At 47.1% G+C, this 144,179-nt stretch overlaps 3 protein-coding genes across 4 annotated transcripts; 2 read left to right on the top strand and 1 right to left on the bottom strand.

The window, feature by feature from the left end:
• Positions 1-2,105: 2,105 nt before the first annotated feature.
• Positions 2,106-15,173, top strand: LOC140205395 (lysoplasmalogenase TMEM86A-like). The gene is made up of 3 exons (XM_072272987.1): positions 2,106-2,434; positions 4,450-4,714; positions 14,648-15,173. The coding sequence occupies exons 1-3, from the start codon at positions 2,384-2,386 to the stop codon at positions 15,073-15,075; spliced, it is 744 nt and encodes a 247-aa protein (XP_072129088.1). The 5' UTR covers positions 2,106-2,383; the 3' UTR covers positions 15,076-15,173.
• A 15,979-nt stretch (positions 15,174-31,152) lies between these two features.
• On the top strand, positions 31,153-51,242 carry LOC140205394 (calcitonin gene-related peptide 1-like). Of its 2 annotated transcripts, none has more exons than XR_011887829.1 (5): positions 31,153-31,230; positions 35,788-35,876; positions 43,321-43,458; positions 44,613-45,206; positions 49,718-51,242. XR_011887829.1 is itself a non-coding variant. In XM_072272985.1 (5 exons), exons 2-4 carry the CDS (start codon positions 35,794-35,796, stop codon positions 44,779-44,781), a joined length of 390 nt encoding a protein of 129 aa, XP_072129086.1. In that variant the 5' UTR covers positions 31,153-31,230; positions 35,788-35,793; the 3' UTR covers positions 44,782-44,802; positions 49,718-51,242. The 2 variants fall into 2 exon arrangements, 1 of the variants encoding a protein (XP_072129086.1); XM_072272985.1 differs by having other exon boundaries at positions 44,613-44,802.
• A 28,665-nt stretch (positions 51,243-79,907) lies between these two features.
• Positions 79,908-143,453, bottom strand: LOC140204787 (ras-related protein R-Ras2-like). Its single transcript, XM_072271587.1, has 6 exons — positions 143,248-143,453; positions 103,983-104,070; positions 88,234-88,336; positions 86,204-86,312; positions 85,994-86,112; positions 79,908-84,027 (listed from the first exon to the last, which is right to left on the bottom strand). Exons 1-6 carry the CDS (start codon positions 143,344-143,346, stop codon positions 83,940-83,942), a joined length of 606 nt encoding a protein of 201 aa, XP_072127688.1. The 5' UTR covers positions 143,347-143,453; the 3' UTR covers positions 79,908-83,939.
• Positions 143,454-144,179: the final 726 nt, after the last annotated feature.

Below are 144,179 nucleotides of genomic sequence, written 5' to 3'. Positions count from 1 at the left end.
CCTCTTCTCTTCTGCAGTCTCAGAGTCAATCATACAACCACCATGGTGGAGGCCCCAGAACCTGATGTTGTTTCACAACCACAAGCCAAGCAGAGAGATTCCCCACCTCCTTGTCAGGAAAGACATTATCCCACAAGAATAAGAAATCCTCCACAGCGATTAAATCTTTAGGCCTGAATGGGACAATTTACAATGCTGTGGACGTCTGTGTAGTAGCTGTTCTGTAGAGCATATTATACTTTATCCTTTATAGTTGCCAAACAATTGATACTAGAATGTACAATCATCATAGCGATATTTGATTCTGTGCTTCCCACTCCCTGGATTACAAATAGTAAATATTAAACATCAGTAAATATTAAAAATTTAAATTATAAATCATTTAGATTATGAAGACATGCATGCATTAAGAAATGATACAATATTTTCTCCGGTGTGATATCACAAAACACAGGACAGACTAAGACTGAAAAAACTAACAAGACCACATAATTATAACATATAGTTACAACAGTGCAACAATATCATAACTTGTTGAAGAACAGTAAAAGTTCAAAGTCTCTCAAATGTCCCACATCTCACGCAGACGGGAGAAGGAAGGAAAACTCTCCCTGCCATACCCGACCACGGTCCGACTCTGAGTCGTCCAAAAACTTCGAGCTCTGATCAGCTCTCTGACACCAAGTACTGAGCGCCATCTCTATCCGAACGATTCGATCTCCTTCTCGGTCACCAACGGCAGGCAAAGCCGAGGATTTTGAGGCCTACCCTCCGAAAGATTCCCGACCGCGCAGTAACGACAGCAGCGAATGAGCGTTTCAGAAATTTTTCCAGATGTTCCTCTGTGCTTTCACGTCCATTCTCCATCCGATCAGAATTGTCCATGACCCCTATTTAACAGATGCGATATCATTTTTCACCAGAGGGCTGTGCACGCGCGGCACGCTGCTTCTCTCTCCTCCCATCTTCATAAATCATAAATAGAAAATAGAAAATAGAAAAATGGAAAGTAAGGTAGTGCAAAAAAACCGAGAGGCAGGTCCAGATATTTGGAGGGTACGGCCCAGATCCGGGTCAGGATCCGTTCAGCAGTCTTATCACAGCTGGAAAGAAACTGTTCCCAAATCTGGCCATACGAGTCTTCAAGCTCCTGAGCCTTCTCCTGGAGGGAAGAGGGACGAAAAGTGTGTTGGCTGAGTGGGTCGTGTCCTTGATTATCCTGGCAGCACTGCTCCGACAGCGTACGGTGTAAAGTGAGTCCAAGGACGGAAGATTGGTTTGTGTGATGTGCTGGGCCGTGTTCACGATCTTCTGTAGCTTCTTTCGGTCTTGGACAGGACAACTTCCATACCAGGTTGTGATGCACCCTAGAAGAATGCTTTCTATGGTGCATCTATAAAAATTAGTGAGGGATTTAGGGGACAGGCCAAATTTCTTTAGTTTTCTCAGGAAGTAAAGGCACTAGTGGGTCTTCTTGGCCTTATTGTGTATGTAGTTGAGATTCATTCTATATTGAGTTGGGGTTTATGACTAAGCAAAGAGCAGTGTTGTGTATTTAATATTTGAGTAATATTGTAAATATTCTTGTTCATTTAAATAATTCATTACGGATTATAAATACATGAATTGTATACGTCATCGCGCTACCATGCCTCGCTTAAAGTGAAACATGAGATCAGACTCACATTTCGGTCTCCCGTGTCTTCCTTTGAATTAGTTTAATGTTTTGAAGTTATAAATCATAACACAATTGATACTGAGGTCCGTGGGCAAGTATTCTCAGCAAGAAATGACAGCTACAGAGGCGCACACTGGAGTGTTCGGTATCAAGCCATCAAATTTCTCTGCCATCTTTCGAACTGTTAAATGATACCATTTCAAAAGGATTTCAGAGGAGGGTGGCCCCTCTGGTGGAAGAACAAAGGAAGGAGAATTTTCAGAGGGAGTTTGTAGGCAATAACAGAATGGGTGGGAACCTGGTGGATTTTGACCCTGTCGTGTTGGTTGGCTGCTGGCTACAGGTTCATACCACTATCGGTCGCAATCTGCAGGTCAAAAGTTGGTCGTTGTTTCAGGTGCCTCATTTATCAATGAGTGCAAATTAGTCAGGGAGAAAGTCCATCAGCGTTTCCAGATATCAGCAGGATCTCCGGAAGACTGACAGGCAGCAAAGGACAGAGAGAGCGAGAGACTCAAAGAGACAGAGAAAAGACAGAAATAGAGAGAGCAAGAAAGAGAGAAACGGAGACCAGAGAGAGGGAAATAGAGGGAAAGAGAGAGGCAGGCAGAGCACGAGAGAGGGGGGAAGAGAGAGAGAAAGAGAGAGACAGAGACAGATAGATAGACAGCGAGAAGAAAAGAAAGAGAAAATAAGAGATCACAAATGGATATTATGGGTCATGATTCCCGGAGAGGAAGGAAGAGGTTTGCGAAGGTAAGATCAAGGATTTCATCTCTTCAGCATCTAAAAAAAATTGGTCATTATCCCATTGCTGTTTATGGAGTCTTGCGGTGCTGAAACGAGTTCCAGGATTACAACAGAGACTTGACTCAAGAAAAGAACCTTCTGTCTGGGCTCCACCAGAGTGCTTTGGCTTGTCCTGGAAGGGGACACTAAGGGTGCTACAGAAATGCAGGCCATCCTTGAGTAAAGAAGGGGCTGGGCGACTGCTTTAGCCCATGTGCACTTGGCACCGCAGAGCCTGATCCCAGCCACGCCTCGCGCATATCTGATTCGGCCCACTGTGTCCAGTGGCCTGGAACATGTGTACATGTGTACATGCATGTGAGAGCATGCTTGTTCAGTACTTGCCTGAATCTTACAAGGTTTCGACCTGAAACATCAACAATTTCTTCCTTCTACAGACACTGCTTGGCCTGCTGATTTCCTGAAGTTTGCTTATTGTCCAGATTCCAGCATCTGCAGTCAACTGCCCTGCGTCTGTGTGTGTGTGTGTGTGTGTGTGTGCGCGTGTGTGTGTGTGTGTGTGTGTCTGTGTGTCTGTGTGTGTGTGCATGTGTGTGTGTGTGCGTGTGTGTGTGTGTCTGTGTGTGTGTGTGTCTGTCTGTCTGTCTGTCTGTGTGTGTGTGTGTATGTGTCTGTGTGTGTGTGTGTGTGTGTGTCTTTGTGTGCCTGTGTGTGCCTGTGTGTGTCTGTGTGTGTCTGTGTGTGTTTTTCTGTGTGTATGTGTGTGTGTGTGTGTGTATGTGTGTGTGTGTGTGGATGTGTGTATATGTGTCTGTGTGTGTGTGTCTGTGTATGTGTGTGTGTGTGTGTGTGTGTGTCTGTGTGTGTGTGGGTGTATGTGTGTCTGTGTGTGTGTGTATGAGTGTGTATGTATGTGTATGTGTATGTGTGTGCGCGCGCGTGTGTGTGTATGTGTGTGCGTGTCTGTCTGTGTGTGTGTATGTGTGTATATGTCTCTGCATGTGTGTGTCTGTGTGTGTGTATATGAGTGTGTGTGTATGTGTGTGTGTGTGTGTCTGTCTGTCTGTTTGTCTGTCTGTGTGTGTGCGTGTGTGTGTGTCTTTGTGTGCCTGTGTGCGTCTGTGTGTGTTTTTGTGTGTGTCTGTGTGTGTGAGTGTGTGTGCATGTGTATGTGTATGTGTGTGTGTGTGCACGCGTGTGTGTATGTGTGTGTGTATGTGTGTGTGCGTGTCTGTTTGTGTGTGTGTATGTGTGTATATGTGTCTGCGTGTGTGTGTATATGAGTGTGTGTATGTGTGTGTGTGTGTGTGTCTGTCTGTCTATCTGTGTGTGTGTGTGTCTGTGTGTGTGTCAGTGTGTGTGTGTGTGTGTCTGTCTGTGTGTGTGTGTCTGTCTGTGTGTGAGTGTCTGTGTATATGTGTGTGTGTCTGTGTGTGTGTCTGTGTGTCTGTGTGTGTGTATGTGTGTGTGTGTCTGTGTGTGTCTGTGTGTGTGTGTGTGTATGTGTGTATATGTGTCTGTGTGTGTGTGTGTGTGTCAGTGTGTGTGTCAGTGTGTGTGTGTGTGTATGTGTGTATATGTGTCTGCGTGTGTGTGTGTGTGTGTGTGTCTGTCTGTCTGTCTGTCTGTGTGTGTGTGTATGTGTATGTGTGTGTGTCAGTGTGTGTGTGTTTACACGGTGAAGGCAGAGTCAGTATTAGTCGGGTGCCTCCCCTGTGCCAGTGGATGAGAGACTGGAGAGCAGTTGGTGGACGCCGTGTATCCGGGCATGGTTGCTGTGCACCACGCACACACACAGGGGCTGGTGGATAGGGAGGGAACAAGGGACGGAGGCAGCAGCACTTTCAACCAGACGCTGGACTGCGACATCATGCGTGGCTCATTCAGGGCGGGGAGGAGGGTGTTGCTGGAGCAGGGTGGGAAGGTTGCACTGTTTGACTTTGGGGCTGGGTAATAGCGGAGGGATGGGGATTCCCTTCAACTAACCAACTGCCATTTCTTCCCCCGCCCACATTTCACAGGTAAAGAGCGTTACTCCAAAGTTGATTCCATTTGCGGTCAGCTCGTGCCTCTACTTTGTGCTGTGGCTGCCCATCTCCAATCCCTCCTGGTTCAGCGCACTGATCAAGTGTCTGCCAACCCTCTGCTTGGCCTTCTTCATCTTGGCGCATAGCTGGGGAGTGGGGACGACCCACCCTCACTCCAAGAAATTCGTCCTCGGGCTCCTCTTCTCAGCTCTTGGAGATGTATTCCTCACCTGGGGTGACCACGGGTTCTTCAATCACGGTAAGACCATAAGACAGGCGAACAGAATTAGGCCATTCAGCCCATCGAGTCTGCTGCGCCATTTAATTGTGGCTGATTTGGTTTTCTTCTCAACCCCACTCTCCTGCCTTTGACACCCTTAATAATCAAGAACCTAGTGACTTCCGCTTTAAATATACCTAATGACTTGGCCTCCGCACCCGTCTGGCAATGAATTCCGCTGATTCACAACCCCTCTGGCGAAAGAAATCCCTCCTCATCTCTGTTCTAAAGGGACCCCCTTTCGAGGCTGTTCCAGCGGCTCCAGGTCTTGCTGCGAGCCATGACAGCCTTCCTCACTGTCCACTACATCCCCAGTCTTGGAGTCACCTGCAAATTTGCTGATCCATTAACCACATTGTCATCCAGATCGTTGATATCGATGTCAAACCACAAAGGACCCGGCACCGATTCCTATGGCACACCACCAGCCACTGGCCTCCAGTCAGAGAGGGAACCATCTACTGCCACTCTCTGGCTCCTCCCACAAAGCCAATGTCTAATCCAATTTACCACCTCGTGGTTGAAAGTGTGGATGGGAGGATTAGTAAATTTACAGAGGATACCAAGGGTTGTGGATAGCGGATAAGACCCACAAAGAACACAGCACAATATAGATCAGTTGCAGACATAGGCAGAGAAATGGCAGCTGAAGTTTAACCCAGATGAGCTGCACCTCGGCAGGGCAAATGCAAGGAGACAGAAGGGGCAAGTTTTGGTGAGCAGAGCGACCTCGGGATCCAAGTTCACAGCTCCTTGAAAGTGGCTACACAGGTCGATAAGGCTGATGGAATGCTCGCTTTTATTAGTCGAGGCATTGAGTTCAAAGGTCAGGAAGTTATGTTGCAACTTTATAAAACTCTGGTTAGGCCACATCTGGAGTATTGCATAGAGTTCTGTTCACCCCACTGTAGGTAGGATGTTGAGGCTTTGGAGAGGTTGCGGAAGAGGTTTACAAGGATGCTACCTGATCTAGAGGGTGTGTGCTGTCACGAGAGGCTGGATAAACGAGGATTGTTTTCTCTGGCGTGTCGGAGGCTGAGGGGAGATCTGATAGAGGTTTATAAGATTATGAGAGGCATAGATAGAGCGGACAGGGAGTATCTGTTCCCCAGGGTAGAAGTGTCTAATACCAGAGGGCATATACTGAAGGTGAGAGAGGGTAAGTTCAAGGGGGATGTGAGGGGTAAGTTTTTTTACTCAGAGAGTTGCGGATGCTTGGAATGCCCTGCCTGGTATAGTGGTAGAGGCAAATACATTAGAGGCTTTAAAAGACGTTTAGATAGGCACATGGATGTAAGGAAGATGGAGGGATATGGACATTGTGTAGGTAAGAGGGATTAGTTTGGGGGTTTTCAGCTGGGTCAGCACAATACTGTGGGCTGAATGGCCCACTCCTGAGCTGTAATCTTCTATGTTCTATGTTCTACTACCTCATGTTGAATGCCAAACAAATGAACCTTCTTGACCAACCTCCCAAGCGGGATCTTGACAAATGCCTTACCAAAGTCCGTGGTAGACAACACCCACTGCCTTGCCTTCATCGACTTTCTTGGCAACCTCCTCGAAAAATTCTGTAAGATTGGTTAGACATGACCTCTCACACGTGAAGCCATGCTGACTATCCCTAATCAGTCCATGTCTATCCAAATACTTGTATATCCGGCCCCTTAGAATACCTTCCAATAACTAACCCACAACTGATGTCAGGTTCAATGGCCTTTAACTTCATGGTCTATATTTAGAGCCTTTTTTTAAACAGTGGAACAACATAGGCTATCATTCAATTCTCTGGTACCTCTCTTGTCACTAAAGGTGTTTTAAATATCTCTGCTAGAGCCCTGACACTTTCTGCACTTACATCCCATGGGGTCTGAGGGAACACTTGTCAGGCCCTGGGGATTTATCCACCTTGATTTGCCCCAGGAGAGCAAGAACCTCCTTTTCCGTAATCTGTACAGGGTCCATGAAGTTTACACTATTTAGCCTCACTTCCATAGACTCTGTGCCCATCTCCTGAGTAAATACAGGTGCAAAAAATTCATTCCACATCTCCCTCATCTCTTTTGGTTCCACACATGGATTACCATTCTGATCTTCCAAAGGACCAATTTTGTCCCTTGCAATCCTTTTGCTCTTAAGTATCTGTAGAATCCCTTAGAATTCTCCTTCACCTTGTCTACTAGAGCAAGCTTATGCCTTCTTTTAGCACTCCTGATTTCTTTCTTAAGCGTTCTCTTGCATTTCTTATACTCCATAAGCACCTCATTTGTTCCTACCTGCCTATACCTGCTATATGCTATTTTTTTTCTTAACCAGGGCCTCAATGTCTCTTGAAAACCAAGGTTCCCTAAACCTGTTATCTCTATCTTTTATTCTGGCAGGCATGTACATGCTTTGTGCTCTCAAACTTTCACTTTTGAAGGTCTCCCACTTATGAAGTATACCTTTGCCAGAAAACAATCTGTGTCAATCCACACTTGCCAGATCATTTCTGATACTGTCAAAATTGGCCTTTCTCCAATTTAGAATCTCCGGCCACAGACCAGACCTATCTCTTTCCATATTTACTTTGAAACTAATGGCGTACTGATCACTAGGTGCAAAGTGTTCCCCTACACAAACTTCTGTCACCTGCCCTGTCTCATTCCCTAATAGCAGATCAAGAATCACACATTATCTCATTGGGACTTCCATGTACTGATTAAGGAAACTTTCCTGAGCTCATTTGACAAACTTTATCCCATCTAGTCCTTTTACAGTATGGGAATCCCAGTCTATATGTGGAAAGTTAAAATCACCTACTATGACAACCTTATGTTTCTCTCAACAGTCTGTCATCTCTTTATAAATTTGTTCCTCTTAATCCCTCAGACTGTTGTGTGGTCTGTAATATAGCACCATTAACATGGTCATACCTTTCTTATTTCTCAGTTCCACCCATAACGCCTCGCTAGCTGAGTTCTGCAGACTGTACTGACTGAGCACTACCGTGACATTTTCCCTGACTAGTAACCCCCTATCTTCCTTTAATCCTTCTCACTCCGTCGTGTCTAAAACAACGGAACCCTGGAATATTGAGCTGCCAATCCTGCCCCTCCTGCAACCAAATCTCACTAATGGCTACAGTGTCATAATTCCAGGTGTTGATCCACGCCCTGAGCTCATCCACCTTTCCTACGATATTACCTGCATTGAAATATAGGCAGCTCAGAACACTGGTCTCACCATGCTCAACCTTTTGATTTCTGACTTTGTCAGAGGTCTTACCAACATCTGCCTCCACAATCTCTCCACTATCTGTTCTGGCACTCTGGCTCCCGTCCCCCTGCAATTCTAGTTTACTAGTTTAAACCCCATCGTGGAGCATTAGCAAACCTTCCCGCTAGGATATTAGTCTCTTTCGAGTTCAGGAGCCAACCGTCCCTTCTGTACGGGTCCCACCTTCCCTGGAAGAGAGCCCAATGATCCAAAATTGTTATGTCCTCCTTCCTACACCAACTCCTCAGCCACATATTAAACTGTATAATCTTCCTAGTTCTGGCCTCACCAGCACGTGGCACAGGTAGCAATCCTGAGATCACAACCCTGGAGGTCTTGCCCTTTAACTTGGCACCTAACTCCCTGAACTCCCCATGCAGAACCTCGTCACTCGTCCTACCCATGTTATTGGTACCTGCATGGACCATGACCTCTGGCTGTTCGCCCTCTCACTGAAGAATGCTGAGGACTCCATCAGAGATGTCCCGGACCCTGGCACCCGGAGGCAACATATCATCTTGGAATCACGTCTTCGCCCACAGAACCTCCCTGCTGTTCCCCTAGCTAACAAATCCCAGTCACCACAGAGTGCCTCTTCTCCACCCCCACCCTCCCTCCGAGTCAGGGGCAGACTCAGTGCCCCAGACCCGACCACTGTGACCCTCCTCTGTTAGGTCCCCCCCCCACCAACAGTATCCAGAGTGATAAACCTATTGTTGAGGGGGATGGCCACAGGGGTTCTCTGCACTGGCTCCTTAACATCCTTCCCTTTGCTGACTGTCGCTCAGTTTCCCGTTTCCTGCACCTTGGGTGTAACTACCTCTCTGTATCTACCACCCCCTCAGCCTCCTCAGTGATCCAAAGTTCATCCAGTTCCAGCTCCAATTCCTTAACACAGATTGTTGGATGCACTTCTCTCAGTTATAGTCATCAGGGACACTGAAGATATCTCTCTCTCTCTCTCTCTCTCTCTCTCTCTCTCTCTCTCTCTCTCTCTCTCTCTCTCTCTCTCTCTCTCAGGAGGAGGTTACAGTGTCGGGGTGTAGTTCAGGAGGAGGTTACAGTGTCAGGGTGTAGTTCAGGAGGAGGTTACGGTGTCGGGGTGTAGCTCGGGGGGAGGTTACAGTGTCAGGGTGTAGTTCAGGAGGTTACAGTGTCCAGGTGCAGCTCGGGGGGAGGTTACGGTGTCGGGGTGTAGTTCAGGAGGAGATTACGGTGTTGGGGTGTAGCTTGGGGGGAGGTTACAGGGTCCGGGTGTAGATCAGGAGGAGGTTACGGTGTCGGGGTGTAGATCAGGAGGCGGTTACGGTGTCCGGGTGTAGTTCAGGAGGAGGTTACGGTGTCGGGGTGTAGATCAGGAGGCGGTTACGGTGTCCGGGTGTAGTTCAGGAGGAGGTTACGGTGTCGGGGTGTAGATCAGGAGGAGGTTACGGTGTTGGGGTGTAGTTCAGGAGGAGATTACAGTGTCGGGGTGTAGCTTGGGAGGAGGTTACTGTGTCGGGTTGTAGATCAGGAGGAGGTTACAGTGTCAGGGTGTAGTTCAGGAGGAGGTTACAGTGTTGGGGTGTAGCTCGGGGGGAGGTTACTGTGTCGGGGTGTAGTTCAGGAGGAGGTTACAGTGTCAGGGTGTAGTTCAGAAGGAGGTTACAATGTTGGGATGTAGATCAGGAGGATGTTACGGTGTTGGGGTGTAGTTCAGGAGGAGATTACGGTGTCGGGGTGTAGCTTGGGGGGAGGTTACAGTGTCGGGGTGTAGCTTGGGGGGAGGTTACTGTGTCGGGTTGTAGATCAGGAGGAGGTTACAGTGTCAGGGTGTAGTTCAGGAGGAGGTTACGGTGTTGGGGTGTAGCTCAGGGGGAGGTTACTGTGTCAGGGTGTAGTTCAGAAGGAGGTTACAATGTTGGGATGTAGATCAGGAGGAGGTTACGGTGTTGGGGTGTAGTTCAGGAGGAGATTACGGTGTCGGGGTGTAGCTTGGGGGGAGGTTACGGTGTCGGGGTGTAGCTTGGGGGGAGGTTACTGTGTCGGGGTGTAGTTCAGGAGGAGGTTACAGTGTCAGGGTGTAGTTCAGAAGGAGGTTACGGTGTCAGGGTGTAGCTCAGGGGGGAGGTTACAGTGTCCGGGTGTAGTTCAGGAGGAGGTTACGGTGTCGGGGTATAGATCAGGAGGAGGTTACAGTGCTGGGGTGTAGTTCAGGAGGAGGTTACGGTGTCGGGGTGTAGCTTGGGGGGAGGTTACTGTGTTGGGGTGTAGTTCAGAAGGAGGTTACAGTGTCAGGGTGTAGTTCAGGAGGAGGTTACGGTGTCGGGGTGTAGCTTGGGGGGAGGTTACTGTGTCGGGGTGTAGTTCAGGAGGAGGTTACTGTGTCGGGGTGTAGTTCAGGAGGAGGTTACGGTGTCAGGGTGTAGTTCAGGAGGAGGTTACGGTGTCAGGGTGTAGTTCAGGAGGAGGTTACGGTGTCAGGGTGTAGTTCAGAAGGAGGTTACGGTGTCAGGGTGTAGTTCAGGAGGAGGTTACGGTGTCAGGGTGTAGTTCAGGAGGAGGTTACGGTGTCAGGGTGTAGTTCTTGTGGAGGTTACCATGTTGAATTGTTGTTTTGGAGGATGGGTTAAACCTGTGGAAGGATTTGAAGCCAGGGTTTTGCATGTCTGGTGTGTGATTGTGTTTGCCGGTGAAGATCTTTGCTCAGAGGTCGTGGTGATGTGGCTGCCCGTCTCTGCACTTTCCACCGTTATCTCTCTGAGCTCAGTGTTTGCCCCGTGTTCCCGGCATCAGACTTTGGAAAGTGACTCACCGTTCCAGATCCTTCAGACTGCACGTGCCAGCTCTGAGCTCTCTCCCCGGCTTCGTACCCAGCTTGACCAAGTTTTACACAAACACTTTAACCGTTTCATCACTACAGGTGTGCATTCCTAACTCCACAGTAACTATGCACCGCGCTGAAATATTTCCACTCCAAAACAATGGAGAACTCGGAGGGGGAAGGAACCCATCTTCTTTCCCCTTCACCCCCTGATTTCTGAATGAACCCGTGAAGATTACCTCACTACTTTGCAGTTAGTGCACTATGTATTTCATTTTTATATATATATTTATTATAAATTATAGAATAGCACCTGACTTATGAAGGAAGATTGAGTAAGTTAGGACTTCGTTCCTTGGAATGTAGAAAATGAGAGGAGATTTGATAAAGGTATACAAAATTATGAGGGGTATAGACAGGGTTAATATAAACAGGCTTTTTCCACTGAGGTTGGGAGGGGTTACAACCAGAGGCCATGGGTGAAGGGTGAAAGGTGAAAAGTTTAAGGGGAACATGAGGGGAAACTTCACTCAGAGGGCGGTGAGAGTGTGGAACGAGCTGCCAGCACAAGTGGTGCATGCGAGCTCAATTTCAACATTTAAGAGAAGTTTGGATAGGTACCTGGATGGTAGGGGTATGGAGGGCTATGGTCCAGGTGCAGGCAGTTGAAATAGTCCAGCACAGACTAGATGGGCTGAAGGGCCTGTTTCTGTGCTGTGTTTTTCTATGACTCTACAACCTTATGACCCATTCTGTGCTGTCGGGGCGTCAGGGGTTCAGAGTTCAATCTTGGAGCCCTCCGTAAGGAGTCTCTGTACGCGGAATGCGTAAGTTTCTTCCGGGTGCTCCAGTTTCCTCCCACAGTCCGAAGATATATCGGTTAGGTTAATTGGTCATTGTAAATTGACCCTTGATTAGGTTAGGGTTAGATCAGAGTCATCAGGGGTTGCTGGGCAGCATAGTTCAGAGGGACTAAATGGCCTATTCCGTGCTGTATAACTAAACAACATGAAAATTATTTGGTTATTCAGCTGCTATAAATTGTCCCTACTGTCTGGTGAGTGGTGGAATCTTGGGGGGAGTTAATGGGAATGTGGGGAGAGGCAAATGGGATTAGTGTAAATGGCAGGTTGGTGGCCAGTAAATACTCGATGGGCAGAAAGGTCTGTTTCCTTGCTGTACCTCATGACTCATCAAATATAAAACATGCCCAATGGCGCCACACTGTGGCCACTAGTGGTGCAGCAGGTCAAGGATAGACTGAGGATGTGAAATCCCCGCGACCAAGTTGCCTTGTGAAATTTACCGATCCCTGTGCTCTTCAGGTGAATATCCTGAGCTATTTATGAGGCTGCAAAATGCGCAGTGGAAATAAAGGATTCTTTTTCATCAGCTTCACCTGCCCACCTAAAATGGAGAGTAACTTGTCAACGGGTAGAGGTAGGAAAGTTTTGTTTTATTGGTAAGTGAGACTAGAGCTAGGGGACGTAGCCTCAAGACCCAGCGGAGTGGACTTAGGACAGAGTTAACGGTCATAGATCTGAGGAATTCTCGGCTCCAGGAAACAGTAGAGGCTACTTCATTATGACTCTATGTACATGGATGGTAGGGGTAATTGAGGGGTATGGTCCCAGTGCAGGTCAATGGGAGTCGGTAGTTTAAATGGTTCAGCACAGACTAGATGGGCTGAAGGGTCTGCTTCTGTGCTGTACTTTCTGACTATTAAATATCTTTAAAACACAGTCAGAGCGATTCTATAGCGGGGGAATTGAGGATTGGAATTCAATGGTGGAACAGGCTCGATGGGCTGAATGGCCAGCTCCTGCTCCTAGTTATTATATCCTTATTACCTGTTGCTTTTCTCCAGAACATCCTCCCAATCTTAAACACGAGAGATTCTGCAGACACTGGAAATCTTGAGCAACACACACAAGGTTCTGGAGGAGCTCAGAGGTTCAGGAGGCATCCAGGGAGGAGAATAAGCAGTCGACGTTTTGAGCCAAGACCCTGCGTCAGGACTCTTCACATTTGTACTCCTCCCCGTAGATGCTGCCTGACTCTGCTGACGGGTTCCTCCCAATCTCCCAGCCTTTCCTTTCGCCGGTAACCCAACCGGGAAATCTCAAATTCCCCCAATTCTTCGTAACATTCGGACATGCTGTGGAGGCCGGAATTCTGGGAATGGAGGGAACTCTGAGGGTCGAAGGAGTCTGCAGGGATAGGGAGGGATGTAAGGCCCACAGGAATTCGCAGAGATGAGGAGGGATGTGAAGGTAGGGGTAGGTTTACAGAGGCGGGTTGCAAAATAAGAGCTGGGGGTGGTTACTGTAATCGGGATGTAGTAGCCTCCATCATGGGAACTAGTCTCCCAGCATCCAGGTCCGTTCATATGTGCCGATTCATATGACGTGGGCAATCATCGTCTTTCCATGACCATGACTGCACTTGGCAAACTTTTCTGCAGAAGTGGTTTGTCGCTGGGGGCCACTGTGAGTAACAGAGGGAGAGAGAGAGAGAGAGAGAGTGGGGGGAGAAAGAAATAAAGGGAGGAGAGAGGGAGAGGAAGGCGGGAGAGACAGACAGAGGGGGGAGAGATGATAGAGAGAATGAGGGGAAGAGAAAGAGAAAAGCTGATGAGGATTATGGAGATAAAGTCAGAGGTAAGGCTCAAGAGGTCGCAGACATCAGGAGGGCTATAGGACCCAGAGGGGCGGACAGAGTGTAGGGACCAGAGGATGTTTCAGACATAGTTTAGGGGCTGAAGGAGGTTACGAGGTAAGGAGAGTTGTAGGGTCTGGAAGAGGTTATACGGGTAGGGTTGGTGTGGGCATTGGAAGGGTTATGGGGATAGAGGGAGTGTGGAAACATGGGGGTTACAAGGAAAGAGAGGAGGGTGTGAGAATGTGCAGGTTACAAGGGTAGGGAGGGTATGGGAACATGGGGGTTTACAGGGATATGGAAGGGTGTGGATATGTGGGGGTTTACAGGGATAGAGGGTATGTAGGAATGTGGGGATTTACAGGGATAGGGAAGGGTGTGGGAACATGGGGGTTTACAGGGATAGAGAGGGTGTGGATATGTGGGAGTTTACAGGGATAGAGAATATGTAGGAATGTGGGGATTTACAGGGATAGGGAAGGGTGTGGGAACATGGGGGTTTACAGGGATAGAGAGGGTGTGGATGTGTGGGGGTTTACAGGGATAGAGAGTATGTAGGAATGTGGGAGTTTACAGGGATAGAGAGGCTGTGGGAACATGGGGGTTTACAGGGATAGAGAGGGTGTGGAAACGGTGGAGGTTACTTAGATAGGGAGGGTTGTGGGAACTGGAAGGCATACAAGGATAAGGCAGTGCCTTGTAAAGAAGGCAGCACTTCCGTCGAAAAATTTGCCAAGAATAATCATGGCCAAAGACCACAATAACCCATATCATGCAACACAGCACATGGTGATGAAAATGACAGGGAGACAGGGTTTAGAGGAGAGGGAGGGGATTAAGAGGTGGGGGTGTTATATAGGTGTAGAGATTGATGGGTATTACAGAAATAGGGAGGGGAATAGAGGCCCGGAGGGATAGGATGGTTGTGGGAACTGGAGGGGTATAGAGGCTGAGGATGGAGTTACAGGGATAGGGGTTGGAGAGCGCCACAGGGACAGAGAGTAGTATAGAGCCAGGGGAGGGATTATAGGGATCGAGAAAGCTGAGGAAATTGGAGGGGGTAACGGTGAGGTTGTTGGGGTGCTATGGGTGACAAAGGTGACCCAGGAGAGGGAGTGGAACATGGAGGACAGGTTGGGAGGGAGTGACTCTCCAGGCTGTGACGGTGTCTCTCTCACCATCTTGCTTTGCAGGCGTGCTGGCGTTCGGCATCGGACACGTCTTCTACATCGCGGCACTGGGCTTGCAGCCGCTGCGCCCTGGCATAGCCCTGCTGCTCCTGCTGCTGGGCGCCGGCCTGTATGGCGCTATCTACCCGTGCCTGGACACCGGCACCCTCTACGCCCTGGGCGGTTACAGCGTGGCGCTGGTGCTGATGAGCTGGCGCGCCCTCGCCCGGGCCCGCTGCTCGGGGTACCAGCGAAGCTGGGGCGCCCTGAGCGTGGCGGTCGGCGCCGTCATCTTCATCGTCTCTGACTTCGTGCTGGCTGTGGACCGGTTCTGTGTCCCCCTGCCCCATTCCCGCTTCACCATCATGTCCACGTACTATCTGGCACAGATGCTCATCTCCCTCTCAGTACTTGACCACCCCGACCATGACAGCCTGTGGAAGAGACATTAGAGATGTTACTATGACTAGACTACTGGCTGCCGATCAGAATGAGTAATATTAATTAAACCTTCATACAAAGACCTCTCTCTCTCTTTCTTTGAGGGGCTTTGTACTATAGTACAACACCAAAACAACTTTATAAAACCCTGGATGGACCACACTTGGAGTATCGCGTTCATTTCCGACCGCCTCATTATAGGAAGGATGTGGAAGCTTTAGAGAGGGTGCAGAGGAGATTTCCTCCAAGAGGGCCACAACCTTGTCATAGGGTTTGGAGGCTTGTGTGCCTCAATGACCTGGAGAGCTATGTTGGCTGGAGTCAGGGGCTCGTGGTAGGGTCACCCATAACAAATAGGTCAAAGGGTAGAGGACAGACAAAGAGTGGTCCAGATTTGGAGGATCAGCTCAGGGCCAACAACCCTGACCGGTCAAGCAAGGCTGTTTCAGAAACAGCAATGAAGAGTCCTTCTACACCTGAGTGGCTGTGGATAGAGATGGAGGACCTTCATTGTTGCCCTAAGCTCCGGCAGCATAGCGAGCGGTGAGTAAGCAAGGAAGAGGTTTACCAGGAGGCTGGCCTGGACTAGAGAGCATGTCTTATGCGGATCGGCTGAGTGAGCTAGGCGTCTTCTCTTTGGAGCAAAGGAGGTGACCTGATAGAGGAGTACAAGATGTTAAAAGGGCAGAAAAAGGGGGCAAAATCTTAAGGTAATCAGAGGAAAATATAAGGAGTTGTGAAAGGTGAAGCACCTTCAATAACTCCAAAAGACTGAAGTAGGGTAAATACTGAAAGGCTTTTATTCACTGTACAATACGACCTCCATGCTGAGTGTCTGCCCCCTGACTGAGGGGGAGGAGCAGGGCGAAATCACCTTTATTCAGGGGTCTGTGGGAGGAGCCACAGGAGCGTGTCCAGACAGGTAACTAAGTTACAACATATATATATGGTTTACCACAAGAGGTAAGTTTTTTTTTTACACAGAGCGCAGCGGGTGCAAGGAACTACCCGGGATAATAGTGGAGTCAGATACGTTAGGGGTATTTAAGAAACTGCACGTCGATGACGGAAAAATGGAGGGCTATGTGAGAAGGAAGTGTTAGAACCCAACCTTTTTTATGCCATGGACCAATGCCATTGAGCAAGGGAGCTGTGAACCCCAGGTTGGGAACTCCTGTGTTCGGTAGATCCTAAAGTAGCTTACAAGATCTGTGTACTTTACTCATCGCCTCCTAAACACTTCTCAATAAGATGGTGAATTTATAAGAACCCAACATGATCTTTATTAACTGAAAAATGGCCTACGTAAGTCAAAGTATTGAGTGCAGCTGTTGGGATGTTCGCTTGTGTGAGACCTTGGTGAGGCCAAGTTTGGAGTAAGGTCTGAGGTTCTGGTCACCAACCTACAGCAAAGATTGAGAAAAATTACAAGGATGTTGCCAGGACCTGAGGACTGAGTTATAGGGAAAGGTTGAACAGGTTAGGACTTCATTCTCTAGAGCGTAGGAGAATGAGGGAGATTAATAGACGTGTACAAAATGCTTCTCATAATCTTCTATATCTCCATCAACTCACTCCTCACCCTCCTTCCCTCCAGGAGAACCAAGCTCAGGCTGTATGATCTCTTCCTATAATTAAATTCCTTCAGAGTCAGCTTCACTTCTTTATCGCATGCACATCGAAGCAGTCGTTTGAGTTAACAACCAACACAACCTGAGCGGGTGCCGGGGGCAGCCCGCGAGGGTCGCCACACGTTCTGGCGCAGACGTTGCCTGCCCACCGTGTGCACAGAACAACACACAAGCGACAGTGGCGGCGGGACAACAGTAACAAAAGAAACATCAAAGATGCTGGTGAACGCAGCAGGCCAGGCAGCATCTCTAGGAAGAGGTACAGTGGACGTTTCAGGCCAAGACCCTTCTTCGCACTCTCTCTACGATACTCCTTAACCGGGGCTAGGTCTTAGAATGTATGTCCCAACCTATGAAGGCAAACATGCCATATGCTATCTTCACCGCCCTATCAACCTGTGCCTACCCTGAAAATATTTAAATCTTCTCTTTGCCGGGGGTTCAATGAGACCATCTGTCACTGCACCCCATCTGTGATCTCTGCTGTCCTCCAATTCCTCGACCGCGCGCTCACGCAATCTCCCCACCACAGCCACGTGTATCTATCACCTGCCAGCTCGTACTCCTTCCCCTCCTCTCCCCGTCTTCCTGTCCTGACTTCCTCCTCCTCCTTCCTTTCCAGTCCTGACGAAGCACCTCGCCCTGAAACGTCGACTCTTTATTCCTTCTCCACAGATGCTGCCTGACCTGCTGAGCTCCTCCAGCATCTTGTGTGCGTTTACCAGGATGGCGCTTGGATTAGTGAGCATGTCTTATGAGGGAAAGTTGAGCGAGCTAGGGATTTTCTCTTTGCAGTGAAGGAGGATGAAAGGAGTCTTGATAGAGATGTACAAGATGATAAGAGGCAATGGCTACTATGGAAATGGCTAATACTAGGGGCATAACTTTAAGGTGATTGGAGGAAAATATAGGGGGGACGTCGTAAGTATTTTTTACACACAGAGTGGTGGGTGCTTCAGTCCATCTTTTTTAGGCATCCGTTAGTCTTGCGAGACCATGGATCTGCGCCTGGAAAGTCTTCACTCTCCAGGGTGCAGGCCTGGGCAAGGTTGTATGGAAGACCAGCAGTTGCCCCTGCTGCAAGTCTCCCCTCTCCACGACACCGATGTTGTCCAAGGGAAGGGCATTAGGACCCATACAGCTTGGCACCAGTGTCGTCGCAGAGAAATGTGTGGTTAAGTGCCTTGCTCAAGGACACAACACGCTGCCTCGGCCAAGGCTCGAACTAGCAACCTTCAGATCACTAGTTGAATGCCTTAACCACTTGGCCACGTGCCCACACGGTCCATCTACTCCATGCTGAACTAATAATCTGCCTACTCCCATTAACATCCACCCAGACTATAGCCCTCCAAATCCCTTCCATTCATGTACCTATCAAACTTCTCTTAAACGCTGAAACCGAACTCACATCCACCATTTCCACTGGCAGTTCATTCCTCACTCTCACCACTCTCTGAGCGAAGAAATTGCCCCTCATGTTTCCCCTTAAACATTTCACCTTTCACACTTAACCCATGACCTCCAGTTCTAGTCTCACCCAAGCTCCGTGGGAAGAGCCTGCCTGCATTTGCCCAATCTATACCCCTCATAGTTATGTATACTTCTATCAAATCTCTCAATATTGAACGTTCCGAGGAATGAAGTCCAAACCTATTCAATCTTTCTTTATAGCTCAGATCCTCAAGTCCTGGCAACATCCTTGTAAATTTTCTCTGCTTTCTTTCAATCTTATTGACATTTTTCCTCTGGATAGGTGACCAAAACTGTACGTAATACTCCAGAATAGACCTTACCAATGTCTTATACAACCTCAACATAACATCTCAACTCCTGTACGCAGTACTTTGATTTGTGAAGGCCAATGTGCCAAAAGCTCTTTTTATGACCCTATCTAACTTTGATGCCACTTTCAAGGAATTATGGATCTGTATTCACAGGTCCCTTTGTTCTACCACACTCCTCAGTGCTCTACCACTTACCATGTAAATCCTATCCCCGTTGGTCCTCCCAAGGAGCAACACCTCACAACTGTCTGCAGTAGATTCCATCTGCCATTTTCCCATCTAGTCCAGATTCCTCTGTAAGCTCTGATAGTCTTCCCCGTTGTCCACTGCACCCCCAATCTTGGTGCCATCTGCAAATTTGCTGATCTAGTTAACCACATTATCATCCAGATTATTGATTATAGATGACCAACAACAACAGACCCAGCACCAATCCCTGTGGCACTCCACTAGTCAGAGAGGCAATCAGCTACTACCACTCTCTGGCCTCTCCCACGAAGCCAATGTCTAATCCAATTTACCACCTCATCTTGAATGCCGAGCGACTGAACCTTCTTGGCCAGCCTCCCATACGGGACATTCCCCTCCTCCATTCCTCAGTTGGTAACATTCATTTTTCTCAAAGCTCACTCACTTTTCATTCTGGCTTCTTCCCCTTTGCTTCTCAGTCCTGAAGAAGGGTCTTGGCCCCAGACGTCGACTGTTTACTCATTTCCGCAGATGCTGCCTGACCTGCTGAGATCTTCCTGCATTTTGTACGTGCTGCTTTGGCGTTCCAGCATCTGCAGAATCTCTTGTGTTTCTCACTTTTCCCCTTTTTAAATGTAATTGACCATCCACCAGGAGGCAGTGTCTGAGTGGCACCGGCTCCATTAACCCTTTCAGGACTGCAGGCTACCTCAATAAAGCATGAGTTCCCAATCTTTTTTAGTCATAGTCATACCTTATTGATCCCGGGGGAGATTGGTTTTCGTTACAGTTGCACCCCAAGGACCATGGACTGTAATATATGCCATGGACCTCCTCTCTAGGATATTCCCTCTCCTCATTGCTACCACTAGGGAGGGTGTACAGGATCCTGTAGCTCAACAATCAGAAACAGCGTCTTCCTCCCTGCCATCAGATCTCTGAATGGTCCATGACCCATAGACACTACCTCATTGCTCCTTTCTTTGCCCTAAGTATTCTTACAATAATTTTGTGTAATGGCTGCTGCAAAACTCCAGATTCACGTCACATGCACCTGATTCTAATTCTGTCCAACAAGAGGGGGAAGAAGACAGAATGACCAGGGTAGGAACAGTTCTGTTGGCGGGGAGGGGGGAGGCAGCCATACAGAACCACTCCAGCAGGGGGCAGTACTGAAACTGCCTGCTGAATTTAGATGAATTTGTAAATATCTGAGGGGAGATGGTGTCACAGGCAAGTTGAAACCTTTGCATTTATTTTTAACCTATAGAGTGGTTCAGCACAGGCCTTTCGGCCTACTGACTCTGTACTAGCCATTAACCGCTGATTTACACTACTCCTACAATAATCCCACTTTGTTCTCTTCAAATTCCAGAAGGGGATGAGAGTTCCTTTTTATTTGTCACTTGTACACTGCAATTTACAGTGAAGAGCGTCGATTTGCATCAATGACCAACAGGGCCTGAGGATTTACAACATACATTAATGATTTAGATGAAGGGATTAAAAGTAACATTAGCAAATTTGCAGATGACACAAAGCTGGGTGGCAGTGTGAAATGTGAGGAGGATATTATGAGAATGCAGGGTGACTTGGACAGGTTGGGTGAGTGGGCAGGTGCATGGCAGATGCAGTTTAATGTGGATAAATGTGAGGTTATCCACTTTGGTGGGAAGAACAGGAAGGCAGATTACTATCTGAATGGTGTCAAGTTAGGAAAAGGGGAAGTACAACGAGATCTAGGTGTCCTTGTTCATCAGTCACTGAAAGTAAGCATGCAGATACAGCAGGCAGTGAAGAAAGCTAATGGCATGCTGGCCTTCGTAACAAGGGGAATTGAGTATAGGAGCAAAGAGGTCCTTCTGCAGTTGCACAGGGCCCTGGTGAGACCACCCTGGAATATTGTGTACAGTTTTGGTCTCCAAATTTGAGGGAGGACATTCTAGCTATTGAGGGAGTGCAGCGTAGGTTCACGAGGTTAATTCCCGGGATGGCGGGACTGTCATATGTTAAAAGATTGGAGCGACTGGGCTTGTATACACTGGAATTTAGAAGGATGAGAGGGGATCTGATTGAAACATATAAGATTATTAAGGGATTGGACACGCTAGAGGCAGGAAACATGTTCCCGATGTTGGGGGAGTCCAGAACCAGAGGCTACAGTTTAAGGATGAGGGGTAGACCATTTAGAACGGAGTTGAGGAAAAACTTTTTCACACAGAGGGCTGTGGTTCTGTGGAATGCTCTGCCTCAGAAGGCAGTGGAGGCCAATTCTCTGGATTTTTTCGAAAAAGAGTTAGATAGAGCTCTTAAAGATAGCAGAGTGAAGGGATATGGGGAGAAGGCAGGAACAGGGTACTGATTGTGGATGATCAGCCATGGTCACAGTGAATGGTGGTGCTGGCTCAAAGGGCTGAATGGCCTACTCCTGCACCTATTGTCTATTGACTGTGCTGGGGGGGAGGGGAGGCAGCCCGCAAGTGTCGCCACACTTCTGGCACCAATGTAGCATGCCTGCAACTCACTGACCTTCACCACACTTCCTTTGGAATGTGGGAGGAAACCAGAGTACCCAGAGGAAACCCACCCAGCCACGGGGAGAAAGTACAAACTCCTTACAGGTAGGGGTGCGATCCAAATCCCGATTACTGGTGCTGTAAAGTGATTGTGTAAACCACTACACTACATCCATTCGGCCCATCGAATCAGCTTCGCCATTCAATCTTGGCAGATTTCTTTCAACTCCATTCTCCCCCTAAACCTTAACTCTCTTATCAATCAATAATCTATCAGTCACAGCCTTAAATATACCAAATCACTCAGCCTCCTCAGCCGTCTGTAGCAGTGAATTTCACAGATTCATCACAATCTGGCTAAAGAAATTCCTCCTTATCTCTGTTCTAAAGGGAGATCCATCTCTTCTGAAGTTGTGCCCACAAACACCTACCACTCTCAGTGTAAAATACTTCCCTTTAAGTTTTCGCACTTTCAAAGTTTCAAAGTACATTTATTATCAAAGTGTGCATGCAGTATACAACCCTGAGATTCTTCTTCTCCAGACAGCCACGAAACAAAGAAAATCATGGAACCCGTTCAAAAAAATATCAACCCCCCCACGTGCAAAAAAAAACAAATCACGCAAACTGCAACGAAAAGCAAGGAGCAAAAAACACAGAATATAAAATACAAAATCAAAAAAGTCCAGGTGTATTTAGTTCAACTCAATTCATTATCTGGATCAAAATCACTATCCACTAACAGCATTGAGGGAGAGAGGGAGACCGACACACCCAGGCACCCACCTTCGGCAGCAACGAGCAAGAGGCTGGTAGACGGCTCTGAGCTTTCGCTCGCCGTCTGCACCCGCCTGGATTATTTTAAGCTTCCTCGGCAGTTTAGTCGGTGAGAAGTGGAATCGACCATGGCCCCGTGCTTCATCTCCAGGCTTCGTGGCCTCAAGGCCAAAGATTTCGCTTGAAACCTGACGGAACCCTCTTGGAGAGAGCAGAGCGCCTGATCACTCAACTGGCCCAAAAACGCACCGCCAAAATGTAGATCACAGGCTCCAACAGTAGTCGAATCCCACACTTGAAAGAAAAAGAAGACGTGAAGGAAGTGAAAGAAGTAGTTTTATGAACCATCTGGAGGATGTCGCCCCTGGTCGCGTTGTTTGCTGGCGCCATCTTCTACCTTAAACCTTTGCTTTCTGGTGTTTTACATTTCCACCCCTTGTGGAAGAGATTCTGACAATCTATTCCTTTCCTAACGTGCACGGGGCTTGTTCAGATATGAAACAAAAACAGCTTCCATTTACCTAAAACAAGAGATTCTGTAAATGCTGGAACTCCAGGGTAACATACACACACAGAGCGCTGGAGAAACTCGGCAGATCAGGCAGCATCTACGTACAAGGAGCATTGTCATACAAAAGCAGCATCCATCATCAAGGTCCCCCACCATCCAGGCCCTGCTCTCGTCTCACTGCTGCCATTGGGCAGGGGGTACAGGATCCTCAGGATCCACCCCACCAGGTTCAAGAACAGTTATTACCCCTCAACCATCAGGCACCTAAACCAACGTAGATAACTTCACTCATCTCAAACCTGAACGGATTCCCCAATCTGTAGGCTTGCTGTTGGCACGTGGCCAAGTGGTTAAGGCATTGGACTAGCGACCTGAAGGTCGTGAGTTCGAGCCCCAGCCGAGGGAACGTGTTGTGCCTTGAGCAAGGCACTTAATCACACATTGCTCTGTGACGACACTGGTGCCAAGCTGTATGGGTCCTAATGCCCTTCCCTTGGACAACATTGATGTCGTGGAGGGGGGAGACTTGCAGCATGGGCAACTGCTGGTCTTCCATACATCCTTGCCCAGGCCTGTGCCCTGGAGAGTGAAGACTTTCCAGGCGCAGATCCATGGTCTCGCAAGACTAACGGATGCCTTTATTAGGCTCGATTTCAAGGACCCTACAACTCATGTTCTGGATATTATTTAGTTATTTTGTACTTACACCATTTGCCTTTGTTTGCTGGCTGGTTGTCAGTCTTTGCTTGTGTGCAGAAGTTAACTGATCCTATTATATTTCTTTATATCTACTATGAAAACCTGCAAGAAAATGAATTTCAGGGTAGTATATGGTGCCATATATGTGGTGCTGTCCATCGTGTCTGACAATGACAGGAAACCTGTGCGGGAGAGTATTTAAACTGGAAAAGCTGTTCCATCCTCTTGACCTCAGAAGTCCGGGTCCAGTTGTACGAACAAGTGTCAGAAACTGGGATCTTCCTTGGTTGCAATGGATGACCACGATGTCTTCTGTGCCTTTGCTCTCTGTGGAGGGTTGCAGAACCGCAATGGATCTCACTGTAGATCTCATCTGCCCAGTTCAGCAGAGATGACTTTGCATTCTAGGACAGGCTTGTCCCTATCTCACCGGGGTACGAGGCCGCCAGCTGCCCTCACCTGGTTTAGCCCACCTGTTCAGGCAGTGTGCATAGGTGAACTTTAATTATAAGTTTTATTTTAAACTTTGAACTTAGAATAAACAGAGGACGTCGTGGGCCAGTGCTACGCAGCAACTTTACACAGTGAAGCAGCACAAGGTACTTCCCAGTTGAACAATTGAAGGAAGTTTTCGAGTCTCAATATAGATTGTGGGTTTCCTCTGCGCCCTCTCTGGGACCTTCACATCCTTCCTAAAGTGACCTGAACTGGTCAAAATACTCCGGTAGCTGCTGAAGACCTTGCACTGTACAAGTTGAATATAAACCTCCCACCCACATTCTGGTCAGGGCACTCCTTCCTCATAATGTAGGTGGGAGGGTCAGTAAGTTCGCAGGTGATACCAAAATTGGTGGAGCTGTGGATAGTGTAGAAAACTGGCAAAGGACACAGCAAGATATCAATCAGTCGCAGATGTGGGCAGAGAAATGGCAGATGGAGTTTAAGCCAAATAAATGTGAGGTGTTGCACCCCGGTAGGGCGAATGCAAGGAGACAGTACACTGTTAAGAGCAAGATCCTAAACAGTGTTGCTGAACAGAGAGATCTTGGGATCCAAATTCATAGCCCCTGGAATTGGCTACACGGGTCGATGAGGCTTATGAAATGCTCATTTTTATTAGTCAAGGCATTGAGTTCAAAACTCAGAAGGTTACGTTGCAACTTTATAAAACTCTGGTTAGGCCATACCTGGAGTATTGCTTACAGTTCTGGTCACCCCACTGTAGGAAGGATGTTGAGGCTTTGGAGAGGCTGCAGAAGAGGATTACCAGGATGCTGCCTGGTTTAGAGGACATGTGCTATCACGAGAGGCTGGATAAACTTGGATTGTTTTCTCTGGAGTATCAGAGGCTGAGGGGAGATCTGATAGAGGTTTACAAGGTTATGAGAGGCATCGATAGAGTGGACAGAGAGTTCCCCAGAGTTGAAATGTCTAATACCAGAGGGCGTGCATTGAAAGTGAGGGGAGTATGTTTAAGGGGGATGCGAGGGGTAAGTTTTTTGATCAGAGAGTCGCGTTTGCCTAGAATGCACTGTCGGGTATGGTGGTAGAGGCAAATACATTGGAGGCTTTTAAGAGACGTTTGGATAGAAACATGGATGTGAGGAATGTGGAGGGATATGGACATCGGGTAGCTAGGAGGGATTGGTGTTTGGGTGTTTTTGATTTACTGTTTAGCTGGTCGGGCACAATATTGCTGTACTCTTCTACGCTCGATGTTCTAACCCCAGCACCAGGTCGGGAAAGTGCTGCATTGTTACCGCCACCTTCTTTTACAAAACTGGGACTTAAAAGATGCCAGAGTCTGCAACTTGAATAAGAACCGGGATTAGGACCAGGACCAGACTTGTTATTTCGGCTGTGTATGATGTGAAGTCTGTAGCTTTGTGGCAACAGTACAGTGCAAAGGCATAAAATTATTCTAAACCGCAAGAGAAATAAATAGTGAAAAACTGATTCAAAGATTCAAGTACGTTTATTATCACAGTATGCATGCAGTATACAACCCTGAGATTTGTCTTGTCACCGACAGCCACGAAACAAAGAAACACCATGGAACCCGTTCAAAGAAAAACATCAAACCCCTCCCCACATACAAAAGAAAAACAAATCTCGCAAACGACAGTAAAAAAAACAAGCGAAAAACACAGAATATAGAATACAAAATCGAAAGAGTCCAGGCATAATCCGTACAGCTCAGTGCTCATTATCTGCAGGCTGCCCCGATCCAAAATCACCCAAATTAACAATAAAAAAAGGAGTGATCAGAAACCAGAAACACATCATAACGTGACTTACAGAGTTCAATCCACAAACTGCATCGATTAAACCTTGCCCTAGATGCAGAACTCAGGCACTGTCCTTCAACAGCATCGAGAGAGAGGCAGAGAGAGAGACCATTCTAACAACTCAGGGACCTTCCTTTGGGAACAGAGAGCGAGAATTCTTCCAGAATCCCTGAAGCAGAGAGCTGCCGTAGCATAGACATCCGTGCCAGTCCAGTAAAACAATGCTGTCGTGTCCATTGCTTCTGCTCGGTATATTAATCACTGTCAGCTACCGACATAATGTAGCAGCTGGTCGGTGCGCAGCAAGATTCCATAAAAGTAAATGTAAAGTGTGAGTATCTAAATATGGTGCATTCTGGTTAATTGGAAATACTTAGAAAGGTATAAAAAAGATAAACTGAGTAACAAATTGTGTATTTAAATGAAATATAGACCAAATTAGAACACTAGCAATAGTACCACAGTACTATAAAACTGTGTATTAGTTCCCAATAGTTTTCAACTGAGGAATTCATCCAGTGTACGCAATGAACAAAATCAATGCAGAAATGGAGTGTAGATAATGGACTGCCTTCATACAATGCTCTCGATGTTTGCATGGCCCAAATCTTCACTTTCATTGTAACATTCGAGATGATTGTCGATACCTTCAAGTTCTTCGTACTTCCCAACTTGATGAAGTAGAGAAATAGCTTCACTCCCAGCCATTTCTGGCACCTCCAGTCCTGAATGCTTGAAACAGCGGTGAACAAAACTGTTCTGCCTTACTGCTTATTTCTCACTATCAGTGACAAAATATCACTGCATTTTGAATACGAACACACACAACGGACTATATTTACAAATTGTTCGCTCTAAGCACGATGTACCATCTAACAGCTAAACAAGTTCACATGACTGACGCTGGTTAGAAACTGCTCGGCAACAGTCTCCTGTCCCGATTAAGCGGCATTGTGTCCCAAATAAACAAAGGGAATCCCAGCTATTCTCTTGATTACTTTTTGTTCTGTCCCAAATAAATGGCTGCCCTGATTAACCAATGGCCCAATTAACCAGAACTGACTATAATCTGTTTTCTAGAGGTGAGCAATATCAGAAGGTGGAAATGTGATTTGCAGCAAGGTTAGTAATAAAGAACGAAAAGGTATAGCTAGGTTGGCAGGTAGTCTACAAAGTGCTAGCCGATACCATCAGGAAGGAGGTAAAGGAGCTTGAAGACCCACACACAACGTTTTAGGAACAGCTTCTTCCCCCCTGCCGTCAGATTTCTGCATGTTCCATGAACCCATAAGCATTACCTCACTATTCCTCTTTTTCACTTCTTTTTGGTAACCTCAGTAATTTTATGTCTTGCTCTGCACTACTGCCACAAAGCAACAAATTTCAAAGCATACACACATAAAATGTTGGAACTGGGTTTAGAAAGGTCGGCCGTTTGCTCCCCAAGCTGCCTGGCTTGCTGAGTTTTTAATTTTTATTTTATAGAGAACAGGCCCGTCCAGCCCCTCGAACCGGGATGCCCCAGCAGGCCCCCAGATTAATCGGAGACAGTTTACAATGACCAATTAACTTATCAGCCGGTGCGTCTTTGGACTGTGGGAGGAAACCGTAGAGCCCGGGGGCGGGGGGCAGGAAACCCACGCGGTCACAGGGGGAGGGAGGGAAGGAATGTCAACTCAGACCATGAGAGGCCTGCGTCGGGCATTTTCATGCCTTACAAGGCGCAGATTGGAAAGTCTGTGTGGGGTGCCACTCCTCGCACAGACTAGAGCAATGTGTGGTTAAGTGCCTTGCTCAAGGGCACAAACACGCTGCCACAGCTGAGGCTCAAATCAGCGACCTTCAGATCACTAGACGAACGCCTTAACCACTTGGCCACGTGTCCCCCTTGGTCACTGGGAGAACGTACAAACTCCTTACAGACAGCAGCGGGAATTGAACCCGGGTTGCCTGTACTGTAAAGCGTTGTGCTAACCACTACACTACCGTGCCTCCAGCATCTGCAGAACCTCTTGTGAATCTGGTTCAATATGGATAGGTGCAGGGTGACTGGCGTGAAGAGGCTAGGCTGAAGGGCCTGTTTCTCCGATCTCTGATCCTGTAATTCTAATTCTTTTTCCACCATTCTTCCACACAGTGACTTCAAGATCCCAGCTGCTATCCGGACAAGACAGTATTTTGTAACATCTCAAAGCCACAATGCGAATCAGAATGAAGTTTAGCTGCACCAGCATAGGTCATGAAATTTGTTGTTTTGCAACAGTGGTATGGTAGCGTAGTGGTTAGCACAATGCTTTAGATAAACCATGAAAGTAGTAACCTGGAACTAAATTAATATCGTTCCTGTAACAGCATCTGTCCAAATTGCTAATCTTCTATCCTGGAATTTGGACTAAGGAACGCAGGGGGCATTGTCGTCCCTGTGCTTGACAAGACTGAAGCAAGAGTTAAATCCAATTACAAAGAAACCCTAATTGGCTGGAAAGCGTGCCTCTTCACGTGCGTAATCGCCACCTTCTTTCGGTTGCCCGCCTGTGAGAGCAGCCAGACTCCGTGGCAGCGACACCTCTCACCTAAAATGCATGTCCTCTAGTACTTGACATTTCCTATCCCATCATCCACTGCCTTGCCTTCGTCAACTTTCCTGGTAACTTCCTCAGAAAACTCTATAAGATTGGTTAGAGATTGCCTACCAAACATGAAGCCTTGCTGACCAACCTTAATCAGTCCATGCCTATGCAAAAACTTATTTATCCAGTCCCTCTGGTCCGTAATTTCTTGGTTTATTTTTAGAGCCTTTATTGAACAGTGGAGCAGCATTGGTTATCCTCCAGTCCTCTGGTACCTCACCTGTCTCTAGGGTGATTTAAATATCTCTGTCGGGGCCACACTGATGTCTGCACTTACCTTCCGTAGGGTCCGAGGGAACACCTTGTCAGGCCCTGGGGACTTATCCATCATAATTTGCCATAGGACAGCATACACCTCCTCCTCTGTAATTTGTATGGGGTCTACTTGTCTCAATTCTATAGACTCTGTGTCCACCTCCTGAGATAATACAGATGCAAAAAACATTATTTAAGATCTCCCCCATCCGCTTTGACTCCACACATGGATTGCCATTCTGATCTTCCAGAGGACCAGTTTTGTCCTTTGCAATCCTTATGCTCTTGACGTACAGTATCTGTAGAATCCCTTAGGGTTCTCCTTCACCCTGTCTGCTAGGGCAACCTCCTGTCTTTTTTTAGCCTTCCTGATTTCTTTCTTAAGTGTTCTCTTGCATTTCTTATACTCCATAAGCACCTCATTTGTTCCTACCTGCCTGTACCTGTTATACACCTTTTTTTCCCTTAACCAGGGCCTCAAAGTCTCTTGAAAACTAAGGTTCCCGTCGCCCGTTATCTTTACCTTTTATTTTGACGGGCACATACAAGCTTTGTACTCTCAAAGTTCACTTTTGAAGGACCCGATTTACCAAGTACACTTTTGCCAAAAAACAGCCTGTCCCAATCCACACTTGCCAGATCATTTTTGATACCATCAAAATTGGCCTTTCTCCAATTTAGAATGTCAGCCTGCAGACCAGACCTATTTTTTTTTCCATATTTACTTTGAAACTAATGGCATTGTGATCACTGGATGCAAAGTGTTCCCCTACACAAACTTCTGTCACCTGCCCTGTCTCATTCCCTAATAGCAGATCAAGTACCACACACTCTCTCATTCGGACTTCTACGCACTGATGAGGGAAACTTTCCTGAGCACCTTTGATAAACTCTATCCCATCTAGTCCTTTTACAGTATAGGAGTCCCAGTCAATATATGTAAAGTTAAAATCACCTACTATAATAACCTTATGTTTCTTGCAATAGTCTGCAATCTCTCTGAAAATTGTTCCTCTAAATCCCTCAGACTGTTGGGTGGTCCATAATTTAGCCCCATTAATGTGATCATACCATTCTTATTTCTCAGTTCCACCCGTAACACCTCAGTAGACAAGTTCTCCAGTCTGTCCTTACTGAGCACTCTCAAGCCATTTTCCCTGATAGGGTGGTTGAGAAGGCATATGGTGTGTTGGCCTTCATTAGTCGGAGGTTCAAGAGCCACAGGGTAAAGTTGAAGCTTTATAAAACTCTAATTAGTCCACACTTGGAGTATTGCATTCAGTTCTGGTCGCTTCATTATAGGAAGGATGTGGAAGTTTTGGAGAGGGTGCAGAGGAGGTTTACCAGGATGCTGCCTGGATTAAAGAGCATGTCTTATGAGGGTCAGTGGGCACGTGGCCAAGTGGTTAAGGCGTTGGACTAGCAACCTGAAGGTCGTGAGTTCGAGCCCCAGCCGAGGCAGCGTATTGTGTCCTTGAGCAAGGCACTTAATCACACATTGCTGTGACGACACTGGTGCCAAGCTGTATGGGTCCTAATGCCCTTCCCTTGGACAACATTGGTAGCGTGGAGAGGGGAGACTTGCAGCATGGGCAACTGCTGGTCTTCCATACAACCTTGCCCAGGCCTGCGCCCTGGAGAGTGAAGACTTTCCAGGCGCAGATCCATGGTCTCGCAAGACTAATGGATGCCTTATGAGGGTCAGTTGAGCGAGCTAGGGCTTTTTTCTTTGGCGAGAGGGAGGATAGGAAATGACTTGATAGAGTTGTACCAGATGATAAGAGGCATAGATCATGTGGACAACCAGAGACCTCTTTTTCCCCCCGGGAGGAAGTGGCTAACACAAGGGCGCATAACATTAAGGTGTTTGGAAGAAAGTGTGGGTGGGATGCCAGAGGTAGGGTTTTACAGAGAGAGTGGTGGGCACGAGGAATTCATTGCCAGGGGTGGTGGTAGAGGCAGTTACATTAGGAACATTTAAGAGCCTTATTGATAGGCAGTTGGCTGATAGAAAAATGAAGGGCTATGTAGAAGGGAAGGGTTAGGTTAATTTTGGAGTAGGTTAAAGTGCTAGCATAGCATAGTGGGCCAAAGGGTCTGGACTGTGCCTACTGTTTTAAGTTCTATGTTGTAATCTGTGCATCAGTCTATGAATGTTAAGATACCATGTACTTTACTAATCGCTCTCTACCACTTTCAAAGATCTGTGCAAATGTTCCCTGAAGCCCCCTCTGCTGTTGAACTCTATTTTGAGCTGCGATGTTTGGTCAGCCTTGTCTCTTACTGTCCTTGGCAGAGAACATCGCTTCGCACACCATCTGGCATTGTCTGCGTCTTCTACCAGACTAGAGGCATCCTCGCCTCGCAGTGTACCACGCTCCTGTTATGTCTCGACCAGCGTCAACCGAAGAACAGATTTTCGCACTGGCATTTGTGGGATCTTGCTGTGCACCGACCAGCTGCCACCCCTGCACGCCCTCCCTCCAAACCCCCTGTGCAACCTTTTTGAAAACAGTGGGCTTCACTGGCCATGAGACAGAGATGAGCGGTGCTCGGGAAACGTATGGGGCTTGTCTCAGTTGAAAACTTCGCTGTGTGTGGGAGGAAGCGGAGGAGAGGCAGTCTGGCTCCAGCACAAACAGCCCACCTTAGCAGGGTGTGGAGAATCAAATGCCAGATCATCCCCGTCGCTGGAGAGCAGGGAACAAAGAAACAGCCCGGCAGTCCTGCAAGGCGATTGGCTGCATCCTACCTTACAGACACCTGCAGCCTCCCTTCCCCTGTCCCAGGTCTATAAAAGAGCCTGGGCTACAGCTCAGGGAACAGAGACTCCCAGCTCACTGAGAAATACAAGCCTTCGAGCCCCTAGAGGGACACAGACAGGTAAGGAGTGCACTTCCTAACTCATACTTCCCATCCTGTCAATGGTGAGTGAGTGAGACAGAAATGGTGAGATAGAATGTGTGAGAGAGAAAGAGGAATAGAGAGAGAGAGAGAGAGAGACTGAGAGAGAAAAGGGACACAGAGACACAGAAAGAGAGGCAGGCAGAATGTGAGAGAAAGAGACATACAGAGAAACAGAGAGACTGGGAGAGAAAAGAGACACAGAAAGAGAGCGACAGAGAGAAACAGAGGGAGAGAGAGAGACAGAGAAAGAGAGAAAGACAGAATTTGTGTGAGAAAGAGAAAGAGAGATAAAGAGATAGAGTGAGAGAGAGAGACACAAAGACAGAGAGACGGAGATAGAGAGAGAGAGAGAGAGAGGGAGCGACATGGAGGCACACGGGGAGAAAGGCAAGAGAGAGAGAAAGAGAAAAGGTCCCTGACAAAGGGTCTCAGCCCAAAACTTTTGACTGTTTATTCATTTCCATGGATGCTGCCGGACCTGCTGAGTTCCCCTGGCATGTTATGTGCGCTACTGAAGATTTCCAGCATCTGCAGAATCTCTTGCCTTTCCCTTACGCCCTGCCCCTCAGCTGCCGTAGACACAATGACTGCATTGTCTTCAGACTGTTCGCCTGCTGCTCCCCCTCCCCACCCCCACCCTCATGGCGTTGCGCAGGCCCTTCGCTCCAACTCACCAATGCCGACCACGTTGTCTACCTCTACGTTAGTCCCATTTGTCTGCGTTCAGCCCATGATCTCCTAAACCAGGGGTTCCCAACCTGATGTCCATGGACCCCTTGCTTTAATGGCATTGGTCCATGGCTTCAAAAGTGGTTGGGAACCCCTGCTCTAAACCTCCCTGATCCACGAACCCATCTTAGCTTACTGTCTGCTACGCCGCTGGCGTTCAGGGCAGCAATAAAGGTCATCTGAGTCTGGCAGTGTTCAGAGCTTCCTTCATTGTGTCAGAAGCTTCCTCTCGGTTTTCACTACAGTCAGTCATGCAGATCCCGGGTCAGGAATACCGTCGCACTCAGATGTAGAAGGATTCCTCATTGCTGTTTCCGTAACAGTTTGTTTGACCAGTCAGGGCTGTTAGCCCTGAGCTGAGCCCCCGAACCTGGGGGACCCAGTGGACCACTCTTACTCTAGCCTTTACCCTCTGACCTATCTGACATGGGTGACCCTACCAAGAGCCAAAGCACGAAAGCCCATGACTCCAGCCAGCATAGCTCTCCAGGTCATTGAGGCACACAAGTCTCCAAACCCAACAACAAGGTTGTGGTCCTCTTGGAGGCACATATCCATCTGAATCTCATTTAAACATCGTAATTCAAAGCTTCAAAGGTTCATTTTATTGTCAAAGTATGCATGTACAATACAACTCTGATATTTGTCTTCTCCAGATAGCCACGAAATACTGAAAGACCTTGGAAGTTGTTGGAAAAAAAAACAACCCCTTCCCAACATGAAAAAGAAAAGAAACAATACTCACAAACCCCAAACCCCCACCCACTCCCCCACAGGAAAAATCAGCATCAAACCTTACCTGACCCTACTACTTCCCCAGCAACTTGTTCCATCTATATTACCACCATCTCTGAAAACGTTGCCCCTCTATATCCCTTTTGAAATCTTCCCCCTTTCACCTTAAACCTATTCCCTCTTGCTTTAGACTTCGCTAACCTGGGAAAAAGACTGTGACCACCTGCCTAATCTACATCCCCTGAGGTTTTACAGACCTCTGTGAGGTATAGACATCACCCTTCGCTCCAGGGGAAAAAAAATCACAGCATATCAAGACTCCTCTTATAACTCAAGCCATCCACTCCCAGTAACACCCTCGTGAATCTTTCCAGCTCCACTCCTGGCTGAATTCCTTATCCGCACAGGGACCCCAGGGTGTTAGGAAGGATGTTGAGGCTTTGGTGAGGGTGCAGAAGAGGTTTACCAGGACGCTGCCTGGTTTAGAGGGCACAGATGGATACCTTATTGATCCCAAAGGAAATTACAGTGTCGCAGTAGCATTACAAATATTAGAGAGTGAAGTAAGAAAGAATAAAAAATGTTACCTCAAACAGCCTAACAGGAGGGGGGGTCATCACTTCCCCGGCTATTTGTCGACTCATTATAGAGCCTAATGTCTGAGGGTAAGAATGATCTCATATATCGCTCTTTGGAACAGCACAGTTGTCTCAGTCTATTGCTAAAAATGTCTCCTCTGTTCAGCCAAGGTGGCATGCAGAGGGTGAGAAACATTGTCCAGAATTGCCGGGATTTTCCGTAGGGTCCCTTGTCCTATCACAGCCTCCAGTGGGTCCAGTTTGACTCCTATAACAGAGCCAGCCTTTCTAATCATGTGCTATCACGAGAGGCTGGATAAACGAGGGTTGTTTTCTCTGGAGTGTCGGAGGCTGACGGGAGATCTGATAGAGGTTTACAAGATTATGAGCGACATAGGTAGAGTAGACAGAGAGTATCTGTTTCCCAGAGTTGAAATGTCTAATACCAGAGGGCATGCATTGAAGGTTAGAGGGGTTAGGTTCAAAGGGGATGTGAGGGGGACATCTTTTACTCAGAGAGTGGTGGATGCCTGGAATGTGCTGCCTGGTGTGGTGGTAGAGGCAAATACGTCGGAAGTTTTCAAGAGATATTTAGATAGGTATATGTATGTGAAGAAGATGGAGGGATATGGACATTGTGTAGGTAGAGGGATTAGAGTTTGGGTGTTTTGGATTTGCTTTTTAGTTGGGTCAGCACAACATTGTGGGCCAAAGGGCCTGTTTCTGTGCTGTACTCTTCTATGCTCTATGTTATTGGCTGGCTGGCCTGAGATTTCCTAGGAACATGGGTCTTCTCCCTTACTACCATCAGGGAAGAGGCAAAAGAACCTAAAGACCCACACTCAGCATTTCAGGAACAGCTTTAGGATCAATAGCTCAAGAGGAAGATCAAGCGGCTTTCTCCCAGGCTGAAAATGTCTGAGACAAGGGGGCATTCCCCTCGCTGTCTGTAAGGAGTTTGTACATTCTCCCCAAGACTGCGTGGGTTTCCTCCTGGTGCTCTGGTTTCCTCCCACAATTCAAAGACTGTGGTAGGTTAATTGGTCATTGTAAATTGTCCCTGATTAGGCTAGGGTTAGGCTGGAGGGTGCTGCTAGAAGAGCTGGAGGGGCCCATTCCACACGGTATCTCAGTAAAAAAAAATATAATTTAAGGTGATTGGAGGGAAATAATAATGCGGGGAATGTCAGAGGTAGGTTTTGTTATGCAGAGAGTGGTGGGCACATGGAATGCACTGCCAGGGATGGTGGTGGAGCAGATACAACATATGGACACTTAAGAAAACAAGAGATCCTGCAGATGCTGGAAATCCAGACACAAAATGCTGGAGGAACTCAGCAGGTCAGGCAGCGTCTACGGAGAGGAATAAACAGTCCTCGTTTTGGGACAAGACCCTTCAGCAGGACTTGAAGGAAAGGGAGGAGAAGCCACAAAAAGAAGGTAGGCATTTAAGAGCCTCTTAGACTGGCACAGAGATGAAAGAAAAACGGAGAGAAGGCTTAGATTGATCTTGGAGTAGGTTAAAGGGCTGGCATAACATTGTGGGCTGAACAGCCTGTACTGTTTATGTTCTAACAGATTCTACCTCTCTGCCATCAGATTTCTGAAAGGTCTATGACCACCTCCTTGCTATTCCTCTTTTGCACGAATTCTTTCTGTCTTGCACCGTACTGCTGCCACAGAACAACAAATTTAATGGTGTACAATATGTCAGTGATAATAAACCTGATTGTAATTCTAATATTGACCAGGAGTCTCGAATTTCCATTTTATTGGTTTGTTTGATTTGGGAGTCTTTGCCAAGGGGCAGGTCTCTCTGTTAGCTCCTGGGTAAAAGGCACGAGGTAGTGATGTGCTCTCTTTTACGTCCTCCAATTTGTTTCCGGCCTCCTCTACACGTGTGGGACCCGAAGTTTATTGGGTGACCACTTTGTCGAGCACCTCCGCTCCAGCCACCAAAAGTGGTATTTCCCAGTGGCCAAACGTTTTAATTCCTATCCCTGTTCCCGTTGTAACATGTCAGTTCCTGGCCTCCTCCTCTGCCTCGATGAAGCCACTCTGAGGGTGCAGGAGAAACCCCTCATATCCCATCTGGGTAGCCTCCAACCCAATGGCATGAACATTGATTTCTCCTTCCAGTAATTGTTTCCTTCTTCTTCTATTCCCCACTCCTCACCTCTTCTCCTCACCTGTCTATCACCTCCCCTGGGTCCCCTCCTCCCTCCCTTTTTCTCCTGTCCTAGCAGATTCCTCCTTCTCCAACCCTTTACCTTTTCCATCCACCTAGCTTCACCTATCACCTCCTAGCCAGCCTCCTTCTTCACCCCCCACCCCCGCACCTTTTCATTCCAGCATCTTCCCCCTTCCTTCTCAGTCCTGAAGGAGGGTCTCGGCCTGAAACAGTGACCGTTCATTCATTTCCATGGCTGCTGCCCAACCTGCTGGGTTCCTCCAGCATTTTGTGTGTGACGCTCTCTCTCACTATTTTCAGCGAACGATGCTGACGATGCGACTCCCCCTCTCGCTGATCCTGGCGTGCGCGATGGTGGCGGCAATGGATTCAGACCATTACTCCCTCAGGTGAGTTATCCTCCGTCTCTGTGTTTCTCTCCCCACCCTCACTCCCACAACCCCCTCAATTCCTGACCCTGATCGGTAGCTAGTGGCCAGTACAGGCTAGATGGGCTGAAGGGCTCATCTCCTTGTGTAAAGAATGATTGGCTATAACTGCAGGGCTGAGTGATCTCCAGGTAGCTGAAGTCTGAGGTGACTGTGAAAAAGAGGCAAAGGTCGTCGTTCTTCATTGTGGGAACAGAACCTTTGTGAGACACACACAAAGTATTGGAGGAACTCAGCTGGTCAGGCGGCATCTATGGAGGGAAAAAAACAGTCATTATTTTGGGCTGAGACCTTTCTCGGCACTGGAAAGGAGAGGGGGAAGAAGGTGGGGAGTGGGGAAGGGAGTTCAAGCAGGCAGGAGATAGGTGAGAGACCAGATGAGGGGAAAGGTAGGGCTGGTGGTGATGAAGTAAGAAACTGGAAGGGGATAGGTGGAAGAAGTAAAGGACTAAAGAAGAAGGAATCTGATAGGAGAAGACAGTGGACTTTGGGAGAAGGGGAAGGAGGAGAGGAAGCAGAGGAAGGTGACGGGCAGGTGAGGAGGAGGGAAGGGGTGACAGCGTCACTCGAATGGGGAAATTATGGAACGTTGGAGATATCGATGTTCATGCCATCAGGTTGGAGGCTACCCAGACGGAATACAAGATGTTGCTCCTCCACCCTGAGTTTGGCCTCATCGTGGCAGTAGAGGAAGCCTTCGACAAGACAGGTCAGAATGGGAGTGGGAAGTCAAAATGAAGCAGGTAGCCACCAGGACCTGTGGTGGACAGGGCAAAGGTTCTCTCCTCATTCTGCTTCAGGCCTCTCGGGTGTAGGGTCAGAGGTTAGGAGGTGTCACGCTAAAGGATAGCAAATCACTTGGGTCCGCCGAGCTTCCGTTGAGCTCAGCCGTGCTGACATTTAATTACCTGACAGTTGGCAGGGGTTATTGGACCACTACGTGCCTCTCAACCGAGTCTAGCCAATATTACCAGAGGCACAGCAATCACAGACCGGGGTTCGATTCCCACCGCTGCCTGTAAGGAATCTCTACGCACTCCCCATGACAGTGTGGATTTCCTCAGGGAGATCTGATCTCCTCCCACAGCCCAATGACGTACAGTTAGGGTTAGTGAGTTGTGGGTAAGCTTTGTTGGCACTGGAAACATGGCGCCATTTACGGGCCGCTCCCAGCACCATCCTAGCTTTTTGATTTGATGCAAATGACGCATTTCTCTATACCTTTCAATGTGTTGATGTACATGTGACAAATACAGCCGATCTTTTAGCGTCCTGCCAAAAGGATTCGGCCCAAAATGTCGACTGTGCTTTTTCTCCCTAGATGCTGCCTGGCCTGCTGAGTTCCTCCAGCTTTCTGTGTGTGTTGCCCCATTCTTTTAGTTTATCTTTTGCTCTGTGTGGGGGGATAAACTCAGCATTTTAGGTTGAGTCTTCCCATCAGGACTCAGCCCAGAACGTCAACTGCTTATTCCCCTCCTTAGATGCTGCCCGACCAGCCGAGTTCCTCCACCATTTTATGCGTGTTTCTCGATATTTCCAGCATCTTTTGTGTTTACGGAGGTGAAAACCCAAAGATTCTTCCCTCCTCCCCCACCAATTCCTCTTCCTGCTCCACCTAAGCTGTGCAGAACAGAAATCTGAATCGTTTTGCTTGCCTAATAACGCCCTGGCTGATGTATATTGAGACATTGTTGGAGGGGAAGGTTGAATTTTGTTATGCTGGACGGTATTTAAGACACAGTTCACAATTTCGGGAAGTCCCAAAGAACTTCAGAGCAAATGAGGTAACTATGAAACTGGAGTGCTATTTTAACGTAGGAAGTGTGGTAACTGGGTCGCTCACACACTATGTTCCCACAACTGATGTGATAATGACCAGATGATCGGGCTACTGATGCCAAAAAAAAAAGGCAGGAGTGGATCTGTGGGTCAAGCAGAATTTGGGGTGGATGATTTTTTTAAATTTGAAAATATACTTTATTCAAAAATATAATTATATACAATAAACCATTCAATAACTTCCCATCCTTTACATACGTTCCCCTTATAGTCAGTACATATTTGTACTTATGGCCAGCCACGTGGCACTGTAGTTGTTTACCTTACCACATAGTTGTTGAGGGGTATACTCCCCACCACCCGATCCCTCCCACTCCCACGGGTGGAGAAACCTATACTGTGGTCCTTCCCCACCGGGCCCTTGCGGTGGCTGCACCGAGTTTCAGTGCGTCCCTCAGCACGTACTCCTGCAGCCGAGAATGTGCCAGTCAGCAGCATTCTCCCACGGACATCTCCATGTGCTGGCAGATCATCAAGTTTCGGGCCGACCAAAGAGCGTCTTTCACCGAGCTGATGATCTGCCAGCAGCACCGGATGTTGGTCTCCGTGTGCGTCCCTGGGAACAGCCCGTGGATCAGAGAGTCCTCTGTTACGCAGCTGCTGCTGATGTTTCAGATTGAGACCCTGCGTCAGGACACGACCCAAAACATCAACCTCCCCGCATGCTACCTGACCCACTGAGTACCTCCACTGACTTGTTTGCTTTTCCTCCAGAGTACATACATTTTCTTAGAAGCTTGCAAAGTTTCTGCATGTCACTTGAAACTTTGGCCAGCTTCTATAGGTGCACAGTGGAGTGTCTTCCAACTGGCTGCACCACAGCCTGGTATGGAAACGCCAATGCCCAGGGATGGACATGTCTGCAGGTGTAATGAGCTCTTTTGGCCTGTGTGGGGCGCCGGAGAGGCACGGGCGCCAAGGCTTTTGGAACTCCTGAATTGGTTAATTATTGTTTAATGAGAATCGTTTATTCGCCTAAAATTCCTTGAGTTTTTCTCGAGCGACCCGCATTTTGTTATGTGGTCTCCTTGTGCTTTATGTTTAAGCTTGTTAAGTTCATATTTATAGGCTTAGGAATTCCATGTTATTTGTATTATTTAAGCGGAAGTCCAATTTGCGCTGATCGCGGGGTCCTAGTTTTAAGAATGTTGCTTCTCGCGGTGTTGCTCGGCCGAGCTGCCGGTGTTATTTTGGAATTTTTTCAAATAAATTCTTGCAGCCGTCTCTTCATCGGAGTCTGTCCTTCCCCCGCGCTTGGGTCCAGATATTGCCAGCAGACGTCGTGATAAGAGAGCGTGGACACAGCCCAGCCCATCACAGGCAAGGTCCCCTCCCCCCACCACCACGGAGCACATTTACAAGGAGCGCTGCCACGAGAAAGCAGCCGCCATGATCACAGATCGTCACCGTCCGGGCCGTGCTCTCTTCTCGCTGCTGCCATCGGGAAGGAGGTACAGGAGCCTTAGGTCCCACGCCACCAGGTTAAGGGTCAGTTATTACCCCTCAACCATCAGGCTCCTGAACCAGAGTGAATAACCTCACTCACCTCAACACTGAACTGATCCCACAACCTATAGACTCACTTTCAAGGACCTGACAACTCATGTTCTCAGTATTATTTCCTTATTTATTTGCATAATTTGTCTTATTTTGCACATTGATTATTTGTCAGTCTTCTTTCGTGTATAGTTTTTCATAAATTCTATTGTATTTCTTTATTTTCCTGTAAATGCCCACAAGAAAATGAATCTCAGGGCAGTATAGAGTGACATGCTCGGTGACCATTTAAGGTATCTCCTACACAAAATACTCCGCAGATGCTGGGGTCAAAGCAACACTCACAACACGCTGGAGGAACTCAGCAGGTTGGGCAGCATCCGTGGAAACGATCAGTCAACGTTTCGGGCCGGAACCCTTTGTCAGGACTGTGGAGGGAGGGGGCAGAGGCCCTATAAAGAAGGTGGGGGGAGGGTGGGAAGGAGAAGGCTGGTAGGTTCCAGGTGAAAAACCAGTAAGGGGAAAGATAAAGGGGTGGGGGAGGGGAAGCAGGGATGGGATGGGCAGGAAATAGTAGTCATAGTATTCATAGTCATATTTTATTGATCCCAGGGGAAATTGGTTACAGGGGAAAGCACAATGGGTAGTAGAAGGAGGTGGAACGATGAGGGAGGTGATAGGCAGCTGGGGGAGGGGGCAGAGTGAAATAGGGATAGGGGAAGGGAGGGGGAGGGAATTACTGGAAGTTGGAGAATTCTATGTTCATACCAAAATACCATATCACTGATCTAACACTTGTCTGCTTCTCTGTCTCTGCTCTGCCACCTCTCTTTTTCTGTCTATTTCTCACTCTCTTGCAACAACGACAATTCATTTCCTCCCACAGACACTACTTGACCTGTTGGGTTCCTCCAGTAGATAGCTTGCTACTCAGACTCCAGCATCTGCCCTCTCTGGTATCTCCATCCCCGTTTCTTTCTCTCCTTGCAAGTCGGTCTCTGATCAATAATTAAGATTCAAGATTCAAGTTCAAAGTTCAAAGTAAATTTATTATCAAAGTGCATATATGTCACCCTGCGATTCATTTTCTTGAGGGCATTCTCAATAAATCTATAGAAATATAACTGTGAGAGAATCAATGGAAACTGCACCAACTAGGGCATTCAACCAGTGGGCAAAAGACAACAAACTGTGCAAATAGATAAAGAAAGAAATAATAATAATAATAAACTAAGCAATAAATATTGAGAACATGAGATAAAGATGGTACTGCAGTATTAAAGCCAGGACCAACAGGCTATGGGACAGCTTCTTTCTACAAGCTTTCTACAATGTAACTATGAAAATGGACATGGGAAAGCCAGTGGATGTAGTGTACCTGGACTTTCAGAAAACTTTCGATAAGGTCCCACATAGGAGATTAGTGGGCAAAATTAGGGTACATGGTATTGGAGGTAGGGTACTGACATGGATAGAAAATTGGTTGGCAGACAGGAAACAAAGAGTAGGGATTAATGGGTCCTTTTCAGAATGGCAGGCAGTGACTAGTGGGGTACCGCAAGGCTCGGTGCTGGGACCGCAACTATTTATAATATACATTAATGATTTAGATGAAGGGATTAAAAGTAACATTAGCAAATTTGCCGATGACACAAAGCTGGGTGGCAGTGTGAAATGTGAGGAGGATGTTATGAGAATGCAGGGTGACTTGGACAGGTTGGGTGAGTGGGCAGGTGCATGGCAGATGCAGTTTAATGTGGATAAATGTGAGGTTATCCACTTTGGTGGGAAGAACAGGAAGGCAGATTACTATCTGAATGGTGTCAAGTTAGGAAAAGGGTAAGTACTACGAGATCTAGGTGTCCTTGTTCATCAGTAACTGAAAGTAAACATGTAGGTACAGCAGGCAGTGAAGAAAGCTATTGGCATGTTGGACTTCATAACAAGGGGAGCTGAGTATAGGAGCAAAGAAGTCCTTCTGCAGTTGTAAAGGGCCCTGGTGAGACCACACCTGGAGTCTCCAAATTTGAGGAAGGACATTCTTGCTATTGAGGGAGTGCAGCGTAGGTTCACGAAGTTAATTCCCGGGATGGCGGGAATATCATATATTGAAAGATTGGAGCGACTGGGGTTGTATACACTGGAATTTAGAAGGATGAGAGGGGATCTGATTGAAACATATAAGATTATTAAGGGATTGGACACGCTAGAGGCAGGAAACATGTTCCTGATGTTGGGGGAGTCCAGAACCAGAGGCCACAGTTTAAGAATAAGGTGTAGACAATTTAGAACGGAGTTGAGGAAAAACTTTTTCACACAGAGGGTTGTGGTTCTGTGGAATGCTCTGCCTCAGAAGGCAGTGGAGGCCAATTCTCTGGATTCTTTCAAGAAAAAGTTCGATAGAGCTCTTAAAGATAGCAGAGTCGAGGGATATGGGGAGAAGGCAGGAACTGGATACTGATAGGGGATGATCAGCCATGATCACAGTGAATGGTGGTGCTGGCTCAAAGGGCTGAATGGCCTACTCCTGCACCTATTGTCTATTGTCTATTGTCATTAGACTTTTAAATTCACATGTCTGTAGGGAGTCATAACACAAAGGTTTTAACTTCCTCATGTTCTGGGATGGATGTAAGATTTAAATAAATTCTAATTTTTTTAAGTGAAGAATCCTAGAAAGTGAATCCATAGGTTGTGGGAACGTTTCAATGATGGGGAAATGAAGTTATTCCCTTTGGTCAGATGTACATGGAAACATACAGTGAAATGTATTGTTCGTATTAACAACCAACACACCTGAGGGCGTGCGGAGGCAGCCCACAAGTGTTGCCACACATTCCGGCACCACCATACCCACAATGCTCAGCAGAACGACACGGAACGCGAAAAGGAACAAATAACAGTCGCGAAGGCAAGTCCCGTTCCTGCCGCCCGCCCACTCGTCCACAGATATATACAGTCCTTTACCTCCAGGCTCCAGCCCCCCAGGCTCCAACTGTGGAAGTGTCCATAATACCACAGGACATTCGAGCAGAATCTGGCCACTTGGCCCATCAATTCTGTTCCACCAAGGCTGATATAGTCCCCTTCTCAAACCCATTCTCCTGCCTTCTCCCCGTAAGCTTTGACGCTGTGAGGTAATCAAGGACTAACAGCCATCACTTTAAATGACTTGTATGTTTGAAACAAGATGTTGTTGAGGCTGGTAGAACATCCACATTTGAGAGACATTTGGATCAGTACATATTTCCTGACTATTCTGTCCACTGACAGTCTGTGTATCCATCCACCTCCCTGCTCTTCGTATCTCTCTGTCCATCTTTCTCACTCTTTCTCTCTGTCTGTTCATCTCTCTCTCCCTCTGTCCATCTCTCTCTCTCCATCTCTCTCCCTTTTTCTCTCTGGCTGTTCATCTCTCTCTCTCTGTCCATTGCTCTCTCTGTTCATCTCTCTGTTCATCTCTCTCTTTGTCTATATCTCTGTCTATCTCTCTCTCCTTTTCTTTCTGTCTGTTCATCTCTCTCTCCCTGTCCATTTCTCCCTCTGTGCATCTCTTTATCTGTTCATCTCTCCCTCTCCCTCTCTGTCTCTCTAGCTTCATCAATCCTCTCCCTGTGACTCTGTCGCAATGTCTACCCCCTTGTCGAGACTTCTGCCCACCATGTCTCTGTCAGTGCAGTGTTCCCTCAGAACGGAGGGATGGCATCAGAAAGGACCGGGGAGGGGTACCGCTGTAGCACAGCGGTTACCGTGACGACGGTGCAGCTCCCAGCGTCTCTGTACATCCCCCCCGTGAGATGCGTGGGTTTTCCCCCGGAAGCTCTGGATTCCTCCGAAGTTGTGCCGGGCAGATTAATTGGTCATTGTGAATTGTCCCGTGGTTAGGTTAGGGTTAATTGGGGTTGTGCGGTTAAATCAGGGTCATTGGGTTCGCTGGGCAGTGTGAAAGACCAATTCCACTCTGTATCTCAATTAATAAAATAAAAACATACCGACAGCCCCTGACGTGGTTGAATGCTTTGATTTTTACACCAGAGCAAGTGACAATCAACCCTTCAATGTGTTTCAGATCCCCGGGCAGCCCAAACCTGGGGAAGGTTCTCATTCGCCGTGTGGACGGACGTTATTTACCAGGACTGACGCAGAGGCAGCTGCCCCAGCCTGTGGCAGGCTACGTGCAGGATCATCATAACCAGAGACTGAGACGGTATCTCCCATCTATCAACATCTCCCTCTCCTTCTGTTTGTCTGCACTCCTGCCTTTCACCCCTCTCTTCCTTTGCTTATCCGGCTCCTTCAGTCACGTCGCCATTTTTCCATTTGCCTTGCTCTCTCCCTGACTGCTCACCTGTGTCCCCTCTCTCCCTGACTGCTCACCTGTGTCCCCTCTCTCCCTGGCTGCTCACCTGTGCCCCCTCTCCCCCTGAGTGCTCACCTGTGTCCCCCCTCCCCCTGAGTGCTCACCTGTGTCCCCCTCCCCCTGAGTGCTCACCTGTGTCCCCCCTCCCCCTGAGTGCTCACCTGTGTCCCCCCTCCCCCTGAGTGCTCACCTGTGTCCCCCCTCCCCCTGAGTGCTCACCTGTGCCCCCTCTCCCCGAGTGCTCACCTGTGTCCCCTCTCCCCCTGACTGCTCACCTGTGTCCCCTCTCCCCCTGACTGCTCACCTGTGTCCCCTCTCCCCCTGGCTGCTCACCTGTGTCCCCTCTCTCCCTGGCTGCTCACCTGTGTCCCCTCTCTCCTTGACTCTTGTTTTAGTGACTGTTTTCTCTTTCTGCCTGCCTGGTTCTTCCTGACTTTCATCTCTGTGTTCTTTCTCCCTCTCTGTGTCTCTCTGCCCTAACGTTTCTCTGTCTGCAACGCTGACAATATTTCTCTGCCTATGTGTGTCTCTTTGCCATAGTGTTCGACCGCCGGTTCAACTATCTGCCTGCCTGTCACATCCCTGATCCTTCTCTCTCACTTTCACTCTCTCTCTCCCCTTTCTCTCTCTCCTCCTCTTTCTCTCCCTTTCTCACTCCCTTTTTCTCTCCCCTTCCTCTCCTCTCTCTCCTTCTCCCCTGCTCTTTTTCTTCCTCTCCTCTGCCATGTTTTTCTTCTCCTTCTCTACCCCGCCTCCCTCTTTCGCTCTCGTTCTCTCTGTCGCTTCTGAGAACCCGTGCCACCATTTTTGGTTATAATTTTTTTCTCACTTTGTGCTTTTGTGTGTGTGTCTCTCTCTCTCTCTCTCTCCCCCCTTTACAGTCCATCTATCAGGCTGCATCCCCTCTCCCTGTCCCGCCACTGCCCTGATCGTCTCACCCCGCGCCCCCCCATTTCAGACCTTTTTAACCCCCGCGCTCCTCTCCCCAATATCTGCTGCAGGCTCCTCCCGCTCCACAAGCAGAAGCGTTCCTGTAACACGGCAACGTGCGTGACCATCCGCCTGGCCAACTTCCTCAGCCGCTCCGGGGCAATGGGCAGCAGGAGCTTCATTCCCACCGACGTCGGGGCGAAAGCGTTTGGGAGGAAGCGTCGCGGCGTTCCAATGTAGGAACTCCGCTGTCCTGCACAGGTAGAGCCGGCCGACGTCAGGATCACACTTTGCAGGTTACTGACTTACCTGCCGCCCGTTACGCCACTGGCGTTTCGGGCAGCGGTGAATGTCCTCCATTTCTGGCGGTGTTCAGAGCTTCCTTCATCGTGTCCGTAGCTCGGTATTCACTACTGTCAGTCATGCATGTCCGGGATGGAGACTCAGGAATACCATCACACTCAGATATAGAAGGATTCTTCGTGGTCGTGAAACAGTTTTGCTTTACCAGTCAGGGTTGTTAGCCCTGAGCTGAACCCCCGAATCTGGACCTCTACCCTTTGACCTGTTTGGGATGGATGACCCTACCAAAGCATAGAGCCCTGACTCCAACCAACATGGCTCTCCAGGTCATTGAGGCGCACAAGCCTCCAAGCCATGACAAGGTGAGGCCCTCCTGGAGGTTTGCAGTTTACACACCTGGGTTAACATCTGCATTACAAGATTGTCTCATATACAGGTCTTAAGATCTGGATGATGAGATCTGGATTGTCTTTCAAGTCTCATTGTTGAGGTTGTAACATCTGCTTAGTAGAATGTGAGAGCTTGAAACATCTGGATCCCAATAGCTATATTGTAAACAATAGGAATTCTGCAGATGCTAGAAATTCAAGCAACACACATAAAAGTTGCTGGTGAACGCAGCAGGCCAGGCAGCATCTCTAGGAAGAGGTGCAGTCGACGTTTCAGGCCGAGACCCTTTGTCAGGACTATATTGTAACTTCATTCATAGTCACCATCATCATCGTTATGTGCCCTGTCATATGATGTCATCGTTATCGTATGACGTGGGCGATCGTGGTCTTTTCATGACCATGATTGTCCTTGGCAAATTTTTTAACAGAAGTGGTTTGCCATTGTCTTCTCCTGGGCAGTATCTTTACAAGATGGGTGACCCCAGCCATTATCAATACTCTTCAGAGATTGTCTGCCTGGAGTCATAACCAGGACTTGTGATGTGCACCAACGACCATCCACCACCTGCTCCCATGACTTCACGTGACCCTGATCATAGAGCTAAGCAGGGGTGACCTGCATCTCAACTCCGCCACCCCAAGATGTTGGGATACCAGGATGGTCTTGAATTTGAGGATAGAAGGAGAGTTGAGACAAACTTGGGTTGTTTTCTTTAGAGCAGCAGATGCTGATAGAAGTTTCTAATATTATGAGAGGCAGCGGGGGTAGGCAGTCAGAATCTTTACCCCAGGGTGAAAGGGGGAAAGTTTGAAGGAGATGTGCTGGGTGAAGATTCATTACACAGAGAGTGGTGAGTGCCTGGAAGGCACTACAAGGCTGGTGCCCGAGACAGACGTGATGGTGGTGTTTAGATAGACACGTGGATGCTCAGGGATTGGAAGGATATGGACCACGTGCAGGCAGAGGAGATATAGTTCTACTTCAGCAGAGATTTCATGGGCTGATAGGCCTGTTCCTAGTGTTCCACTGTTGTGTGTTCTGTGTTCTATCCCTTAGGAAAGTTGCAGGAAAAGATAAGATTGGGAGAATTTCTGGGGAATCACAGGGAGGGTTACAGGGGATAATTGACAAAGGAACAAATAGAAGAAATGGAACCAAAGGAAGTAAATTTCATAAAATAACAATCAGGTCTGTGATCCAAGGATTAATATTCAAGATTATTTAATGTCATTTCCTGTACACAAGGGTAAAGGAGAACGAAATAATTGTTACTCCAGATCTGAGGCAGCACATCTGGATTGTAAGCTTTAAGATGTACCAACTTAATGTAAGCATCTGCATTGTAGTATCTTTGTCATAACATCAAGCAGGTAGGGTTATCAGTTATTGTCATCGTCACTTCTGGACTGCAAGTTATACTTTGCAACATCTGGGTTCCAATATCTGTATTGTGAATTTGAAATTGAAACATTCAGGTGGCTTCAGGGTTGTAACATCTGTATCATAACTTCCTGGAGTTGTTATAGAGTCATAGAACACTACAGCACAGAAAATGGCCCAACTAGTTTGTGCCAAAGTGTTATTCTACCTCGTCCCATCAACCCGCAAATAGACCACAGCCCTCCCATACCTCTCCCATCCATATACCTATCCAAATCTCAGTTGAAATCAAACCCGCATCCACTACCTCCACTGGCAGCTCATTCTAAACCCTCCTCGGGTTCCCCTTTCACCTTTCACCCTTAACCTATGACCTTTAGTTCTGGGCTCACCCTACCTCAGTGGGGAAAAAAGCTTGCTTGCATTTGCTCTGAGTGAAGAAGCTCGCCCTCAAGTTCCCCCTTAAATATTCTTGATGAACGGCCTCAGCCCGTAACCTCAACTGTTTATTCCCCTCCATAGGTGCTGCCTGACCTGTGATAGCGATACGCTAACCGCTTCATTACCGCGCCACCCCCATATTAGACCTGTGAAGGATGATAAGATGCATAGATCACATGGTCAGCCAAGGACTTTTCCCCAGGGTGGAAATGGCTAATATGGGGGGGGGGGACATAATTTTAAGGTGATTGGAGGAAAGTATAGAGGGGATGTCAGAGTTAGGTTTTTTACACAGAGGGTGGTGAGTGCGTGGAATACGTGGCCGGGGTGGTGGTAGAGGCAGATACTTTAGGGACATTTAAGAGAGTCTAGATGGGTGCGTGGATGGAATAAAAACGGAGGCCTAGCTGCGAGGGAACCCGAAGGACCAGAGACTCATCTTAAGGTTTGGAGGATTGCGTGCCTCAATGGCTATGCTGGCTGAAGTCTGAGCTTTGTGCTTTGGCTCTTGGTAGGGTCACCCATGCCAAACAGGTCAAAGGGTAGAGGCCAGACTGAGAGCGGTCCACTCAGGACCTCTGAGGTCAGCTCAGGACTAACAACCCTGACTGGTCAAACAAAATTGTGACAGAAAAAGCAATGAAGAATCCTTAAAGGACATTCATTGCTGCCCTAAATTACTGTGGCGTAATGGCCAGTAAGTATAAGGGGTTAAATTGATCTTGAGTTAGGTTAATGTTATGGGCCAAAGGGCCTGTACTGTGCTGCATTGTTCCATCTTGTCCTCTGTGCATCAATCTCTGAATATCATACGCTCTACCTCTGTGTTCGACAACACCGCCATCAGAGATCCAGCAGCCCATTACCATAGCAACAACACACATATTCAGGCAGTGAATAGGCCGAGACCTTCCTTCAGGACTGAGAAGAAAGGGGGGGGAAGATGTGGGGGGAGAGGAAAGAGGCTAGCTGAAAGGTGAAAGGTGAAGCCAGGTGGGTGGGAAAGGTCAGGGGCTGGAGAGAAAAAGAATCTGATAGGAGAGGAGAGTGGACCACAGGAGAAAGGCAAGGCCGAGGGGCTACGGGGGGAAATAATAAGCAGGTGAGAAGAGGTAATAGAGGTGGGGGGGGGGGGTAATTTGTTTACCAGAAGGAGAAATTGATACTCATGCCATTGGGTTGTAGGCTACCCAGACGGAATATAAGTTGTTGCTCCTCCACCCTGAGGGTGGCCTCCTCCTGGTGCAAGAGGAGGCCATGGACTGAAGTCAGAACAGGAATGGGATTGGAATTAAGATGTTTGGCCCCGGAAAGTCCCACTTGTGAGGGATGGAACGGAGGTGCTTGACAAAGCAGTCCCAATAAAAACGGGTTTTTTTTCTTGGCTATGGGATATGGGGTTGGGGAGGCGGTCACATTCAGTGTGTGTTTACTGAACACAGACCACAGGCACCCTACACGCCAGAGTAAATATGGAGAGGGCACTTCCTCTTTGTGATAATCTGCAACTAAGCGTTTACTGTCTAAAAATAAGAAGGAGGGGGCAATTAAAGTGAGGTGGAAGTTATTTTAGCCTCCCAGGGCGTTGTGAGTTTTCAAGTCAACTTCCGCAAGGGGCGGTGGAAATAGTGAATATATTTAAAGCGGATATTTTGGATGAGCAAGGGCAAATGGTCACAAGGGCAAAAATGGAGAACTGAACATAGAGTCAGATTTGCCGAGGTCCAATTAACCAGAGTCAGAATCAGAATCAGGTTTATTATAACTGACATATGTCATGAAATTTGCTGTTTTATGGCAGCAGGTGCAATATGTAAAAAATACTATAATATTAAAAAGTTATTAGAATACTATAATATAAAAAAAGACTTGAAGGATTTATAGTACATTTATTATCAAAGTCTGTACACATTCCTGAGATTTGTCTTCCCACAGACAGCCACGAAACAAACACCATGGAACCCGTTCAAAGAAAAACATCTACCAACCCCCCACCCCACCCTGACCACGTTGAAAAAAAAGCGAACTGCACAAATGGCAAGACCACAGAGTCAGAGAAACACAGAATCGAAAGAGTCCAGACATATTCTGTTCAGCTCAGTTCAGTTCATTCTAGACCTCTGTCGTTCGTTATTTGCAGGCCACCCTGATCAAAATTGCCCAAAAAAGTGGCAACGCAGGAAAAAAAGGGAGTGACCGGAAACCAGAAACAAATCGTAACGTGAACTACAGAGTCCGATCCACAAACTGCATCGATTAAACCTTGCCCAAGACTCAGGACTCCAGCGCAATTCGCTGACGGCATTGAGGGAGAAAGAGAGAGACCATTCGAACGCAGGGACCTTCATCAAAAATACATTAGATACATTAAAAATGCAATACATAAAATACTATAAATTACAATAATAAATAGATATATATTTAAATTCAGTTTTAAAATTAAATTAAGTAGAACAAAAAGAGAGAGGAAAAATAGTGAGATTGTGTTCATGGTTTCATTGAAATCTGATGGCAAAGGGGTAGAAGATGTTTCTAAAACATTGAGTGTGTGTCTTCAGGCTCCTGTACCTCCTCCCTGAAGGGCCGAGTGGCCTACTCCAGCTCCTACCGCGGATGCACATATCCCTGATGATTTATGCCTCATCTCTCTTCTTCACAGATAAGACCCACTGTTGAAACTTCCCAGGTGTGTGATGTCTGAATTCCACTCGCTTCTGGAGGAACTACAGCACTCCTGTAACGTCGCCAGAGATTCAAAATCCCGGGAGAGATAAGGCATCGGAAGCAACCACGTCCCCCTACAACACAATTTCTCAGACCATTACTGTAAAGGCTCCATTCCACCACATCCTCTCTTACTCCCTGGTGTCAATATCAAATTCCCAGTCGTAATCAAGGCTTGAATTATTATAACCATTTGATTTTTCACGCGAGAGATCAATTATTTTAAAAAAAGATCTCAAGGGACTTTCAGTCTCCAAAACCAATTGAGTCAAAACATTACCCCTGAAATCCAGGGAAAGTTGAATAGGTTAGGACTTTATTCACTGAAGCACTGGAGAGTAAGGGGTGATCTTATAGAAGTATACAAAATTACAAGGGGTATAGATTGAGTGAACGCAAGCAAGCTTTTTTCCCCTCAGTGTAGGTAGAACTAGAACTAGAGGTCATAGGTTAAGGGTGAAAGGTATTTAATGGGAACCTGAGGGGGAACTTCTTCACTCAGAATAAATGCAAGCAGGCTTTTTCCGCTGAGGTTGGGTGAGACTAGAACTAAAGGTCATGGGTTAAGGGTGAAAGGTGAAATGTTTAAAGGGAAGCTGAGGGGGAACTTCTTCACTCAGAGGGTGATGGAAATGCGGAACAAGCTGCCAGCAGAAGTGGTACAGGCGGGTTCAATCCAAGAGAAGCTTGGATAGGTACATGAGGGCTATGTCCAGGTGCAGGGAGATGGAAGTAGGCAGAAGACATGATTGGCATGCACTAGATGGGTCAAAGGATGACTCTATGCCTTTAGCAAAATCTTTCACTTTTGTCCACGTATTCGCAAACATCTCTTATTTTGGTCTCCATCTGCGCCGAATCTTTCCTCATCCATCCACCGCCACTCTGTTAAGCCGTTGACCAGTGACTCCCCACAGGCAAGTGCGATTGGTCATAAGAAAGAGAAGCAGGACCAGGCCATTCGGCCCCTCACTCCTGCTGCACCAATTCAACAAGATTGTGGCTGATCACTTTCAGCACCGCGGTCTTCCTCTAGTTCCATCTCCATCGTTTTCTGTAAACGTAAAAAAAAACTTAAATGCACTCGGTGATCAAGTCTCCGCAGTCCGTGTCTGTGGAGAATCACAAAGATTCAGCAGTCTCTATCATACACTCCTACAGGGCAGAAACAGGCCCCTCAGACATGCCGACCAGCGTCCCCAATTGTACCGGACACTAAAGATTCTGCAGGTGCCGGAAATCTTGAGCAGCATGTGCAAAAGTCTGGAGGAACTCAGCAGGTCAGGCAGCATCTGTGGAGGGGAATAAACAGTCAACATTTCAGGCCAACACCTTTCACCAGAACGGGAAGGGAAGGGGGAAGAAGACAGAATGAGAAGGTGGGGAAGAGAGAGGTGTCCAAGCTTGAGGGTGAAAGGTGAGACCAGGTGAGGGTGAAAGGTGAGACCAGGTGAGGGTGAAAGGTGAAACCGGGTGAGGGCAAAGGTGGGGGAGGGGGAGGGGTGATGTGCGAAGCTGGAAGGTGATAGGTGAAGGGGGTCCATAAACTTCTATACCTGGGCGGTTAAATGTTCGGCAAGATCAGGTGATTCCCAACCCGTTCTACGCCATGGAGGCTTACCATTAACCGAGGGGACCGTGGACCCCAGGTTAGGATCCCCTGGTCTAGGTGTTTCTTGTTCAATGTTGGGAAAGTCTCTGCCGCCGCCTCCTCTCCCGATGGTGAGTTCTTGAGCCCAGTCACTCCCTGTGTGAACCATTTCCTTTCAGATCCTCTCCAAACCTCCTACCACTCGAAGTCCTCCGAGACAACCCCACCACACGTAACTGTTCATACCATCTACCATTCATCGTTTCCTATACTTCTATCAGGTCACCCCCCCCCCCACCCCCAAGCCTCCTCCTCCCCCCCAGTCTACCCACAGAGGGTACAGTAGGCAGGAGGCCTTCCAAAGGATGTGAAGATCTGAAGACGAGCTTTACCTGTCACATGTACACCAAAGCCGAAAGATACAGTGAAACACGTGGCTTCATTCAACGGCCAACCCATTCTGAAGACGTGCTGGGAGCAGCCCACAAGTGTGACAGTGTTTCTGGCACCAGCGTAACGTGTTGACAACTTACTAGCCCTTTGGCCCATCAGGTCAACACTATCAACCACCCCTTTTACCCCCAATTCTACATTAATCCTACTTTTCAAAATTTAAAACCCTCTCCAGTAGGATCGCGTCCCTCCTATAGTATGGCGACTGGAACTGCACACAACACCCTCTTTACCCTGCGGTTGACCCTCTTCAGCTTGAGGCTGCAAGCTCTGGCTCCAGACACCAATCCCCACACTTACTCTGGTCAGCTCCCCAGCGGAAGGCACACACACCACTCTTAAAGCAAAATTAACGAAAATGCAAACTCTGTTTATTGTTGGCAAGGAGTTTCATCAGTGGGGAAAGAGTGGGTTTACAGGAAGCACATCGCTCTGACAAAAATATTCATGCCGTGATTATAAGACACTCTGTCACACCTGGCTCTATGTATGAGACCCCTTATTGTTACAGCTGACTGATAAATCTGTAGTTGCCGTGATTTCCTACCTGCAGTGACACCTCCCTCCCTCAATGAGCAACTCAGAGTCATTTCTCTAAGTCTGCAGTGCTCCCCTTGAGAGAAGGATTTAAACAGTAACCCATATAACATGTCCAACTGCATGTGGATGTGTGAGCGCGCGCGCGTGTGTGTGTGTGTGTATGTATGTGTGTGTGTGTCTATATGGTATCCCAATCTGCGCTTGTAAATCTCAATCACTGGATTATTAAAATAAACATGAATAAACATTTCCTCAACAATTGCACTGATTTCTCTGGGTTCGTTATTGAGTCCTTCAGTGGGAGTGGAGAAAGAATAATCTGATGTTATATGCTCAGCAGTCTCTATGTTAGGTACAGGAGTGGAGCCTGGTGTAGTTTTCTGCTGCTGTAGCCCGTCCAGTTCAAGGTTTGATGTGTTGTGCATTCAGAGATGCTCTTCTACACATTTCTGTTGTAACTCAAGTTTATTCGAGTTACTGTTGCCTTCCTGTCGACTTGAACCAGTCTGGTCATTCTCCCCTGACCTCTCTCAGTAACAAGGTGTTTTCACCCTCAGAACTGACGCTCTCTGGATTTTTTTTCTCTGTTTCTCACACCATTCTCTGTAAGCGCTAGGGATTGGCGTGCGTGCAAGTTCCCGGAGATCAGTAGGTTCCGAGGTTCTGTGGCACAGCAGCACAACACTTTACAGCAAAGGTGGCCCGGGTTCAATTCCCGCCACTGCCTGTAAGGAGTTTGTATGTTCTCCCTGTGTCCGTGTGGGTTTCCTCCCACAGTCTAAAGACGTACCGGTGGGTAGGTTAATTGGTCATTGTAAATTGTCCTGCGATTAGGCTAGGGTTAAGTCGGGGGATTGCTGGACAGTACATCTCGAAGGGCCGGAAGGGCCTGTTCTGTGCAGTATCTCAATAAATAAATAAGTAAATACTCGGACCACCCTGTCTGGCACCAGTCTCCATTCTGATGTTTGGTCGGACAACAACTGAACATCTTGACCATGTCTGCGTGCTTTTATGCACTGAGTTGTTGTCACACGATTGGCTGATGAGATCTTTGCATTAACAAGCAGCTGAACAGGTGTACCTGCCTAATGAAGTGGCCACTCAGTGTACCCATTCTTTGATAATAGATTTATTCCGAATGTGAATTTGACAGCATCTACAGTCTCTCACATCTCTACTTATTGGTGCTGTTCAAGGAATAACAGTGGGGTGCAGGCACCAGGAGAAAATACCCTGAGGGGGCAAGTATGGGTTGGCTAATGTCTGCCTTCCTCTCTATGCACCTGCCTGCTTGAGACTGTATGTTCAAAAAGTAAACTTATTATCAAAGTACATATACGTCACCCTGCTCCGCACCCCCCCCCATTCTTCTAAACCCCAGTGAGTACAGGCCTAGAGCCATCAAATGCTCCTCATGCATTAACCATTTCATTCCCGGGATCGTTCTCATAAACCCCCACTGGACTCTCTCCAATGCCAGTGTATTCTTTCTTAGATATGGGACACAAAACCTCCCAAAAAACTCCAACTGTGGTGTGCCCAATACCTTATAAAGCCTCAGCATCACATCCTTGCTCTTATATGCTAGTCCTCTCGAAATGAATGCAAAGATTGCCTATGCCTGACTTACTACTGACTCTGTCTTGCATCTACCCCTTCAGATGCTCAAGAGAGGGAATGCAGGCTCTTGTGATTCTTATAGACAAGGAACAGACTGTCCAGACTGCAAAAAACAACAGCGCTAAACTTGTTTAGGAATTATTGACAACATAGTGTAATGGGAGCTCTAGCCTACCTGTTTGTTATGCTGCTGGTGTTTAGAAAGTCCTCCATCTCTGGTGGTGTTCAGGGCTTCCGTCATTGTGTCAGTAGCTTCCTCTCCGTTTTCACTACTGTCAGTCATGCAAGTCCCGGGTGGAGACTCAGGAGTACCGTCAGCCCTCAGATGTAGAAGGATTCTTCATTGATGTCTCTGCAACAGTTTTGTTTGACCAGTCAGGGTTGTTAGCCCTGAGCTGAACTCCCAAACCTGGAGGACTGGTGGACCACTCTAAGTCTGGCCTCCGTCCTTTGACCTGCTTGGCATGGGCGACCCTATCAACAGCCAAAGCATAAAGACCTGACTCCAGCCAACAGCTCATTGAGGCACACGTGTCTCCAAACCACGACAAGGTTGTGTTCCTCTTGAAGGCGTGGGAGCTCTACTCTGTATATAATCTGCGGTGTCCCAATCACGATGGGGCAGTATAAAGAGGGCATCATGCTGTCCACAACTCTTCCAGTTTCTGCCTTGGGAGAGTTCGACAGGACAGTGGATGTGGACGCATTATCCAGCACCACGCGTAGCCATTAGCAGCGTCAGGATTTCAGAGTTCAATTCTGATGTCTTCTGTAAGCAGTATCTGTACGTCCTTCCAGTGGACTGTGTGGGTTTCCCCCGGGTGCTCTGGTTTCCTCCCACAGTCCGGGTAGGTTATTTGGTCACTGTGGTTAGGTTAGGGTTAAATCGGGGGTTGTCAGGGTTGCCGGGGCAACGCATGTTGAAGGGCCGGAAGGGCCTACTCCACTCGGTATCACTAAATACATAATTAATTAGAAATAAATACGTCCTAGGACAGTGTAGCAGGTGACCTAACAGAAGTTTATAGATTCATGAGGGGTGTAGATCAGTTGAATGGGTGAATCAGTGGGTATAATTAATAGGAGTTGGGATGTAATGTTGAAATTGTACAAGGCATTGGTAAGGCCAAATTTGGAGTATTGTGTACAGTTCTGGTCACCGAATTATAGGAAAGATGTCAATAAAATTGAGAGAGTACAGAGGAGGTTTACTAAAATGTTGCCTGGGTTTCATCTCCTAAGTTACAGAGAAAGGTTGAACAAGTTAGGTCTTTATTCTTTGGAGCGTAAAAGGTTGAGGGGGGCTTGGTAGAGGTATTTAAAATTATGAGGGGGATTGATAGAGTTGACATGGATAGGCTTTTTCCATTGAGAGTGGGGGAGATTCAAACAAGAGGACATGAGTTGAGAGTTAAAGGGCAAAAGTTTAGGGGTAATATGAGGGGGAACTTCTTTACTCAGAGAGTGGTAGCTGTGTGGAACGAGCTTCCAGCAGAAGTGGTTGAGGCAGGTTCGATGTTGTCATTTAAAGTTAAATTGGATAGCTATATGGACAGGAAAGGAATGGAGGGTTATGGGCTGAGTGCAGGTCGGAGGGACTAGGTGAGAGTAAGAGTTCGGCACGGACTAGAAGGGCCGAGATGGCCTGTTTCCATGCTGTAATTGTATGGTTAATTTAAACAACAGTTGAACTAGCATATGGTTAAGGTTCTAAATTTTGAAGAACCACCATGGACACTTGGGATCCCCTGGTTTAGAAGAACCAGCATGGTTACTAACCTCCCCAGCATCAAGGTCATCTTCAAACAAGCAGCACCTGAAGAAGGCAGCACCCTCACCACCTGGGACAAGCCCTCTTCTCATTACTACCACCATGAAGGAGGTACAAGAGCCTGAAGACCCACACAATGCTTTAGAAACAGCTTCTTCCCTCCGCAATCAGGTTTCTGAACACTACCTCACAATTCCTCTATTGCAGAGTTTATTGATTTTTTTTGTATTGAGACTTCTTTTATGAATTGCGTTGCACTGCTGCCTGAAAAGAATACATTTCACGACATATGTATGTAATAATAAACCTGATTGTCATTTACATTCTGATTTAAAAGACAACCAGGTCTTCGGTTGGTCAAAAATCACACCAGCTTCCTGAGGAGATTGAGGTGAGTGAGGATAATTCCACCTCCCCCCCACCACCCCCAATTTAACAAATTTTTGCAGGAACACCTTTCAGAGTGTCCTGACCAGCTGTATCACCACCTGCTACAGGATTAGATTATTAGATTAGATTATGAGGACACTCAGTCCTCGTTTATTGTCATTTAGAAATGCATGCATGCATTAAGAAATGATGCAATGTTTCTCCAGAGTGATATCACAAAAAAAAACAAGTCAAACCAAAGACTAATACTGACAAGACCACATAATTATAACGTATAGTTACAGCAGTGCAAAGCAATACCATAATTTGATGAAGAGCAGACTATGGGAATGGTAAAAAAAAGTCTCAAAGTTCCGATCGACTCCCGATAGTCCCTGATAGCAGGTGGCAGAAGGAAGAAACTCTCTCTGCCATAAACCTCCAGGCGCCGACAACTGTCGAAGCATTGGAAGCACCCGACTACAGCTAACTCTGAGTTCGTCCGAAAACTTCGAGCCTCCAACCAGCCCTTCGACACCAAGCACTGAGCACCATCTCTGCCGAGCGCTTCGACCCCGTCCCGGCCACCGAGCAACAAGCAAAGCCAAGGACTCGGGGCCTTCCCCTCTGGAGATTCTGGATCATACAGTAACAGCGGCAGCGAAAAGGGCATTTCAGAAGTTTCTCCAGATGTTCCTCCGTTCGCTCAAGTCCGTCTCCATCAAATCAGGATTGTGCACGGCCCCCTACTTGACAGATTACAGATATCATTCACCGGAGTGGCCGCGCAAACTGTGTCGTGCTGCCATCTTCTCCTCCTCCTCTGGGATTTGCAAGGCAACTGACCGCAAGACCTATAAAGAATGTGAGGACTGCTAAGAAGATCATCAAGGTCTCTCTTCCACCCACTGGAGATATTTATCAGGAGCAGGGCCCTTAGCTTTGTCAGTGATCACTCCCATCTGACCATCAATCCCTTTGACCTCCCCCCTACCATCAGGCAGGAGGTACTGTAGTATTAGGACAAGGACTGTGAGGATGGGAAACAGCTTCTTCCCACAGGCCACAAGACTACTGAACTCCCTGTCATCACCCAGGTCTCATCATGTGTGAAACACCAGTAGCATTACCCTGTTTACTCTTTAACTTGTGTCATAAATGCACCTTACTATTTGTTAATTTATTTGTGGTAATATTACTTTATGTGTTATGTGTGTGAGTTATGTGTATTGTGTTGTGCACCTTGGTCCAGAGGAACATTGTTTCGACTGGTGGTATACATGTCAGAATCAGAATCAGAATCAGGTTTAATATCACCGGCATATGTCGCGAAATTTGTCTTTGCAGCAGCAGTACAATGTAATACATAATAATAGAAAAAATGTGAATTACAGTAAGTATATATATTAAATAGTTAAATTAAATAAGCAGTGCAAAAATAGAAATAAAAAAGTAGTGAGGTAGTGTTCATGGGTTCAATGTCCATTCAGAAATCGGATGGCGGAGGGGAAGAAGCTGTTCCTGAATCGTTGAGTGTGTGCCTTCAGGCTTCTGTACTTCCTCCCTGGTGGTAGCAATGAGAAGAGGGCATGTCCTTGGTGAAGGGGGTCCTTAATGATGGACGCTGCCTTTTTGAGTCATTGCTCCTTGAAGATGTGCTGGATACTTTGGAGGCTAGTGGCCACAATGGAGCTTGACTAACTTTACAACTCTCTGCAGCTTACTTCGATCCTGTGCAGTAGCCCCTCCATACCAGACGGGTGATGCAGCCAGTTAAGACTGCTGCTCGAACGCGAGCTCGTACAATAAACTCGAACTTGATTCTGAATGTTGGCGAAGGAACCAAGCTCAGGATGGCAACCCGGTCAGCAGGGACAAGCTGGGCCAAAGGGCCTGTTACCATGTTGTATAACTCCCTGAGTCTGTTCCGTATCTGTGTTTGATGAGACCAAAATGGAAATGGATCTATCTTTGACACTATAGCTCTTCACCTGTATGAGGGGAAGTTAGCGGAAAATAAAATTGACTGAGGTGAGCCCTAGCCTGGGGAGCTGTGTGGCTGCTATTCATCAGCGGAACATTCTGAAGCCATTTGACCAGTTGTTAATGAGCGGAACAGCTGTCAGCGTGATTGTGTGAGGGGGCTTAAAATACATCTGCCAGTAGCCTTAAATAGCAAACCTTTCTAAATCGGACACATCTGTCAGGCAAGCCTCGGTCACTGGAAAAGAACAACAAGGTCCAAACAATTAATTCAATTCAAAGATGCCTCGCTTTGTCAATGGTTTTTGATGCCCTTTAAATTACTCTTGATTTGAGATGACCGTCTAAAGGGATTACAGTCCTAAATTTTCAGTGCAGGTCGGAAATAACATCTCCTCCTCGCTGATAACACTGGACAGCAATTATTTTCAAAAGTTTTGCTCCTTCAGAAATTCTTAATTTCAGTATAATAGTTCGCGTGAAGCTGAACACAAATATAATTTCAGACTACTCGTATCATGTAGGAATTTGGAGAAACAAGAAATTAACTTTTATTGAATATAATGTGCTTTCTGCACAATGGTGATGACGCTTTGCAATAGTTCAACTAAGCTAAAAATGTTTTGTTGATGATTTTCGTTTGTACTCAGTGTCTGAGACCTCTTGTTTAAGTGTCCAACAATAATCAGCCAGCAATGATGGATTCCAGTTGCCCTGATACTGTTTCTCCACGACCGCAATGTCCTGGTGAAACCTTTCACCGTGATCGTCACTGACAGCGCCAAGATTTGCAGGGAAGAAGTCTAAGTGGGAATGCAGAAAACGAATCTTTAGTGACATGTTGCACTTCATGGTTTTGTGTGCTTGAAGCACGTTGTCAACCAGCTGCTCATAGTTTGGTGTTCTGTAGTTGCCAAGAAAATTTTCAACAACATTTTGAAAAATATCCATACGATTTTCAACAGTGGCAATAGAAGTTCTTCGAATTGACGGTCACTGATGACATGTTTGATTTGGGACCAACAAAAATACCTTCCTTAATCTTGGCATCAGAATTATAAAATGAAATATCAAATATAGGTGATTTTAAAAAATAGTGTGTGATAGGGAAATTTCATGGCGATTTTCATGATCAGCTGCCCAAAATCCATAAGATACACCCAAGAGTATTCAGGAAGCGAAATCTTTGTCGTCCAGGGTCATCAACACAGGAACATCTGAAGGACGTGTGCTTAACCCGCTGCGTGGCCAGGCACAGCTCAAACGCCACGCGCCGCCTATACGTTTGCCAAGGACGCCTGTGTTGTTGGCAGAATCTCGACGGTGGCAAGGAGCAAGATAGGTCGACTGGCTGAGTAGTGTCGTAATCAACAACCTCAGACCCAAATTCGGCAAGACCGAGGAACTGACTGTGGACTTCAGGAAGGGGGAGTTGGGGGAGCACACACCGGTCCTTACTGAGGAGCAAGCTGCGGAAAGGGCGAGCAGCTTCAAGTTCCTGGGTGTCAGCATCCGAGGGACCTATTCCGGGCCCGACATATTGATGCGATCGCAAAGGTGGCAGGCTGACGTCTACACTTCATCAGGAGTTTGAGGAGATTTGGTATGACTCAAGTGAATTTCTACAGATGTACCATGGAGAGCGTTCTAACTGGTTGCATCTCCGGCTGGTGTGGAGGCTCGCATACACAGGATTGGAGAGGGTTTCGGACTCAGTAAGCTCCTCCTCCCCACCAACGAGGACACCTTCAAAAGGTGGTGCCTCAGTAAAGCTGTATCCAACATTGAGGGCCCGCACCATCCAGGATATGCTTTCCTTTTATGACTGCCATCTGGAGCAGAGGTACAGGAGCCCGAGGATGCACACTCGACATTTTAGGAACAGCTTCTTCCTTTCCACCACGGTCCATAAACCCATGAGCAACAAATCATCATTGCTCTTTGTCACTATTATTTATTTATTTGTTTCTTTATTGTAATTTATATTAATTTATTTTACATCTTGCTCTGTACTGTTGCCACAAAACAACAATTTTCACAACATACATCACCATGCAAAAGTCTTCAAAAAAGGCATCCATTAGTCTTGCGAGACCATGGATCTGCGCCTGGAAAGTCTTCACTCTCCAGGGCGCAGGCCTGGGCAAGGTTGTACGGAAGACCAGCTGAAAGTCTCCCCTCTCCACGACACCGATGTTGTCCAAAGGAAAGGCATTAGGACCTGTACAGCTTGGCACCAGTGTTGTCGCAGAGCAATGTGTGGTTAAGTGCCTTGCTCAAGGACACAACACGTTCCCTCAGCTGGGGCTCGAACTCACAACCTTCAGATCAGTAGTCCAATGCCTTAACCACTTGGCCACGTGCCCCCACAAAAGTCTTAAAAATACATAAAATTACTACAGTCCTGTACAAAAGTCTTAGACGCATATGCATATAGCTAGGGCGCCTAAGACTTTTGCACAGGACTGTAGTAATTTTATGTATTGCACTGTACTGCTATCACAAATAAAACAAATTTTATGACATATGTGAGTGATGATAAACCTGATTCTGATATGCATCTCTATTGTGGACTGAGGGTGAGAAGGGGGCAGGGAGAGGGGAATCATGGTTGGGAAAGAGGAAGGGAGAGGGGAGGGAGTGGGAAACACCAGAATTTCTAAACCGATTGTTGGGAATCAAATGACCTTGCCTGGCATCTCAGGGCTGGGTGTGTCTACACTCATGTCTAGTATGCCTTCTCTGCCACCTGTTGTACACCCCCACATGGCATCCCACCCTCGCCATTCCCAACATCCTTTGATGCTGCCAAATTTACAAACTGGCTCTCTGCTCCACATTGACAAATACAGTACCGTACAAAAAAGTTTTGGCCACCCTAGCTATATATATGTGCCAAAGTCTTTTGCACTTGCTGTGCTTACTTTGTTAATAAATTTATTTTGAACTTTGAGCTTTGATGAGGCAGAGTTGAGCAGCAAGATGATTCACTCCCACTCCTATTCAATCCACTGATGTTTGCTTCTTCATTTTTATAACACCAAAGCATTTCCTTAAATAAATCATACCGGTTGTTTAAAGGTTCTCATATCATCTCCCTCCCACATCAATTGCTTCACTTAAATGCTGGCCCTCAGTGACCCGTGTACAAATGCATCATCACTAGATAATCTTGCACCATCTAACAAATACCCTGTTCTATCCACCAAAGCAGATGACATCACCCCCATTCCACCTCATGTTCCATCTGCCACACTCCCAGGAGGGTCAGACATCAGAATTCCATGCCAAGACAACTTTTGCTCACTGCGTTTGGATGTAGCTCAAAGTAAATTTTCCTATCAAAGTACATATCTGTCACCATATACAACCCTCAGATACATTTTCTTGTGGGCACACTCAGCAAATCTATAGAATAGTAACTATAACAGGGTCAATGAAAGATCAACCAGAGTGCAGAAGACAACAAACTGTGCAAATATAAGTATAAATAAATAAGCAACAAATATCGAGAACGAGATGTAGAGTCCTTGAAATTGACTGGCATCTATTGCCTGTCATCTTCAATTCTCCCTGAATTAGATTATGCACCACGTGTTGGACACGTGGCCAAGTGGTTAAGGTGTTCGTCTGGTGATCTGAAAGGTCGCTAGTTCGAGCCTCAGTTGTGGCAGCGTGTTTGTGCCCTTGAGCAAGGCACTTAACCACACATTGCTCTACTGTCTGTGCGAGGAGCGGCGCCCCACACAGACTTCCAATCTGCGCCTTGTACGGCATGAAAGTGCCCGACGCAGGCCTCTCATGGTCTGAGTCGATGTTCCCTTCCCGTTAGCATGATGCTGTTACGGCGCATGGCGTTGGAACTTGGAGTTCAATCCCCAGCCTCCTCGGTAAGGACCTCCCTGAAGAACGTGTGGGTTTCCTCCGGGTGCTCTGGTTTCCTCCCACAGTCCAAGGACATACCGGGTAGGTTAATTGGTCATCGTAAGTTGTCCCGTGAATAGGTTGCTGGGGGTTGCTGGGTGGTGCGGTTTGAAGGACAAGAAGAGCTTTTCCACCCTGTATCTCTAAATAAACTAGAAAGGCTGCTAAAGCTAACAACATCATTGGTGGGGTCTGAAGAGGCCAGACATGGTAAGGAAGACACATTCCTTTCCCTGAAGGTCGTGAAGTGAACCTGATGAAACTTTTCAACTGGACTTCATTAGTTTCTTGGTTACTGTAACTTTCTATTTTCTATATTTATTTAATTCCTTGTATTTAAATTCTCCAGCAAAGTGCAAGACGCGACTGCGCAGTAACTGGAATGCTCCCACACACACACATAGCTTTTACTGCTATGGAATAAAGATAGATGAGAGAAGGTTTACAAAACGTGAAAGATTTTCATTCACAGTCATCATCATTTTGTGCCGTGTGGTATGACGTGTCATGACCATGATTGTTGTTTGGCAAATCTTTCTACAGGATTGCTTTGTCATTGCCTTCTTCTGGGCAGTGTCTTTACAAGATGGGTGACCTCAGCCATTAACAATACTCCTCCGAGATTGTCTGCCCGGCGTCAGTGGTCACGTAACCAGGACTCGTGATGTGCACCAGCTGCTCGTACGACCATCTGCCACCTGTTCCCATGGCTTCACGTGACCCTGAAAGAAGATGCTACACCTTGCCCAAGGGTGACCAGCAGGCTAGCAGAGGGAAGGAGCATCATACACCTCCTTTGGCATAGACGTATCTCCACTCGACCCACAATGTATTTCATTATACCCTTCAATTAATAAATATACCAAAAGGATGTGATTTTTAAATGTTCATTCTAAATATTAAATGTTCACAGTATGCAAATTACAAAAAAAACATTTAAAGTGTCGCACAGTTTTCAGGCCGTGTAAAATTTTCCTGCTCAGAGCAATGGTTGTTCCATGCAGCTGCAAGAAAATCAGAGGGAACGCTGAAGTCAGACAACACCGATGGAGGGAATAAACAGTCGAGTTTCGGGCTGAGATCCTCCATCAGGACTGGAAAGGAAGGCGGCAGAAGCCAGGATATGAAGATATGAAGATATGAAAAGTGGGGTGCGATGGAGTACAAGCTGGCAGCTGAAAGGTGATAGTTGAGGCCTGGCGAGGGCGGGGAGGTGGGTGGGTGGGGCAGGTGGGATGACATGAGAAGCTGGGAGGAGGGAAACGTTCGTCATTTCCCCTCACAGATGCTGCCTGACCTGCTGAGTTGCTCCAGCATTTTGTGTTTCTCAAGGTTTCCAGCATCTGCAGAATCTGTTTGATGTTGCTGTGTTTGCCGAGCTTGGCGATTAGCTTGCAGACGTTTCATCAGCTGTCGAGGTGACATACTCAGTGCGGAGTTGTTGGTGTTTCTCTCTGGGTGCGCTTGCTCCTGTTTGCTTGCCTCCATCCTGATTGGCTACCCCTTAAGGTGACCTTTGAATTTTATTGGCCCGCGTTTCTTTGGCTCTTAAGGGCCTTGCGGATGCCGTCTATTTCGACATGTTTGTTTACGGAGTTATCAGAAGGGAACCACGCTTCTAAAAATTCCCGTGCCTGCTTCGTGTTCGCCTGCGCCAGAACCCAGTTAAAATAGCGTCCTCCTCGGTCTTCACGTACCGGATCACGTCTCTGTACCGCCAGTTTGTGTTCCCACAAACGAGTTGATAGTTTACGTCCTGTCCGGCCGACGAAGTTCTTGTTGCAGAGTCTCTCGTATCTGTAGTTGCTGTGGTGGGATTTGCACTCACACCTCTGGATTAGTGGTCCAGGACCCTGATTACTAATTTAGTAACCTAGGTTACACTGCTAGTCTTTATGCCACTCATGGTCATAAAATAACAGACAAAACCAGGCCCTTGGGCCCAAATTGACTCTGTAGACTAAGATGCCCCCTTAAGCCAGTCCCATTTCCGATTCAGATTCAGATTCGGGTTTTTTTCTCAAGTGTACCTCAAAACATTCAGTGAAACGTATCGATTGTTTTCACAACCAACACGTGTTGGGAGCAAGGCCACCAGTGCCGCCACACACTCCGACGCTAACTGAGCACGCCCACATTGTTCAGCAGAACAACACAAGTTCCAGACAAAGCAAGACAACAGCCGTAAAACAACCCTCTTTCCCCACCCTCCCCACCCGCCATCACCCACAGGCAGGCCTCCAGCCCAAGGGCAGGGCCGCCTCTGGGCCTCCAGTCCTTGATCTCGGTCTCTCTGGCAGACAAGAACTGCTCCATATCCCTCTATCCTATCCGCGTACCAGTCTGAGTACGTTTTGGGCATAGCTGTTCCGCGACATTATTACAGCTCGGGGGGGGGGGCGGGGGAGTCAGAGTTCGGATTCCAATCCCGGAGCCTCTTTACGTCCTCGCCGTGGAATGCGTGGGTTTCCTCCAGATGCTCTGGTTTCCTCCCACAGTCTAAAGACATACCGGTTGGTAGGTTAATTGGTCATTGTAAATTGTCCCAAGATTTGAGTTAGGGTTAGAGTCATAGAGACATAGAAAAGTACAGCACAAAAATAGGCCCTTTGGCCTGTCTAGTCTGTGCCGAACCATTTAAACTGCCTAATCCTATTGATCTGCACTGGGACCACAGCCCTCCATACCCCTCCCATCCGTATACCTATTCAAACTTCTCTTGGATGTTCAAATCGAGCTCCCTTCCACACTCTCATGACCCTCTAAGTGAAGATGTTTCCTCTCATGTGCCACTTAAACTTTTCACCTTTCACCCTTAACCTATGACCTCTGGCTGTAGTCCCACTCGGCCTCGGTGGGAAAAGCCTGCTTGCATTAACCCTCTTTATATCCCTCATAATTTTGTATAATTTTGTCTCCTCTCAAACTTCTACATTCCAAGGAATAAAGTCCTAACCTATTCAGTCTTTCCCTGTAACTCAGGTCATCCAAACCCGGCAACAACCTTGTTAATTTTCTCTGTACTCTTTCAACCTTATTTATACCTTTCCTGTGGGTCTATTCCCTGAAGAGACCGAGGTCCTTTGGAATATACAGGCCTCTCCTTCACATCTTCTACCAGTCTGTTGTCACCAGTACAGTTTCCTATGGGGTGGTGTGCTGGGGCAATGGCATCAACGCGAGTGATGCCAGCAGGCTCAATAAACTGATTAGAAAGGCTAGCTCCGTTATAGGAGTCAAACTGGACACACTGGAGGCTGTGGTGGAACAAAGGACCCTACAGAAAATCCTGGCATTTCTGGACAATATTTCCCACCCTCTGCATGCCACCTTGGCTGAACAAGAGGAATACTTTTAGTAATAGACTAAGACAACTGCACTGCTCCAAATAGCACTATGAGTTCATTCTTACCCTCAGCTATTAGGCTCTGTAATGAGTCAACCAATAGCCGGGGAAGTGATGACCTCCACCCTGTTAGACTTTTTGAGGTAACTTATTTTTTGTTCTTTCTTACTTCCCTTCTAATATTTGTACTTCTGTGCATTTGTAATGCTATTGTGACACTGTAATTTCCTTTGGGATCAATGAGTATCCATCTATCTAGTAGGTGAGCAAAACTGCACACAATACTCTGAAAGGAACTCAGCAGGCCAGGCAGCATCTATGGAAAAAAGTACAGTCGATGCTTCGGGCCGAAACCCTTTGGTAGGACCCAAAACATCAACTGTACTTTTTTCCATCGATGCTGCCTGGCCTGCTGAGTTCCTCCAGCATTTTGTGTGTGTTGCTCGGATTTCCAACACCTGCAGATTTTCTCTTGGTCACAAAACTCCAAATCTGGCCTCACCAACGTCTTATACAACTTCAACATAACATCCCATCTCCTGTTCTTTGTACTCTGATTTATGAAGGCCAATATGCCAGGAGCTTTCTTTACAACCTGTTGGGGTCGTTGGAGCAGTATGGCTTGAAGAGCCTACTCTGCACTGTGCCTCCAAACTAAATAATGTAACTAATGTTGCTGTCACTTACTCAAAGAGGATGGTCTAAAAGAAGATAGAAACATAGAAAATAGGTGCAGGAGTAGGCGATTCGGCCCTTCGAGCCTGCTCCGCCATTCAGTATGATCATGGCTGATTATCCAACTCAGAACCCTGTACCTGCCTTCTCTCCATACCCCCGATCCCTTTAGCCACAAGGGCCATATCTAACTCCCTCTTAAATATAGCCAATGAACTGGCCTCAACTGTTTCCTGTGGCAGAGAATTCCACAGATTCACCACTCTCTGTGTGAAGAAGTTTCTCCTCATCTCGGTCCTAAAAGGCTTCCCCTTTATCCTCAGACTGTGACCCCTCGTTCTGGACTTCCCCAACATCGGGAACAATCTTCCTGCATCTAGCCTGTCCAATCCCTTTAGGATTTTATACGGTTCAATCAGATCCCCCCTCAATCTTCTAAATTCCAGCAAGTATAAGCCTGGTTGATCCAGTCTTTCATCATATGAAAGTCCTGCCATCCCAGGAATCAATCTGGTGAACCTTCTTTGTACTCCCTCTATGGCAAGAATGTCTTTTCTTGGATTAGAGGACCAAAACTGCACACAATACTCCAGGTGTGGTCTCACCAAGGCCTTGTACAACTGCATTAGTACCTCCCTACTCCTGTACTTTTTTAAGATCTTTTTAAGAAGCTGGAAGATTTTGGGAGGAAATTCCAGAAGATGGGATGTTGAGAGTTACCATTTGAGGAGGAATTAATTTTAAGATATATTTATCAGATCATTTGGGGAACTCGGAGACTTGTAGGGTCAAGAGGTGTTTACAAAGGTAGGCAGAGGTGAGGCCAAAGTGGTGTTTAACCTGGTTCTAACCTGGTGACACAGCCAGTGTAGAAGTGATTGGTAAGTGAAATTTAGGATGTGAGTGTTAGAGATCGGGACACTTGGTGCTTAGAACGGGAGAACATCAGGACCCTCTAGTGCAGAGGTGAGACTGCTGCCCACTAGATCAACATTCTGCACCAACTTGCTGTGCTATTCATTGTCCGAATTAACGCTTCATGTAAGTAGAAGAGCTGGAGTTGGCCATTCAGCCCCTTCAGACTGTCCTGGCTTTGATCTGACTTTAGCCTCAGTTCTGTTTTCTTGCCTGATCCCTGTGAACCACAACTCTCCTAAAGGATCCCCAACCCCCAGGACGAGCCCTCTACTCATTGCTACCAGCAGAGAGAAGTACGGGAGCCTGAAGACACACACTCAGCGATTCAGCGACAGCTTCTTCCCCTCTGCCCTCCGATTTCTGAATGGACATTGAACCCGTGAACACTACCTCAGCATTTTTGCTTCCTTTTTGCAAAACTTATTTATTTTATATATATATATATATATATTTATTATAAATTATAGTATAGAACCTGAGTTATAAGGAAAGATTGAATAAGTTAGGACTCTGTTGCTTGGAACATGAAAGATTGAGAGGAGGTTTGACAGAGATTTACAAAATTATGAGGGGTATAGATAGGGTAGATGCAAGCAGGCTTTTTCCACTGAGGTTGGGTGGGACTACAATAAGAGGTCATGGGTTAAGGGCGAAAGGTGAAAAGCCTAAGGGGAACATGAGGGGAAACTTCTTCACTCAGAAGGTTGTGAGAGTGTGGAACGAGCTGCCAGCACAAGTGGTGCATGCGAGCTCTACTTAAAGGTTTAAGAGAAGTTTGGTTAGGTACATGGACGGTAGGGGTATGGAGGGTTATGGTCCTGGTACAGGTCGATGAGAACAGGCAGCTAAATGGTTCCGCACAAACTAGATGGGCGAAGGACCTGTTTCTCTGCTATACTTTTCTATGACTCTACAATTTTTATGTATTGCACTGTACAGCTGCTGCAAAACAACATATTTCAGTGGGAATAAACCTGATTCTGTCTCTGACATGAGCCAAAAGGCAGGCAAATGAGACCAGCTTAGATGGGCATCTGGGTCAACATGGACAAGTTGGGCCAAAGGGCCTATTCCCATGCTTCATTGATCTACGGCTCTGTAACATCCGTCTCTACAAGTGTTGCATTGGGCAGGTCGGGTACAGGCCAAACTGAGGTGGTGGGGTCCAGACAGAGGAGCGTATCGAGGCGATTGAAGCCAATGTTTGGACATTGATTTAGGCACCGGGCCTGATTGAGAATGTCAGGGTGTTGGGGCCCGATTGAGAATGTCAGGGTGTTGGGGCCTGATTGGGAACGTCAGGGTGTTGGGGCCCGATTGAGAACATCAGGGTGTTGGGGCCTGATTGAGGACATCAGGGTGTTGGGGCCCGATTGAGAACATCAGGGTGTTGGGGCCCGAGACGAGGAATGCCAGTTCAGTCCGCTGCTCCTCCACATTGACCCAACTCTGTTCTCATATCTGAACTATGGGTCTCGGACTCCCTTTGTGGACTTCAGCTCAGAACGCTATTTACTTGTCTTTATTATTTGGACAATCTGTTTTTATTTTGCTCTCTCTGCACATTGGGTGTTCGACGGGCTTTTTTTCCCCGCAGGTTCTTTCGAGCTTCTTTGTTTTGTGGCAGCCTGCTGGGGGACAAACCTCAAGGTTGTATAATCTAAACACGGACTTTGATAACAAATGTACTTCGAACTTTGAACTTTGAAATCACATCTCATTCTTTTTTTAAACACCATCGGGTATAAGCCCAGGAGTTAGTCCAATGCCTTTTGACAAGCTCTGGATAAAAATAAACTGCTAGAAAACAGGAAATCCGGAATGATTTGAAGTAATTCTCTCTCGGTGACAGGCGCCACCGCCGCTGTATTTTTGGCCGCCTTTCTGTGGTATTTTTCTGGAGTGCTTGGACAGTAAGTGATGACTGATGTCTCTCCTCAGTTCCGAGCACTGGGTTAAACATTAAGCAATGCTGTTGTTTCCCTTGATCACCATCAATCAACCATTGCTTCTCCTTCACTATAGACCGTTTCACCGCCATGGTTAAAATTAGCCAGATGCACTTGTTCTGTCAATATTTGGATTTTCACATCAGGGATAAGTTTAAAGCTGGTGTGTGTGTGTGTGTGTGTGTGTGTGTGTGTTTGTTTGTGTGTGTGTGTTTTTGCTTATTAGGTCAGCAATTCTGTCTCTATGAGAACGGGGTCAAAGGTTCAAGGCCTATCCCAAAGGCCTGAGCCCTAAATTAATTTGGCATTCCCTGTGCGAGGCTGAGGGAGGGCTGTCTTGTCAAAAAGATTGCTCCATCATTAACACCGTAAGCCCTAAACACAAGAGATTCTGAAAATGCTGGAAACCTGGCGAATGTGGGGGCAAACAGCACAGTACAGGCCCTTTGGCCCACGATGATGTGCCTAGATGCTTGTGCAGAACCTACAATTTTGGGCATATTTTGCAAGAGCAGAACATTATCAAGGGCAATAAAACCTCACAGCTCAGGAGACCCACCGGAGATTGAAAACTCTGTGTGGAGTTTGCACGATTCTCCCTGTGATGTGGAACGTCGAACAATAGCACAGTGCAGGCTTTTCATCCCACAATGTTGTGCCAGCCTTTCAACCTTCTCTAAGATCAATCTAACCCTTCCCTCCTACATAATCCTCCGTTTTTCTATCATCCATGTGCTTATCTAAGAGTCTCTTAAATTCTCTGATGTTGTCTGCCTTAACAACACATTCCACACACTCACCACTCTCCATGTAAAAACTTACCTCTGACATCTCCCTTATCTTTTCCTGCAATCACCTTAAAATGATGCCCCCTGCTATTACCCGTTTCCACCCTCGGGAGAAGTCTCTGGCTGCTCCTTATCATCTTGTATATCAAGTCGTCGCTCATCCGCCTTCGCTCCAAAGAGGAAATCCCCCGCTCCTTCAAAGCAACACGCAAGCACACAAAGGAGGCTAGGGTGACGGGGTGGCGTAGTTAGCACAACACTCTACAGTACCAGAGGCCCGGGTTCAATTCCTGCTGCAGCCTTGTGATGAGTTAGTCATACTTTATTGATCCCGGGGGAAATTGGTTTTCGTTACAGTTGCACTATAAATAATTAAATAGTAATAAAACCATAAATAGTTAAATAGTAATATGTAAATTATGCCAGGAAATAAGTCCAGGACCAGCCTATTGGCTCAGGGTGTCTGACCCTCCAAGGGAGGAGTTGTAAAGTTTGATGGCCACAGGCAGGAATGACCTCCTATGACGCTCTGTGCTGCATCTCGGTGGAATGAGTCTCTGGCTGAATGTACTCCTGTGCCCAACCAGTACATTATGTAGCGGATGGGAGACATTGTCCAAGATGGCATGCAACTTGGACAGCATCTTCTTTTCAGACACCACCGTCAGAGTTCCATCCCCACGACATCACTGGCCTTACGAATGAGTTTGTTGATTCTGTTGGTGTCTGCTACCCTCAGCCTGCTGCCCCAGCACACAACAGCAAACATGATCGCACTGGCCACCACAGACTCGTAGAACATCCTCAGCATCGTCCGACAGATGTTAAAGGACCTCAGTCTCCTCAGGAAATAGAGACAGCTCTGACCCTTCTTGTAGACAGCCTCAGTGTTCTTTGACCAGTCCAGTTTATTGTCAATTCGTATCCCCGGGTATTTGTAATCCTCCACCATGTCCACACTGACCCCCTGGATGGAAACAGGGGTCACCGGTACCTTAGCTCTCCTCAGGTCTACCACCAGCTCCTTAGTCTTTTTCACATTAAGCTGCAGATAATTCTGCTCACACCATGTGACAAGGTTTCCTACTGTAGCCCTGTACTCAGCCTCATCTCCCTTGCTGATGCATCCAACTATGGCAGAGTCATCCGAAAACTTCTGAAGATGACAAGACTCTGTACGTTCTCCCTGTGGCTGGGTAGGTTTCCTCCAGGTGTTCTGGTTTCGCCCACAGCCCAAAGATGCACCGGTTAGTAGGTCAATTGATCATTGTAAATTGTCCTGACATTAGGCTTGGGTTAAATTGGGGGTTGCTGAGCAACATGGATCAAAGGAGTGGAATGGCTTCAAAGGTTCAAAGGTGCAACTTAATGTCAGAGAAATGTATACAATATACATCCTGAAATGCATTTTCTTCACAAACATCCACGAAAACAGAGAAGTGCCCCAGAGAATGAATGACAGTTAAACGCAAGAACCCCAAAGCACCCCCCCTCATCTCCCCTCCCTCCTGCGCGTAAGCGGCAGCAAGCAACAATCCCCCCTCCCCCCACCGGCAAAAAAAAGCATCAGCACCCACCACATAGCACTCAAGCGTGAGCAAAGCAACAGTAAAGACACAGACTAGCAGTTACCCCAAATGTTTCGCGTTTCACCTGGCATTCGACTGCTTATTCTGCACTGTACCTGAATAAATAAACTCAGCATATCCCCGTCAACCCTTACCAAATTTTCATTGAAGTCGTTCTGTCGGCACACATAGCGGCCTGGCACGGCGACTGCCCTGCACGCGACCGCGGGAAACTGCAGGCAGTCACGTTACGCGAGGGTAAATGGAAGCAGGTTTTTTCCCGCTGAGGTTGGGTGGGACTGCAACCAGAGGTCATGGGCCCAGGGTGAAAGGTCAAATGGTTAAGGGGAACACGAGGGGGGAGCTTCTTTGCTCAGAGCTTGGCAAGAGTATGGAACGAGCCACTGGCACAAGTGGTGCACGCAAGCTCGATCTCAACAGATCAGAGAAGTTTGGATAGGTGCATGGATGGGAGGGCTATGGTCCCGGTGCAGGTCAACGAGAGTAGACAGTTTAAATATTCCAGCACAGACTAGATGGGCTGAAGGGTCTGTTTCTAGGCACTACTTTTCTATGACTTTATGACAGTTGCAGACACAGCTCAGCACATCACAGAAACCAGCGTCCCCTCCACTGGCTCCATAAAACAGCGAGCAGAATCAGAGACCCTACTCACCCCAGACATTCTCAGTTCTCCCCTCTCCCATCAGGCAGAGGATACTAAAGCCTGAGCGCACGTACCACCAGGCTCAAGGACAGCGTCTACCCCACTGCTATCAGACCCTTGAATGGATCTCTTGTATGACAGATGGGCTCTTGGCCTCACAATCTACCTTGTTATGATCTTGCATTTGATCACTTACCTGCACTGCACTTTTTCAGTAGCTGTTCAGAGTTCAAAGTAAAATTTATTATCAGAGTATTTACATGTCACCACATACAACCCTGAGATTCTTCTTCTGTGGGCATACTTAGATTAGATTAGATTAGATTAGATTCAATTTTGTTGTCATTGTGCCGAGTACAGATACAAAGCCAATGAAATGCATTTAGCATCTGACCAGAAATGCAAAGTATAGTGTTATTTACAAAATAACTGCGAATAAAAAAAGTGCTACAGCACACAAATATAAAAGTACTGAGACAGTACAATATGGGTGCAATACTGCTTAGCGCTGTGATGAGAGGTTCAGCAGTGTCACAGCCTCAGGGAAGAAGCTCTTCCTGTGCCTGCTGGTGCGGGAGCGGAGGCTCCTGTAGCACCTACCGGATGGGAGGAGAGTAAAAAGTTCATGGTTAGGGTGAGATGCATCCCTGATAATGGTTTTCGCCCTGCCCAGGCAGCGTTTATGGTAGATGTTCTCAATGGTGGGCAACTGGGTGCCGATAATCCGTCGGGCAGTTTTCACCACACGCTGGAGTGCGTTGCGGTCCGATACAGGACAATTGCCATACCACACTGAGAGGCAGTTGGTGAGTATGCTCTCAATGGTACAGCAGTAAAAGTCCGTCAGTATCCTGGGACAGAGGTGAACTTTCTTCATGCTCCGCAGGAAATAAAGGCGCTGTTGCACCTTTTTGATCAGGATGGAGGAGTTCAGGAACCAGGTGAGATCCTCGGAAATGTGGACACCAAGGAATTTGAACCTTGATACACGCTCCACTACAGTTCTGTTGACGTAGATTGGGACGTGAGTGTGACTCCCGGCATGCCTGAAGCCCACAATGATCTCCTTGGTCTTCTGGGTGTTAAGGGCCAGATTGTTGTCGGCACACCACACAGCCAGGTGCTGGACCTCGTCCCTGTGGGCCATCTCGTTACCTTTCTAAGTTACACTTTATTCAGCATTCTGCTACTGTTTTACCTTTTTCCAGTTCAATGCACTGTGTAATGATTTGATCTGTATTAATGATACACAAGACAAGCTTTTCCCTCAGTATATGTGACAACAATATACAAATTTCAATGTCAAAATGCTGGAGGAACTCAGCAGGTCAGGCAGCATCTATGGAGGGGAATAAATAGTCAAAGTTTCAGGCTGATATCTTTAATCAGGACTTGATCAATCCCTTGCATTAAACCAAGCCAAGTCAAGTTTAAAAACGCAGACACGAGGAAATCTACAGATGCTGGAAATTCAAGCAACACACACAAAAAATGCTGGTGAACGCAGCAGGTCAGGCAGCATCTCTAGGAAGAGGTACAGTCGACCTTTTGGGCCGGGACCCTTCATCAGGACTAACTGAAAGAAGAAATAATAAGAGATTCAAAAGTCTTCCCCTTCCTATAGATGCTGCCTGACCTGCTGTTTTCACCAGCATTTTTTGTGTGTGTTGCTCAAGTGAAGTTTATGGTCATTTAACTATATGCTGTACATGTCTTCTGCCAAATGAGATGTTTCTCCAAACCAGGGCGTAAAGATTCAAAGATTGACTTAATTTATTTCTTACATCCTTCACAAACATGAAGAGTAAAAATCTTTACATTACATCTCCATCTAAATGTGCAAGGTGCAATCATAGTAACTTATAATAATTTATAATAAATAGAACAGTCAATATTTTATAGAGTACATTCAAATCAGCGTGAGTTCATCCGTCTGATGGCCTGGTGGAAGAAGCTGTCCCAGAGCCTGTTCGTCCTGGCTTTTATGCTGCGGTACTGTTTCCCGGATGGTAGCAGCTGGAATAGATTGTGGTTGGGATGACTTGGGTCCCTAACGATCCTACGGGCCCTTTTTACACACCTGTCCTTGTAAAGGTAAGGGGTGGGAAGTTCAAGGGGGATATTAGAGGAAGGTTTTTTACTCAGAGAGTGGTTGGTGCGTGGAATACACTGCCTGAGTCAGTGGTGGAGGCAGATACACTAGTGAAATTTAAGAGACTACTAGATAGGTATATGGAGGAATCTAAGGTGGGGGCTTATATGGGAGGCAGGGTTTGAGGGTCGGCACAACATTGTGGGCCGAAGGGCCTGTACTGTGCTGTACTATTCTATGTTCTATGTTAAATGTCCTGGATCATGGGAAGTTCACAACTACAGATGCGCTGGGCTGTCTGCACCACTCTCTGCAGAGTCCTGCGATTGAGGGAAGCACAGTTCCCATAACAGGCAGTGATGCAGCCAGTCGGCATGCTCTCAGTTGTGCCCCTGTAGAAAATTCTTAGAATTTGGAGGCCCATACCAAACTTGCTCAACCATCTGAGGTGAAAGAGGCGCTGTTGTGCCTTTTTCACCACACAGCTGGTATGTACAGACCACGAGAGGACCTCGTGTGGATGCCAAGGAACTTAAAGCTGTTTACCTTCTCAACCGCAGATCCACTGATGTCAACAGGGCATCATTAGCCAGTCTCCATTCCTCCTGTAATCCACAATCAGCTCCTTCGTTTTTGCGACATTGAGGGAGAGGTTGTTTTCTTGACACCACTGTGTCAGAGAGATGACTTCTTCCTGTAGGCCACCTCATTATTGTTTGAGTTAAAGCCAATCAATGTAGTGTCATCAGCAAATTTAATTAGCAGATTGGAGCTGTGGTGGCAATACAGTCATGGGTATACGGGGAGTAGAGGAGTAATACACAACACACATAACACACAATAATTTATGAAAGGAAGGATGAAATCTACAGTTGGATTACACATAAATAAACAAACTGAAGTGCATAAATTAAATATTGTAAGATACAGAACAGATTAACCAGTGACACCTCGAATGCCAGATGGGGAAGATTGTTTCCCATCTTGACCGTTCTTGATTTCATGCACGCAAACACGGGGAATTCTGCAGGTGCTGGAAATTCAAGCAACACGCATCAAAGTTGCTGGTGAACGCAGCAGGCCAGGCAGCATCTCTAGGAAGAGGTGCAGTCGACGTTTCGGGCCGAGACCCTTCGTCAGGACCAACTGAAAGAAGAGCTAGTAAGAAATTTGAAAGTGGGAAGGGGAGGGAGAGATCCAAAATGATAGGAGAAGACAGGAGGGGGAGGGATGGAGCCAAGAGCTGGACAGGTGATTGGCAAAGGGGATATGAGAGGATCATGGGACAGGAGGCTCAGGGAGAAAGAAAAGGGGGGGGGATAACCCAGAGGATGGGCAAGGGGTATAGTGAGAGGGACAGAGGGAGAAAAAGGAGAGAGAGAAATAGAATGTGTGTATATAAATAAATAACAGATGGGTTACGGGGGGAGGTGGGGCATTAGCGGAAATTTGAGAAGTCAATGTTCATGCCATCAGGTTGGAGGCTACCCAGACGGAATATAAGGTGTTGTTCCTCCAACCTGAGCGTGGCTTCATCTTTACAGTAGAGGAGGCCGTGGATAGACATATCAGAATGGGAAAAGGATGTGGAATTAAAATGTGTGGCCACTGGGAGATCCTGCTTTCTCTGGCAGACAGAGCATAGGTGTTCAGCAAAGCGGTCTCCCAGTCTGCGTCGGGTCTTGTCAATATATAGAAGGCCACATCGGGAGCACCGGACGCAGTATATCACCACAGCCGACTCACAGGTGAAGTGTCGCCTCACCTGTAAGGACTGTCTGGGGTCCTGAATGGTGGTAAGGGAGGAAATGTAAGGGCATGTGTAGCACTTGTTCCACTTACAAGGATAAGTGCCAGGAGGGAGATTGGTGGGGGGGGATGGGTGGACGGGGGGGACGAATGGACAAGGGATCAGGATTTCCTGTCATAGAGGAGGCTGGATGGATGGGTGGGATTTTTTAATAATGCTAAGGGCCCCTCATTCACAGCACTCCTGATAAAAGTCCTCGATGGATGGTGGGAAGATCCCTGCAATCCTCTCAGCCATTCTCACAGTCACTTGTAGGGACTTCCAATCCGATGGTGGGCTGCTCCCATACAGGATGGAGATGCAACTTGTCAGAACGATTTGGCCTAAACTTTGGCAACACACATCAAAGTTGCTGGTGAATGCAGCAGGCCAGGCAGCATCTCTAGGAAGAGGTGTAGTCGACGTTTCAGGCCGAGACCCTTCGTCAGGCCTAAACTCTGGTTCGGCCACACTTGAGTATTGTAATGCAGTTCTGGTTTCCCCAACACTGAGATGTTCCCACAACCTAAGGACTCTTCATTTCATGTTCTCAATATTTATTGCTTGTTTATTTATCATTATTCTTACTTTTTAGTATCTGCAGAGTTTGTGGTCTTTTGCACATTGGTTGTTTGTCCATCCTGTCGGGTGCGGTCTTTCACTGATTCTGTTGTTTTTCGCTGTATTTACTGTGAATGCCCACAAGAAAATGAATTGTATATAGTGACATATATGTACTTTGATAATAAATTTACTTTGAAACAGTGTGTGCAGATTCACTGTTTAGATTCCAATGTTATAACAAAATCCACATCTCTGACAGTTGGCTGTAACGGATGTGGCTATAAAGTGCTGGAGACTTGGAATTCTTTCCTTGTGGGTGGGGTAACCTTTCTGTCTACTTGTCTTTCAGCGAAGAGTATCCACCCCCAGCACATGCCCCTGGAGACAGCTCTGGGAGCTGTCTTTACGTGCTATAGTTAGGAGGTTTTGCCACCTACTGGTGTGGAGCAGTATCACAGCCATCTTCAATTCTCCTCCACACTTCCAATCTCACTGCAGACTGGACAAAATGAATCTGGCAAAGTGTGTGGTGTTTTTCTGATCACAAGTTGGGATCGTCTACCCTCTTCTGAACAGTACTGTGGCAATTAGCACGACGCTTTATGGCGGCACCAATCACCAGCCTGGGATACCGCAATACTGTAGCAGTGGCCTAGGCACTTCTGGAGATTCACTTCCTGTCTCTGCTGTTTTATTAATGTACACTCAGTGGCCTATTTATCAGGTAAACCTTCTCATTAATGCAAATACCTAATCAGCCAATCATGTGGCAGCAACTCAAAGCATAAAAGCATGTAGACATGGTCAAGAAGTTCAGTTGTCGTTCAGACCAAACATAAGAATGGGGAAGAAATGTGACTGCACAATGATTGCTGGTGCCAGATGGGGTGGTTTGAGTATTTCAGAAACTGCCAATCTGGGATTCTCACATACAACAGTTTCCAGAGTTTACAGAGAATGGTGCAAAAAAAAAACATTTAGTAAACTGCAGTTCTGTGGGTGAAAACGCCTTGTGAATGAATTCAGCTGAGAATGGACAGACCGGTTCAAGCTAACAGGAAGGCAACAGTAACGCAAATAACCATGTGTTACAACAGTGGTGCGAAGAAGAGCATCTCTGAACGCACAACACATCAAACCTTGAAGCAGATGGGCTACAGCAGCAGAAGACCGTGAACGTACACTCAGTGGCCAAGAACTGAAAAGTCGATAGCAAGTGGTAGATCTTTGAGAACCCCCACTGCTCTCTTCTCACTGCTGCATTTGGGAAGGAGGTACAGGAGCCTCAGGTCCCACGCCACCAGGTTCAGGAACAGTCGTTACCCCTCAACCTATCAGGCTCTTGAACAAGTGTGGACAACTTCACTCACCCCAACACCGAACTGAATCCACAGCCTATAGCCTCACTTTCAAGAACTCTATGACTCATGTTCTCAGTATTATTTTGTGATTATTTATGTACTGTTTATTTTTTTTGTATTTGCACAATAGGGCCTTCCTTTGCACATTGGTTGTTGGTTAGCCTTTGGTGTAGTTTGTCATTGATTCCGTAGTATTTCTTTGTTCTACTGTTAATGCCTGCAAGGAAATGAATCTCAAGGTGGTATATTTGCTTTGATGTCTTGTACTTTGAACACGGAAGGCATTGCACTTGTTTCTTCTACACAAGATGAAGAACTCTGGCCTTCAGCCCAGTGCGTCAGGCAAAGAGGCAGGTTCAACATTTCTCATCTGGGGCACTCAAACTAGAGGGGGCCGATTGGCCTCATCCGTTTCCACCACAAAAATATTCCCAATTTTTCAAATTCCAAGTTCTTGGAAGCTCATCAAATAATCCCCAATGTTCCCTCTTCAGATACTGCGACCACGAGACCTAGGGTCAGCATTAGGCCATTCAGCCCATCAAGTCTGCTCCACCATTCTATCACGGCTCCTTTACTATCCCTCTCAACCCCATTCTCCTGCCGTCTTGACGAATCAAGAGGCTATCAACCTCCACTTAAAACATACCCAATAACTTGGCCTCAACAGCTGTCTGAGGCACTGAACACCAATTCTCCACCTTCTGGTGAGATTCCTCCTTCAGAACAAGAGTTCACATCCTTTTTTAATGCCATGGACCCTTACCATTAACCGAGGGGTCCGTGGACCTCAGACTGGAGAGCATGGAATACCTTCTGAAGGATCAGTGATGCAGTCTTTCATTGATTGTATTATGGTTATTATTCTATTGTTGAATTTATTGAGTATGCCCACAAGAAAATAAATCCCACAGTTGTATATGTACTTTGATCAATTTACTTTGAATTTTGAAGGTATAACATTTAGATGGAGGATGGGTTGGAGATATAAATTTTGGATACAACAAAGGAAATGCCATTTGTTTTGTTGACATTGAGGAAAAGGTTGTCATGAAACCATGTCACTAAGCCCTCTATCTCCTCCAAGAGGATCACAACCCAGGTTCGGGGTCCAGCTCAGGGCTAACCACCCTGACCGGTCAGACAAAATTGTGACAGGAACAGCAATGCAGGATCTTTCTGCATCTGGGCACAATGGTACTGACAGACAGAGATGCAGGACTTTCACAGCTGTCCTAAACACCAGTAGGGATAACAGGCAACAAAAACAAAAACTTCCCAGCTCTTTCTTGTGTCCCAACATTGTTATTTAAGTGGTATTATCGGGGGGGAAAAAAACTTGTAGATAAATTGTGTAAGTTGAGTGGGACTACAACCAGAGGTCGTGGCTTAAGGGTTAAAGGTGAAAAGTTTAAAGGGAACATGAGGGGAAACTCCATGAATGTGTGGAATAAGCTGGCACCACAAGTGGTCCACGTGAGCTCAATTTCAACGTTCAAGAGAAATTTGGAGAGGTTTATGTGGTAGGGGTACAGAAGGCTATGGTCCCGGTGCAAGTTGTTGGGAATAGGCAGCTTAAATGGTTAAACATAGACTAGATGGGCCAAAGGGCCTGTTTTTGTGCTGTACTTCTCTATGGCTCCAAATTCACGAGGTCACACAGTCGTGTGTGTACAGGGAGCAGAGTTGGGGGGAGGGGGGCTAAGGACATAACCTTGAGGACCAATGTTGAGAATAATTGTGATAACAGTGTTGCTGCTCATCCTTACTAACTGCAGTCTGCTGGTGATGTTACATTTCATTTACTGGATTGATAAACTAATATTCCACAGAACAGAGTTCAAATCCCACTACGGCAAATGAATTTTAAACAGTGCGACAAAACTAGAGGATCGTCTCTTCCTGAAGAGCGTGGAATATTTTCTGAAGGTATCCTATTCAGATTTAGAACCTTGCCATTGCGATCCACTCCTACCTTCGAGTCCAAATGCACAGAAGTCAAGCTGGAGGGCGTTAAACTCTGGGTCAAGGTCACAACCTGAGGTAGCACGCCCATGAGTCAGAAGCATTGGACTGAGAATCTTCAGCCAAATGTTGTGTTAGGAAGATGACGAACTCGACCAAACATCCCCATAACAACCACAGAAACAAGGCTTTATTACAAACGTACTTTAATGACTTTGAATGAACATTTACAGTGAGATAGCACACCCAGCTGTGCTGGAGACAGTCCCTGCTCCAATATAAACACAAAATGTACCCCTAACTGTACATCATAAGCCTAACAATAGTTAAAGGTGAATGATTAAAAGAGTTCGGGTGGTCAATGGTGCTGGGGAGAACTGGGAAACAGATGGCGAGGTGGAGTTGAGGAGGTCAGAAAGTCACGCAAGTCCCAAAGGTGGCACCTTCTTGCAATTTGTGGCCAGCCCTGGGTTAGGCACAAAAGCTACTTTTAACTGCTCGACAGTGAACACAAGTCAATGCTTTACCCCTCCAGTGCCAAAATACTATAGAATACTTGACTGGTACATCCCACCACAAGATGGTGTTCACTTTGGGCAGAAGGTCCCGGACACAGAAGGGAAGCGGACAGAGTTTGATATCTTTATTCCTTTGGGACTGGGGCTTCCTCTTCTTGACCTTGAACTTTCAACCCTTCAACCAAATCTCTGCAAGACTCCACCTTCAGGAAAGATACCCTCAAACATCACTTTCCAGGGCTGGGAGGTGACACGCCAGCTCTGGTCTGCATTGACTGGTGGTGTATTGTCGAGGAACAGACTGGCATGGTCGAGCAGTGGACTGGCCAATCCCAGTGTACAATGGCGCCTATGGTCTGCGGTGAGCATTGCATTCTGGTCTGTGTTGCCCAGTAGAAGGGGGGGGGGGAGAAAAGAATCCCTCATTGTTACAACCACATAAATAGCGGGATCCATCTTCTACTTCACCCAAGCACCCAGGACATCCCAAAGCAAACAGAAGAGTGAAATGATCAAAATCTTTGGCTATCAATCATCAAGCATCATGAAATTATGGTAATCGAGCACCCTCAGGACTGTGGAGATGCCAGAATGGATTTATATCCTGCACCCTTACTGTTTGAGATGGTGTAAAGTGGAAAACAGGCTCCAAACACCCAACATGTACAGCCCATGCATTCAAGGGAGTGCTTGGGAGACCTCTGCGACGGCTTTGCCATTTCCCCCAGGGGCCTTCTCCCGGAAGGGATACATTTGTGACAATACGGTTAGCACCGCACTTTACAGTGCGGACGACCCAGGTTCAATTCCTGCTGCTGCCTGCAAGGAGTTTGTATATTCTCCCCGTGACCGTGTGGGTTTTCTCCAACAGTCCAGGGATGTACTGGTTGGTAGGCTAATTGGTCATTGTAAATTGTCCTGTGATTAGGCCAAGGTTGAATTGGGGGATTGCTCGAAGGGCTGACAGGGCCTATTCTGCGCTGTATCTCAGTAAAATTTAAAAAATATATCATTTCATCTTGGAGAGATCAGGATAACCGAGTGAAACAGTTGCATTTCAGACTTACGAACTCTTCAGATTACGAGGGATTCTCAGGAGCAGAAGCCTGGCGTAACCTGGGCAGGACAGGTAATTGGCTTTCCGGTGAGCCCAGAAAGCTTGCGGGAAGTACCGGAATCGGCCAGTGACACAGTGGAGGAGGCCCACTGTTCACCAGGGGAGCGAGCACGGTGATGGCAGCACCAATCAAGTGGCCTGTTATTCATTGACCAATCAGGAATGGAATTAGCCACACCCAGACATCCCCAACTAGTCACAGGCAAGTCAGCAATTGGACAACACTGGAGGGAGACTCGGAACAAAATGTACAACTTGGCAAGAACATGAATCAACAGGGAAGCTCATAAGATGTCAAGATGCTCTGCTAAGGGGCTGTTAAAGGCTGGAAATGTGGGAATGTAGAAGTTTGCATTGGGATAATTCCACACACACCTCCCCCAGCCTCCTAATCCTGGCCCCTCATGTCAACATTCTTGTCTCTGTCGGATGCTAAGGGAGGGAAATGATAATGCGAATGGTCACTGGAGTCTGTATACACACCCAGGGGCAGCCAATGTGAAGCCCAATGCTGGTGTACAACAGGAGTAGGTTAATTCCGTCCAGGAAGGGGGTTGCAATTAGAAATGGGTAGAAAAGGGGGCTTGCAAATCCCAAGGAATGGCACATGAAGGATGGGGCGAAATGGGAAACTGAGAGCTGGAAACATCTGCGGAATCCTGTAATGACCAACGTTGTAGAAAGACCTCAGGCACTTGGGTAGCAATTGGCCTGTCCTGTTTACAATCTCAACAGGAAATTCTGACCGCAGCTACGGATGGCAGTAGCGGGAGCGGGAATCCCGCTTGACAAGCACCAGGAATGACAGAATTCCGGGACCAGAGGAATGCTATGGTCATGGATCAACACTGTCACCTTAGCCTTTGTCCAGCTCTTCACCACTGTTCCCTCTAAGCTACACGGCCGCACAGTAACCACAATGCTTCCATGCACATAGCCGTCGTTGCCGCGCAATTTCATGTAATTTTCTTATACATAATGTTTTATTAAAGTGCCACGCAGTGTTCAGGCAGTGTAAAAACTTCCTGCTTAGAGCAACGGTTGGTCCACACAGCTGTTTAAAAATAAATTAGAGAGAATGTTGCTCCTCACCCCTCACTGTAACCAAGCCAGAGGCCTTCTGTAGCTTTAGAGGCACTTCAAGTGTCAATCACCCTTGATAACAATTCATTCCCCATTACAATAATCTTCGAGGCAACTTTGCGACAATGACCAAGAGCAGGCACTCTATATCCGGAGAAGTGAAGTTGGTCCAAAAACGGACTACTTCTCTTGGCACAGGCCTTATCCAACGAGGGAGCAATTGATAGTAACCATCCTACGTCCTGTCAAGCAGAGGTGTTGGGGAACAGGTGCCATCCATTGGGTCATGTGGTTGAACAGTAGAACTCTCTACACTGCCCCAGTCATATACCAAACCTCTTAGTGTAACCCCACCTCGACTACACAAGATCATGTGCTGAAATGAAAACAGTTAGTCTTGCCAGGGTCCTCAGCACTAGGGTGGCCATAGAGTCACAGAGCTTGGCATCAGGCCCTTCAGCCCATCTGACCCACGCTGACCAAGATTCCCACCTCATCCATTCCCATTTGCCTGCATTTGGCCTACATCCCTCTAAACCAGGGGCTCCCCCAACCGGGACCCATTCCACTGAGCAAAAGGTCCATGGACCCCAGACTGGGAACACCCTGCTCTCAACTGCGTACCTGCCCAAGTTCCATTTAAAAATTGTTCATGTACCTGCCTCAGCCAGCTCGCTCCATAAACTGACCGCCTTGTGGGCGAAACAAGTTGCCTCTCAAATTCGTATTAAATCTTCCCCCCCCTCACGCTAATCTCATGTCCTCTATTCTCGATTCCCCACCAGCCAGGGGGTTTTTCTTGTCACTTCGATCTGTTGTGCAAAGGAAGCAGAGACCCACAGCAGCCAATGCCAATGCTGTGTGGGCCTCGTGACCTATTCCTCACTTCCTGAACATCAAGGTCTTGTACGGTTAACATGCAAAGCCCCTTTGAGAAAGGCAATAAGGTTTAAAGCAACAAGTGACCCGTAGTGTCAATTACAGTAGGACAAAGTTGACCTTGGTACATCTCTCCTCCGACCCCTAATACCTTCCCCCAACAGTTACAAAAAAAAAAATCCCCCACCCTCTCCAGCATTCCTGGCTTCATATTCCCAGAGGAATTCCCCTGTATTCCGGCCACTCAGAAAGGAATAGGTCACTGGAGATATTCCTTATTCCCCACCCACCACCCCCACCCCCCAAACCACCACCACCATCACCCCATAGAAAGAGATATCTGCTTGGAAACGGATTGAACCAGTCACCAGGCACGGTCTCCCAAGCAGTAAACTTGGACCCACTCAACAGAGCCACTCACAGAGTGCCATTGCTGAGCTGGTGGGCAAGGTGAGGGAGGGTGATCTTTAGCTGTTCCACGATGGTCACTGGGTTCCAGAGGGTGGGGGGGGGGAAGTGGGGTGGGGGCGTCGGCAGATGCTGTGGAGGAAGACAAAAGGAGCGGATGTCCCGAGGCTCCGGCTTGAAGCAAAGCCAACTCGCGCCAAGGGGGCAAAGTCGGGCTCACAGGAGGACGCATGGACAACCGTTAGACTCCCCCTTCGTGGGCTTGGGCTGTGGGCTCGGGGGGCTTTCAAGCTCCTGGAACTTCCTGTGGGAAGAAATTTAAAAAAAGATCAAAGCTATACAACGTTAGCATTTATTTTGAGAGGTGTAAAATATAAAAGCGAGCATATAAAGCATTGATTACATCACACTGGGAGTATCTTGGCCAGATTTGGGCATCACATCTGAGAAAGGACGTGCTGGCCCCTTGGAGGTTCACGAGAATGATCCCAGGAATGAAAGGGTTAACATATGAGGTGCATTTGATGGCTCTGGGCCTGTACTTGCTGGAATTTAGAAGAATGGCAGGGGTGGGGGGGATCTACTACGTTTTTTTAATGACATGCACCCCTACCATGTCTTCTCCAGAGAGCCATAAAATACAGAAAACCATGAGTAGTTGAGAGATATCCACTCTACCTTCCCCTCCACCACAAAAAAAACAAACTCCCAAACCACCCCCCAACCCTTCCCTCACACAAAAACCAACAGATTACTTAAACTTTCAGCCTGCCAATCAGCATCAAGAATGGGGGAAGAACATGAAAATCAACATAGAACTTAAGAGGCCACTATGTACTACAGTCCAATCCATAAATCTCAGAATTTCAACGACATCTCCAAGAGCATCAGGATCTATCAGACCCCCCCCACCACCGAGAGCATCAGGACCCAGCGGCCCCTCCAAGGCCTCAAGGCACCGAGTTATGCGTGAGGCCAAACAGGGTGCAACTCTGCTCATTGCTGCAGAGGAGAATGAGGAGGCAATGTTATAGAGGGGTGTAAAATCATGAGGGGCGTAGATAGGGTCAATGCACACACAGTATTCCCCCCCCCACCATCCCCCCCAGAGGTGACGAAGCAAGAACTGGAGGGGATTGGATCAATGTGAGAGAGGAGAGAGCTAAAAGCATCTGGATGGAGGGGCCAATCTTCTCTCCCAGGTGGTGGTCAGTATATGGCAAGAACTTCCAGAGGAAGTGGTTGAGCAGGGTACATTAACACGGGGGTCCCCAACCTTTTTTGCACCGCGGACCGGTTTAATATTGACAATATTCTTGCCGACCGGTCGACTGGGTGGGGGGTGGGGGGGCGGGCGTGTTCAAGTAAGGTTAAACTCACCTCAACATGTCTTTTACAGTTAGGGTTGCCAACTTCCTCACTCCCAAATAAGGGACAAAAGTAGCAGTCAAATCCCGGGACACTTCACCCCAGGAAAGACTACCATGATCATGAGTCTTGCACGGGCACTGTGTGCGCTTGTGTGACGTGCGCATGCGTGTACGTGCCGATTTTTTTTCCCACAAATCGGTTTTGACTTAATCTTCCGGACTACACTGTACATACATTATTTCTACTTTATATAGGTTGTGTATTTGTCATATCATTCCTGCTTTTACTATATGCTAGTGTTATTTGGTATGATTTGGTAGGTTATTTTTTGGATCTGGGAACGCTCAAAAATTTTTCCCATATAAATTAATGGTAATTGCTTCCTCGTTTTACGTCATTTTGGCACAAAAGGTTTCATAGGAACGCTCTACCTTAGCGGGGGAAATACGGGACAAGGGCGGTCCCGTATGGAACAGATCAATTTAGCCCAATGTACGGGATGTCCCGGCAAATACGGGACAGTTGGCAACCGTATGTTCAAGTTCAACAGTGCGTGACAGGGAATGAGGAAAGGTGCAGCTGACTCACATCGTTTCCTCGCGGCCCGGTAGCACACGCTTTGCAGCCCGGTGGTTGGGGACTGCATTAACACATACAAATGGTAATTGGACAGGTACGTGGATAGAAAAGGATGGAATATGGGCAAAAAGCAGGCAAATGGGACTACCTCAGATGGAAACCTTGATCATCATGGGCCGGTTATAGGCCAACAGACCCACTTCCGTAATGTGTGACCCTTATGGGCCTAATTGGATCATTTCTCCTTCTGCAACTAACCCACCCTCCCCCGGCACCCATTAACGTACTGAGACTCACCGTGGAGTGGTTAAAGAGCTTACCGTATCGCTCGCACGAGATTGTGGAATGCGTTATCTACGTTCAACCGTATTTTGGCAGAGGCCTCCAGATAGGTTACTTTGAGTTGCCGGGCCAAACTGTCAGATTCTTCTTTTGTCACCTGCAAAACCAGCAGTTACTTATCGACTTGATACGTGTCCCCACCTCCTCCCCCCCACCCCGTCAGATCCGCTCGCCCGGGCAAGACCAACCTGTCGCTGGTGTTCGAGGTCAGCCTTGTTGCCAATGAGGATCATGGGAAACTCGTCCCTGTCTTTCACTCGCAAAATCTGCCGGTGGAACTTGCTGATCTCGTCGAAGCTGCAGAAGAAACAGGGGGCAAGGTTTTCATTTGGGATTTGCAACCTGACGGAAGCACAGTGAGGCCCAGAGGTTGCGCGGGAACGAAGAACGTAACAACTCAGTACAAGCCCTGTCCGCGCACCATGCTGTGCCAAATTTTTAACTCACTCTAAACTCAATCTGAACCTTCGCTCCCACATAGCCCTCCATTTTTCTATCATCCACATGTCTGTCTAGGAGTCTCTTAAATGTCTCTAATGTATCTGCCTTGTTTCTATCCCTCAACCATCAAGCTCTTGAACAAAAGAGGATAATTACACTCATCTATTGAGATACTCCCACAACCGATGGTCTCACTTTGAGGACTCTGTCTTGTTATTTCATGGTCTCGTTATTTATCTATAGTTGCATTTCAGCAGTTTGGTGTCTTCTATGGTCTTGCTCTTTCACTGATCCTGTTTAGTTACTACTCTATAGATTTGCTAAGTATGCCCACAGGAAAAAATCTCAGAGGTGTATGCAGGGACAATTTTACTTTCAACTTTGGAGGAAGTCCAAGGATTTCCATAGCCCATGTGGACAGGGGATTCTACAGACAACAGGGAGGCTGTCCAAGATATGCTGATGGGGACTGGAGTCTCAGAGAGACACTGGAAATTAATGGGGAGATATTTCTCGCTAGCTTTCTCTCCTCTAGTCCAAATGCTCCTCTCTTGTCTCATAGTGCTAATGCACCCAAGGAGGGAATTTGAAACCCCACATATTAGTCAAAGCTCTTGTGGAGCAAGCTCTGATGATGGCTGAACTGGTAAGCCGATGGGGAAAGTGAATCCAATCCTGTTCTCGCTCCCCAAATTCTGAAGTCCAACACAAAACTGTTGATGACTAGGTGGCATTTGGAGATTCCCCTAGTGTTCCCGGGAATGCAAGACCAACCTTCAAGGATTCAATCTGACTAGCATCCAGTGGGATTCCAGCTTTCTCTTTGCGTTGCCTTGGAAACAAAGGGATCTGACGGTAAGAAAGTGGGGATGGGACAGACATCTGTCTGAGGTCACACTAAATCCTTCTGGAACGAGGTCAATTAGACCTGGGGATCCCAACGGGAAGCTTGGGTTGAATCCAGAGAGGCGTATTGCAGGAGGGAGGATATTCAGCCCATCTTGGTCACACTGGCTCCTTGTCTATCCCATATCCATAATAAATCAGTCAAGCCATTCATAGCAATGGATTCATGTGCCCGCATAGGATTTTTATTTTAATATTATACTTCGCTTATTCTCATTTTCATAAATTGGGTACTCTTAACCTGGAGATGCTCAGTAATCTGTTTAATATTGATTGAGGTATTGTATAGAAGAACATCTCTTTAGAGCAGAGATGAGGAGGAGTTCCTTTTGCCAGAGAGTGGTGAATCTGTGGAATTCATTGCCACGGGTGGCTGTGAAGGCCGAGTCGCTGGGCATATTTAAAGTGGAGGATGATAGGTTTCTGATCGGTAAGGGTGTCAAAGGTTACAGAGGGTTTGAGAGGGATAATAATTCAGCCATGATTGAAAGGTGGAGAAAACTCGATGGGCTGAATGGCCTAATTGCTCCTATGTCTTATGGACTTACAAAGGAGTTGTCAAGCAGACACGATGGGCTGAATGGCCTAAATCAGCTCCTGTGTTTTATGGTCTTATAAAGGAATAGCAGAGCAGACTCGATGGATTAAATGGTTTTATTCTGCTCCCATATTTTATGGTCTTGTGGCCTGACAGCAGCAGTACCCAAAAGGCCACAGGTCAAAGAGCAGCAAAGTGGACAGCAAATGGATCTATTGACTGGGCTTCTCCCTCCTCTGTGGAACAGGGCACACAACCACCAAGTCACCAGGGGGGAAAACAGACTTCTCTGCACAGAAACACCACTGGAATAAGAAAGGCAGAAGATCTTACCTTCCCCGATCGTTGATGGCAAAGACGAGGAGGAAACCCTCGCCTGACCTCATGTACTGTTCCCTCATCGCACCAAATTCCTCTTGGCCAGCAGTGTCCAGAACTGAGAAGAAAGGTTTCGAAGAGAATGGGGAGAAAGCCTGAGTCAGTGTTGGAGATAGGCATTGTCGACAAGGTCAACACATAACGGCTGTCCCAAGAAGATGCTGACAAGGCACCTTCTGGGGCAACTAAATACGAATCAGTATATCACCAGGCCCCTTCAGAGGGCAGACACACGGCGGTGCAGTGGATGGTTTGCTGCTCAATCCATGTTATTGGTTTTTTTATTCCCAATCCTGTGATAATTTTCTGAGAAACTGCATATATTTCAATGCAAGGAGCATTGTAGGGAAAGCCAATGAACTTAAGAGCATGGATCAGCATGTGGAATTATGACATTGTAGCCATTAGTGAGACCTGGTTGTAGCAGGGGCAGGATTCCAGGGTTCCGTTATTTAGGACGTGATAGAGTGGGAGGGATTAAAGGAAAAGGATTGGCATTACTAGTCAGGATTAGCAGTGACCCAGTCAGGATATACTAGAGAGCTCATCTAGTGAGGCTTTATTAGCAGAAGTGAGGAATAAGTAAGGTATAACCACATTAATGGGATTATATTTTAGAGCACCCAACAGTCCAAGAAGCAAATTAATAGAGATCACAGATTGGTGCAAGAAACATATGGTATGATAGTAGGTGATTTTAACTTTCCACATATTGACTGGGACTCCCATACCATAAAAGGCTGGATGGGAAAGAGTTTGTCAAATGTGTTCAGGAAAGTTTCCTGAATCAAAACATAGAGGTCCCAACTAGACAGAATGTGATACTAGATCTCCTGTAGGGAATGAGACAGGGCAGGTGACAGAAGTTTGAGTAGGGGAACACTTTGCATCCAGTGATCATAGTGCATAACAGGTATAAGCAGTCAGGAAGAAATGAGGTTCTTAATCAGTATAAGAAATGCAAGAGAAAACTCAAGGAAGTCAGAAGGGCTTAAAAAAAGACATGAGGTTTCTCTAACAGACAAGGTGAAGGAGAATTCTAATGGCTTCTACAGATATATTAAGAGCAAAAGCAGTAGAACAGAGGGATCTGGGAACATAGGTTCATAATTCCTTCAAAGCGGTGCTACAGGTAGTTGGGGTTGTCAAGAAAGCTTTTGGCAATTGGCTTTCATAAATTAATGTATTGAGTACAGAAATTGGGATGTTATGTTGAAGTTGTACTGTTTGGTGAGGCCTACTTTGGAATATTGTGTCTAGTTTTGGTCACCAGCCTACAAATGTTAAATAAGACTGAAAGAGTGCAAAGAAAATTTCCAAGTTGGGACTTGAGGACCTGAGTTATAAAGAAAGATTCAATGGGTTAGAACTTTATTCCCTAGAACATAAAAGACTGAGAAGAGATTTGATATAATTTTGTATATTTCTGATAGAGTAAATGCAAGCAGGCTTTTTCCACTGAGGTTGGGTGAGACTAGAACTAGAGGTCATAGTTTAAGGGGGAAAGGTGAAAAGTTTAAAGGAAACACAAGGGGGAATTTCTTCACTCATGGTGGTGAGAGTGTGGAACAAGCTGCCAGCACAAGTAGTGAATGCAGGACCTAATTCGATATTTAAGAGAAATTTGGATAGGTTTAGGTCAATGGGATGAGACAGATTAATGGTCAGCACAGACTAGATGGGCTGAAGGGCCAGGGGACCAGGAAGGGATCAGAAGTGAAGGGGAGGGTCACTGTTGGATCCGGATGTTCCTGCGATCCGGAGGGCCTTCAGAAATTAAGAATCACGCACAAAACTTGCTGCTGACAATCATTTTATCAAGCTTTACAAGAGCCAAAACAGGAGGGAAGAAACTTGAAACCAGGGTATGAGGAACAAGGAAAAAAGTAGTAGTGTGGTCTTCTTACGCAAGACTACTGATAACATAAAATTCCATTGAAATTCCAACAGATAACAGTCAACCAATCAAATATCCAGATTTGTGTAATGCAACACTCACCACAGAAACCAAAAAAACTTTCCAGAGAAATAGAGACAACTGTAACCACTGAAAACTCAACAAAAAACCACACAGATCCAGGTGATTGTATAGAAATACAAACAAGCACGAGGAAGTTAAACTACAAGAAAAATAATGATTCTGTACCACAACCCAACAGCCACCAAATCCTTGGGCGCTTCAGCTGATTGCATTCTTGACTGAGAAAGCAAAACACAGCCCAGCACCCAAGCAATACACACAAAACACAGCCCAACACCCAAGCAATACACACAAAGCACAGCCCAGCACCCAAGCAATACACACAAAACACAGCCCAGCACCCAAGCAATACACACAAAACACAGCCCAGCACCCAAGCAATACACACAAAACACAGCCCAACACCCAAGCAATACACACAAAACACAGCCCAACACCCAAGCAACACAGACAAAACGCTGGAGGAACTCAGCAGGCCAGGCAGCACCTATGGAGAGGAAAAAAAAGGTACAGTCGACATTTCGGGCCGAGACCCTTCAGCAGGACCCAAGTACTGGGGGAAAGCAACACTGCCCACCAACCCAACTACAACCTGTGCTGTGTCACAGGAGGCTCAACCACACAGAGGTCCATCACTGACACATCCAGGTAGGCACTGCATTCAGCATTCGGACATTAATTAGGCAGGTGGGCATCTGTACTCAGGTAACAGAGGAGCCTGCTGACAGCCACATTCTAGGCCGCAGGAGTACGTGCTGAGGGACGAACTCTGCTATTCAGCCAACTCTGATTCTGTAGTTGTAGATAGTTAGGAGGAAATAGTGCACAGGAATAGGTCCTTCAGACGACTGAGCTCATGTCAGTCACACACCCATTTATATACTAATGCTATCCAACCCATTTTATCATAAAGATTAGCTTTATTTGACATGTGCATCTGAGCATACAGTGGAATGCATCAACGACCAACACAATCTGGAAGTGTGCTGGGGGCAGCCTGCAAGGCACCAACACAGCATGCCCACAAATAACTAACCCTCAGCAGTACGTTGGAATGTGGGAGGAATCGCACGCAGAGAGAGAGATAGAAATCATACAAACGTACCGCGCTGTGCAAAGGTCTTTATATATAGCAAGGGTGCCCAAGACTTTTGCACAGTACTGTATTTGTCAGCATGGAGCAGACAGCGAGTTTGTAAGTCCAGAGGGAGTAAAGAATTTGGGAATGGCAAGACTGGAGAGCCGCGGAGGAGTGGGGAGGGGATGTGGGACAGGTGGCAGAGAGGGAGTGTCCGGGGGGGGGGGGGGGATGGCACAAGTGTAGACACACCCAGCCCTGAGACACCAGGCAAGGTCATTTGATTCCAAACAATTGGAATATTGGTCATTACAGAATGTCTCTCTGGTGCTTCCCTCGCCCTTACCCTTTTCCCAACCATGATTCAATTCAAGAGGGCCAAAAGAAGTTGCTCTAGCAGACGCGAAGGAGAATCGTGAAGGATTTTTCAGGGCAAAAGAATGGCAGGGGCCAAAATTGGTCCTCTGGAAGTCCAGATTGGTAATCCATGTGAGGAGCCAACCCAGATGGGGGAGATCTCAAATAAATCTTTTGCATCTGCGTTTACTCAGTAGACAGACACAGAGTCGATAGAAGCGAGGCAAAGAGGCATCAACTTCATGGACCCTGTACAGGTTACAGAGAAGGAGGTATATGTTGTCCTGAGGCAAATCAGTGTGGATACATCCCCAGGGCCTGACAAGGTGTTCCCTCGGACCCTACAGGAGGCAAGTGCAGTAATTGCCGGGGCCCTAGCAGAGATATTTAAATCCTCCTTAGCGATGGAGAGGGGTACCAGAGGATTGGAGGTTGGCCATATTGTTCCAATGTTCAAAAAAGGCTCTAAACATAAACCAGAAAATTTTAAGGCCAGTGAGTCTAACGCAGGTTGTGGTAAAGTTATTGAAAGGTATTCTAAGGCAGGGGTTCCTAACCTTTTTTGCACCGCGGACCAGTTTAATATGGACAATATTCTTGCAGACTGGCCGACCGGGGGGGTGGGGGGGTCAAGTTCAACAGTGCGTGACAGGGAATGAGGAAAGGTGCAGCTGACTCATATCATTTCATATCGCTTCCTCACGGCCTGGTAACACATGATTTGCGGCCCGGTGTTTGGGAACCACTGATCTAAGGGACCGGATATACAAGTATTTGGATAGACATGCACTGATTGAGATTTGTCAGCATGGCTTCGTGCATGATAGGTCACGTCTAACCAATCTTATACAGTTTTTCGAGGAAGTTATCAGGAAAGTGGATGAAGGCAAGGCAGTGGATGTTGTCCACATGGACTTTTAGCAAGGTATTTGACAATGTCCCACATGGAGGTTGGTCAAAAAGATCTAGTCACTCGGCATTCAAGATGAGGTAGTAAATTGGATTAGGCATCAGCTTTGTGGGAGAAGCCAGAGAGTTGGCGTAGAGGTTGCCTCGTTGACTGGAGGCCTGTGACTAGTGATGGGCCACAGGGATCGGTGCTGGGTCCTTTGTTACTTGTCATCTATATCAATGATCTGGATGATAACGTGGTTAACTGGGTAGGCAAATTAGCGGATGACGCCAAGATTGGGGGTGTAGTGGACAGCGAGGAAGGCCATCATGGCTTGCAGAGGGATCCGCATCAGCTGGAAAAATGGGCTAAAAAATGGCAGATGGAATTTAATGCAGACAAGTGCGAGGTGTTACACTTTGGTATGACCAAACAGGATAGGTCTCACACAGTGAACGGCAGGGCACTGAGGAGTGTGGTAGAACAAAGGGATCTGTGAATACAGATCCATTATTCATTGCAAGTGGCATCACAGGTAAATAGGATTGTAAAAAAAGCTTTTGGCACGTTGGCCTTCATTAATCAAGGTATTGAGTAAAGGGGTTGGGATGTTATTTAGAAGCTGTATGAGACATTGGTGAGGCCCAATTTGGAGTATTGTGTGCAGATTTGGTCATCTACCTACGGGAGAGATGTAAACAAGCTTGAAAGAGTACAGAGAAAATTTACAAGGATGTTGCCGGGGTCTGGAGGACCTGAGTTATAAGGAAGGATTGAATAGGTTAGGACTGTATTCCTCAGAATGTAGAAAGTTGAGAGGGAGATCTGATAGAGGTATAAAAAAATTGAGGGGTATAGATAGGGTAAATACAAGCAGGCTTTTTTCCACTGAGGTTGGGTGGGACTACAACTAGAGGTCATGGGTCAAGGGTGAAAGGTGAAAAGTATAAGGGGGAAACACGAGGAGAAACTTCTTCACTCAGAGGGTGGTGAGAGTGTGGAACGAGCTGCCAGTGCAGGTGGTGCGTGTGAGCTCGATTTCAACACGCAAGAGAACTTTGGTTTGGTACATGGATGGTACGGCTATGGGGGGCTGTGGTCCCAGTGCAGGTCGATGGGAGTAGGCAGCTTAAATGATTCGGCATGGACTAGATAGGCCAAATGGTCTATTTCTGTGCCGTACCTCTGTACGACTCTGATTTCTCTCTCCCTGCCCCCTTCCCACTCTCAGTCCACAACAGAGACCCATATCAGAATCAGGTTATCATCACTCACATATGTCATGAAATTTGTTTTTTTTTGCGGCAGCAGTACAGTGCGATACATAAAATCACTACTGTACTGGGCAAAAGTCTTGGGCTCCCCAGCTATAAATAAGTGCCTGTGTATTACAGACATTGGTGGGAACTCGTCTTCCGATCACTAACAGTACAAAACGTTACACTAACTGCTGCGCTCCCACATCCTTCCCAGATTCCCAGCAGCGCCAGAGGGTTAACCCCCCCCCCCCCCGACAATCCTCGCGCCGTTGAGATGTGGGAGGAGACCCGCGTGGGGAGTGCACAAGCCCGTGACGCACCCACCAGCAACGGCCCTCCCTCAACGCTGCTGTTTAGTGCACTGACAGCCACTGCTATCGCCTGAGGGACGGTAACGGGCTAAAACTGCCTCTTGGCCGTCGGCTAACAGCTCAAACGCAACGTCATTGACCGCAAAGAGCCGGGGGGCATCGCGAGGGAACGCAAACGCCCCACAGAACGGCGAGGAGAAACCATTCTGTGCTTTTGTGATAGACAGAGGGGAAAAAAATCCGGTCTGCAGCACATTACAGTAACTTTTGCTAGCACAGACAAGTTTCAGACGTGGTCTCCATGGTTACAGCCAAGGAAGTTACCCCACGCTGACAGAATTAAAATTCCTTCATGGTGAAGATATGCACAGCGCAAGGAGGGAGCCGGAAAAACAGAATCTTTCTTGATGAGTAATAAGACTATTACTCACTCAGAGGGGCTTGGAAATCAGACCGAGCTCACTGCCACACACACACACACACACACACACACACACACACCCACCCCCATATACACACACGCACCCCTACACACACACGCACACCTACTCCTATTACACACGCACACCCACACACACACCCCCATACACACACGCACGCACCCCTACACACACACGCACACCTACTCCTATTACACACGCACACCCACACACACACACACCCCCATATACACACACGCACGCACCCCTACACACACACACGCACATCTACTCCTATTACACACGCAGACGCACACCCACCCCTACACATGCACGCACCCCCTCGTAAACGCAGACACATGCACATACACCGCCCTTTGTACACAGACTCACATACGGACACACAGAACAAAATGCACATCAATATTCCCCTCAATTACACGCTTGGACAGAACTACAGACACCCAATTCCACCACACACACACCCCTCCCTCCTCCACTCCAGTCTCCCCAACTTTTTAAATTAAGAGTGCCCAACACTAAATCCAGAAGGGAGAGGTTTCGAATCCCCACCAAACCCAGTCTGCTAAAAATTCTCTCTACTAAAAATCACAATGATTCCCCAAAGCGCTCTCGCCCTCTCCGGTAACTGACAACTCCAACCCGGGGCCTGGTCTCCACGGCTCAGGAATATTCAGGAGCCTGAGCCATGAGGTCATTCACCACAGCTCACCCACACAGGCAGCACGTTCCATGTTAGAACACGAAATCAGAACGGCAGGCTGCCTGTGTTTCATTCGCAGGCAGGCTCTCACACAACTTCAGAGCTCTTCTCTCTTTTATAAATTAGTGCCTGATTTACAGTTGGACGCACCCCATCTGAATACAAATACCGTGCACACGTACACACCCACACACTCGCATCGTCTCCCCCAGCATTGCTCGACGCAGCATCAGAAATAGCAATTAACCAAGTGTGCCCTGAAATTTATTTTAGAGAGGCAGCTTGGAGCAAGCTTCTCCTGCCCTTTGAACTACATCGCCCATTATTGTGCTTTTCCGCACCTTGCGCCACATCGGGCGGCATTTTTTGCTGTTTTCTTAGTAGTTGTCTGGTTTTTTTTTAAAAAAATGTCGAGCTACCAGCTCAATGCTCAACCCAGCACGGGCAGAAAGCGTGCAAGGAGCCGCCCAGATTTGAACCCGGGACCATTCGCCTCAAAGTCTGGTGCTGATGTCACTACACCACCGACCGGCCCAAGTTGCCCAGCAACCCTCAGCTTCACCCTAACCTAACCACGGGACAATTTTACAATGATCAATTAACCTAACCAGTAGGTCTGAGAGAGGAAACGAGAGTAACCAAAGAAACCCCACACATTCCACAGGGAGGATGTACAAATTCCTTACGGAGGGCACGAGGATTAAACAATGAACTTCCACACCCCAAGCTGTAATAACGTCACGCTGACTGCTACACTCCTTATGGTGTGTGTGTGTGTGTCTGTCTGTCTGTCTCTGTATCTTGAACTGCAAGGGAAAGAGCTCCCTTAAAAATTAGTGGACTACCTACCCTCAGAGAAAGTTAGGCAAGATTACCATTTTATATCATTTGGACCACATTTGCAGATTAGCTGAGTGTCAAAGAGCACCAGTAAAGGTTTCGTTTCCTTGGTACACCGCACCTTCGTGACTATCTCAGTTCTATGTATTGGTCTGAAAGGGTTCAAGTTGCCCCATAGCTTCACCTCTCTCACTACAGCCTCCGGCCAGCAAGTCCGCAGGGTTCCATTCCCGTAACCCAAAAGGCTTGCGGGATAGAGATGGAAATGACCCATCTCCAGAAGACGTCCTCAGATCAGTAACTGGTGAATCCATCTCCATCCATCCTTCTGGTCAGTCAAACTCTTGTTTGTTCATGCAGGGTCTCCAGAACCCAGGGAGATCTTGTACCTACTGAGATCCCTCAAAACTAACACACCACGCATCACCCACTGTCATCCCACTTTGATCCTTCAAATAGCAGCACTCTATGTTAAAGATTAGCTTTATATGTCACGTGCACATTGAAACATGGGGAAATCCAACCAAATCAGCAAGGATTGTGCTGGGCAGCCCGCAAGTGTTGGCACGCAACGTAGCGCGGCCACGACTCACCGACCCTAATCGTACACAGAATGTGGGAGGAAACCAGAGCACTGGGAGGAAGCCCACATGGGCAAAGAGAGAACATACAAACTCTTCGCAGGCAGCAGCGGGAATCGGGCCGCGATCTTACCGCTCGCACTTTAAGCCGCGATGCTAACTGCTAGAGCGTTGCCCTGTCCTCAGGAATTCCCACCACAAATCCTCTTCTGACCTCCTTCTCATGGACTGCTTGTCCCACTCCCATCAGAGAGGAGGCCACGTAGCATCCACACCATAGCAACCAGACTCAAAAACAGTTCCCTTCCCCAAGCAGCAAGGCTGATCGACACCTCCACCCACCAACTCCACCACAACTTTATCATTTCCTATCAGTCACCTTATATACAGACACTCCTGTGCCTAGCTTCACTTTATGGACATAGTAAAGGCATCCGTTAGTCTCGCGAGACCATGGATCTGCGCCTGGAAGGTCTTCACTCTCCAGGGCGCAGGCCTGGGCAAGGTTGTATGGACGACCAGCAGTTGCCCATGCTGCAAGTCTCCCCTCTCCGCGACACTGATGTTGTCCAAGGGAAGGGCATTAGGACCCATACAGCTTGGCACCAGTGTCATCGCAGAGCACTGTGTGATTAAGTGCCTTGCTCAAGGACACAATACGCTGCCTCGGCTGGGGCTCAAACTCACGACCTTCAGGTCGCTAGTCCAATGCCTTAACCATTGATCACGTGCCCACTTTATGGACATACAATCAATGTATTCAACTATCTTACGTAGTGTCTGTGTCTTCCTCCGTGCCTCTTTAATTATTGTGTTCTTTATCTTATGTTTTTTAATGCTGCATTAGATACAGTACAACAATTATTTCGTCTCCTTTACACTTGTGTAATGGAAATGACATTAAACAATCTTGAACTTCTTAGAAGACTCTATACTGACTTTGCTAACTGCTTATTTTAATTTCTTTTTATAACATAGTTTTTTTTAATCTATTGCACTGTACTGCTACTGGAAAACTACGAACCTCATGACAGAGTGTGTCATTGCTGATAAATCTGAATCTGATTCATTCTGGTGTGACTGAGTCAAATTGCACCACTCGAGTCAAGAGTCAAGTGCCTCACGACCTGGCGGACTGCGTCGATACCACAATAGGGAGGCAAGCCGCTCGGCCAGGCAACGCGCTTACGCAAGGAGAGACCGAGAAACTGGATTATGTACTACCCAACCTATTTATACAAGCAAAAGACAGCTTGTGCAGAACTGACAAAAGTTTGCAAGAGTTGAACAGTATCAGGGGAAATGAAGCCTCACAGTTCTAGAGACCCAAGTTCAACCTGAACCTCTGGTGCCATCTGAGTGGAGTCTGCACGGTTCTCCCTGTGACACGGAACATAAGTGCGGTTCAGCCCACAACATTGTGTCAACTTCCCAAACTTACTCCAAGATCGGTCTAACACTTCCCTGCCACATAGCCTTCTATATGCCGGCTCACTCTTAAGCTTTAAGAATAAATTGGATAAATACACAGATGGGAGAAGTCTGGAGGGTTATGGACTGGGTGCGAGTCAATGGGACTAGCGGAATAAAGTTTCGGCACAGACTAGAAGGGCCGAATGGCCTGTTTTCTGTGCTGTAGTGTTCTATGGTATCTGCCTCAATCACAACTACCCCCCCCAAAAAAAAAACAGGGCATTCCATACACCCACCACTCTCCGTCAAAACTTACCTCTGGCATCCCCTCTTGACTTTCCTCCCATCGCCTTAAAATTATGGCTCCCTCACGTTAGCCAAACGAGTCTCTGGCTGCCCACTCTGTCTATGCTCCTCATCACCTTGAGCATCTCTATCGAGCCACCTCTCATCCTTCTTCGCTTCAAAGTGAGACACAGGATTAACAGTCAGCAACGGGATCCTTGACTTCCTGACCAACAAGCCACAATAATCTAACAAATTTCGAACGGCCTAAATACAGTAGCTGTGGAGAGGATGTTTCCATTAACGGCAGAGTCTAAATCCAGAGAGGGCACAGCTTCAGAAAAGAAGGACGTCCCCTCAGAGTAGAGATGAGAGGAATTCTTTAGCCAGAGGGTGGTGAATCTGTGGAATTCATTGCCACAGATGACCGTGGAGACCAAGTCATTGGGTATATTTAAACTGGAGGTAGAGTGTGGGCACGTGGCCAAGTGGTTAAGGCATTGGACTAGCAACCTGAAGGTCGTGAGTTCGTGAGTTCGAGTCCCAGCCGAGGGAACGTGTTTTGTCCTTGAGCAAGGCACTTAACCACACATTGCTCTGCAACGACACTGTATGGGTCCTAATGCCCTTCCCTTGGATAGCATTGGTGTCATGGAGAGGGGAGACTTACAGCATGGGCAACTGCTGGTCTTCCATACAACCTTGCCCAGGCCTGTGCCCTGGAGAGTGAAGACTTTCCAGGCGCAGATCCACTGTCTCGCAAGACTACCAGATGCCTTTACTTTTTAAAGAGGGTTTTTGATTAGTAAGGACATCAAAGGTCACAGTGAGAAGGCGGGAGAATGGTGTGATCAGCCGTGATCAAATGGCAGAGCAGACTCGATGGACCAATTGCATTCCCTCTCCGATAGACTAACTCAATATGGAAATCAGCAGCACCTCTGACACGATCATCTTCAACGCTAGTGCCCCACAAGACACTGTCCTCAGCTCCTCAATGTGTACTCACGACCGTGCGGCCAGATTCTACTCCATCTTCGTCTACAGGTTTGCAGGCGACACCACTGCAGGGGGCTGGGCCGCAAGTAGAGACGAGACGGAGGGCAGGAAGGAGGTGAGAACACCTCGTGACGTGTTGTTGTTGCAACCCTCTTTCCCCCAACGTCACGACTTTAGGAAGTGGGGTCAGATCACACACCCTTGGATGCGTCAACGTTGCTGTGGTGAACACTGCTCAGAGCTTCAAGCTCCGAAGAGTGAAATCACCTTGCTCTGGTCCAACCATGTAGACGATGCGGCCAGAATATTCTTGGACCAGACCAATGCCTTTACTCCCTCAGTAGGCTAAAGAAATTTGGCACATCCTCAATGACTCAATGTTTAAAGATCACATCCACAAGAAATGCTATCGTAGGAAAGATCCTCACCACCAGACCATGCTCTCTCCCCACTGCTTCCATCAGGCAGAAGACGACATGAATATAATCCGATAATAAACTTTATTCTGAACGTTTTAGAAAACATGCTGTCCGGATGCATTGCAGCTGGTCATGTACTTGTTCTGCCTGAAATTGCAGAAAGTTGTCGACAAAGCTCAATCCATCATGAAAACCAGCCTCTGTCTACACTTCCAGATGCCTCGGGAAACCAGTCAATGAACAGAGATAAAGATAGAGAATTAGGTTTACCTGTCACATGTATATCACAATATACAGTGAAATGCGTCATTTGCGTAAAATTCAAATCGGCGAGGACAGCGCTGAGAGCGGCCCACACGTGCCGCCGTGCCTCTGGTGCCCACATTGCACGCCCACAACTTACCGACCCTAACCCTTGCGCCTTCGGAACATGGGAGGAAACCCAAGTGGCCGTGGGGAGAACATACAAATTCGTGACAGGCAGCAGCGGGAATCGAACCCAGATCGGTGATTGAACCCAGATAAAGCGATTGCATTAACTGCTACCGTGCCGCCCTCAGACAGGATGAAAGACCCCACCCACCCAGATATTCTCTTTTCAAACCCCATTCCATCGGGAGGAAGCTATAAGCCTTAAAAACACACACACACACACACACCAGACTAGAGGCCACCTTCTACCCCGCTGTTATAAGAAATTTCAATGAACCGCTTTTCCGATGACCTCAAACTAACTTTCCATCATCCTTGCTCCTTATTTCATACCTGCACTACTCTTTCCGTAACTGGAACACAACACTCAGTGGCTACTCTATCAGGTACACATGCACATTAATGTAATATTCAATCAGCCAGTCCAGGCTGTTATAGCCGGGGGTGGTATTTACAACTCCTCCCTTGGAGGGTCAGACACCCTGAGCCAATATGCTGGTCCTGGACTTATTTCCTGGCATAATTTACATATTGCTATTTAACTATTATTACTATTTAATTATTTACAGTGCAACTGTAAAGAAAACCAATTTCCCCCGGGGATCAATAAGGTATGACTATGACTAATGGGGATAGGCTCCCACTACCTATTAAATGTTCCCAGTGGAATGCGCCTCAAATAGCCTCTGACAGCCAAGTCCAGCTCCTGGCCTTCACGTGTGGCTTTGGCTCCTAAGCCCTGTAGAGCCGTTTCTACTGACTGGAGAAGGGGCAAAGATGGGTTGCTGGCACCTGAAAACCAGTCACTTCGGGCAGATGGGGCCTGTCAGACATGGCTGGCTGCTCATTGAGAAGGAAAACTCTGATCTCAAACCTCCGCCATATATATTTTTTCAATTCTTTCTTGCTTCCCTTCTATTATTTGTATATCTGTGCACTTGTAATGCTACTGTGACTTTAATTTCCTTTGGGATCAATAAAGCATCTATCTACCCACTCATGGGGAAGGATTCAGGAGTAAACCCTGAGGGAAAAATCAGGAGCTGGAGTCCCTAAGGCAATCTTACTTTGAGTTCAACGCTGACGGGCAATTCCCGCAACTCTACTGGTGACGAACTCTATCAGTCTCTGCTATTCTTTTGGACTCATCAGCCGTGCAGAGAGGGGGAGCCTACTGCATGGGCAACAGCTTGCTGTCTTTATTGTACTGCCTTGGCCTGCATACCGTCCTGCCGATCGCACAGACACCGAGGATGCAGTATCCATGGCCAATCCCAACCAACAATGGTCCTTGCAATCAGCTAATCATATGGCAGCAAATCAATGCATTAAAGCATGCAGACATGGTCAAGAGGTTCAGTTGTCATTCAGACCAAACATCAGAATGGGGAAGAAAAGTGATCCGAGTGACTCTAACCATGGAGTGATTGTTGGTGCCAGATGGGGTGGTTTGAGTATCTCAGAAACTGCTGATCTCCTGGGATTTTCAAACACAACAGTCTCTAAGAGTTTACAGAGAATGGTGTGAGAAACAAAACAAAATCCAGTGAGGGGCAGTTCTGTGGGCAAAAATGCCTCATTTTCAGAGGAGAATGGCCAGGCTGGTTCAAGCTGACAGGAGGGGTGACAGCAACTCAAATAACCACACGTTACAACAGTGGCGTGCGGAAGAGCATCTCTGAATGCACAACACGTCAAACCTTGAAGTGGATAGGCTACTTTTGAACAGAAATACATTTATCAACGTGGAGCGGACAGCAAGTGTGTAAATCCAGCAGGAGCAAGGGATGTCAGGAATGGCAAGGGTGGAGTACCGCGGGAGAGGTGCGGGACGAGTGGCAGAGGAGTGCCAGACTCGGGGTGGGGGGGGGCAGGGTATGGCACAAGTCCAGCCCTGAGACACCAGGCAATAAATCGGTTTATTGATCAGTACAGAACGCCTCTCTGGTACTTCCCTCTCCCTTTTCCAAATCATGATTCCTCTCTCCCTGCCTCCTTCCCACTCTCAGTCCACAATACAGACCCATATCAGAATCTGGTTTATCATCACTCACATGTCATGACATTTGTGGATTTTTTTGTGGCAGCAGTACAGTGCAATGCATAAAATTACTACAGTCCTGTGCAAAAGTTTTAGGCACCCTAGCTATAAATATGTGCCCAAGGCTTTTGCATAGTACTGTATATACGTATTGTAATTTTGTGTCTTTTTAGATTATAATGTACAGTCGGCCGTCGGTATCCGCGGGGGATTAGTTCCGGGACCCCCTCCCCCCGCCCCCCCCGCAGATACCAAAATCCGCGGATGCTCGTCCCTTATATAAAAGCCGAAGAGAGCTGGTAAGGGTATTACGAAAAGCGAAAATAGCGTCCAGCGTTTGTTTTGCAGCGAGCCGTTGCAGAGGCAGAGCGCACCCCAAGCAGCGAGAGTGCCTTATCTCGATTTATTTTCTGCATCTGTTAGCAAGATGTGTCCTAAGGTATCAGAAAAGCCTAAGAGAGCTCGTAAGGGTGTTACGCTTAGCGTAAAACTGGACATAATTAAGCGTTTCGATCGTGGTGAACAAGATAAAGACATTGTGCGTGCGTTGAACTTGCCTGCGTCCACCATTCATACCATTTCCACGCAGAGAGAAAGAACCTTGAAAGCTGTCGATGTTACTATTGGTTCTGCTGATAGCATATCATTCCTGCTTTTACTATATGTTAGTGTTATTTTAGGTTTTGTGTGTCATTTGGTATGATTTGGTAGGTTTTTTTTGGGCTCGGCTTACGAAAGGTTTCATTGGAACGCTCTACTTTCGGACTGCGGGGGATACTTGTACAGTACTTTCGATCCGCGGTTGGATTTGAGTCCGCGGATACGGAGGGCCGACTGTATTGCAATGTACTGCTGCCGCAAAACAACAAATTTCATGACATGTGCCGGTGATATTGCACCAGATTCTGATGTCATATTCCAAATGTACAGCGAAATGAAATGGTCACTATCAATGCCAACCATGCTATCCAACGATGCCAATCTCATGTGCCTATGTCAAGTCTGCATCCCCCTACTCCTCTCCTGTCCGAAATCCATCTAAATGTTATTTACGTAGAGATACAGCACAGTAACAGGTCCTTCCAGCCCAACGAGCCCAATTTCGCCCACGTGACCAACCAATCTTCTCACCCGTACACCTTTAGGATTTGGGAGAAACCAGAGCACCCAGAGGAAACCCACATAGTCACAGGGAGAACGCACACACTCTTTCCAGACAGTCACAGAACTGAATCTGGGTTGTTGGCGTGTAACAGTGTTACGCTAACTGCTATGCAAACGTGCCATTTTAATTGTTAATAGATTTATTTATCGATGAAGGCCTTCTGGGCCTTGCCACTCAGCTATCGCCCCATTTAACCCTGGCCTAATCACAGGACAATTTACAATAACCAATTAACCTACCCACCAAGTGGGTCTTTGGACTGTGGGAGGAAACCCGAGCACTTGGAGGAAACCCACATGGTCACAGGGAGAACGCACAGGAATTGAACCTGGGTCACCACCACGGTAAAGCGTTGGGCTGGCCATCACGCTACCATTGTAAGCTGTCTCATGGTTAGGTTAGGGTTAATCAGGGTTGTTGGGAGGCATGGCTTGAAGGGCCAAGCTGCATCACTAAAGATACTGAGATGCTAGAATCAACTCACAATGTGGATATTGGTGGTACTTACTGTCTAGTCGCGCAGCCCGATCATCGATGACACACTGCTTCGTGTAAGAGTCCTCAATCGTGGGGTCATAGTCAGATACAAAGTAAGACTGAAACAGGAACAGGTCCACCATTAAACAGTGAGTAATTATACTAACTATTAATACAGAAACAACACCACCCAAAAGTGCTGGAGGAACTTAGGTCAGACAACATCTACGGAAGGGAATAAACAGTCGATATTTGGAGCCGAGACCCTTCATCAGAACTGGAAAGGAAAGGGGACCGAAACCAGGATAAGAAGGTGGGGGGGGGGGGTGGTGAGAAGGGGAGGACTACACACTCCCTTCCCTATCTCCCGCAGTATACAAGCCTTTCCTATCACATTCCTTCTTCTTCAGCCCTTCACCTCTTCCACCTATCACCTCCCGAGCTCCTCACTTCACCCTCCCCCCAAATCAGATGCCAGCTTGTACTCCCCCCACCCCAACCTTGCTATGCTGGCGTCTTCCCCTTCCATTCCAGTCCTGGTGAAGGGTCTCGGCCCGAAACCTCGACTGTTTACTCCTCTCGGTAGGTGCTGCCTGAGCTGCCGAACTCCTGCAGCATTTGCTCTGCACACATCGCTCTGGATTTCCAGCATCTGCAGAATCTCGTGTGTCAACAATAAAGTCCCACATCTTTCCCTGACTGCTTGCCCCCACACCCCCCGCCCCGAGGATTCTAATCCCACCTCACCCGCGTTTCCCAGCTTTTGACATAGTCAATCACTGAAATACCTACCTCTGCAGCAGTAAGCGTTAAACCATTGCAAAAACTCATCTGCTTCAGTGGCAGGAAAATCTACCATCCTTACCTGGTCTGACCTCAGGGCGACCTCAGACTCCAAAATGGAGCTGGCTCCTAATGGACCTCTGAAACGACCCAAATTATCACCCATGCCGGAAGGAGAGAGGGACTGGCACGACAAGGGACGAGCAGGAACACACACAAAATGCTGGAGGGACTCAGCAGGTCGGGCAGCATCCACGGAGGGAGTAGCCAACGTTTCGGGCTGAGACTCTTTCTCCACACCAAGGGATGTGCAGTGCTGGCCACAATATCCAATGACAAAAAAAATGGCAGCTCTAATAAAGTTTAGGAAATAGTGGACTATGTCAAGGATCAGAAAGAGAATTTATAAAAAACCCTCACCAGAAAATGGTTATCACAGGAGAGCCCTACTTTAAATGTATGGATGGAAATTACAATGGACATTTACAAAATGGAGAGGATAACAGCATCTGTTAATCATAAGTTGGAACAATTTTATTCATACTGGGAAAAATGGTTTAACTACACAAGACCTCATAGTCATAGGCCTGATTTTATTCTCACAAGTCAATGAATATGTTGTAAAAAAAAATCACTCCCTACTTTGTACATAGTTTTCTTCTTTTGATTGTTCTTTCTTTCCTCTCCTTTCTATAAGTGTATACCTCAGATAAATATTATGTGGAGATTTGTGACAAATATATGTACAGTATCTGAAATACATCTTATGGAAATGTTTGTTTGATGAACTTCAATAAAAAATAAATTACAAAAAAAAAGAAAGAATTTATTACCACTGATGTACACTTTGTGGTTACTTTATTAGATACCTCCTGTGCCTAATAAAGTGGGCACTGAGAGTGTATGTTCATGATCTTCTGCTGCTGTAGCCCAACCACTTCAGGTGTGATGTGCTGTGTGTTCAGAGATGCTGTTCCGCACGTCACTGTTGTAATGCATGGTCATTAGAGTTGCTGTCACCCTCCCGTCTGCTTGAAGCAATCTGACCAACCTCCTCTGCCCTCTCTCATGAGCAAACAAGAGAAAATCTGCAGATGCTGGAAATCACACACACACACACACACACACACACACACAAAATGCTGGAGGAACTCAGCAGGCCAGGCAGCATCCACGGAAAAAGAGTAAACAGACGAGGTTTCGGGCCGAGACCCTTCTTCAGGACTGGAGAGAGGAAAAAAAGATGAGGAGTCAGAATAAGAAGGTGGGGGAAGGGGAGGGGAAGAGGAAGCATAAGGGAATAGGTGAAACCTGGGGAGAAGAGGTGACGGGAAGAGCTGGGAAGTCGATTGGTGAAAGAGATACAGGGCTGGAGAAGGGAGAATCTGATAGAGGACAGAAGGCCATGGGAAGAAAGAAAAGGGGGAGGAGCACCAGAGGGAGGCGATGGGCAGGTAAGGAGATGAGGTGAGAGGGGGGAATGGGAATGGTGAAGTAAAGGGGAGGGGGTGGCAGATTTTTTCTTCTTTGAAATCCGACTACCACACTGAAGTCTCTTCCAGGGGTGCCTACCCTGAAGAAATTTAAATCTTCCCTTCAACAGGAGTTCAGTGAAACCCTCTTTCACTGCTCCCCCTCTGTGATCTCTGCTGCCCCTCTCGTTATCAAGAACTGCAGCTCACTGGATTTTTTTCTGTTCTTCCTGCAAACTCTAGAGCAGGGGGTTCCCAAGCTGGGGTCCACGGACCCCTTGCTTAATGGTGTAGGGTCCATGGCATTAAAATGGCTGGGAACCCCTGATCTGGAGACTGTTGTGTGTGAAAATGCCAGCGCTCAGCAGTCTCTGAGATACTCAAACCACCCCGATTGGCACCAATCACTTCAGTCAAAGTAATTTAGATTACATTTCTTTCCCATTCTGATGTTTGGTCTTAACAACTGAACCTCTTGACCATGTCTGCATGCTTTTATGCATCGAGTTGCTGCCAGATGACTGGCTGATTAGATATTTGAATTATTGAGGTGTACAGGTGTATCTAATAAAGTAGCCTGTCTTGACATTTACCACAAAGTAACACAGTGCAAAGACAAAAATTATGATACAGTACTGTGCAAAAATCTTAGGCACATATTATATAGATATATCTATCTCGAGGGTGCCCAACACTTTTGCACAGTACTGTATTTGTCAACATGGAGTGGAGAGCGAGTTCATAAATCTGGCAGGAGAATAGAATGCTGGGAATGGTGAGGGTGGAGTGATGTGACAGGGGAGTGGGACAGGTGGCAGAGGAGTGCCAGGGTCAAGGGAGGGGGGGTGCTGGCATGGGTGCAGACACACACAGCCCTGAGACACCAGGCAAGGTCATTTGATTCCAAACAATTGGAATATTGGTCATTACAGAATGTCTCTCTGGTGCTTCCCTCTCCCTTCCCCTTTTTCCAACCATGATTCCCCTCTCCCTGCCCCCTTCCCAGTCTCAATCCACAATAGAGACCCATATCAGAATCAGCTTTACCATCATATGTCATGATTTTATTTTTGCAGCAGTGCAGTGCAATACATAAAATTACTACAGTCCTGTGCAACAGTCTTGGACACTGTATACGTGCACCTCAGACTTCTGCAGTGTTTTAAGTTACAAAATAATACAGTGCAAAAGAGAAATAGAAATGCCATCGACAAGATGCACTGGAACAATGCAGCAAGTGCAGGCCCTCCAGCCCACAATATTGTGCTATCCCTTTAACCTACTCCAAGATCAATTAACCCTTCCCCTCCTGCATAGCTCTCCATTTTCCTTCATGCATGCGCCCACACAAGAATCTCTTAAAGGCTCCTAATGAATCTCCTTCTGTCACCACCCCTGAAAGTGCGTTCCAGAAGCCTGCCACTCTGGGGGGGGGGGAGGCGAACGTACCTCTGACATTCCTCCAATCACCTTAAAATTATGCTGTCCCCCCACATTCCTCCAACAATATCTCTCAGACTGTGACCGCTGCAGCCAAGGACAAAGGCCAATTGTTGGCTTCCCCTCAAGTCGTACACGATCCTAGCTTGGAAATACATCCCTCTTCCTTCATCACTGGGTCTAAATCCTCAGAATTAGAATATTCAAAGTTCAAGTTCAAAGTAAATTCATCACCAAAGTACAGGTACGTCACTGTGCACTACCTTGAGATTCACTTTCTTCCAGGCATTCACAGTAGGACAAAGAAATACGGTAAAAGCTGACACTAACACTGACGAACAACCGACGTGCAAAAGAAGAGAAACTGCGCAAATTTTTTTTAAAAACCGTGGAGCATTGAGAGCTGTTTTGGGCCCCTTATCTTAAAGGATGTGCTGGCTCTGGAGAGTGTACAAAAGTGTCTCACAAAAACGATTCCAGGAATGAGAGCCTTGTCACATGAAGAACGTTTGATAGCTCTGGGCCTGTGCTCACTGGAGTCCAGAAGAATGAGGGGTGGCTTCTTGGAAACCTATCAGAATGGTGAAAGACCTCAATAGAGTGGACGTGGGGAGAGGATGGTTCCTGTAGTGGGAGAGTCTAAGACAAGAGGACACAACTTCAGAATACAGGGGCATCCTTACAGAACAGAGATGAGGAGGAATTTCTTTAGCCAGAAAGTGGCGGTCACAGGCGGCTGTGGAGGCCTAGTCTTTACATATGTTTAAGGAAGAGGTTGATATATTCTTGATGGGTCAGGGCATGAAGGGGTATGGGGGGGGGGTGCAGAGACTGGGGCTGAGAGGGAAAATGTCAAGAGCAGACTGGATGGGCCAAATGGCCAAATTCTGCTCCTATGTCTTTTGGTCTTGATAAGAGATTGCAGCACAAAAGCCGCAGAGAAGGTACAGTGTGGGTACAATAAGGTAACGAGATAGATTAACTCTCTCCCCAGTGGCACTATGGGAATGCCCGCAACAGCAGCTCAAGAAGGCTGCTCACCATCACCTCCTCTCCTCAGGGGCAATTAGGGGATATTGACTGGACCAGTAATGTCACGTCCAAAAAAATGGAGTTCTCATCAGCACTTTTCACACTCACGAGATTCCAATGTTTACTGTCAAAGAAGAATACCCATCTTCTTTGCCCCCCCCCGAGAGAGGGGGCGGTAGTGCACAGCAAGATCCCAAAACAAAATATTAGGATGCTGCGGGAGATAAACCCCATGGGCTGCGGGGCAAATATCTTGCCAGCACGCACTGAGGAATCCTTTCTGTACCAGGGACCACGGCACATTATATCCGTATAAAATTGGACCCGTTGTTTTGGGATTTTTGATGTAATGCCCGCATACAGCAGCCCAAACTCTGACCCGGATTTCTGGGCTGGATTCTGGACTCTCTCACGCATCGAGAGGCAGGAGCAGAACCCTGGCTCAGAATCCTGTTCCGGTTTTTTAAAAAAAAAATCACCACAGAATTCTCAATCAACCAAGGGGGACCTTCCCGCACACCCCTGCCCATTTTTACCCAACTTAAGGCTATCGGATAAAATCCATCCTTGCACAATGCGCACAGAAATCCAAATTAAGACCAAGGATCGGGACTTAAAAGGCAGTTTAAAACGCTGCATGAACATTAACAAAATTACTATTAATAACACAAAGTCAACCTAAACATTACTTCAGATTTTCCAATTACAGCCCTGCTGACGACTTACTTCCTGGCTGTGGACAGCTGCCAAGGTGATGGGTTTGCCTTCTCATCAATTGGCCATTTCCCCTACAAGGCTGATAATCCAACTGCTCCATGCAGCCGAGCGACTCCCCACCTCCAGGCCCGGAATCTCAGACGCGCGGGGGCAGGAACGCTCGTGTCCCAGCAACCGCCATGTCAGGCCGGAATCAACCAACGGGAGGACGCACTTGTGTGAGAGAGGGTAACTAATGAATTATCCTCTTGGGGGGGGGGGACACGAGTGCGCACACGGGATCGGGAGGAAGCAGTGCCCTGTAAGTAGGGTGCCATTGTGCCATTGTCACTTGCACACCAGGACTGGCCGACACAAGGGGGAGCCGCTGTAAAGGTGGAGGGCGAAAGGATCGAGGGTCAACTTCATTCACCGTAAACACAGGAATTTGCTGTGGCGGGTTTATTTACCAGGATACGGTGTGGAACTGGTCCTTCTGTCCCTCTGGGCCACACCGCCCAGCATCCCCCAGTTTCACCCCCGCCTAATCGCGGGACAATTTACCGCCACCAACCAGCATGTCTTTGGACCGTGGGAGGAAACCGGAGCACCCGGAGGAAACCCACGCATTCCACGGGGATTACGCACACACTCCCTGCGGGTGACGTCAGAATTGAACTCCGACGCCCTGAGCTACAATAACGTCATGCTGACCGCCATGCTACCCGTGCGTTAGCACGGCACGCAACAAAAAATAAAAATCAACAATTCCAGAAAAACAATTATATTAAAAACAAAGTTACAGGTTCAAGTATGGATATGGAATAAATATACACCAATACCAACATGCATTTACAACGTAAACAGCTTTTAAAAAAGTGTTTACGTTGCAGTGATTAAGGTAATAGATGGGGGGGGGGGTGTGGGAGCCAACTAGAATGGTTGATCAGATTAACTGCCCGGGGGAAGAAATTCCAGATGGCGTGAAATTTTTGTTCTTATAGCGCTATTGCACTTTCCAAAACTCTTGCTTTGGAAAATGCAGCTCGTAGAGTGGGGAGTGTCCACAATTATCCTTTTCCTGCCTGCACAAGTCCTGCCCTGATGGCAGACTGCTGACAATGACCTCTCCAGCTGACCCGACAGTGCGCTGTAGTTTTTTGTACGGCACCCAGCCAGACAGTGACGGCTGACGTGAGGAGGCTGTCTCCGATGGCAGTGGAGAATTACACCGGCATCTTCTGGGGGACGATGGAAGTGCAGGTCCCAGGCATCAGCGAGGTGCCCTTAAACACTACGGCGGCACAGCTGGGTAAACTGCTGTATCACCTCTCCAGCAAGACGGACCGGTGCGGAATTTTCACATCGCCCCTGTGAACACACAACACTCTCCCATGATGATCCGGTTCCCTCCCACATCCCAAAGGTGAGCTGACAGGTCAACTGACCCCTGCAAGTCAGTGGCAAAAAACAGGACCACAGAGACATGTGGTTTATAATCAAAGTGCAGGTATGTCACAATACGATGGCTGGTTCTTCACTTACACTATCTCGAGATTCATCTTCTTGCAAGCATTTACAGGAAAATAAAGAAATACAATTGAGTTTACAAAATCTTTATTGGTAGTGTAGACTTGATGGACCAAATGGCCTCATTATACTCCTATATCTTATAGTCTTATTATATTTAAGACTGAGGTTGACAGGTTCTTGATTAGTCAGGGCAGAAAAGGGAGAAGGCAGGAGATTGGGGCTGAGGGGGAAAATGGATCAGTTGTAATGAAATGGTGGGGCAAATTTGATGGGCCAAATGGCCGAATTCTGCTCTTACACCTTAAAAACTATAGGTAAACAAAGACTGACAAACAACCAAAGTGAAAATGATGACAAATTGTGTAAATAAACCTAAATAAAATAGGTGTGGAGAACCTGAGTTGTAGAGTCCTTGAAAGTGAGTTCTCAGGTTGGCGAATCAATTCAGAGTTGAGGCGAGTGAGGATATCCACACTGGTTCAGGAGCCTGATGTTTGAGAGGTAATAACTTTTGCTGAACCTGGTGGTGTGGGACCTGAGGCTCCTGTACTTCCTGCCCGATGGCAAGACAACAGAGACACAGAACTGGCTGACTTTTATCAGCACAAATCCAATAACATAACGTCTATCACCATACAAGGATCCCTTGGAAGGGTGGTGGAGCTTGGAAAGATAACTGCAATAACGTATTGTTCTACTATAGAACAGTAAGCACAGTCCAGGACCCTTAGCCCACTATGGTGTGCCAACTTTTTAACCTAATCAAAGATCAATCCAAGACAGACATAGAACAACACAATGAGGAAAATCTGGTCATCAAAGGTTTCAGGATCCTCTTGTACAAACTGCTCATCGCTCTTCCTACATTACCACATCTACCACATTTCGACAGTACATCATTGCCTATAAAGCACCATGGGGGAAGTTCAACAAGAAGTTATTGCCTGCAAACCACCTTGGGGAGATCTAGCAAGCATCCTTTCAAATGCTTCTGGCTCAGTTCAGAAGACATAACAGTTTAGATTTGTGTTGCGTTTACACAGTCGAGTGGGAGCTCTCCGCACTTTGGCCAATGCTAGGAAAAGAGGAGCCAAAAATTAAAAAAAAATATATATCACTGCAGTCAATTCCAGCCAATTGGGCCAGCCTCTTACTTAGGACAACTCCTAAAGAATAAAAAGTATCCAGGAAAATAGCCAGGAATCCCTTTGTTTACTTGGGACACTACGCCTCTTAATTTGGAGGGGAGACTGTTGCCAAATAGTTTCTAAGTAGCGTCAGTCAGGTGGACTTGTGTGGCCAGCAGACTCTACACTGTGTTTAGAGCGAACAGTTTTTAAATAGCTTCAGCAGCGTGTGTTTCTGTTCAAAAAACAGTGATTTTTGTCACTGATAGTTGGTGGAAAATAAGCAGCAAGACGATTCAGAACCACTTTGCTCACTGCGGTTTCAAGCATTCAGGCTTGGAGATGCTAGAGACAGCCGGGAGTGAAGATGAAATGATTTCACTACTTCAACAAGTTAGAAACTACGAAGAATTTGAAGGGTCAACAATCGTCCTGAATGTTACACTGAAAGTGAAGGCTTGGAAGATGCAGCCATTAAAAGGCCTCCTACGAAGGCCGTCCATTATCTGCAGTGATTTTCTTCATGTACAGTCGATCAAGAGGACACGGCAGCGCACGCTGGATAGTGGGTTGGTTACAGAGCACGAAACAGGCTCTTCCGCCCCTTCCAGCCACACCACCCAGCAACCTCAGATTTTAACCTGATCACAGGACAATTTATAACGACCAACTAATCTACTAACATCTTTAGACTGTGGGAGGAAACCAGAGCACCCGGAGAAAACCCAGACATTCCCCAGGGTGGCCGGACAGACTCCTTACAGATGGTGTCAGAATCGAACACCAAACTCCGACGCCCCCGGGCTGTAATAACGCCCCGCCAACCACTACGCCACCGTGGCGCCTTTGCGGAAGGAGTCAAGGGACCCAACGCAATGGCACTGAGGCAAAAACACCGAGGTGACAAACGAAGAGGAGGGAAGTCCCGAGTCAAAGTAAATTTAGGAGAAGTTTGTCTAGCGAGCCACTCCGTTCACGAGCAGTTGGGATTGAGTAACTAAACTCTGGCCTTATCATCACTGCCTGTGATCTAAAACAGACACTTTAAAATAACTTCTGCATTTCCTTCCTTTCCAGTCCAGAAGAAGGGTCTTGGCCAGAAACATCAACTGTTTATTCTCACCCGTAGATGCTGCCTGATCTGCTGAGCTCCACTCAACACATTGCATAAATTGCTATGGATTTCCAGCATCTTGTCTCTATGTCTTGGTTTGTGGAAGCAGTACAGTGAAATACATAAAATTACTAGAGTTCTGTGCAAGTCTTAGGCACCCAAAATTATTTTTTCTAATATATACATATATATACACATACACACACATATACACATATATACACATTATATACACACATATATACACACACACATATATATATATATATATATATATACACACATATATATATATACACACACACACACACATATATATATATATATATATATATATATACACATACACACACACACACACACACACACACATATATATTCTCAAGACTTTTGCAAGACAGGTGACGCCAGCCATTATCAATACTCTTCAGAGACGGTCTGCCCAGGTGTCAGTGGTCGCATAACCAGGACTTGTGATATGTGACCATCAACCACCTGCTCCCATGGCTTTATGTGACCCTGCTCGGGATGCAGGGGAGGGTGGGGGGGGGGGGTGGTTAGAACTCAGCAGGTGCTACACCTCGTCCAAGGGTGACCTGCAGGCTAGCGGAGGGAAGGAGCACCTCACACCTCCTTCAGCAGAGACTCATCTCCACCCAGCCACCCTCTGCCTGGCTCTCAGACTCTCCAATTTGCTCGACTCCCACGCTGTCCATCAAAGCACTCAGTTCATGAACAGTTGGGTCTGAGTAATTAAACATTGGCCTTGGCATCAGTTCCTGTGTTCTGTTAATGAATATTTAAAAATAACTTGCTCTAGCATTTTCCTTTGCATCCAATATCCATAGATGGACCATGTTGAGTCTTGTGAAACTTTCTCCTTGCCTCTTTGAGGCCATGTCTGTGGGCAGGGCTTACGGTTTAAAGCTCAAAATAATTTCTTTATAAATGTACGTCTATGTCACCATGCAGGCATTTACAGGAAAACAAAGAAATACAATAGAATTTATGAAATCCATACACAAATAACCGACCCTCCAAGATAGAGGGTTCAGCTCAGGGCTAACAACCCTGAGTGGTAAAACGATCCTATAATGGAAATAGCAATGAAGAATCCTTCTACATCTGAGTGTGACGGTATTCCTGAGTCTCCACCCGGGAGTTGCATGACTGACAGTAGTGAAAACCAAGAGGAATCTACTGACGCGATGAAGGAAGCCCTGAACACCACCAGAGATGGAGGACCTTCATTGCTGCCCCAAACGTCAGCGGTGTAACGGGCAAAATATAAATAAACTGAAAAACAACCAAATTGAAAAAGATATATTGTGAAAATAAATAAAAATAATACTGAGAACACTTGCAAAGGAATAGAAGAAACAAGGTATTTTTCAGATAAATTTAGGTTTGAAGGGCCAGTTCTCATTCCAAAATGCAGTTTGCATCAGTCACTTATTCACACTACCAGCTGGCTACAGGCCCAGCTCATGCATAGTTGTCTTGCCACTGGGATACGCTCATACACGAGCTTGTGCAAAAGGGAAGTTTTACAGAGAAACCCCTTTCCTGCCAGCAAGCCGTCATGAACAAGTTCAGCCCACTCCTAGACTGGGTAGGCCAGGCTTCAGCAGTCGTAGTGCAGGAACACGACCTAATCTACGCCAGCAACACACCCACAAAATGCTGGTGGAACGCAGCAGGTCAGGCAGCATCTATAGGAAGAAGTACAGTCGACGTTTCGGGCCGAGACCCTTCGTCAGGACTCCACGCCAGCCTCATTTTATGCCTAGTCCAATCACACAGTCCTCTCTCATCCATGTACCTATCCAAACATCACTCACAGTGTCACATCTACCACTTCCATTTCACAGACCTTCTACCCTGAGTGAAGAAGTTCAGCCTCAGATTCCCCTTAAAAAGTTCACCTTTCACCCTTAACCTATGACCTCTAGCTCTAGTCTCACAAACTTGAGAGGAAAAAAAACTTGCTTACACTTACCTTCTCTACACCCTTCATAATTTTGTATACCTCTTCAAGATCTCCCCTCAACCTCCTATGCTCCAGGGAGTAAAGTCTGAACTTACTTAACCTTTCCCTGTAACGCTGGTCCTCAAGTCCGTGTAAAATTTCCCTCAATTCTTTTAAAGATTAAAACCCACAAGTTCACAGGGAGAGCATGCAAACTCCGTGCAGACAGTGCCCGAGGCCGCAGTTCCACCAGCTGCGTCACCGTACCACCCAGCTGGGTAGCACCCATGCCTTGAGGCCGGGAATTTGGAAGTTCAAGTCCTGCTGCACTCTGCAAAAATCCAAGCCTGCACTCCAATGCCGATGACAAGGGAGTCAAAGTCAAAGTACAGGTTGACCTTCACTAATCCGGCACCACTGGGACCTGAGGAGTGCCGGATTAGCGAAAATGCCAAATTACAGAAGGATCACATTAAGCATAATCAGTGCCGGACTATCGAAGGAACCGGATTACAGGTAGTCGGCTTAGTGAAGGTCGACCTGTACATATATTACTAAATACTAGTTTGAGATTCATTTGTTTTCTTACAGACATTTACAGCAAAATAAGAACAGAATTTATTAAAAACTATACATAAAGACTGACAAACAAGTGCAAAAGATCAATTGTGCAAATTTAAAAATACAGTAATACTGAGAACACGAGTTGTAGAGTCCTTGGAAGTGAGTCCACCGGTTGTGGAATCAGATCAGAGTTGAGGTGAGTGAGGTTATCCACACTGGTCCAGGAGACTGATGGTTGTAGGGTACTAACGGTCACTGAACCTGGTGGTGTGGGACGCGAGGCTCCTGTACCTCCTGCCCAATGGCAGCAGCGAGAAGATAGCATGGCTTGGATGGTGGGGGTCCTTGACGATGGATGCTGCTTTCTTGCGACAGCGCTCTTTGTAAGTGTGTTCAACAGTGGGGAGGGCTTTGACTGTGATGGGCGGGCTGTATCCATCACTGTCCATAGACTTCCCATTCCCGGGCACTGGCGTTTCCATACCAGTTCACTGTGCATCTACAGACATTGCCGAGGTTTTAGATGTCATGCTGAATCTACACAAACTTCTGAGAGAGCAGAGGCACCATCTTGCCCTCTTTGTGATGGCACTTACAGTTCTGTGCAAAAGTCTCAGGCACCCTAGATTATTCGTTTATTTATTTTATTTATTTTTAATGGTCCTCATGGTATGACCTCCACAGAGCCCTGATCTCAACACTGAGACTGTCTGGGGAGACAGAAGCAAGCGAGACAGGCAAAGTCTGAAGAACTGTGGCAAGTCCTCCAAGATGCTTGGAACAACCTACCATCCGATTTTCTTATGAAACTGCACAACAGCGCACTTAAGAGAATCGACGCAGTTCTAAAGGCGAAGGGTTGTCACACCAAATATTGATTTGATTTAGGTTTTTTTTTTAAACTGTTCACTGCTCTGAACAGTAAATCTTCTGATATTTAGAAATTTTTCATTTCACTATTTTTGAAACCATCTTCGCTTTACAGAATTCTTATTTTTAACACGTGCCGAAGACTTTTGCACAGTAAGTGTTGATCCCAGAACAGGTCCTCTGAAAGATGGAGAGTGCTACACCGTCAGAGATTCAGAATCAGAATCGGAATCAGGCTTAATATGGTACGTCGTGAAGTTTGTTGTCTTTGCATCAGCAGTACAAAACAATACTAGAAAAAAAACTCAATTACAGAACATTACAGTATATAAAATGGTCAAATTAATTAAATAGTGCAAAAATAGAAATTAAAAAGAAGTGAGGTAGTGTTCCTGTGTTCAATGTCCGTTCAGAAATCCGATGGCAGAGGGGAAGAAACTGTTCCTGACTCGTTGAGTGTGTGTCTTCAGGCTCCTGTATGTCCTCCCTGATGGTAGCAATGAGAAGAGGGCATGTCCTGGGTGACGGGGGTCCTTAATGATGGACGCCACCTTTTTGAGACACCACTCCTTGAAGACGTCCTAGATAGTACAGAGGCTCGTACCCACGATGGAGCCAATTTGCAACAAGAGCTGAACTACGATTCCTTCTGCCCATCTCAGATGCATTAAGGACTCCTTTTCCCCCACAGCACAGGAGGCTTCCCCAGAGTTTATCTCCCAATCAATATTTGATTATTTTCATCTCTTCCACACCCCCTCACTCCCACCCTCTTGTAACCTGCTGTACACGTTGATTGCTATTTTTCTCCAGTGAAGGTTAAGTTTATTCTCACATGCATATACATTAGGGACATTGAAGAGACTCTTATATGGGTACATGGATGAAAGAAGAATGGAGGGTATGGGTGGGAGGGGCCATGGAGTAGTTTCAAATGTTGACACAACATTGTAGCCTGGAGGACCCATACTGTGCTGTGCACCTTATGTGGGGGTTATGGGATGTCTGGGGGGGGGGGAGGGGGTAACATCTCTGGTGAAGGGGCTTGTTGTGTCCATTCTGAGGCAGTTCACTCACCTTTGGTCCCCACCGGACACTCAGCTCTCACCTGTGGCTCCAAGTAGCTGTCTGCATGCGACAGCAGCCACACCCCAGTACACCGCTTCCAGAAGCTGGCTAAACCAGGCAGCCAGTAGCTTTCTACCCTGGTGAGATAAGGACATGCCTGTCCTAACGTGTGAAGCCAGCTCCAGCAGACTGGGCGGACAAGATCCAACAGATAGGAAGGTGGTTCTGCGACACTCCGTGGAGAGCGAGGGGCATGACGAGGCACAGAAGACGTCATGGTCATCCACTGCAACCAAGATCCCAGTTTGTGAGGCTTGTCCGTACCACTGGACCCGGACTTCTGAGATCGAGAGAGTGGAACTGCCCCGGTGAAACGGTTTTTCCTCTAAAAACTCTCCAGCACAGGTTTCCAGTCATCATCAGGCACGATGGACAACCAACACCTCCGCATATACGCACAGATGTAATGAAAAGCCTTATTGTAGCTGCATCACAGACACATACTGTAGCATCAGGTACACTACAGTCACCAGAAAGCAGGGGAGCGGGGGCGGGGGCGGGGGCGGCAGGAGATTGGGGTTGAGAAGGAAAAATGGATCAGCCATGATGAAATGGCAGAGCAGACTCGATGGGCCGAATGGCCTAATTCTGCTCCTGTATCTTATGAAAGTTGAACAGAAACGGTACACAATTTTTTTTTTTAAAACAAGGAAGAGCACAATTAGAACAAAAAAAAAAATCTGTTGCAGTGCTATAGCCATACTGAGGTAGTGACTAGTTACTCTGGACTATTACAACAAGCGTGCCCCTAAATTAGTCACATGATCCTGAAGCGTTTCGGGGCTCTGTGGCCCTGAATGACGCGATGAAGAATTGCAAGGATTTCACTGCAGCCTCAGTCAGAGATTGGGGGCTTCTCCCAGGAATGCTGGCTCCCAATCTATCTTAATTTCCGGCCTCTGACAGTCCCTGCTAAATGGGTGTCACATGGGACACACCTTTCCTTTCCACAATAATGGGCTCGACTATGACTTCACTTTCCAAAAATGCTCAGGGATGGAGACGTTGACAGGGAAGTCTGAAAAGTTACATGGACAAATGCCGAACATTCTCTGCATAATCTTCCTCGCGGAGGGAGATCCAATCAACCAGCCAACGTCCCTCGTGTTTGTAAACACAAGAGATTCTGCAGATGCTGGAAATCCAGATTATCACAGTCAAAATGCTGGAGGAACTCAGCAGGCCAGGCAGCAATCTATGACCCTTCATCGGGACTGAAAAGGAAAGGGCTAGACGCCAGAATAAGAAAGGTGGGGGGGAGGGGAAGGAGGCTAGCTGGAAGGTGATAGGTGAAGCCAGGGGGTGGGAAAGGTTAAGGGTTCAGAAGAAGGTATCTGATAGGAGAGGAGAGTGGACCATGGGAGAGAGGGAAGAAGGAGGGGACCCAGGGAGAGGCAATAGACAGGCGAGGAGAAGAGGTAAGAGACCCAAGTGGGGAATTGAAGAGGAAAGGGGGAGGGGAAAATAAAGAGAAAAAAGTTAACATAAGGAGAAATCGATGTTCACACCATCAGGTTGGAGGCTGCTTAGATGAATTATGAGGTGTTGCCCCTCCACCTTGAGACTGGCCTCATTGCGACAGAAAAGGAGGCCATGGACTGACATGTCAGAATAGGAACGGGGATAAGAATTAAATGTTTGGCCAGTGGGAAATCCCACTTTTGGCGGATGGAGCGGAGAATCAGTTCACAACGGCTCTCGGCAACGTAGAGGAGGCCGCACCGGGAGCAGGGGACACAACAGACGACCCCAGCGGATCCACAGGTGAAGCACTGCCTCGATACTCACCTGCCACCGCGAAGTGACCGCATGATCCCAAGCTCTACGCGCTAACCACCAGTGCCCTACCATGCCACTGACCGAACCGCAAGGCGGCGTAACGGCTGATCGCAGTCACTTTGCGGCTCCGACAACCAAAGTTCCAGCCCACGCAGCTGTATGTACATTCTCTCCGTGACTGCGTGGGTTTCCTCTGGGAGCTCTGATTTCCTCCCATGACCGTGTGGGTTTCCTCTGGGTCCTCTGATTTCCTCCCACGTTCCAAAGACATACCGGTTAGGGTTAGTGAGTGGAAGGCACGTTGCATTGGTTCCAGACACTTGCAGGCTGCCCAGCACAAACCTCACTGATTCGATTTGCCGCAAACAATGCCCTTCACTGGATGTTTCGACGCACAGGTGACAAATACTCTCTTAACCCCTGAAACAACCTCGCGATTGCTAGAAGACACAACGGTCTAGAGCAGGGGGGGACTAAGCAGGTGTTATCAAGGGTGACCTGCAGGCTAGCAGAGGGAAGGACTGCCTTACACCTCCTTCGTTAGAGATACACCTTCACCCTGCCACCCAAGAGTCATAATTACATCTTAGAAAAATATGTTGACAGGTTTGTGAATAGGAAAGATTTTGAGGGATATGGGATAAATGCAGAGGAGTGGGACTGGACTAGTCTACAAAGGTTAGCACTGATGAGCCGGAACAAAAGGCCCAGTACTCTGCTGTTTTACATGAAGTTCAAAGTACATTATCAATGTCTACAGTATGCAACCCTGAGATTCAACTTCACCGCAGACAACCATGAAACAAAGAAACACCATGGTATCAAACCCACACCCCACCACACGCACAAAAAAAACTCAAATCACGCAAACGGCAAAGAAAGCAAGAAACGTGAAATATAAAATAACCAAGAGTCCAGGCATATTCAGCTGAGTTCCATCTACCACGCGTCATTCGTTATCTGCAGGCCGCCCCAGCCAAAATCGCATAAAATAGCAAAAAAAAAGGAATGACCAGAAACACATCATAACGTGAACCACAGAGTCCAATCCACAAGCCATTATCATTAATGAATAAGGTTGTGCATAATTAGTTAATAACACATGATGTTAATTTGTTACGTATTAATATACAGCACGGATCAAGACATTCCAACCCTTCAAGCCGCGCTGCCCTGCAATTCCGGATTTAACCCTAGCAATCCCAGATTTAACCCTAGGCTAATCATAGGACAATTTACAACGACCAATTAGCCGACCATCCGGTACATCTTTGGACTGTGAATGGAAACACACACGTTCACAGGAAGAACATACATACTCCTTACAGGCAGATGTGAGAAACGAATCGGGGTCACTGGTCGTACTAAACTCTACACGACTGTGTCACCCCCGGGGGTCCCAGGGAATGTGCCAGTATTTACTTATTGAGATACAGTGGGCATGTGGCCAAGTGGTTAAGGCATTGGACTAGCGACCTGAAGGTCGTGAGTTCGAGCTCCAGCCGAGGCAGTGTGTTGTGTCCCCGAGCAAGGCACTTAACCACACAGTGCTCTGCGACGACACTGGTGCCAGGCTGTATGGGTCCTAATGCCCTTCCCTTGGACAACATCGGTGTTGTGGAGAAGGGAGACTCCCAGCATGGGCAACTGCTGGTCTTCCATACAACTTTGCCCAGGCTGCGCCCTGGAGAGTGAAGACGTTCCAGGCGCTGATCCATGGTCTCGCAAGACTGAAAAGGTCCTTTGAGGCACATCTCCCAGCAACCCGCCACCCCCCCCCCCCCCCCCCCGATTTAACACTAGCCTAATCACGGGACAATTTGCAAGGACCAATTAACCTACCACCAGTACATCTTTAGACTGTAGGAGGAAACCCACACAGTTACGGGGAGAATGCACACACTCATTACAGGCAGCGGCGAGAATAGCACTGTGTTGCTCGTTATGAGGGCGGCCCCCAATCCAAAAAAAAAACACGCACTAAATAGCAACCAAAAAAGTGAACAGAAACCAGAAACACGTCATAATGTGAACTAGAATCCAATCCACAAGCCATTATTTATTATGAATTAACGTTGTGCATAACTAATAACACACAATGCTAATGTCCCATAGACACAAATCAATCCAGTCATCTGTTCCAGTAACTTTGGAAGAATAAATATTGGGTCTAGGATGTCAGAGATAACTCACATGCATTTTTTTTATGGGACAAACAAGGGATCATATATTATGTATTTGATATTTCTGCAATACTTCAGTAAAATTGCAGCTCTTAGCGTCAACAGTTTATGTTTTACAAAAATTCTGTGCGCCATTCAGTGATTTTCAGCCCAAATCACTACGTGAACGTGCGGTGGGTCACACACACTTAGGACTGGCACGGTACATTTGTCTTCCGACAGCTGCAAAGCTTTGGAACTCTTCTTCCAACAAAGGAAGACAGTGGCCACTTTATTAGGTACACCTACTCTTTAATGCAAAAATCTAATCAGCCAATCACGTGGCAGCAACTCAATGCGTAAAAGCATGCAGACATGGTCAAGAGGTTCAGTTGTTGTCCAGACCAAACATCAGAACGGGGAAGAAAGGCGATCCAAGTGACTTTGACCGTGGAGTGATTGTTGGTGCCAGACAGGGTGGTGTGAGTACCTCAGAAACTGCTGATCTCCTGGGATTGTCACACAAAACAGTCTCTAGAGTTTACAGAGAATGGTGTGAAAAACAAAACAAAAAAAATCCAGTGAGTGGCTGCTGTGTGGGTGAAAATGCCTTGTTAATGGAGGGAGGTCAGAGGAGAATGGCCAGGCTGGTTCAAATTGACAGGAAGGTGACAGTAACTCAAATAACCACACGTTACAACAGTGGTGTGCAAGAGAGCATCTCTGAATGCACATATCGAACCTTGACGTGAATGGGCTACAGCAGCAAAAGACCATGAACATACACTCAGTGGCCACTTGATTAGGTACAGGAGGTACCCAATAAAGTGGTCACTGAGTGTACATTTTTTAAAATTCTCTATTTTAAGAACTGTAGACAGATTCATAAGGAAGAGGAGGAGAGTTTGGCGAGTGGCATTGAGGAAACATGACGAGGCATAATGATAAGAGTGAGATTGAGGGGGATAATGAATCTGCTAAAATTGGGATGGCAGAACAGACTTGATGGGCTGAATGGCTTAATTCTGCTCTTATGTCTGTGATTTTCTGATTGAGAGGCAGAGTGCCTACTCCTGCATCCCCTTCCTGTGACATACACATGCATATCATTTACATCAGAGGGATTAGCTTCCAGTTCCCAACAACATCTGGCGTACAGCTGACCTGTGCTCCATCTTCAAGCCAGAGGTCCATGAGTCAGTCTTCATTAGGGAACCGGAGGAGGAAAAGGTCCACCTTAAATTTAAACTTCTCAGTGTTACCACATCAGAGGATCAGCACACGAGAGCCATCACAAAGGAAACACGGCAGTGACTCCATTTTCCTGGAAGTCCGCAGAGATCTGGCAAGTCATGTAAAACTTCGACAAACTTCTGCAGATGGTGCATTGAGAGCATCCTGACTGGTGGCATCATGGCCTGGCACGGAAACACCAATGCCCAGGTATGGAAAAATCTACAAAAGGTGGAGCAAACAGCCCAGTCCGGCACAGGCAAAAGCTCTCCCCACCTCTGAGTACATCTACAAGCAACGCTGCCACAAGTAAGCAGCATTCATCTTCCAAGACCCCCACTATCCAGGCCGTCAGGAAGGAGTTACGGCTGATTTATACTTCTGCGTCAACTCGACGCCGTAGGTACGGCATAGCTGCGAACCCTACGCAGTGCCTACGCGGATCCCGTAGCCTGACGCGCACCTCTCCCAAAATGTAACTACGCGTTGCGGCAACGCAGACCACAACAGCTGTGATTGGTCCGCTTGGGAGCATCACATTTCCTCCTACGCTGCAATAGCTTCCCATTGGGCGACTGAAGGGCAGGGAAGGAACTCTGGCTGCAATGCTTTCCATAAAGCTTTCCAGACCTCCCAAATTATGGAGGACACATTTCGCTTTTACGAAAAAAGACGCTCGCTTCTTGTTTACCCCGAGAAAGACTACCGTGACCATGAAGCCTTGCACGGACAGGTGTGTGCGCATACGTGACGTGCGCGACTTGCAGAGCGACGCAGACACACCAACGCACAAGTATAAATGCTCTCAACGCATGTAGGTCATTTGCGTAGGTTACGGCGTCAAGTTGACGCAGAAGTATAAATCAGCCTTTACAGGAGCCTTGGGTCCCACACCACCAGGTTCAGGAACAGTTATTACTCTCAACCCCCCAGGTTCCTGATAACTTCACTCAGCTCAACTCTGCACTGACTCAATTCTCAGAACACGAATTGTCGAGTCCTTATTTATTTACTTTTTATCTATTCTTTGCACAATTTGTCCTCTTTGGCACATTGGACATTTGTCAGTCTTTGTTATGCATAGTTTTTCATAAATTCTGATGTATTTCTTTATTTTAAATGCCTGCAAGAAAAAGAATCCCAAGGTAGCAATATATGGCGGCATATACATACCTTGATAATAAATTTATTTTGTACTGCTGTCCCATGAACCCTGCTCCTGCAGACACAACCTCAAGGAGGCAAGGAGAAAGTATCGCAAGACGCAGCAGATAGCCCACCTATGGATACTGGATGCAGAAGAAATTCTAGCAAACGTTATTTTTAAATATTCTTTAACAGAACACAGGCAATGACAACAAGGTCCAACTGCTGATCAAATGGGTGATTTGCTGGACAGCAGTGGAGTCAACCATGTTGGAGAGTCTAGAGTCCGCCAAAGGGTGGCAGGGTGGAGATACGTCTCTACCGAAGGAAGTGTGAGGTGCTCCTTCCCTCCGCCAGCATGCAGGTCACCCTTGGGCAAGGTGTAGCACCTGCTTAGCCCCCGATCAGGGTCATGTGAAACCATGGGAGCAGGTCATACGAGCAGCTGGCGCTCATCACAAGTCCTAGCCATTCGATCACTGACGCCAGGCAGACAGTCTCTGAAGAGTATTGATGGCCGCTGAGGTCACCCGTCTTGCAAAGACACTGCCCAGAAGGCGGCGATGGCAAAACACTTCTGTGGAAAAAAATTTGCCAAGAACTATCATGGTCATGGATAGAGAGAAGAATGAAAACAACAGCATGAAGTGGGTCTTCCCTGCAGGAAGAGCAGATTAAAGACGATGAAAGACCATAAATCGCCCACGTCATATGGCACAGCAAGCACATGACGATGATGAGAGACCGACAAGCTCAGATGAGCACAGAAAATTGACTTCTCCCAACCACGGACAATATTTTTTCTGGTGGTTTTGCAGGTACCAGTACAGACATTGGCATTAGGAAGGAATCCTCAACACCCGTGTCTTGCGCTCTTCTCATTTCTACCATCAGGGAGGAGCTGCAGGAGCCTGGAAGAGGCTCTGTGCGCTACTACACGCAGCCGTCAACACAGCGCTGAACTGACTGACTCTGTGGCTCCTGGACAGTTTCGGGGACTCTGCGATTTGATGTTTTAATGTTCGGTGTGATATTATTGCTGAGCCTATTGTTGTTTGCTCGAGTTGTTTGTTTGACAGTCTTTGTTGTGGGTGGTTTTCCCTCCAAAACGGGTTCTGTGGTGTTTCTTTGTTTGGTGGCTGCCTGCGGGAAGACAGATTTCCGGGCTGTGTACTGCATGACACTGATAACGTACTTCGAAGCTTTGAAGTCGGTGATCAGTGAGTTGGCGAGCACAACGTTCCAGGCCAGGAATTCGGGGCCCTGTCATCGGCTAGTAGTCTTAACTGGCTTTCAAATCTGACAGAGCAAGAAATGCAGCCTGCATCACAGTACTATCAGTGAGAGGACGGGCTTTACATTCGTCAGGGACCAGCCCAGGACCAAGGCCTTCAAAGTAAATTATCAGTTCCACCACAGCCCAAGAATGCACAAAGGAAAATAGGAATGTACTGTACAAAGGCAGATAGAAAGTAATAAAAAAAAATTATACTGTAGATCAGGCAGATTAAACCTAGAAGCAGCCTGGCTTTAATAGCACAGAACCACATCAAACAGGCCTCTGATCCTATAATGAGCAACACTGTCCAACATTATAGCACACAGAAAGTTTTATAATTCAGTCTCTAGGGATCTATAGCATATAAATACACTAATCTGTTTTTTGGGGTTTTGAAACTTCCGGCTTTAATTAACAAGAACCAACATCTTATAGATTTTATATAGGAGCGAGTTGCAGGACCAAATGTAGGCCTCAGGCTTCGATTTCCTGTAGCCTTTTGTCCATTCGTGTAGCCAGTTCCACAATTCAATAAAAACAAATCACTGGGATCAATTTCATTATCTCCATTTGATCCCCAGTCCCTGGGGTCCAAAAAAAAAACAGGAGCAGAATTAGGCCATTCGGCCATCTTGTTTGTGCCACCATTGCCCCTCCCAATTTTAATGCTAACTCATGTCTAGCACAACCTTTTTTCCAATACAAAACCATAAAGCATAGAAGAATTAGGCCATTCAGCCCATTAAGTCCACTCTGCCATTCCATCATGGTGAATTATTATCCTTCTCAATCTCGTTCTCCTGCCTTCTCCCTGTAACCTTTAATGCCCTGACTAATCAAGAACCCATCAACCTCCAATTTAAATATACCCAAGGACTTGGCCTCCACAGCTGCCAATGGCAATGAATTCCACAGATTCACCACCCTCTGGCTAAAGAATAATTCCTCCTCATCGCTGTTCTGAAGGGACATCCTTGTTTTCTGAGGCTGTGCCCTCTGGCCCTCGACACCCCCACCGTAGGAACCATCCTCTCCACGTCCATCTTGCTCTTCTCTCAAGACCATCACTCCATGATCCACAGCTCACTTGAGTAGAAATTTCCAAAAGGGTCCAAAGGGGGTTTAAAAAACTCATCAGTAACTTCTTACTCCATCCCAAATGGAGACATTTTTAGTCAGAGTCTATGCCACCAGTTCCACTCTCTCTCCAAAGACAAAAGATCCTCACACCATCTAATGCCACCCCCCCCCCCCCCCAGCTTCTCTGCTAGGAGGAACAAAGACAACAGAAGCAGGAGTAGACCGCGCAAGCCTACCTCACCATCCACCGTGACGACTGATACACCTCACACAGGTACACTGGGTGATCACATGATCTACATGCACTGAATGGCCATGCTGTTCGGTACAGGAGTGAAACCCAGTGTGATCCTCTGTTGCTGAAGCCCATCCACTTCAAGGTTCCACATGTTTTTCCACGCAGAGATGACCTTCTGCACACCACTGTTGTAATGTGTGGTTATTTGAGTTACTGTCACCTACCTGTCAGCTTGAACCAGTCTGTCCATTCCCCTCTGACCTCTCTCATTAACAAGCCATTTTCACCCACAGAACTGTCAGTCACGATTTTTTTTCTTGTTTTTCCCCCAACGTTCTCTGTTAACTCTAGAGACTATCGTGCATGAAAATCCCAGGAGACTAGACCAGCCGTTTCTGAGATACTCAAACCACCCCATCTGGCATCAACAATCATTAGACAGTCAAAAGTCACTCAGATCACATTTCTCCGCCATTCTAATCTTTGGTCTCAACAAGAACTGAACCTCTTGACCACGTCTGCATGCTTTTATGCATTGAGTTGCTGCCACATGATTGGCTGATAGGATATTTGCATTAACCAGGTGAATTTGGCGTATAAGAAGAAAAAGCTGTCTTGTATACAGTTAATACAGATCAGATCATTACACCGCGCACTTAGGTAGAACAAGGTAAAACAAAAACAGAATAAAGTGCAACCACAGTGAAAGTGCAGCGTGCAGGTAAACAATAGAAGTGCAAGATCATAACGAGGTAGATTGAGGGGTCAAGAATCCATCTGGGTCTAGGGAACTCGTAACGAGTTGTAAAACCGCGGGGTAGAGACTGTCCTTGAGTTTAATGACGCACGCTTTCAGGCTTTGGCATCTTCTGCCCGATGGGAGGTCTGCTTTACTGAGGCAACAAAACCGCGCACAGACGTTACATAACAGGACCGGGTTACTTATTAGTGACCTCTGTCAATTAGTTACTCTTCTCCGTAGATGTTGCCGGACCAAGCCCTTCTGGTCCGATGAGGCCGCACCATTGCACCCATGTGACCAGTTAACCTATGAACCGGAAGGTGGGAGGAAAGCGGAGCACCCAGAGGAAACCTCCGCACGGACATGGGGAGAACGTACAAACTCCTCACCGACGGTGGTGGGCATTGAACATGGGTCGCTGGCACTGAAATAGCTGCACGACAGGGCTGAGAAAAACCCTTCCACATGCAGCCAAAGCCAGACAGTCGCTGCTAATTCCTGCAGGAGAACTTTCTGCTTTCCCAGAGGGTGATTGAAGCCAACAGCAGAGGTGCTCTGAAGGAGAATCGAGATAAAAACACCTGTTTTAGCCCCTCACTTTGAAGTGCCTCCATAAATCTCTCCTCAGTTCCAAAGAAAACATCTCCAGACTCCCCTTGTGGCCAAAATTCTCCTGCTGTGACAGCATTCTCATAAATCTCCTCCAAATCCCCTCCAGGATCACAGTCAGCAAGTTGCAACAGCCTTTTAAATTCTGCAAGTGGACAATCCAACCAGGTGGAATGCTTGTTCTGCGTTATTGTATTTGCAAGATTGGCTACCTGCGTGCCCCCAAGGTATCCATCGCACGCTGCTAGAACAAGTAGATAGGATTCTAGTCAGTTGGCTGTCGAGGCACATTAGCAAATCGTAGACGCGGGAGATTCTGTGGATCAACGCACACAAAATGCCAGAGGAACTCAGCAGATCAGGCAACATATCTGGAGAGGAATAAACAGTCGACACTTCAGGCCGAGACCCTTCATCAGGGCCGAAAAGGAAGGGGGAAGAAGCCAGAATAAGCAGGTGGGGTGGGGAGGAGTACAAACCCAGACATCCCACCTCTCCCGGAAGTTCCGGGAGTCTCCTGTATATTGATAGCGGCTCCCTGACGCCCAGAAATTATATCTTGGAAATCGATTTTTTTGAAAGCGAGCATCCTGATTGGTCTCTCTTCGTGCTAAGTGGACCTATCAGTTTTCTCTGTGGGCAGGCTTTTTACAGTCGACCTCAAAAATAATGACAGTGTTGCTCGCTGCACTGTTCGCAACAGTGACTTGTCTATTGCCCATGGTGGGTTAAAATGTAAAAGACATGTAGAGGTCAGTTTAACAGGTGTCATTCGTTCATTAGCATAGCTAACGTTATTTAAACTAGCTGGCTGGCTGCTAAGGAGCTACTCTATTGATGTCCTACGTGATGAGGCCAAACTCCCTGTAGACTTGCTTAAAGTTGTAACAGAATAAAAAAAAAGACTCCATCAAGCACATATTTTAATGTCACATTTTCTGCATATATCCAACTTGGTTTACAAGTTAGACAAAATCACTAAACAAAGTATTACATACACCCTTGGAGGTTGATGGGGAGGGGGTGGGGGATATGGGGTTGCAGAGGGGCGGGGGTGCTACCTCCCTGAAATGAGTTTTTGCAGGGTGGGATGTCTGCAAGCTGGCAGATGATAGGCGAGACCAGGTGAGGGGAGAGGTGGGGGAACACTGAAGTGAGAAGCTGGGAGGTGATAGGGATCTTCAGATTTTGCAGATGCTGGAAATCAAGACCACCACACACAACATGCTGAAGGAACTCAGGCAGGTCGGGCAGCATCTACGGAGGGAAACAAACTATAGATGTTTTGTGTCAAGACCTTTCATCAGTTCCTCCAGCATCCTAAGAGAGTCACATTGGCATCCTTCATTAAGGGCCTCAGCCTGCTGCCCCTGCACACAACAGCCAGATTGAGTAGACAGCCAGAGATTTTACCCAGGGTAGAATTGGCTAATACAAGGGCGCATTATGTTAAGGTGACTGAAGGATTTGGGGGGTGGAGGGAGGCGTCAGAGGTAAGCTTTTTTTAAAACACAGAGTGGTAGGTGCATAGAATGCCCTGTCAATGCTAATGGTGGTGGTAGATTCATTAAGGACATTTGAGACCCTGAGATAAGCATATGGGTTAAAAAAAAAGTGGGGGGCTAGGTCAGATAGAAGGGTTAGATTAATCTTAAGAGTAGGTTTAGATTAATCTTAAGAGTAGGTTATAAGATTACACATTGTCATGGGCTGCAGGGTCTGCACTGTGAAGTAATGTTCTACATTCTAAAAAGAACAAATTTCACAACATACTCTCAGTGGCCACTTTATTAGGTACAACTGCACGTTAATGCAAATTTCTAATTGGCCAATCATGCGGCAGCAGCACAACGCATAAAAGCACGCAGACACAGTCAAGAGGGTCAGTTGCTGTTCAGACCAAACATCAGAATGAGACAAGAAATGTAATCTCAGTGACTTTGACCGTAGAATGATTGCTGGTGCCAGACGGGGTGGTTTGAGTATCTGCTGATTTCCTGTTATTTTCATGCAGAACAGTCTCTAGAGTTTACAGAGAATGGCACGAGAAACAGAAAACATCCAGTGAGCGGCTGTTCTGTGGGTGAAAATGCCTTGTTAATGAGGTCGGAGGAGAATGGCCAGACTGGTTCAAGCTGACAGGAAGGTGACAGTAACTCAAATAACCACACATTACAACAGTGGTGTGCAGAAGAGCATCTCCGAATTCACAACACGTCAAACCTTGAAGCGAATGGGCTACAGCAGTAGAAGACCACACCAGGCTCCACTCCTGTTCCTAATAAAGCAGCCAGTGAGTTTACAGTGACTATAAAGCCAGTTCTGATGAGAGTTAAACACAACTCCAGACAACTTACCATAAAACAGACTTGAAGGACAAAATTCCTCACTTCCACACTTCAGTGAACCAGACAGCCATTTATAAAGTTTTCTCCTCACTGTGGGTGAAACAAGTTTAACCACCCCCCCACCCCCCGCCCAGCTTAAGTTCTATTTTATTTTCTAACAAAGTTTGAATGATGCTAGGATGTGGTTTGAATCCATCTCTGGATTGTCCAATTACCAGCTCAGTTATTTAATCATAGCATCCTCTGTGCAGTTTGGTGGTTTGGACACTCATCTCTGGCCTCTGGGGTCTAATCACAGACACTTAGCAAGTTGCAACCTCTCAGCAGTTTAACAGCCGCCGTCCCACCCAGGCTCCCAGAACTTACATCGCAAGCAATACTGCATTACGGCCTTTATCTTATCACGACCTCGTGATGTCCCCAAGTACGATACAGACACATGAATCACGTCTGAAGCTTGGCGTGCTAAAAGGCCACAACATGGATACAGCAAGATCCCACAGAGGGCGAACAATTCACCCCCGACTGGTTAAATGGGGAGGGGCAGGATGGAAACACTGATTCACTTCGGGAACAAAAATTCAAATCTGAAGGCAGAGTACAGAGTTAACTGCAGAATTCTTAACAGTGTAGAGAAACAGAGCGATCTTGGGAGTCTATGTTCACAGATCTCTCAAAGTTGCCATGCAGATTAAGAAAGCATATGGTGTGTTGACCTTCACTAATTAGGGGATTGAGTGTAAAAGCTGTGAGGTACTGTTGCAGCTCCATAAAACCTTGGTTTGACCACACTTGGGAGTATTGCGAACAGTTCTGATTGCCTCATTAAAGGATTTGGAAGCTTGAGAGAGAGAATGCAGTGGCCATTTACCAGGATGCTACCTGGAATAGAGAGTATGTCTTATGAGGGACGGTTGAGTGAGCTGGGCCTTTTCTCTGTGCAGCAGAAGGCCACTTGACAGATGCACAAGATAAGAGACACAGATCGAGTGGATAAGCCAGAGACTTTTTCCCAGGTGGCATAATTTTATGATTGAGGAAAGCATAAGAATGTCAGAAGCTAAGATAGATACACACACACACACACACACACACACACACGTAGGTGTGTGCTATGCCAAGCCAGGGTGGTGGAAGAGACAGATACATTAGGGACATTTCAGAAACTCTTACATAGACACGTGGATGATAGAAAATAGAAAATTCAAAGTTGAAGGTAAATCTTATTATCAAGGTATATATGCGTCACCATATACAAGCCCGAGATTCACTTTCCTGAGGGGATACTCAGTAAATCAAGAGAATAGTAACCACAAATGGATCAATAAAGGATCAAGCAGAGTGCAGAAGACAACAGACAATAAATACTTGAAGAACATGAGATAATGAGATAGCAAGTCCTTAAAGTGAGATCATTGGTTGCAGAAACATCTCAATTGATCAGTGTAGTTATCCTCTTTTGTTCAAGAACCTGATGGTTGAGGGGTAGTAACTGTTCTTGAACTTGGCGGTGTGAGTCCTGAGGCTCTTGTACCTTCTACCTGATGGCAGCAGTGAGAAGAGACCTGGGTGGCAAGGATCTCTGATGAAGGATGCGACTTTCCTAGTGTCATGCAGATGTGCCCAATGGTTGGGAGGGCTTTACCGGTGATGTACTGTGCCAAGGGAAGGGTCAGGTGGATCTTGTAGTAGGTTAGAAGGTCGGCACAACATTGTGGGCCGAAGGGCCTGTACTGTGCAGTAATGTTCTATGTCGTAGCAACAGCAAAAGTAACTTCAATAGTATCACACGGTCGTTAACATCTACAACCAGACAGGAGGACCCTGTCGCTGTCCATGGATCTTGCAGCCCTTCAGATATTGACATGCAAGGACGGCAACAGAGCAGCTGTGTTAGCAGAATTCGGCATTCCATCTTAAAATTTACATCACTGTGCCCACTCCTAAATCTGAGGGACAGAACAGGATTGTGGATTCAAATTACACAATGAACACGTTTCCTTTAACTGAAAGGGAAAACCTTCTGAGATCTCGGACTGATCCCACAAGCTTTCAGATTTGAGGGAAAGAGTGATACAATGGTGTTATTGTCGTCAAATACATCGAGAATCAGTGGAATGCCGTTCCATACCACCCAAACACAAGCATCCAAGGACAGACCACTCCAAAGACAAGTGTATCACAAGACATGGGAGAAGAATTAGGCCACTTGGCCCAACAAGTCTGCTCCACCATTCCATCATGGCTGATTTATTATCCTTCTTGACTCTGATCTCCTTGTAAACTTTGACACCCCTGATTAACCAAGAACCTATCAACCTCCATTTTAAATATACTCAATGACCCGGTCTCCACAGCCGTCTGTGGCAAATAATTCCACATATTCACCACGCTCTGGCTAAAGAATTTCCTCCTCGTCCCTGTTCTAAGAGGGGTGGGCCACTTTTCTGAGGCTGCGTCCTCTGGTCCTAGACTCCCCCACTATAGGAAACATCCTCTCCACATCCACTCCATCCAGGCCTTTCAAGTTTCGATAGGTTTTAGTGAGAACCAGCCCCCACCCCACACCTGTTCTTCTAAACTCCAGCGAGCACAGGCCCAGAGCCAATAGAACACTCCTCGTACATTAACCCTTTCATTCCCAGGATCATTCTCGTCAACCCCCTCTGGACCCTCTCCAATGCCAGCAGATCCTTTCTTAGGTAAAGGGCTAAAATAAAAGGACCCGCCACCCAGGCCATTCTCTCTTCTCGCTGCTGCCATCAGGAAGATGGCACAAGAGCCTCAGGACTCACACCACCAGGTTCAGGATCAGTTATTACCCCTCAACCATCAGGGTCCTGAACCAGAGGGGATAACCTCTTTTGCCTCATCATTAAAATGTTCCCACAACCTCTACGTACTTACTTTCAAGGATTCTTCATCCCATGTTCTCGATATTTATTTCTTTCTTTTTGTATTTGCAGAGTCTCCTGTCTTTTGCAGACTGGGTGAATGCTCAGTTGATGTGGTCTTTCATTGATTCTATTATGGACTTACTGAGTATGCCCGCAAGAACAAAAATCACAGGGCTGTATATGGTGACATGTATGCACTTCAAATTTTTTGGAATGCACACTCCAAATTCTCGCTCCTCTCAAAATTAATACTAAAATTGCATTTGCCTTCCTGACCACCAACTCAACCTGCAAGCTAACGTTTAGGGAATCCTGCAGGAGGACTCCCAACACACACAGAATGCTGGTGGAATGCAGCAGGCTAGGCAGTATCTATAGGAAGAGGAACAGTCGAGATGAAGCCACACTCAGGTTGAAGGAACAACACCTCATATTCCATCTGGGTAGCCTCCAACCTGATGGCATGAACATCGACTTCTCTAACTTCCGTTAATGCCCCTCCTCCCCTTCTTACCCCATCCCTAATTTATTATTTATTTTCTCTCTCTTTCCCTCTCGCAATAACTCCTTGCCTGTTCTCCATCTTCCTCTGGTGCTCCCCTCCCCCTTTCTTTCTTCCAAGGCCTTCCGTCCCATAATACTCCCCCTTCTCCAGCCTTGTATCCCTTTTGCCAATCAACTTCCCAGCTCTTGGCTCCATCCCTCCCCCTCCTGTCTTCTCCTATCATTTCAGATCTCCCCCTCCCCCTCTCAAATCTCTTACTAGCTCCTTTCAGTTAGTCCTGACGAAGAGTCTCGGCCCGAAACGTCGACTGTACCTCTCCCCATCGATGCTGCCTGGCCTGCTGTGTTCCACCAGCATTTTGTGTGTGTCTTGCTTGAATTTCCAGCATCTGCAGATTTCCTCGTGTTTGAGGACTCCCAGGCCCATTTGCGCCTCTGGTCCCTGAATTTGCTCCCCGTTTAGAAAATAGTCTGCACTTTTATTCCTTACCAAAGTGCATGACCACGAACTTCCCTACACGGTATTCCATCGGCCACTTCTTTGTCTTTTCTCCAAACCTGCCCAATATTGAGGAAGTATGAAAGGACAGAGCATAATGCAGAATGGAGCGTTACAATTTTAGAAAAAGCATGGGACAGGTAGACGATAAGGTGCAAGGGCCGCAAAGAGGTAGACCGAGGGTTCACCTTTAATAGAGGAGGTCCATTAAAGAATCTGATAAGGAAATGAGAATGCTTGGTGGTCACAGGAACCACACACCAGATTAAGGAGCCACGGCTGATGCAGGGGTTTTAGGCTCAAATCGTCCGTAGGTGCAACACTCAACCTGCGACGGGGGTCCGCACTCAGCTCAGGCAGAAATACAAGATGCCGGCCGCACTGGAACAGCTGCCCTGTGGTCTCAGCCTCAGGGCATGAACAAACCCGGGACTTCCGGGGGAGGAAGGTCACACTGGGCTGCCGTGCACCATCGAAAGGCCGCTCACTGCCCGACCCACGTTCGCGGGACGGCTCGTTTTGTCGGGTCACGTTGCCTCCTTGAGGGCTCAGCAGTGGGAAAGGTGACCAACCCCAAACTTCAGGGCAGCAACACTTTGGAGGACCTATCCTGAGCCTAATAGATTCATGCACTGGTGGGGTACATGAAGTTCTAGCTGTACTTCATTGGGAGCTTGAGGAGATTTGGCATGCCATCATAGACTAGCAAATGTCTACAGATGTACCACAGACAGCATTCTGACTGGTTGCATTTCAGCCTGGTGTGGAGGCTGCAGTGCACAGGATTGAAAAGGGCAATCAGTAAGGCAATGCCGTAAGATACAGGGGCAGAATTAGGCCATTTGGCCCATCGAGTCTGCTCCGCCATTTCATCGTGCTTAGTCCAATTTTCCTCTCAGCCCCAGTCTCCTGCCTTCTCCCTGTATCCCTTCATGCCCAGACCAATCAAGAATCTATCAACCTGACGTCACCTCCACGGTTGCCTGTGGCAAAGAAATTCCACAGATTCTCCACTCTCTGGAGAAAGAAATTCCTCCTCATCTCCGTTCTAAAAGGACGCCCCTCTATTCTGAGGCTGCGCCCTCTGGTCTTAGACTCTCCCAACAGAGGAAACATCCTCTCTACACCCACTCTATCGAGGCCCTTCACCATTCGATAGGTTTCAATGAGGTCTACCCCTCATCCTTCCGAATTCTAGTGACACCTCAAGAAGGCGACCCTCACCATCCAGGACACACCCTCTGCTCATTCCCACCATCGGGGAGGAGGTACGGGAGCCTGAAGATGCACAAAATCCCAACCCCTATTCGTTCCCCTCCACAGATGCTGCCTGACCTGTTCAGTTCCTCCAGCGTTATGTGTGTGCTGCTCAAGTTAGAGAGCAGAAGATGGCGGGAGGAGAAGATGGCAACGCGGCGCAGCTCTCCGGTGAAATGGTATCATATCGTATTTGTAAGTAGGATGCCGTGCACAATTCTGATTTGATGGAGGCAGACGTGAGAAAGCACAGAGGAACTTCTGGAGAAATTTCTGAAATGCCCGGTTTGCTGCCGCTGCTACTGTGCAATCGAGAATCTCCAGAGGGAAGGCCCCAAAATCCCCGGCTTTGCCTGCTGCTGGCAACCGAGGCTGGGGTCGAAGCATTCGGCAGAGATGGTGCTCGGTGCTGGAGGGCTGGTCAGAGGCTCAAAGTTTTCCGACCACTCAGAGTCGGACTGTGGTCGGGCATGGCAGGGAGAGTTTTCTTCCTTCTCCCGCCTGCGTGAGATGTGGGACTTTCAAGAGACTTCGAACCTTTTTTTACTGTGCCCATGGCTTGTTCTTCATCAAGTTATGGTATTGTTGCACTGTTGTAACTATATCTTATAATTGTGTGGTTTTTGTTAGTTTTTCAGTCTTGGTCTGTCCTGTTTCAGTGATATCACACCGGAGGAATACTGTATCATTTCTTAATGCATTACTAAATGACAATAAAAGAGGACTGCGTGTCCTCATAATCTAATCTAATCTAAATGGGGTTTAAAAGATGCAAACACATTAGGCCGGGGGTGGTGGGGGGGAGAACACAGTGAAGAAGGGCTAAAAGGTCAAGGTTAATGGTACAGGAACTAAACTGAAATCCTGGTGAAGAGAGAAAAGCCAAGGTTAAAGGTCAGCATTTTCTGGTTTATTTCAGGTTTCTTGCATCTGCAGCTTTCTTCGTTAGGATTCCTGAGTTTAACTCACTGTGCCTCACTCCCCCACCCCCATCAGAGAAGCCCACCTCAAACCACCGCCCCTCCCTCTGCCACCATTTCCGCTTTCCTTCTTTTGATTGTTCTCCCTCGTTGACTCACACAAGGTACTTTCACCCGCTTCTGCTGCAACTACAAACACACTTTAACCAGTTTCCGCCCCCCCCCCCCCACAACCAACCCAATGCTGGTGGAGGGGCCCCTAGACCCAGTTTGGTTCTCCACAGCTGCCAGTGAGTTCCTCCAGCACCTTGCGCATGCTGCTCTAGGTTTCCAGCATCTGCAGAATCTCCTGTTTATAAAGGTGTGATATTCTGCAGATGTTGGGAATCTAGACCAACACACACACACACACACATCAGGCAGCATATACAGAGGGGAAAAAACAGCCATTTCACAGTCCTGATAAAGTGTCCCAACCTGAAACATCGACTGTTTACTCCCCTCCATAGATGCTGCCTAGCTTACTGAGTTCCTCCAACATTTTGCTGAAGGGGAAAGAGAAGAGGAATTTAACCAATTGGATTGGTTTTCTGAGGAGCTAGCAGGGACTCAATGGGCCAAATGGCCTTTACTTGCATCACACAATTCAATGAGGAACTATTATTACAAGTTCACTTCTTTGAAAGAGGAAAAAAAACAGCAAGTCAAAGGGGAAACAGGCACTTTGCTAATCAGGGTTGGGTATGAATGGGACTGAACAATATCGGAATGAAAAGGATTACTGTGAGCCTTCTGCCACACAGCCCAGTCTCCTCCACGTTCCACGCAGACGGCTAAGCTCCAATTGTCAACAACCCACTTGTGCTCGGCGTTAACCTCTGACCTTCTCATTTAGTCAGAAACAAACAGTTATCCCTGTGAATTACCCTGCCAAATCCTGGCTCTAAATCCTAAATCGATTGCTGGGTATACTTAAAGCAGAGGTTGATTGGTTCTTGATTCGTAAGGTGGAGGGGGGGTGGGAAGGGAGGCGGCTGGAGAACTGGGGCTGAGAGGTAAAGTAAACCAGCCTTGATCGAACAATGGTCTAAATGGCCTAGCTCTGCTCCTGTCTTAAAACAACACAAAGATCGTCTTCTTGGTGGGCAGCGCAGTCACTTTACAGCTCCACCAATCGGGTGGTTCGATTCCCGCCGCTGTCTGTAAGGATTTTGTACGTTCTCCCGACAGGCGGGTTTCCTCCGGGTGCTCCAGCTTCCTCCCACGTTCCAAAAACGTACGGGTTAGAGTTTGCAAGCTGTGGGCTTGCTACGGTGCTGCTGGAAGCACAGCGATATTTGCGGGCTGCCCCCAGCATACCCTTGGCTGTTGATGCAAAACGACTCATTTCCTTATAGGTTTTGGTGCAGATGTGACAACTAAAGCCAATCCTAAAACATTCTTCTTTGTGCAGGCCACAGAAGGTGAGGGTGGTAGCCCACCAGTACGTCACTACCTCTCTTCATTCAACTCTCAGAATAAACCGAGGTGCCTCCTGTCCTGTCCCAGGACCCTATCTATCCTAACGTCTCTTAGACGTTCCAGCATATCCTCCTTCTCAACCTCAACACGTTCCAGCACATTAGCCTGTTGTACACCGACCTCACCAAGGCCCCTCTCACTGGTGAATACTGAAGCAAAGATTCCAGTAAGGACCTCCCTTGCGTCCTCCAGCTCATGTTTCCTCCTTTATCCATGGCGTTGGCATGTGGCCAAGTGGTTAAGGCGTTCGTCTAGTGATCTGAAGGTCGCTAGTTCGAGCCCCAGCTGAGGGAACATGTTGTGCCCTTGAGCAAGGCACTTAACCACACATTGCTCTGCGACAACACTGGTGCCAAGCTGTATGGGTCCTAATGCCCTTCCCTTGGACAACATCGGTGGCGTGGAGAGGGGAGACTTGCAGCAGGGGCAACTGCCGGTCTTCCATACAACCTTGCCCAGGCCTGCACCCTGGAAACCTTCCAAGGCGCAAATGCATGGTCTCATGAGACTAACGGATGCCTATATCCATGATCAGTTCTACCCTCACTCCAGTCCACATAAGTGTAGAACACCTTGGGGTTTTTCTTAACCCTACTCACCAAGACCTTCTCAGGTCTCCTTCTAGCCCTGTGTCCATTCCTGAGCTCATTTTTGGCTACTTTACAACTCTCAAAGGACTGCCTGATCTTTGCTTGAAGGTACAGGAGCCTCAGGACTCACTCCTCCAGGTTCTGGAACAATTATTAACACTCTTGAACCAAAGGGGATAACTTCACTTGCCCCACCACTGAAATGTTCCCATAACCAATGGACTCACTTTCAAGGACTCTTGTTATCATGTTTTTGATATTTATTGCTTATTTATCTATTATTATTATTATTTCTTTTTGTGTTTCTGCAGCTGGTTGTCTTTTGCATATTGGTTGGGTGCAGTATTTCATTGACTCGATTGTGTTGCTGTGAATGCCCGCAAGAAAATAAATCTCAAGATTACACATGTGCATTGATCACGGCCAGTGGCGTAGTGGCATCCACACCAGACTTCCAGGTGAGTCGTTCCAGGTTCGAGCCCATCCGGCTCCTTGCACGCATTCCATCTGCGTTGGGTTGAGTATCAAGCGAACAACTTGACCCCATTTAAAAAAAACAGACAAAATTGCTGAAGAAACGGTAAGGTTGCCACCCGATGCGCCACAAGGCGCGAAGAGGAACAACAACAATGTACTTTGATGATAAATTTACTTTGAACTTTCTACAGACACAAAAAACTTTTTTTTAAAGTTATTTTCCTCACTAGCCGCCGACTGGCTGACATTGTTGTTCTGCAAGTTAATAACAACCTCTGCCAACAAAGCCAAATCCACTAGGAGCCCTTAATTGCACGGCGGGGCTGATTTACAATTAGTTCAGAGCCAGACCCATCTTCAATCAACTATTACACTCGACTTATGATAACAGTTAAGATACCACCCACTCCCTCTTCCTAACTAGGTGCTTAGCCGTCTTGTTTGTTAAGCGAGGCTATTAAAATATTTGCTTTCCCACCCAAGTGAGACCTTTGAACCCAGGTGCTGGACGCCTGCCAGGCTGGTAAAGGGCCAGATCCTGAAAAGGGTCAAAGGTCACAACCAGAGCAAACCCTGCCCTGGAGTATGTATGTATACACACACACACACACAGTTATCATTCACGGAAAAAGAGAGACAGAAAAACAGGAAATGCAGTGGTTTTTTTAAAAAAAAAGTGAGACAAAAAAACTTGCTGCTGTTTACGGGTGGGGACCAATCCTTTACAAGAGATTTTTCCGCAGGCTTGCCAGAGTACATGTTCTGCAGCACCGGGAGCTAGAAAGATTTGGCCATGCGGAGAGACCCCGCCCGAGGTTTAAAACCTGCCCGTTCTCGCTCACCGGGTTCGGGGCCCATCTGCTTTCAATCGCGCTGTCGCTTCCAGCCCCGGGGGCAGACAGCTGCGCCAGCGGCCAGCCACATCCCCGAGCGCTCCATTCGCCCGAGACGTCGGCAATCCAAGCCTGTCCCCACAGGAAGCAATTGTTCAAGCTGGGCTCTGCTTAAAAAGGCACTCCGTGAACCACTTGCATGCTGCTTCAGTACAACAAGGGACATCTCTAGGACAAAAGCCAATGTCCGGCAAGCAGAGGTGACCCAAAGCCTGGAGAAATACCCTCCGCTTGCCGGACAATTGAGGCTCTGTCACTGCAAAGAATCAACTGCACAGACTGAGAAAATTCAGCTCCATCATGGGTACTAGCCTGGTAGTATCCAAGACATCTTCAAGGAGTGGTGCCTCAGAAAAGTGGTGTCCATCATTAATGACCTCCATCACCCAGGACATGCCTTGTTCTCACTGTTACCATCAGAACGGAGGTACAGGAGTCTGAAGGCACACACTCAGCGATTCAGGAACAGCTTCTTCCCCTCTGCCATCCGATTTCTAAATGAACGCTGAACCCATCAACACTACCTCACTACTTTTCTTGTACTACTTTAACTATTGAATATACATATACTGTAATTGAACTTTTTAAAATGTATTTATCATGCATTGTACTGTACTGCTGCCGCAAGGTTAACAAATTTCCCGATGTATGCCGGTGATGGTAAACCCAATTCTGATTCAAGAGAAGGGCAGCCTCACCAATCTCCTGAAACATTTACTCCTCCTTCAGCACTGCAGTGTGTACCGTCTACAAAATGGGCTGCTCCAGAAGGAATTCACAAATTTATGACCTTCACTGTTCGAGGTGCAAGGGCAGGAGGCAGACCAGATCACTTCTGCCCCACAGGTCGCCCTCCAGGTCACACACACACATACACAGGCACCCTTCTTGGTGGCTGGGTCGAAGACCTGGAACTCTTCTCCCCACCCTCCCTACCTGGAGCCACTTCACCAGAAGGAAGGCGACTGTACGAGGCAGCACCCGACTAACACCCTCAAAGGAAATTGGGAACGGGCGCTTCGGCAGGGCCGAATGTCTGCTCCCCTTTCAGGGATCCCTTCGTGCCCGCTGTCCTTGGAGAGGGCGCACGCTGTCACGATGGGTACAGTGTGGAGGAATTCCAGGAACAGTGCGTCACCCAGGGAACTGACTCTTCAATAATTACAATCAATTATGACTTGAGCTTGTTAACTGCCTTGTAAATACTTGATGTTTATATTTTGTATAAATAAACCTTTGCTAAAAAAAGTTCTATTTTTTTGCGCAACTTAATTTTATATATACACACTGAAATTCAGGGGGATTTTCCCCCTATTATTATGTATTGCATTGTACTGCTGCCACAAGATTCACAACATACGCCAGTGATGTTAAACCCGATCTGGATTCAGGTGTGTCTTTTTAGCAATGCTCAAACCCCAAAGGATGAATTAGTAGGTTTTTAAAAGGAACGACAGAGCCCAGACAGCTGAAGATACAGGCAGTCAACATCAGAAGAATACGGTAAACCGCGGATGCAGGATGTCAGGGACCTGAGGTCATTGAAAGAACACTCAGCAAAGACGAAAGCCCTTCGGCCTAAATGGTCAACTCAGACCAATACACCCACCCTCGCTAGTCCCATTTGGCCTACATCCTCTAAACCCAGCCCGGGGTCCATGGGCCCCTCCGTTAATGAGAGGGGTCCATGACATATAAAAAAAAGGTTGGGAGCCCCTACTCCATGGACCAATCCAAATAGCTTTTAAGTATCTCTGAGGATCTGACCTTGACCCAGCATTTCGATGCAGCTACAAAGGAGGCACGACAGCGGCTATATTTCATTAGGAGCTTGAGAAGATTTGGTATGTCACCAAAGACACTCGCAAATGTCTACAGAAGTTCTGTGGAGAGCATCCGAACTGACTGCATCACCGTCTGGCACAGGGTCAAAGTAAGCTGCAGAGAGTTGTAAAATTAGTCAGCTCCACCATGGACACTAGCCTCCACAGTATCTTCAAGGGACAATGCCTCAAAAAGGGGGCGTCCATCATTAAGGACCCCCATCACCCCAGCCATGCCCTGTTTTCATTGCTATCATCAGGGAGGAGGTACAGGAGCCTGAAGGCACACACTCAATGATTCAGGAACAGCTTCTTCCCCTCTGCCATCCGAGAATAAATATAAACGTACACACATTCCATTTAAAACATCTAAACCCAATATATTTACCTAAACTTGTAATTCTTGATTCCCCCAGCCCAGGTGAAAGACTGCACGCCTCCACCCACCCTGTCTACATCCTGATACACTTTGGAACCAAAACCACAAAACAAAATTGCAATAGCTAGAAATCCAGAACAAAAATCAGACCCAAATCAGTTTAATATCACCGGCACATGCCCTGAAATTTGTTGTCTTTGCAACAGCAGTACAATGAAATATATAATAGAAAAAAAACAATTACAGTAAGTATATATATTAAAGAGTCAAGACAGATAAGTAGTGCAAAAATATATTTTAAAAAATCCAGTGAGGTACTGTTCTTGGGTTCAATGTCCATTCAGAAATTGGATATTAGGGGGAAGAAGCTATTCCTGAATCATTGAGTGTGTGTCTTCGGGCTCCTGTACCTCCTCCCTGATGGAGAACAGGGCATGACCTGGGTGATGGGGGTCCTCAATAATGGACGCCGCCTTTTTGAGACATCACCTCAAAACAGAGGATAACGGGGACACAAAATTCCGAGGAAAGGTCACCGACCCAACACACTGACTGCGCTTCTCTCCCCAGGGGACACCTGGCCCGCTGTGTACTTCGGGCAGGTTCGGTTGTTTGAGAAGTTTCTCAACTGGTTAACACTTAGCCTGGTGGTACAAGAGTTCACCGATACATCCTCAAGTTTCGGCAAACTCTTATTAGAACATTACCTTTAAATTTCATCCTCCCTCTCCAGCACACCCAGCCTCATTCCGCCTACAACAGCCCGAATATACAAAAAATTCGTCCAACCTCCCCAGCCTGAAATACTATTTCACTTTAAATTAAATAATCTTTTGAATGGGTGCGAATAAAAGACTACGTTAAAGTTAGGGCCAGTGGAAGGCCTCTTTAAGAACGTTTAAAGTTCTCTTACACAAGGCGTTAGAAAACACCACCGCACGCAACGACTCCTACAAGCTGCAGCGACGGATAAAGTGCCTTTTTAAAAATAAATTTTAGAAAGGAAGTGAATTTGAAATGTTTGTGAAAGCCGATAGTTCCATTAAACTTCATTCCAAGAGTAGTCGTAACGCAAAAGATCCGCTCAGTCCCAGAAGAAAACTTTACAAAACTTTTCAAAACTTTATCCAAACTTTCTGGTTTTTTTCACCCCCCCCCCACCCCTTTTGCGCCTGTCCGCACACAAAGTTACCTGGATGAACTGAATAGTAAGAGCACTCTTGCCTACACCGCCACCTCCGACCACCACCAGTTTGTATTTCTCCTGCGGACCACCTTCTTTATTGCTCATTATCCCGGCACACGAAAGCCAAGTTAGGGGAAGCGGGCAGAGCGAAGCCGGGACACCGGGGCCGCTGCTTCTGGGGTTGGGCTCAAACACAAACTCCGACGTCCCCTGCCATATGCAAATGTGATGCTAATTCAGACATAAATATTAATCGCGACGCAAACCTCGTTTGCTCTCAGCCTGGCGCTTCCCTTATTTGGTGAGCTTCTCAAGCGTCCCGCCGGAGACCATGAGGTTCCCGTGGGGTCCTAAAGCCACCCTCTCACACTTTCAATTGTAGTTCAGCTCTTGTGGTTACTGGTTCTTGATGGCGAGTAACACTTAAACCGGGCATTCACGTAAAACAAAACAGACCATCTGGTCATCGTATCGTGCTGAAAATTAGGGGGGGAAAAACTGCAGAAGCTGTAAATCTGAAATAAAGTAGAAAATTCTGCAAACACTCGGCAGATCCGACTACCTCTGTAGAGAGAGGAGAGTGTACCCGGGCTTGAGACTTCAGCTGTTTCCCTTTCAACAGTAGCCGAATTTTCCAGAATTTTCTGTTTCGTTATCTTTGAATTACTGTTCACGTTCTTAAAGGACTTAAATATTAACTTTTTTTTGTTATGTACATCGAAACATACAGTTCATCATTCGTGTCGTCAAGTCAGTGAGGTTTGTGCAGGGCTGCCCGCAAGGGTAAAATATCACCTGTATATGTTGTGAAATTTGTTATATCTGTGGCAGCGGTACAATGTAGTAGGAAAAAAAATGTGAATGATGGTAAGTGTATATATAAAATAGTTAAATTAAATAAGTGGTGCAAAAATAGAAATAAAAAAGTAGTGAGGTAG

The sequence above is a fragment of the Mobula birostris genome, chromosome 11, assembly GCF_030028105.1.
Source record: "Mobula birostris isolate sMobBir1 chromosome 11, sMobBir1.hap1, whole genome shotgun sequence".
NCBI lineage: Eukaryota > Metazoa > Chordata > Chondrichthyes > Myliobatiformes > Myliobatidae > Mobula > Mobula birostris.
Note: the sequence above shows the minus strand (reverse complement) of the source record. Positions and strands in the feature narration are given on the sequence as shown.

Coding starts and splice junctions, on each gene's coding strand:
- LOC140205395 (XM_072272987.1), top strand. CDS start 2,384: ATGGATATTATGGGTCATGATTCCCGGAGAGGAAGGAAGAGGTTTGCG. Junction 2,435..4,449: donor GAAGGAAGAGGTTTGCGAAG/GTAAGATCAAGG, acceptor CACATTTCACAG/GTAAAGAGCGTTACTCCAAA. Junction 4,715..14,647: donor CCACGGGTTCTTCAATCACG/GTAAGACCATAA, acceptor CTTGCTTTGCAG/GCGTGCTGGCGTTCGGCATC.
- LOC140205394 (XM_072272985.1), top strand. CDS start 35,794: ATGCTGACGATGCGACTCCCCCTCTCGCTGATCCTGGCGTGCGCGATG. Junction 35,877..43,320: donor TCAGACCATTACTCCCTCAG/GTGAGTTATCCT, acceptor AATGTGTTTCAG/ATCCCCGGGCAGCCCAAACC. Junction 43,459..44,612: donor CATAACCAGAGACTGAGACG/GTATCTCCCATC, acceptor TATCTGCTGCAG/GCTCCTCCCGCTCCACAAGC.
- LOC140204787 (XM_072271587.1), bottom strand. CDS start 143,346: ATGAGCAATAAAGAAGGTGGTCCGCAGGAGAAATACAAACTGGTGGTG. Junction 88,337..103,982: donor TCGGGCTGCGCGACTAGACA/GTAAGTACCACC, acceptor CTTTCTTCTCAG/TTCTGGACACTGCTGGCCAA. Junction 86,113..86,203: donor ACCTCGAACACCAGCGACAG/GTTGGTCTTGCC, acceptor CTGGTTTTGCAG/GTGACAAAAGAAGAATCTGA.